General features: G+C 43.1%; 1 protein-coding gene across 3 annotated transcripts; it reads right to left on the reverse strand.

The window, feature by feature from the left end:
* Positions 1–38,169: 38,169 nt before the first annotated feature.
* On the reverse strand, positions 38,170–113,961 carry ACSL1 (acyl-CoA synthetase long chain family member 1). 3 transcript variants are annotated; one of them, XM_049772345.1, is made up of 21 exons: positions 113,785–113,961; positions 91,987–92,213; positions 72,962–73,076; positions 70,144–70,208; positions 67,071–67,172; positions 64,397–64,496; positions 63,479–63,657; positions 55,432–55,464; positions 55,230–55,281; positions 54,328–54,401; positions 51,723–51,800; positions 50,144–50,278; positions 48,215–48,349; positions 47,430–47,525; positions 46,015–46,087; positions 44,462–44,550; positions 43,736–43,852; positions 42,162–42,305; positions 40,396–40,497; positions 40,230–40,301; positions 38,170–39,821 (listed from the first exon to the last, which is right to left on the reverse strand). In XM_049772345.1, exons 2-21 carry the CDS (start codon positions 92,179–92,181, stop codon positions 39,681–39,683), a joined length of 2,097 nt encoding a protein of 698 aa, XP_049628302.1. In that variant the 5' UTR covers positions 92,182–92,213; positions 113,785–113,961; the 3' UTR covers positions 38,170–39,680. The 3 variants fall into 3 exon arrangements, with proteins under 3 accessions (XP_049628302.1, XP_049628301.1, XP_049628303.1); XM_049772344.1 differs by lacking the exon at positions 51,723–51,800 and adding an exon at positions 51,856–51,933; XM_049772346.1 differs by lacking the exons at positions 51,723–51,800; positions 113,785–113,961 and adding exons at positions 51,856–51,933; positions 93,903–94,184.
* Between the last annotated feature and the right edge of the window lie 27,110 nt (positions 113,962–141,071).

Genomic DNA, 141,071 nt, shown 5'->3' on the forward strand with positions numbered 1-141,071 from the left:
CTTGCAAGCAGCCAATCCAGGACCAAAGGTGGTTGGTTCGAATCCTGGTGTCCCGTGTGGTCCCCCGTGCCTGCCAGGAGCTATTTCTGAGCAGATAGCCAGGAGTAGCCCCTGAGCACCACCGGGTGTGGCCCCCCCCCCAAAAAAAAACAAAAAAAAAAAAAAAAAGAAAAAATAAAGGGAAGGAGGGAGGAAAGGAGAGAAAAAGTAAAATGTCTGCTTCATAGGCAGGCGGGGGGAGGGCAAAAGGGAAACTGGAGACATATGTGACAGGAAGTGTGCACTGGTGAAGGGTGTTGCACAGTGTATGACTAAAACTCAATCATGAATAACTTTGTAACTAAAAAAACAACCAAAAGTATGAGCAACCTTGTAACCAAGGTGTTTACATAAAGTAATTAAAAAAAAAAGTGAAGAGTTATGCTTATCTTGGTACATTAGGAAAATACTGAAGCTAGAAGTATAATTTCTTTGGTTTTTTTATGTATTTGTTTTTGGGACACACCTGGTGATGCTCAGGGATTACTCCTGGCTCTGCACTCAGAGATCGAGCCTGCTTAGGGACCAGATGGGATGCTGGGGATGGAATCCAGGTCCAGCCTGGGTCAGCTATGTGCAAGGCAAATGCCCTACCGCTGTGCTACTGCTCAGGCCCCTAGAAGTGTCATAATTTTATTTTAAAAGGTATATTTTGATCCTACATCTCAGCCATCACTTAGTGACTACCTGGCATTACATTATTTGACACCTGTATAATTCCTTTGTGCTTACAAGTAGTTCAGGAATGACAGGTAAGATAGTAAAACCATAGGCTTGTAAAAGCTGTAAGGAAATTATGTACATTTCAAATCTATTTCTTGTACCTATGTAGTGGGAGAGATTCCACTATTGCATTCATCCAGGGTTAGACAAAGGGCATTTTGTCCAACCATAACAAAGGGAAGGCAGGGCTGAGGGTTTCCAATTTCTCCTTCCTGCCTAGGGTATTGTTTTCAAGTTGCTGTACCCTGAACTACAGAACCAGCGTGAGGAATGAAGGAACCTAACCTTTAACCTGGGAATCTTGGACTATTATTATACTAGGACAATTCTTAAAAGGTTTCACATTTTGACATACATGAAACTCCATAAAAATGGATATATTTTTAAGACTTAATCATATGATTGTTTTAAATTTGACAGCCATTCATAAGCCAGGATTTAGATTTTAAAAAGGCTTGAATTTCCTGAATTAGATTATAAAAACAAATGGGCTCCTATCCTTTTTTGTTCTGCTTTGTTTTTGTTTTTGTGCCACACTTGGCGGCACTCGGGTTATTCCTGGCTCTGTGTTCAGAAATTGCTCCTGGCAGGGATCAAACCTGGGTCAGCTGTGTGCAAGGCAAGTGCCCTCTCTGATGTGTTATTGCTCCAGTCCTGAAAAATCTATAAGCCCTGATGTACACAAAACCTACAGATTCAACAAGTAAATTTGCCCATGTTCAGATTCGGTACAACTCACACATATGATTTACCTTGGTGTTCTTTCTTTTCAGAGTTTTCACCTTCTGGACTTCTATAAGCTACACAAAACAAACAAAATTTTTATGTATTTTCTAAAAAGAACATCACATTTAGCTTAGAAATAGCATGTGAAATACAGGAATTGTTCTCACTTATCAAACTGTCAGTAAATGGTTTTTGCTATATTTGGGCTACACCAGACAGTGCTCAGGGCTTATCCTGGTGGATCTGGGGCACCATCAGAGGTGCTATGGATCTGAACACTGGTAGACTGTGTGTAAGGCAAGTGTGTTATTTCTTTGGTCCCAAACACAAGCTTTTTAAAAGTAATTCTGGTGTTCTCAAGATTAGTAAAAATTTAGACCAACAAATATTCATCAATACACTTACCCTTTTGAGGAGCTCTTCTTTCATATCTGCATAGAATTTATTGATGGCCTCTTTATAATATTTAGATTGTATTTCTTGTCTATAGGAAAGTGGGGATAAAAAGATTAACCTAAGTTAGTGTGTTAATGAAAGAAACATTTTCTCCTAAACTCACGCTGATGTCATTCACCATTAACTTTCTGCAAAGACCAAGCCACAGGCTTTACTAGATGATGATCAAAGAGTGATGTTATAATCTAACTGGCCCTAATAAACATAACTTGGACTCCACCCAGAGGAGATGGTCCCAAAGGCCTGGCCTGGACAGGTGGATTCCTGGCACTACAGGCTTTAGGAGAACAGCAGGGTGGAGCTCCAGGTGGGAGCCACTGGGGAAATGCTGAAAGTTAACACCAGTCTGTTCCTGTTGTCTAACTCAGTGTTCAGACTGGAGCCAATTCCCCAGGCCGCTAATCAATTCTGACACATAGTAAACCTGGCTTGGGCCTTTGTTTTCAGGAGGCCTCACTCTCCAGGCTGGCCTCACTCCTGCCAGACTCCATCTCAGCAGTTGGTTATAACATGTCCAAAAGGCAGAGAGGGCAGGAAATGTGCCTATCTTGATGCCAACGGCCTGAGTTGATCCAGGGACTGCCCCTCATTGCTGAGCATGATCTGTAATCCTTGTGATCCCAGAGCTATGAGTGTGTGACTATAAGCATCCCAAGAACTAAGTATGTGACCCAGACATCACAACAAAGGGAAGCAGAAAAAAATGAGTGTTCTTTTAATGGAAAGTAATCCTAAATGATAGCTTTTTTGTTGGGGAAAATCAATGAGGAAAAGTCACACGAGAGAAAGGGGACCAACTACAGGTTCTAATTCTGTACCAGTTCAGCAGAATATGAGAGGATTGATTGATTGATTGTGTGTGTGTGTGTGTGTGTGTTTTGTGGTTGTTTTTAGACCACATCCAGTAATGCTCCAGACTTACTTCTAGTTTGCACACAGGAATTACTCCATATGGGATGTAGAGATCGAACTCTGTCAACTACCTGCAAGTAAGAGTCTTAACCTGCTGTATTATTGCTCTGGCCCAGGCTTGTACTTTGAATAAAGATCTTTCTCTAAGATCTCATTAAATATGGATGATAAAAAGTATTTCTAGAAGGGTCAGCCAGGTTTGATCCCTGGAAACCCATATGGTCCTCCAAGCCTGCCATGAGTGGTCCCTGTGCTCAGGAGTAACCTCTGAGCACTGTTAGGTGTGGTCCCAAAACAAAAGTAAAAGCATTTCTAGGTACATCAACAAAACTTGTTCCCTAGAGAAAGGATCAAAGAGTGATATTATAATCTAATTGGCCCTAATAAACATAACTTAAACTCCACCCAGAGGAGATGGTCCCAAAGGCCTGGCCTGGACAGGTGGATTCCTGGCACTACAGTCTTTAGGAGAACAGCAGGGTGGAGCTCCAGGTGGGAGCCACTGGGGAAGCAGGAAGCAAAGTCCACCCACTGAAAACGAACACTTTGAAATGCACAAAGAATCGATCATATTAGGGGACTAGATAAGTTTAAAACTCAATGAGATACACTATGTACCTAAAATATTACTGTAGAAGGTTTGTAATCCACTTTGGTCAAAATAAAAATTATTAATAAAAAATAATTCATTGAGATAAACCATATCAAGTATCTTTTCTGAGCACAACAAAATAAAGCTACAAGTCAACAACAAAAGGGAAGCTGGAAAATTCACCAATGTTTGGAAGCTAACAAGAATCACCAATGTATTAAAGAAATCACATGGAAAATTACACAAATTTTCAAATGATGAGAATAAAATATATCAGAACTTAATGGATGTAGAAAAAGCAGTGCTGAGCTGGAAGTTACTAAACCAAATGTGTTCACCTGTGGAAGGTGGTGCTCACTTCAGGACAGGCAGGAGCCAGATGACAGGGGTCTGCTCTGCTGAGGTAGAGGGAATGGCAAATAGTGGTAGGTGTGGTGAGGCCACTACACTCAAGGAGGTGTTAGGTTATACCGCTGTAATTTAACAACTCTAGAGTGTTGTGATGGAAAAAATAAAAATGATCAAATACACACATATTTATGTATACACCACACACTGAGGTATGGGCCAAACACACACACATATACAAAGAAGATGAAATGAGAAAATTTACTTCATGTATTTGAGAAAGCAATAAACATGATAGAGCTTGGGGAAAGGGATAAAAAGGAAATAAGGAAAGAGCATCTACCAAGAACTCTCAGTGGGGGATTATAAATTCTACTTTATCAAAAGGAAGACATATCAAAAGAAAAATTCAGAGTAGAAAAAGAATCAAAATGCTATATTAATACATTATTTTAAACATTAGGAGTTATAAATGTAAATGGGCTAAATTTAACAGTTGATGAAACTCAAAAGTTTCAGAGTGCTTTGAGTTTGTTTTTTTAGTTAAGAGTGTTTTAATAAAGTTTTAATAAAGAACATTAAAATTTAAGGTCAGACAATGTCTAGATCTAAAAAGGAAGGCAAAGTCAGTCAAATGATAGCAAAAGAAAGCTAACTATAGTAAATCAATATCATAAAAATATAAATATTTTGTGTGTGTGTGTGTGTGTGTGTTTGGCCTACACTTGACTGCTTAGGGGTCACTCCTGAAAATGTTCAAGGGGACCATATGCAGTGTGATATGCAGGTTGATCCATGGATGGCTGCATGCTAGGTACGTAAGGGTTCCTACCTGCTGTACTATGCCTCCAATTCCCAGATAAGATAGTTTAAGGCCAAAAATACAAAGCTATTTTTTTTTTTTAGGAATGAAGAGGGTCACACAACAAAATGCACAATAGATAAAATTGTTAATGTCTGAGTCAAAACAATTTACAGGGGCTAATGTGACTGTTTTGCAGGCAGATGACCTCCATTCCACCCCCAGCACCTGCTATTGCAAATCCAAGCAGTACCTTATCCTCAGGACCCTGCAGTAAGCCACTGGCCTGTTGGTTAATAATCACCAAACTACATGGGAGGCTTCCATGTGTCTCCCACTAAAGCAATTTTAGACACAATTCCCTATTGAAAACAGTCTCTAAATACATAGAATTACCAAGAAAATAATTGAAAAAGAATAATACTAATTTTAAGTACATACAATAGAGATTCTCCATAGTTTACTCTATGGTGGGCCTTAAAAAAAATCTTGAATTTAAAAAAATTGTCATCATACCCTGCCAGATCTGTGATGACAACATATTTTAGAAAAATGGTAGATACAAAAGTACAAATTCAAAAGTCAGATACTTAGATATACAAAGCATAACGCTAGATTATCCAGAGGAAGAAAAAAAAATCTTCATGGAAATTGGAAAAGGTATCTAAAGACAATACTAACGAAAATACCACATTCCTAAGCTGTGGGATAAACACAAATATGGTGCCCCTGGGGAAACTGAGGAAGACACCTGAGCACAAAGACTAACTTGTATTTTGTTTTATTTTGGTTTTGGTTTGGAGGCCATACCTGGTAGTGCTCAGGGCTTATTACTGGCTCTGCACTCAGAGATCACTCCTGACAGGCTTGGGGACCATACTGAATGCCAGGAAATGGACCTGGGTTGGCCGGGTACAAGGCAAATGCCCTACCCGTTGTGCTATAGCTCTAGCCCCAGACTTACTTGTACTGTAGGCAGACATCCTCAAAGACAGACAAGATAACACCCAACTCTGTGACATCACTCGAGCTTTGTCCTTCCAGACACCAGGCATGCACATAGTTGGCCTTATCTAGAACATTTAGAGAAGTCAACTTATCAGGCTCATTATCAGTAATTTGGCTCTAAGTTTGGTTATCTCAAGCCTAAAAGACAAACCTGTTGAAAAGTTTCTCATGGATGTAGGACTCTAGAACTAGATGCTTCCTTCCCCAAGCATTTGGGGGCCGCTGGTACTATCTCCCCAGCATTGCCAGGCTATGTAGTTGCTCTCTGGGTCCCAGGAACACTGGGAGTCCCCTCCTGCCCCAACTTAGGTCATATTAAAAATTTCAACATTTAAAATTTATGAAATTAAGAAATGTCTTGAAAATAGAATATTTCTTGAAGTAGAAGATTATTCTGTACCTGGATCTTTATCTTTATTTTTGGATTTCTTCTTTTTGCCATGACATATTTTTTTCTGGATTTCCTACCAAAAGAATTAAGCAAACAAAAAATATAAGAGCAATGATTTTTGCATTAAAGTAAAATGTCTTTATTTGTTAGCAAAATCTTTATTTAAACATGATTATAGTTGGGATTCAGTCATAAAAAGAAAACCCCCATCACCAGTGCAACTTTCCCATCACCAATGCCCCCATCTCCTCCCTCCCCCACCCCCTGCGTCTGTATTCGAGACAAGCTTTCTACATCCCTCATTCAATGACATTGTTATGATAGCTCTCAGCATAGTTATTCCTCTAACTGCACTATTTTTATGGGCCACACTCAGCGGCTCTCAGGGTTACTCCTGAACACACCTGAATGCTATTCCTCTGGCCCCAAAATGCCTTTTTTAAAAATGTTAAGAGGATGAAGTGCATGAGTCGAATACTAAATTCAATCCCCAAATTCAATTCCAGCACTGCACTTGGGTGCTCTGCCCTCCCCACTCCTGAGAACTATTGGGTGAGAACTGCCACAATGACCGTGGTGGGCCCCAGCAACACTAGGCCTGAAAAGCCCCTCATCACTGGGCCCAAGCATTGAACCATCCTGCCTAGCTGGCTCTGTAGAGCCCGGAAGGGCCCCATCAGGCATCCTGAGCACTGCTTGTAAGGCTAAGTACTAATAAAGGATTCAGATTGTTTTTATTATTAAAAAAAAAATGGACCAGAGTGGTAGCTCAAGCGGTAAGGTGTCTGCCTTGCTCATGCTAGCCTAGGACAGACCTTGGCTCAACTCCCTGGCATCCCACGTGGTCCCCCAAGCCAGGAGTGAGTTCTGAGTGCATAGCTAGGAGAAACCCTTCAGCATCACCAGGTGTGGCCCAAAAACCAAAAACGAAAACAAAACAAAAAACAAACCCAACAACAACAACAACAAAACCAACCCCAAAAAGCCCAAAAACAAAAACTCAGGGGCTGGAGCAATATCATGGTGGTAGGGCAATTGTCTTGCACAAGGCTGACTCGGGATGGACCCAGGTTTGATCTCTGGCATCCCATATGTCTTCAAGCCTGCCAGGAGTGATTTCTGAGTACAGGGCTAGGAATAACCTCTGATGAGTTCTGCCACGTGTGGCCTAAAAACAAAACAAAACAAACAAAAGAATCAACCCCCCCAAACCTCAACTCAGTATATTACTTATGCTACTTATTTAGATTTTAAGTTCATGTGGAACTTAAAGAGTCACTCAAAAGATAATCCCCCTGGATGCCACCTCCTATACCAGGGCCAACTTCCAGAGGACTGCCCCATGAGGGCATGTCCAAGCTGAGCTTAGTATTTGTCTTCTTGGCTGAAGAGGCCAATATCCAGCATGGATTTGAAATAAGCTGTTCAAAAAGAGCATCACATATCCATGTAGAGATTTCCCAAAGTCCCTGGCTGAGTACTGCATAGGGAAAAAGTAAAGCTATTTACATCATGGAATTCAGAAGGTCAAAGGGATATTTGATGCAGATAATGCAGGGACCCCATTAACTAACAGTAAACATGGCCACCCAGCTCAGTTAACAGAAGACTACAATGCAGGGGCAGGGGTAAGAGCCACACAATGGAGCATGTCAGGCCATCAGAGCACCACTATTTCTAAAGTGGTCAAACAATGGCTCTGATTCATATTAACGTTGGTCACAGCAGGAAAAAAGGAGATCGTAATTTAAAAGAGAACCCCCATAAAACTATCAGCAAATTCCTCAACAGAAATATAAAGTGGGAGAATATATATCAAGGTACTAAAATTAAGAATCGTAGCCAATCAAGAATATTTTATCCAACAAAGCTATAACAACCTTTCCTAAAAAACAAAAGCTGAGGGAGTTCATTACTAGATTTGCCTCATAAGAAATACTGAAATCGGGGCCGGAGAGATAGCACAGCGGTGTTTGCCTTGCAAGCAGCTGATCCAGGATCTAAGGTGGTTTGTTCTAATCCCGGCATCCCATAAGGTCCCCCGAGCCTGCCAGGAGCTATTTCTGATCAGATAGCCAGGAGTAACCCATGAGCGCCACTGGGTGTGGCCCAAAACCAAAAACCAAAAAAAACCAAACAAACCCTGAAATCTTTAAATTGTGGGGATAGGGAATTAGTACAGCGGTTCAGGTACTGCCTTGCACACTCCAGCTGAATCCTAGCACCGACATACATTCTTTCAAACACAGCCAGGAGTAATCCCTGAACACAGCAGGGTGTGGCCCCCAAAACAAACCGAAAAAAAACTCAATGCCTTTTCTTTAATTAAATGGATTATCTCCTCACTCCACTGTCAAAGATTATAAGGAGACAAAAATCTCAAGTTGATCTCAATAACATTCACAAATAATGTAAGTACAAACTTCAAGTTCCTGTGTACATTCACCTAGATAGATCAATGGTAGTATAATGTGTTTCTATTGAGTAAAATAGGGGAAAGTAAAATAAATTATGCTCATATTTGTATAACGGGAAAAGGAAACTGGAAGAATACCTAAGACATTAGTTATAAGAAACCTGTGTGTACTTACTGAGTGTGGAAGGTAGACAGTAGAAAATAAACATAACCCTATACTTTAATAGCCCAGTGGTGGAGTGCTTTCCCGGGTTCAATCTCCCGCATGCCATATGGTCCTCTGAGCCCCACCAGGAGTAATTCTTGAGTGCAGAGGCAGAAATAACTACTGAGCGATGCTCTGTATAGCCCCAAAACAAAACAAGAATCTTGCTCAAAGACTGTGACCTAGGACGGACCTGGTTCAATCCCCGGCATCCCACATGGTTTCCAGAGCCTGCCAAGAAAGATTTCTGAGCTCAGAGCCAGGGGTAACGCCTAAGCACCATATGGCCCCAAACCAAAACCAAACAAAATAACAACAACAACAACAACAACAAAGACAGTGCATGTCAAGCATCTTGAAAAAGAATACATATTATTTAGAAATTTTATCATAGCAGTTTTTTCCAGAGCAAAAGATTATCAGTTTATACCTTGTTTTACCTAATACAAAGATCATCCCTGGTTTCCTGCATCTGTTTGTTTACAACTTGGTTTTACCCCAAACAGAGATGGTCTTCCTTGTAAAACCTGGGTGGGACTGGCTCAGGATAAAATGAGCTATTTGTCCTTACTCTGTCCTTATGACCCCACCGGGGGTGGTCTCTGTAGTCAGTAAAAACAACAGTTCTGCCAGACAGTTAGCTCTTGATACAAGGTAGAAGATTGCCAGAATTTACCAGTGTGTTCACTCTCAGCCTGGTTTGAATTATTTTGTGCAGCGACTACTTCAGACTCACTCACCCAGGGTTGGAAATAAGGTGTGTGTGATTTTACAAGGATCTATGGTGTACAGACTTAGCTGCAAATAAATTGACCAAAGAACTTAAATTGCAACAGCTCTTCCATAACATGAAACTAGGAGTCACTCACAAAACTGTATGCATGATTTCATTAAAAGGGTATAACAGGATTATTAATGACTAAGAAACAATTATTGTTTGAGAAAAGTTCAGTAAAAGAATTGAAGGACAGAGACCAAAAAAAAAAAATTAAAGGTTCTATTTGAATAATGGAACTACAGGTGAATTTTATCTTCCTTAGCAGAAGTTCTAAACTAAACATTATATATAAGAAAAGTGGGATGGATCCAGGTTCAATCCCTGGCATCCCATATGGTCCCCCAACCCTGCTGGGATTGATTTCTGAGCACAGAGCCAGGAATAACCCCTAAGCGATGCTGAGTGTGCCCCCCCCCCCCACTTCCAAAAAAGAAAAAGTAAATCCAGGACCACTGATCAGTAGCAACATGTGAGGTTCTGGCTTCAATCCCTGAAACACACAAAAGCACCCTTGCACTACCACACACCATTGCATGCATGTGCATACACAAACCTTGCTCTCCCCAGCTAGTGGTAAGAACAGCAGCAAAAACAATTTAACTTTTTATATAATTCAAGAAATAGAGAAAATACTTTACTTTACTCCTAACCAATTTCCAATCGTCTTCTTTCCAAAAAAGTGGAAACACTTACCAGTCCTCTTCCTCTTGCTAGGATCTCTTGCTCAGCAGCAGCAGATCTGCCACTCCAGGGTCCCCCAGAAGTGGCCGGCTCAAGAGGTGCCTCTGGAAGTTTGGAGGAGGCTGTTGCTGCATCACTTTCATGGTGTATTCCCCTCACTGGTTTACCTTTGCTTCTTACATTGGTTTCTTCACTGCTTTCAGATTCATCAATGACTGGCTTATGTTTTCTCTGTGGCTACATCAAGAAACCAGGCTTAGGAAAATACACTAGTGGGGGCTAAGAAAATATACACTTAGAAGTTGTATTGTGTGACAAATAATAAGGTCCTCATGACACATTTCATAACTTCAAAAACTAAACCTCAGAGAGAGCCTGGGATGCCCTGGTACGTGTGAGGCCCTGGGTTTGATTCCTAATTCTGAAGTGGGGAGGACCCCTCCATCCCCAAATGACCACATAACTATTGGGCAGGATGGAAAACAGAGATGGAGCTACAAATGGACACTTAACCAACTTCCACGTCTTTGTAAATCAGTCTAAAGCCATTACAACACGAACTACTTTGATGAAAAATATCGAGTTATATAATTCATTTTTAATGAGAAAGTCGTCCTTTAAAACATTTTTTCATTCGGTATAATGACTACTAACTTTTCTCTACATCCAACTGAAGATAGGAAACAGCTTAGATACTTTGAAAAGGGAGTTTCCACATACCTTCTTCTTTGCACTAAGTTTTAGAGACTTGTTTTCATTTGCTTCTCTTTCAGAAGTGCCCGAACTGTGCCAAAAAGAGAGCCATCAGAATCTTGCACAACTTCGTTTTACATATTTACTCCATATGGAAATGTGATTCCCCACTTGTCACTAGCAAGCCTATCTCCTTCTCCAAATTTCTTACTTATGCCCTCCCACCTTCCACATTGGTTTCTCCTCAGAAAGGGGGACTTGCTCCAGCTCCAGACCTCTTGATTGTGTACACAAATATTAGGTAAGCTGAGACCATCTCCTGAAGATTTTTTGGTTGGGGGTTGAGGGGTGGTAGTGCAGTAAGTCATTGGCCAGAAGTGTAAACATTAATAGAAATAAACTATGTCATTCATAAAAATAAAAACATCGAATACTTTCCTTTGTCCTCTAAAGAGAGAACAACAACAACAAAAACATCCTGATTAGGAAGAGATTTTTATTTAATCCAAACAATATTAATTCCCAACCTCAAAAAATGCAGAGTTCAGGGAATGAAAACCCTGGAAAGATAAGTGCAATATACAGTGGGAGGTGAGTGTGATGCCAGGCCACACAGGCAAGGCAGACCTGCCCACAATGGTGAGATCAGGAAGGGCTGCAAAAACTGGACACTTGAGTCCTGAGAGAATTTTTCCAAAGAAAGCAGAGGACAAGGGGACTGAGTGTGTGTGAGGCTCTATCCTGTCTCCAAGAAGACAGGATCTACCTTTATAGACACGCTTTCTGGGATAACTGGCCATATGCCTAGTGAGTATAAGTAATGTCAATGATTAAAAAAATAAAACTTTTGGGGGCCACACCCAGAAGTGCTCAGAAATTACTCTTGGCAGGGTTGGGGGACCATATGGGGTGCCAGGGATCTAACCCAAGTTGAACTTCCTACCTGCTGTGCTATCGCTCTTGGCCCCAGAAAATTTAAATTTTTGTTTCAAAGATTTTAGATAAAAAGATCTAAAACAGGGGTCAGAGTAATAGTACTTTTTAATGATATAAGATAGTAGGGTGCTTGCCTTGCACGTGGCTGACCCGGATTTGATCTCTGGCACCCCATATGGTCTCCTGAGCACTGCCAGGAGTGATTCTAAGTGCAGAGTCAGGATCTAGCCCTGAACACTACCAGGTATGACCCAAAAAATAAAACCAAAAAAAAAAAGTTCTCAAACAGGCTTAAATTTTGTAAGCTTCTTAGAGCCCCTTTGACTCCCATCATTTCCTTTATCTATAAATAGTTGCTTGAAATAAAACCGTACTTTCTTTTTGCTTCTTTTCCTTGAGGAGAAGGGGCACATAGCCCCAAGAAGGCTTCTTCGTTGGCATCAATAGCTGTGCTGTGTAAGGGAGGATCTACCAAAGAAAAGGTCAACGTTAAAATCTGGCCAGTGTCTGTCCACTGTGTGGACAGTATTTGTTTCTTTATAATAGTGTAATCAGGGCCGGAGCGGTGATGCAGGCGGTAAGGCATCTGCCTTGCACACGCTAGCCTAGGACGAACCACGGTTTGATCCCCCAGTGTCCCATATGGTCCCCCAAGCCAGGAGAGATTTCTGAGCGAATGGCCAGGAGTGGCCCCTGAATGTCATCAGATGTGGCCCAAAATCCAAGGGGGAAAAAAAATCACATAGAAAGCAATTCTGGTTTTATAGTGGTTAACAAATCAAAATCAATATATTACCAATTATTTGGGGGGGGGGTGGAGATAATTTCCTAAGTGGTACTCGGAAGGCCTGGATATCACTTGTAGCAATACTGGGTCAGCTGGACCCAGTAGTGCAGCACTGCTCTGGGACTACACTTGGCAGTACTAGGGCAGAAGGGTTATGCGATGCCAAGAACTCAGGTCCTATGCATGTGCCCTTGACTGCTGAGGAGCTATCGCCCCAGCTCCCCCCAAAAGTTTTCAAGGTCGTACTTGAATATTAACAATTTTTAAACTATTCCGCCAACAAAGACCTGGGTGCTCGTCAGTTCGAAGTTGCAGGAGTGGGCTGACAGGCACAGAAACATTCTGATAGGAAAGAATGGTTACCCCTGCAGGTGCTCAGGACACTATGCACTCAGCCCTCTGAGCTGTCTCTCCTGCTCTACAGGACACATTTTTAACTGGATCAATATGAAATATAGGAAGTCTAATGATCTCCTTTATCTGGGCTGTACTAGGCACTCCGCCTGGGATACTCATTCGTGAGGACCAAATCTAAGGTTGAAGAGGGTGCCTGGGCACTCGAGGGTCCTCCCACACCTCCTCTCTGCACTATGTGATCCACAGTGCTTGAGTCTTTACTAAAGACTCTAAAGTTTAGGGGGTATAAAAAGTCCGCTCGAAAGATAAAAAGTGAAGGAAACCAAATGGTGTGATAAAAAGGCAGAGGAAGGGAATGGAAGGAGAGGAGACTGCTGCCACCTGCTTTGCAAAGCATCAACAGGAGCATAGCACACAAGGTCAGGGGCATATGGCAGGTGGTAGAGAATGAGGAGGTGGCCAGGCCCCTAGATTTGAACCATTGCAGGAACTGAGAAGTCACTGAGCTCTGGGGCTGTGTAGGAATGGAGGGGCCAGAGTCACAGCATTGGGTGAGAGTCACTGCAGGGACTGTGGAATTCGAGTTCTAGAGCATTGCAGGAATAGAGGGGTGAGCCACAGCTAATGGGTGGGAGAGCAGACTTTGCATGCAGGAGGCCTGATTTCATCACTAGCACAGCTTAGTCCCCAGAGCACTCCTGGGAGTGTGCCCTCATTGAGAGAATCAATTAGTAAGGATCACATAAGACAATTCCAGTTATATGAAAGGTCAAGAATAGGCAAATCAAGGAAATAGGAAGTTTGTTGCTTGTAACAGAGGGAGGAATGGGGAAACATTAATAATGGGTGTGGCAAGAATGTGTGTGTGTCCTGGAACAAAAACTGTAATGGAGGCACAATTGAGGCCAACTACTAAAAGATCAAATTGTATAATTTATTTTAAAAAATTCTGGTTTATTTTTATTTTATATTTTGTGTATGGGGGATATACCTAGCATTTCATGGAACTTACTCCTGGTTTCGTGCTCAAGGATCACTCTTGGCAGGCTCCATGGACCATACGAGGTGCTAGAATCAAATTCGAGTTGGCTGTGCGTAAGGCAAGCAACCTGCTCACTATACTTTCTCTCTGGCTCTCAAATTGTATATTTTAAAGAATTTTACTAGGGAATTTCATCTCAATGGTTAAAATTATGTCATTTTTGAGGGATGAGAATGATAGTATAGTGGGTCGAGTCCAAGCTAGCCTGGAATGCAGCTGACACAGGTTCGATTCCCGAACCTCCAGCCTGCCAGGAGTGATTTCTGAGTGCAGATCCAGGAGTAACCCTTGAGCACTGCCAGGTATGGCTCAAAAACAAACAAACAAACAAACAAAAACAAAAACCATATCATTTTAGATTCTGATCCTTTATATCCATGTTTATTTTATTTATTTATTTATTTATGTTTTTGGGCCACACCCGTTTGATGCTCAGGGGTTATTCCTGGCTAAGCGCTCAGAAATTGCCCCTGGCTTGGGGGGACCATATGGGACGCCGGGGGATCAAACCGCGGTCCTTCCTTGGCTAGCGCTTGCAAGGCAGACACCTTACCTCTAACACCTCCTCTCCGGCTCCCCATGTTTCAAATGTTTTACAAATTCATAATAAAAGATGTATTCTGGTAATATTATTTGGTTTATAAAATATGATAGTTTTTATTATTAAAAATGACTAAAAATATTAGGTGGCAAATTTAAAATATGGAAATTCTCTTGAAATATAGTCCAACAGTCGTTCCATGGCTTTCCAGGTACTTCCTGCCACAGTTCTGCTCTCTGGACAGGCTGGTGCGACATAAACAGGAGTCTTCATGACCCTGTTCCAAGCCTGGAACCTTGGGGTAATGGTCCAAACCTCCTTTTCTCCCTTCTCCCAGTCCAGGAGACAAACTCTCCTCCTGCCTCTCTCTCTTTTTTTTTTTTGTTTTTGGGCCACACCCGGCGGTGCTCAGGGGTTACTCCTGGCTGTCTGCTCAGAAATAGCTCTTGGCAGGCATGGGGGACCATATGGGACACCGGGATTCGAACCAACCACCTTAGGTCCTGGATCGGCTGATTGCAAGGCAAATGCCGCTGTGCTATCTCTCCGGGCCCCCTCCTGCCTCTCTTAACGTGTCCTCTAATTATGGAATTTAAGTGTGATCTGAGGGCTGAGATGATGACTCAAAAGGTTGGAGCATAGGCCTGGCATGTATATGCTGGGTTCTGAGTTCTTTTTTGTTTTTGTTTTTGGGTCACACCTGTTGATGTTCAGGGGTTACTCCTGGCTATGCACTCAGAAATCACTCCTGGCTTGGGGGACCATATGGGACAATGAGGAATCAAACCACTGTCCGTCCTAGGTTAGCCTGTTCAAGGCAAACCGCCCTATCACTTGCAACACTGCCCTGGCCCCTGGATTCTAAGTTCTGCCCTCAGTACCATAAGGTCCTCTGAGTACTGACTCTGAGGTGGTGGCTTTCATGGTCCTGCAAGGCCCAGAATCATCTGGTCTATAGCTGGGCCAAAAGTATCACTGGGAATGACACTTGGGCCACCCACTCTCTCCTTCCAACATTTAAGCCCCTTACCAAGTGGCTGCTGGCCATATTGAGAAACATTTCATATTCCTCCTGCTAAATAGGACAGGTGTACTAAAATGATTGCCCTCTAGAAGCATTCTGTGTTGAGCCTACTTAATAGAGGTTTTAGTTCCAATATACTTAGAAGTGAGAAAAATTCATCCAATTAAGTACTCCACAAATATCAAAGAGATAATGGATTTTTATATTTTTTATAACGCTACTTTATTTTTATAGTAGTAATTAATCTGAGTATTTAAATTCTGTCAGAATTTTTAGGATAAAGTTTTAAAAGTACTAACCAAAGTTTTCATAAGGCTCTTCCTCTTTATCATTTTCACCCAGCCAAATATCAGAAGTGTCAGTAAAGCCAAAGGCATTTGTTACTTTGTGCATCTGGCCAGGTTTCTAAAAACAAAGAAAGTCAAAGTCATTGAACTAGCTTTAACAAAGAGCATTCCAGCAGCCCTAGCTGCTCGAAGAAGCGATCCTTGAAACTTCTTAGGGATCCTTGAAAATTCTTAGGGTGGGCTCAGACTCATTTACTGCTGGGGTGAAAATTCTGCCCAGAAAAGCCCATGTAACCTTCTATTACTCCTGCATAAAGAGAAAGGTTGTGGATCAGGGATCCCAGCTAGGGAAGAGCACAAATGCAACCATGCAGTAAAGAGTTAAGTGAGGCAGTCAACATTATGGAACCTGAAATACTGCTAAACTTCCACAGAGCATAGATTTTTCTTTTGATTTTATGTCAACCATACAAAACTGTAAAATGAGGGCCAGAGAGAGCAAGGCCAGGGATTAAAGCACTGGTAAAGGGTATTGGAAATTGTAGGACTAAATTCCTGGGGTACCCTGGGATGATCCGGTATACCTGGTCTCCTGAGCTCTGGCAGGGGTCGCTTCTCAGCAAAGAAGCAGGAATAGCTCAGAGTACTGTTGGGTGTGGCCCCAATCAAACAAAAACAAAAAAAGTGCCCTTGGCTCACAGAGTCACACAAACACAGCTGGAAGCTGGCTTTAGCTCCCTCCAATCAGTTTCTCACTCCCAGTCTCTTCCCTAATAAGCCTAGAGGACTAAAAGTTGATCAAGAAACAGAGGAGGCAAGCTGAACGAAGGTCACCAGGGTGCAAGGCTCAACATACTTAAAAGTGCCAAGAAGTTTGCTACCCAAATGCTAACTGAAAGACAGAGACATAAAATGCGGAAAACTTCCATAGTAGATCTGGAAAACATGGAAAACTAGCATTCACCAACAGGAAACTGATCTGGAAGCCATTCATGGAGGGTTTGGGACAGGAAAACCTAAGGCTGACCTAACCTCCATTTTGCCTGTGACAATGGGGCCTCCAATCCCAGCAAGACGTTGTAAGAGAGAGGAAAGCCGTCTCGAGCACTCAGGCTGGGAGCCTGGCCATGGAAGGAACTCAGGTGCGCCAGGAGCTGAGAAAAATCTGGCTGGGCACTGGGGCTTCCAGTTGCAGGGCAGAGAGTTGACAGAGATGGGTGACAGAGAGGGAGGTGCAGATTGGAGGAAAAAAACCTGCCGATGTCTCCAGAGATCCCGAGTAAAAATAAAACTCTCCGAAGAAGGACTCTCTGTGACTAATGTCAGTCTCCAAGACCAGGTGGCATAGTTACTGGAGAGGAACTTGAAATGGACACAGGAGAGTTCTAGAAGAGGCCAGACAGTGGCAGCAGCTAGGGCACTCGCCTTGCATACTGCCAACCAGAGTTGGCACTTGCCAGGGTCCCCAGAGCACATCCAGAAGTGTTTTGTTTTTGTTTGTTTGTTTTTGCAACAGTAGAACACAGGAAAGAAACAGGATACTTACATTTTTGCTGGATTCTGAACTTCCAACAGTATTCTTGGAATATCTCGCACTCCTAAACAGCAGACACACACAAGAGTTAGGGTATATTTCAACTAACTGGGGAAAACATCATAACCTGCAACCCCTTCATGAGATAATAGAAAAACAAAACAAAACGAAACACTCTAATTTAAGTGCAAGGCTCAGAGCAAAGGGAACTTTTGGGAATTGCCACCAGGAGCAACTTTAAGTAAAATTTTAAATTGTATCAACATGATAGTTACAAAGTTGTCCATGACTGAGTTTCAATTATAAGCATGTCCCATATCCATTGCACATTTCCACCACTAATGTCACCAGTCCCATTCCTCCCCGCCTCCCCCCACCCCAGCATGGCAGACAATTTCCATATCTCTTTTCCTTTTTCAGAAGCAGCAACATCTTTTGAGGTGGGTAATCCCCATCAGTGTTCAGAGGTTACTCCTGACTCAATGCTTAGGTAGTGCTTGGGGAACTATATAGGATATTAGGGATGGAACCTGGGTCTGCCACATGTAAAGCAAATGTGCTACCTGCTGTGCTATGTCTTCCAAGAAACAGGGTTATGAGAACTTCAGGATTGTTCGACCAGTGTATAGAGGAGACAAATGCCCCAATCCAGAAGACAAATGGCCCCTGCTCTGCACCTCAGACCTCACCCTGCTCATTCATCTCTGCCCTTTGCATGAAGAACTGCTGAGTCGGGCGTTATGCGTCATGAGGGTTGATATCCCACCTGCCAGACGATTGTACCTTTTTATACTTTCTCCTGAGAGAGTATGCATATGATGAATCCAGAATACAACGAAATCCTTTTAGAACGCAGAATCCTGGGTTTGACCCGAGTGCAGAGCCAGAAGTAAGTCTTGAGCACTGCCTGGTGTGACACAAACTTCCCCCTCCCCTCCTAATCAAATTTAATAAGTCAAATCATATCACTAATGGATAGAACAACATACTTCTCTCTCCCAGGGATTTGGAAAATTCCAATCCTGTTTTTTTTTTTTTTTTAATCTCTGAAGTCCTCATCAATAGCAAAGATGTCTGCAGAGCTGAGCTAATGGGAGACACTAATACCTTCTGGACTCTGGCCCATGTGTGAACATTCAAGGCTCACGGTCCCAAAGGAGAGAAGAGAATCCGGTACTGCAGGCATGAGCTACCCCCAACATACAGCCAAGAAGGAAAGGAGAGAGGCTCACATCTGTGGGCACCTTCCGCATCTACCTGGTACTTTTACTGGTTTTCGGCTAAAAAACATTTTCAAGAGAAAACAAGATGGACTAGTAGTAAACTAGACAGAAAACCAGCAATCAAGGTGGCAGGAAATTGGCACGGGGGCTATGCACTGTGACTCCTCTGTCACTTTCGGCAAAAACCAGTCATGATACCAACTTTACCAGCAGAACCTGGACAGAGCTGATGGATTTACTGGGTCTTAACTACTGTGAGGAACTTACCTGACAGCATGACACATGCATAGAAAAGTAGCACAGATCATGTAAGGACTCTTCATACACACCTTTATTCAGGCTCATCAGCTGTCTACATTGTCTAGTGTGAGTTTGTGTGTGCAGGTAGCTGGAGACACTATATACCTTTACCCCAACACTTGGTGTCTTTCTGAAGGCAGCACGCCTTGTTTTGCATCCTCACAATATCACTTCCTCAACAAGCATCCAACAGAAACACGTTTATACAATCCAGTCTAGCTACATCCTAATTTCATCAATGGCCCTAAAAGTAAGTTAAGGGCTCCCCCTCCAGCAAGATATTTTCTTAAAAGGAAATACAGGAGGATATACATTGAATATACAATATTGAACTGGATAGAGCTCCAGTTACTAATGTGTGTGCACTCACTGTGATGTTAAAAAAATGATGGTACCACAGTGAAAACAAAACAAAATAAAACAAACACAAACACCAGGAAGCTGTTAAGAGCTGAGTTCATCAGATTCACCTGGAGGGCTGGAAGCATACACCTTGGGTTCACCTCGCCAGGTCCACCCAGGGGTTTTACCTGAGAGAGAAAGGGGGATGGGGTGGGCCCAGGTTCTGAATTTCTCAGATTCCCAGGTGATGTCAAAGCTGCTGCTCCAAGAACAAGCGTCATCTGATTCACACACTTAACAAGACCAACGCGCGCATTAATATGGCCAGCAGTTATGAACTAGGGCTAGGCGATTAGAAAAGTTTAGGGATTTATCAATAGTCATAGTCAAGAAAGCAAACTCAGCATAATAGTTTTTATGTCCATCATGTGTAGGAAAATTTCATGACTTTATCTCTTCTGACAGCTGCATAATACCCCATGGTGTATATGTACCACAGTTTAGCCATTCATCTGTTGAAGGGCATCTTGGTTGTTTCCAGAGTCTGTCTTTGGTAAACAGTGCTGCGATCTATAGGTGTATATATACACCTATACGAATATAGGTGTAAGGAAGGGATTTACATTTTATTAAAAAAAGGGGGGGGGGGCGGGCCGACCAAGGTCTCACAACTGCACCAATGCCATCAAGTGAACGTTTGCAAAGATTTGCAGGACTCACTCACTGCTGGAGGAAATCCGTTAGCCGGTGCCAGTTGGCACCGGCTAACGGATTTCCTCCCCAGCCAGGCACCGCTTCAGCGGGAGTCACTTAGGCCTGATACCCCAGGAGGTTGGGGGGATTGTAATTCTCATTGGGATTTCCACGGACATGAGAGTCAGGGACCCTCGAACAAAGCTCCATCAAAAAAGCAAGAAAGATCAAGCTGAGTGGGCTACGCCCGAGACCACCATTACCTCTCCGTCCACCCGAACCACGCCGGTTGGGCCATCCCGGCTCACCGTTAGGATACTCGCCGCCTGCAAGAGAGACAAAACTGCCGCCAAACCTCCGCTCTCGGAGCAGCCAATCAGGGCCGAGTTCTGGAGCACGCCCCGCTCCCTCGCCCGGAGACAGTTTCCGGCGCGACTCCAGGCTCCGTCCCCGTCCTGAAGCGAAAGGTAAAACCAGACCTGGATTTCCTGTTTAAAGCGGATCTGGAGTCCGCGCTGGAAGGCTGCTGATGGTTTGCGGATGCGGAAATGATTTGTTTCCGGATTTTACCTCCCACTCACTCTCCAGCATAGGCGTTACCGGTCTAGGAAATTGGCGTCGCACGGAGATTAGGTCTCGGAGGCGGGGAAAAGGGCGGGGCTTGAAGGTCAACGGCCAGACACGCCCCCTCGCCCAACGGACGGACACGCCCCCTCGCCCAACGACCAGACACGGCCCCTCGTCCAGGGTCAAACCTGGGTTGAGCTCCTGGTACTTTTGGTGCTGACCTGTAATGAATGTATTTGCCCTAGGATAGGATTTTCGCCTGCTGCCCTTTAATTAACTGTGTCAAACGCTGCATATTATTTTATGATTTTACCTGTATTCCAGGAGAGGGTTAGGGGAAGGTTTGGGCCATATCTGGTAGTGATTAGGGGTCACTCCTGGCTCGATGCTCAGGGATCACCCCTGGAGGGGCCTAGGTACACCCTGTACTATAGCTCTGGCCGCTATCCCAATTTTTAAAAATTGTGAACTTTTTTTTTCTTTTTGGTTTTTGGGTCACACCCGGTGGTGCTCAGGGGTTACTCCTGGCTGTCTGCTCAGAAATAGCTCCTGGCAGGCACGGGGGGGGGGGGGGGCGAGGGGGGCGGGGGGTAACCATATGGGACACTGGGATTCGAACCAACCACCTTTGGTCCTGGATCGGCTGCTTGCAAGGCAAACGCCGCTGTGCTATCTCTCCGGGCCCGTGAACTTATTTTTTACAGTTAAAAATGTTAAATTCTAGAGTCTCTTTTAAAATTAATATTCACATTTTTGTTAAAAAGAAATTATTCTAGGTCTGAACCCCTGCACTGCATTATTCTCCTTACACCCACCCACATACACATGGCTTGGTGTGACTCTGGTAGCCTAAAACCAAGTTTCGTCCCAATGACTCAAAAAATTAAAAAAAATATTAATTTTGGGCTCTTAACCATGCCATAAATAAAAATGAACACAAGTAGATCAAAGACCAGAATTTAAGAGTTATGAAAAGGGCCAAATAAATAATACAGAAGTTAAGGTGTTTGCATGCAGCCAATACCTAATCCTCTGCCTCTGTCCTCACCCCCAACTCACTGCATGGTCCCTGAACATCACTATTGTTCCTACTAGGTGTGACCCTGAAGCACAAAACCCATCCTTTCCCCCAAAGCAATAACAACTGGGAGTGGAGAAATAGTACTGCAGAAAGAGCTCCTGCCTTCCATGCTGCTGACCCAGATTGATTGCAGGCATCCCATATGGTCCACTGAGTCTGCCGGGAGTGATTCTGAGTGCAGAGTCAGGAATAACCCCTGAACACTGTGGGTCTAACCACCCCCACCCTCCCAAAACAAAATAAAACAAACAACAACAACAACAACAAAAACCATCCAAATTTACAACTACTAAATTCTTAGAGGGGAGGAATACAGGGCACATTTTTAAAAATTTTTTTTTTTTTTTTTGGTTTTTGGGCCACACCCAGTAACGCTCAGGGGTTACTCCTGGCTATGCGCTCAGAAGTAGCTCCTGGCTTGGGGGACCATATGGGACGCCGGGGGATCGAACTGTGGTCCGTCCAAGGCTAGTGCAGGCAAGGCAGGCACCTTACCTCTTGCACCACCGCCCGGCCTCAGGGCACATTTTTTATGACATTGGATTTGACATTGGATATAACACTGCGATTGGATATATTACTACATTTGCAGTAATACTTGCGAGTGTATTTTGCAAGTAATACTTGCAAGTATTACTGCAAGTATAGTTTAGGATGAAAACGTTTTGGAGATGGGTATGAGACATGGAAATAAATCATGTCACATGTCACTTGCTTACTAATTGAATGTGACTTCTAAGCATAAATTCCTAAATAAAGTATTAGAGTATGCTTCTGAACTGCATATCAATGGTTACTTCTGATGTATTCTGCAAATGGTTCTTTTTTGAATTATTTAAAGAAAATTTATCACGTTATTGACATAACTGATCAGAAAACATTTGCTTTAGAATGACAGAAAGCAAAGTTATTAAGAAATAGAAAGAGAATAGAGAACTAAAACTAGAAAAAGAGGGGGCTGGAGAGATAGCGTGGAGGTAAGGCGTTTGCCTTGCATGCAAAAGGATGGTGGTTCAAATCCCGGCATCCCATATGGTCCCCTGTGCCTGCTAGCAGCGATTTCTGAGCATAGAGCCAGGAGTAACCCCTGAGTGCTGCCGGGTGTGATTCAAAAACAAAAAAAAAAAAAAAAGGAAAAAGAAGGAGAGAGAGCTCTGCAAATGGTTCTTTTTTATTTTTTGTTTTTGGCCACAGCTGGTGGTGCTCAGAGATTACTCCTGGCTCTGCATTTAGAAATCACTCCTGGCAGGCTCATAGGACCATATGGGATGCCGGGGATCAAATCTAGGGCAGCTGTGTGCAAGGCAAATGCCCTCCCTGCTATGCTATTGCTCTGGCTCCTGCAAATGCTTTTTTTTTTTTTCTTTTCTCTTCCTGCAAATGCTTTTCTAAACTCAAAACTGATTTTTAGATTTTGAGGAGACACACTGGAGGATTCTCAGGAGTAACTCCTGACTCTGCACTCAGGAAACACTCACGGTGGTGCTTGGAAAACACGATGAGATGCTTGGAATTGACCCTGGGTGGGGCAAGTACAATACAAGCTCCCTACCAGCTTTACTATCTCTCAGCCCCTGAAAATTTCAGATTTACTAACATTGAAGCATAGATGTGCAGTGCTTTTTCATTCTTTACAATGAATTTAGTAAATAGACCATGTTTTATTTTTCCGTTTTCCTGGAATGGAAATAGACGTTTCAGTTGTCTTTACTTTGTTTTCTGCTGACCAGTTTTAACTTTCATGCACAGTTTTGCAGGGCACGTGTTCTGTGAATTTCTTTAGGGACAGTTCTAGAGGTGATCCCTCATCCTCAGAGGATTAAAGCAGTTAAGGGAAGAGATGTTCAATGATAGCTCCCCAGGAGAAGAATGTTGGGGATCATTTTGTAGGAAAGCTGTGGCCAGTGTTTCCTAGTTTATTTTATGATGGTGTTATGCTGGGTTGTGATCCTGCAGCCACTGTTTGCCTTTTAGAGTATTCAGTGCATTCAACATCTTTGTCAGTTTGAATAAAAAGAGCAGCAATCGGGGCCAGGAGACAGGGACCAGTGAGCAGCGCCTGGAGAGGCGGTGAGGTTGGGAAGGAGGTACCGGGAAGGTCATGAGTGGGCCGTCGGAGGGTAACCATAACAGGTATCCCAGGAGGACCCTGAGTCCTGAGAGAGAGGCCAGAGGGAGCTCGAAAACTTTCGCCAACTAGCCAACGTGGCATAGGCAGCCCGGGGGGGGGGGTTTCAGAGAGCCATGAGGAGCAGTGACTAGAGGCCAAGAAGGAAACACAGGCTGACTCCCAGGTGGGGGAGGTGACATATCTAGGCTCAACGGCACCCTCTGCCACTGTGGCCAGGAGCGGAACTACACTGTCTCACAGGAAAGAGAGGTGATAGACCAGGCTTGTCTGGAGGACTGGGGAGGGACCAAGCCTCAGCAACATACCCACCAGGAACAGCACTCCAGAGAAGGGACCCAGTCCCAACACAAGGTGACAAAAGTAATCTGAATTTAGAAGGCACTGCACTCTAACCCACACCAATATAAGCAAAGGAATATGGGTAGATCAAGGAAGACCCTGAATCCAGGGGATATGGAAAGGATCCCTAATAAATTTCCAAGTCCTCCAAAACGCACAGACCCAACAGAGGATCTTAAATGAAATGCAAGCCATGTTAAAGGAAATGAAAGAAATACTAGCCAGCGAATACAAGAAATCCATGCACAAACAGATCAACCAACTAAAAGAATTGTTACAAAATATGAGAGACTCCATGCAAACAGAATTAAAGGAATTACATACAACCATAGAAAGCCAGAAGAGCAGAATCACACAACTCGAGAATCATACAGAACAACTCAAAGATAAACTGCAAACAAAAGACAACAAAGAAGCAAACAGAGAAATAGAAGGTAAAGCACTGGAAGTAAAAGTCCAGTATTTAATGAACAAAGACAAAAGAAACAATCTAAGAATTGTAGATATACCAGAAGGGGAGAAAACAGGGAAAGGAGAAGAACAATTAGTCAGAGAAATAATAGTGGAGAATTTTCCCACCCTCTGGAAAGACGCATCTGAGCAAATCCAGGAGGTGAAAAGAATCCCCAACAAAATAGACCCTAACAAACCAACACCAAGACACATAGTAATTCAAATGACAAGAAACAAAGAGAAAGGCGATTTACTTAAAGCAATAAGGGAGAAAAAAACCCTCACATACAAAAGAAGGAATACTAGAATCAAACCAGATCTCCCATATGAAATACTTCAAGCAAGAAGACAGTGGAACAACATATTTAAATGACTGAATGAAAGAAATTTTCAACCTAGAGTCCACTATCCAGCGAAACTCTCATTCACCTGGGAAAGAAGACTAAAATCATTCTCAAACAAAAATGAACTCGCATTATTTGTGCAGACAAAACCGACCCTAAATGACCTACTCAGAGATGAATTACATAATCCAAACCCCCGATTGTAATGACAACCACCCTAAACAACACAACTACACAACAGCCCTCTCTGTCAATAATCTCCTTAAATGTTAATGGACTAAACTCTCCTATTAAAAGACATAATAGAGAACTGGATTAGAAAACATAAACCAGATTTTTGCTGCCTACAAGAAACATACCTGGGCTGGGCGGTGGCGCTAAAGGTAAGGTGCCTGCCTTACCTGCGCTAGCCTAGGACGGACCGCAGTTCGATCCCCCGGCGTCCCATATGGTCCCCCAAGCCAGGAGCGACTTCTGAGCGCATAGCCAGGAGTAACCCCTCAGCGTCACCGGGTGTGGCCCAAAAACCAAAAAAAAAAAAAAAAAAGAAACATACCTACAATTACAAGATAGGCACAGGCTTAGAATAAAAGGATGGAAATCAATTATCCAGGCCAATGGAAATAAAATAAAAGCAGGGACGGCCATTCTGATATCAGACCAAATTGCATTCAACCTCAAGAAAGTGATCAGAAACAAAGAGGGTCACTACTTACTGATCAGGGGAACACTAGACCAAGAAGTGCTAACACTGGTTAATATCTACGCACCTAATGCAGAGCCAGCAAAATATGTATGGCAACTGCTTGCAAAACTGGAGAAACACATGAAAAGAAATGTAATAATAGTTGGAGATCTGAATATTCCTCTATCACCACTGGACAGATCCACCAGACAGAAAACTAACAAAGAAATAAGAGCCCTAAATGAAAAACTAGAAATTAAAAACTAGGACTAATAAACTTATATAGGGCCGTCCACCCCCCCGAAAGCAGAATACACATTCTTGTCTAGTTCACATGGAACCTTCTCCAGAATAGACCATGTCTTAGGATGTAGATCTAACCTGCATAAAATCACATAGGTAAGGATCATAAGAAGCACTCTGTCAGATCACTATGCAACAGAGGTCAAAATTGACTGTAAAAAGAAGCAATGGAGAAAATCCAACACCTGGAGATTAAACAACATGCTGCTAAAAAATAACTGGATCAAAGAGGTACTCAAGGAAGAAATAAAAAGATTTCTTGAGACAAACGACAATGAAGAAACAACTTGTCAAAACTTGTGGGACACAGCAAAAGCAGTAATCAGAGGGAAACTCATAGCAATACAATCCTATGTTAGGAAAGAGGAATATGACAAAATTAATAGCTTAAAGGATCACCTTAAGGAGCTGGAACAACAGCAACAAAGAAACCCAAACACAATCAGAAGACATGAAATAATAAAAACCAGAGCAGAAATAAACAACATAGAAACTAAGAAAACAATACAGAAAATCAATGAGACCAGGAGCTGTTTTTTTGAAAGAATAAACAAGATAGACAAACCACTGGCAAGACTCACCAAAAAAAGAGGAAAAACACCCAAATAAGCAGATCACAAATGAAAGGGGAGAGATTACAACAGAACCCCAAGAAATCCAACACATCATGAGGGCATATTATGAACAACTATACTCAGTTAGGCTAGAGAACCCAGAAGAAAGTGACAGATTCTTGGAAAAATACCAGCGTCCAAGGCTAGAAAAGGAGGATTTAGAAAGCTTAAACAGGCCAATCACCTCAGAGGAAATTGAAACAGTAATTAAGAAACTTCCCAAGAAGAAAAGTCCAGGCCCAGATGGTTTTACAGGTGAATTCTATCAAACATTTCAAGAAGAATTACTTCCACTGATTCATAGGCTCTTCCAAACCATTGAAAAGACAGGAATCCTCCCCAATTCCTTCTATGAGGCTAATATCACTCTGATTCCCAAAGAGGGCAAAGATACCACCAGGAAAGAAAACTACAGACCAATCTCACTAATGAACATAGACGCAAAAATACTCAACAAAATCTTAGCGAACCAAATCCAGCACTACATCAAAAAGATTATACACCATGACCAAGTGGGTTTCATCCCAGGGATGCAAGGATGGTTCAACATATGCATCAATCAACATCATACACCACATGAATAATAAAAAAGACAAAAACCACATGATCATATCAATCAATGCAGAGAAGGCATTTGACAAAATCCAACACCCATTCAAACACTAAGAAAAATAGGTCTGGAGGGAACCTTTCTCAAAATAGTTACAGATATCTATGAAAAGCTCACAGCCAACATTATCCTTAATGGTGAAAAACTGAAAGTATTTCCACTAAAGTCAGGAACCAGGCAAGGATGTCCACTCTCTCAACTCTGATTCAACATAGTCTTAGAAGTCCTAGCAATAGCAATCAGACAAGAGAAGGGAATCAAAGGAATTCAATAGGGAAAGAGGAATTCAAACTATCTCTTTTTGCAGATGACATGATGATATACATGGAAAACCCTAAAGAGTCCACAGTAAAACTCCTAGAAACAATAAACCATTACAGCAAAGTGGCTGGTTACAAAGTCAATACACAAAAGACAGTAGCATTTCTCTATATGCAAATAACGAGGTAGAAGAGAGAGAGTTTAAGAATACAACTCCGTTTAAAATAGTATAAAAAACATCAAGTACCTAGGAATCAACTTTACAAGGGAAGTGAAGGACTTATATCAGGCAAACTTCAAAACACTTCAGAAAGAAATTGAAGAGGATCTTGGGAAATGGAAGAACATCCCATGCGCATGAGTAGGTAGAATCAACATAGTCAAAATGACTATCCTACCCAAACTCTTATATAGATTTAATGCAATCCCCATCCAAATTCAGACATCATTTTTTAAAGACATAACAATCAATCATAAAATTTATCTGAAACCACAAAGACCCAGGATAGCCAAACACATACTAAAAAACAGGAAGCTGGGTGGCATCTCCTTACCTAACCTGAAGCTATACTATAAAGCCATAGTGATCAAAACAGCATGGCCTCAGACCAGTGGGTTAGAACAGAATTTCCAGACATAAGACCCCAGATATACAGCCAACTGATATTTGCTAAAAGAGCCAAGAACTTGAAATGGGACAAAGAAAGTCTTTTCAACAAATGGTGTTGGTACAACTGAAAAACCACATGTAAGAAATTCAAAATTGACCCATACCTCACTCCTTATACAAAAATCAACTCAAAATGGATCAAAGACCTCAAAATTAGACCCGAATCTATAAAGTTTATAGAGAATAAAATAGGTAGAACACTCGAAGACCTATATATCAAAAAGGTCTTCAAGGATGGAGCACCAATGGCAAGAACTTTAGCGTCAAACATAAACAAATGGGACTATATCAAACTAAAAAGCTTCTGTATGGCAAAAGAAACCCTACTTAACACAAGAAGACAGTTAAATGACTGGGAAAAAAATCTTTTCACCCATCATCAGATAAAGGGCTGATATCCAGAATATACAAAACACTCAGAAAGCTGAGCCCCCCAAAACCAAATAAAGTCATAAAAAATGGGAAGATGAAATAAATAGATACTTCTCTGAGGAAGACCGAAAGATGGCCAACAAACACATGAAAACATGCTCACCTTCACTCATCATTAGGGAAATCCAAATAAAGACAACAATGAGGTACCACTTTACACCAGTGAAGATGGCTCACATCAAAAATAATAGGAACAATCTATGTTGGTGGGGATGCAGCATGAAAGGCACTCTCATCTACTGCTGATGGGAATGCCCCCTAGTCCAACACCTATGGAGAACAGTCTGGAGAGTGCTCAAAGAACTCAGAATTGAGCTACCATTTGACCCAGCAATTGCTCTCCTAGGTATCTACCCCCAAATTGGAAGGACATTCATTCCAAAGTATGTGTGTACCCCACTATTTATCACAGCACTCAGTATAATAGCCAAGTCTTGGAACCAACCTCGATGTCCAACAACAGATGAATGGAACATTAAGATGTATCTATACACAATGAAATACTACATGGCAGTCAGAAATGATACAATCACAGACTTTGCAGCAACGTGGATGGACCTAGAACATATTATGTTAAATGAAGTAAGCCAGAAGATGAAAGATAAACACAGAATGATAGCACTATTCTGAACATATACCTTATATACAACTAATACTCAACAATCAAATAACAGGGTTTAACAGGGTAGAAACCCCAAACACTGTAACAGTCAACATATACAGGAGAGCAGTGCCCAAAACACATGAAAGAGGAACAACACAAACTCTTTTTTTTTTTTTTTTTGGTTTTTGGGCCACACCCTGCGTTGCTCAGGGGTTACTTCTGGCTGTCTGCTCAGAAATAGCTCCTGGCAGGCACAGGGGACCATATGGGATACCGAGATTCGAACCAACCACCTTTGGTCCTGGATTGGCTGCTTGCAAGGCAAATGCCGCTGTGCTATCTCTCCGGGCCCAGAACACAAATTCTTGACTATGCATCATACCACAAAAAACCCAGCAACAGCAGAAACAGCAGCATAGAAAGACCAGGTAAGTAATCAGCCTTCTACTACAAAGGCCCATACTAAGCCTTTAGGGATCTTATACAGGATTATAGGTAAAGGATACCATGGGAAACCACTGACTCCAACAGAAGTATTCCATAATAATATGTTTTAATGCCTTAATATTTCTATACTTAAAATAACCTCTCAGCTTTTCTGTCCACAGGCGTTCTTGGATACAAAGCGTGGACAAACTAAGATTGCATCTCTGGGCTCAGTCACACGAGATACCATATCCAGCCTGCACTACAAGGATGTCCTGAGAAAACTCTTTAACATATCCTTTATCTCTAGGTTATACATTCATTTAGGACTTGAAACACGTGACCACCCAGACCACCGAAGCAGCAACTGTGACCTACAGATACAGGCCCTACTCATCGAACACATTCAAACAATCTAGCATTCACTCGCTCTTTTCTCTACTCTTCTCACTACTGTTTTTTTCTTTTTCTTTTTCTTCTTTTTCTCTCCTTTTCTTTTTAATGTATTTTCTCTTTCTTTTCTGCCCCTTCCATATACTTTCCCCTTTCCCCCCTTTGAAAATCTGACTATCCCTTCACTCCTCAATCCCATCCAGATTCCTCACCTTATTAAAAATCTTCACTCTCAGTTCCTAATCCATTAGGCATCAAGAATGACTTCCTACTCCAGCGAACCAGTACTCAGCACCCAAGCAAAGAGACAACCAGTCAAACCCACACCTAGCCCCCTACAAGAAAAGGCAACCAACCCCCTGCTGACTCAGGCTGCGTGGTCCTCCTTACCAACCCTTCCAAACGTGGACTGTTACTTGAAACCGGACTTAGCTCTACAAGTATCCCCCAATGCATGAACTCTTTCCAAGTCCTCCCTGCCACAAATCTTTTGCCAATCTCAAGAAGGTCAGGTTGGGAGATGAAAAGGCGCCCAGAAATCCACACAAGAAAATCTCAAAAGACAATGGGGAAACCTATACTACCATCATAAGTATAAGACCTGTATTACACTACCTCTTTACCTGGTTTTCCCCAAATGCAAGATACTTTCTTGCATCACCTCGTTCCTTTAATTAACTTATTACTTTATTTCTTAAAAATCTTTTTTCTTTTCATATATATATGTGAGCACATATATTTTTATTTATATTTTTATCTTCTTTTGGGTGTGTGACCTGTTTTTGTTTTCTTCTTTCTCCACCCTCTAATGCACCGGCAATATAATGTAGCACCATTTCTCCCTGCAAAGGCACACTAAAAACAGGGGAAATCTTACATATAAAAAAAGAGCTCTTATTTATTAGGGATAAGAATTCATACTTGTTTACAATACAGGGGTATCTCCCACCTTGAAAATATGTCACGTGGACCCAACTTAGACACCAAGTGGTTAGACACCAACCGTCTAGCCTTGAACCCTGGATCACAGACATATAAAAGACATAGAAAAGACACACTTCTTCACAACAGCCACAGGAAACAAATCCCAACCGGGACATCCTTAATAGTGCTCGAACACCGACAAGTGCCAGCCCTAATATGATACCCTGACAATGAGGAAAATGGGAACAACTTGACCTAAGAGCAAGTTATCCTACCTCATCAGCTAACAATAAGACAGAATCAGAAGACTTGTCACCCTTTGGTCTATCCAAATGCCAAGATCGCGATTTACAGATGACTGGCTGACAGAACCATGGCCAGACTGTATGTATCTTGGGACCAATAAAAAAAAGCCCTAGTCTAGGGCGTGAGCTACGACCTGCATAACAACTATGATCTCTAGTTCCAGAGGTCTGTCTGAGACTATTGCAACAGAAGGGGACTTCTGGAAACATAGCGAAAGACACTATCCCAGGCCCTTTCCTAGGAACAGTGCAAAGACCAGGACCACCAACCACAGAAGATGGATTAAAACAACACTGAGAGAACAGAACTTCTAGAACCACAAAGAAAGACATATTTATAAGTTCAACTCCTTGACTCGTGCAGATACTGAGACTTCTAGATACAGTGGTCTGATTTTATCACCCAGGACGGAGTAGAAGTCTTCCATACACCATAAAAGCACCAAGGGGAGAGTAAATGAACCTGAAAGGACATGACAATATACTTTAAGGGTGGAGAAACCCTGTATCTCTTAGGCAAAGGAAATTCCTTTTCGAATGACCCCAATATTTACTGTGCATCTGCAGGAGGAAAAAAAAAGCACAAAACTATTTTCTTCTTATTATTTACTTATCTACTTTTTTTGTTGATTTTATTGTTGTGGTTTGGCTATTGAAGTGGATGTCTCCATTTATATTTATTTATTTATTTTCTTCTTTTCTTATGTGCTCTGCCACATTTTTTTTATCTCAATACCATGGCCTTTATATGGTGCATACCCCCCCCTTTTTTTGGAATGCTCGCTGGATATTTTATTTGACAGTTTTTTATGTACTATTGTGGTGTTTCACCTTCTTTTTCCCCTTCGTCTCTCAAACCAAGGATGAAAGCCTCTAGAAGGACTCCGCCCATTTCCATCCTTTTTTTTCTTTTTTTTTTCTCCAGGTTATTACTTTTCTTTTCTTCAAACAAAACCACATAACTTGAACTATCTAGTCCTGCCCCCCAACTAGTTGGGGGGATAAGAGAGGCACCAAGACCAAACAGGTGTAAGACCACTAAGTAGTAAGCCAGGCACAGAGGGGACCACTTACTCTAGCAGCCCTGGGGGTGAGGGAAGAGGATATGGGAAGTAGGACGTGAACGGAGGTGGAGGGAGGACAATTAGGTGATGGGAATTCCCCTGATTTTATGTTAATATGTACCTAAAATAATATTGTCAATGATATGTAAGCCATTATGATTAAAATAAAAATTATATTAAAAAAAGAGCAGCAATCTTACACCAACACCTGCTTTGTATACAAATCCACAAACTGGCAGTTATAACCAAGCAAGGAGATTTTAATCAAGGTTTTCAACTTTCTATACATGAGGTCTGGGGCACTAGTTGAAAACCACTGGTTGAATACCACTGGTCTAAAGGAATTAGAATTAGTACTGGGTGAAATTTTGCATAGGAAAGAGGCTGAGAACACAGGTGGAATTTGGCTTGATAAACTGTGGGGATCTGAGTCCCACATTGCTAATGTGGTTATAACAGGGATAGTGGAGGACACTCATGAGTCGTGTTCTCAGGTATGTTCTATATACTCATGCTTGGAAAGTGGTGTGTGTGTGTGTGTGTGTGTGTGTGTGTGTGTGTGTGTGTGTGTGTGTAGGATTGTATTACTACAAAATACAGAAAATACAGCAAAATATCTCTGACCCCTAGTTGGGCAGCACAGTTGCCTCATACTGTAGAGATGAGCTCCATATTTTGTAAATTTTAGTATTACATTTATCATGAAAATAGTTTGATTCTTGCTGGATTACCATGAAAATAAGCGGTAAAAATTTAGGGCTGGAGCATAGGTGCTTGCCAAGTTTGAATCCTGTCACCACATGTGGTCTTCCAAACTCCGCCAAAACTCACTCTGAATACAGAGCCAGGAATAAGTCCGGAGCACTTCTGGGTGTATCATCTCCACTAAAGGGAACCCCCTCCCACCCCCACCCCTCAAAAACAAAAAACAAAAATAAGAGTGAGAAGTCCTTGCTAAGAGGGTTATTCTTGTTACAAGTGTGCCCCGGCTGCATTTTGCATTGCTGACAGGGTCCACCAGAGGACGCACAAAGCACGGGGACTGGAGATTGGGACCTGGAGACCAGGTCGCTTATTCTCAGACTATACATAACGTCTCAAAGTCAGCTTAAAATTAGATTAGCTGTTTTAACTACCCTTGCTCAGCCCACTTCTTCCCCTTCATGGACATTATCTTCTTTTCATAATCCATTAAAATGTTCCTGCAAGTTTCCCTTGAGGCAAAGAAAAAAATTGTTTTTTGGGCCACACCCGGTGATGCTCAGGGGTTACTCTGGCTGTCTGCTCAGAAATAGCTCCTGGCAGGCACGGGGGACCATATGGGACACCGGGATTCGAACCTTTGGTCCTGGATTGGCTGTTTGCAAGGCAAACACCGCTGTGCTATCTCTCCGGGCCCAGAAAAAAATTTTAATGGAAAGGTCTTCATTCCTCATTAAATTCCTACTTTTCTTTTCAGCTTTCTAACCTGAGAATTTGGTGGTAATGAACCACCAATTCACTGAACATGGAAGTTCTTGCCAGAAATAAATTGAAGTCCTTATCTCTTATAAACAGACCAACTGCCCAACATCTATAACCATGACACTGCGGAACAAACTCAGGACGTTCCAGAAGGGTAAAGTGGGGTGCAGAAGGGCACTTTCCTTTGGATATTTTCTGTAAGAAGAGAGGGTACACATTTTGGAAGGGACCAACCAAGACTAGGTGAGGGTAGAGAGATTTTTCTCACTTTTCTACCAAAGTGAGCTCTGAGGATGTTAATCCCTTCTCATGCTTCATTCTCCCCTGGCTCTGATTAAACTTCTTCCTCTGCCACTGCACTTCACTTATTTTGCAGCCCTGACTTCAGCTGAGCTCACATGGCTAAATAGGTCTGACCACGACATCACGCCGCTCCAATGTCACATGCTTCAGATTCCATTCCCAGCTCCCAGCAGGGACCAGAGTCTGGTGCAGCGATTCTGGCAGGAACATTCTAGTAAACTCCAGCATTTTTCTAGCTGAGGAATAGCTGACTTCCAAACCACCAGGAAGTAATTTATAATTCAAACTCATTAAAGGGTCAAAGGAGCACTTACATTGAGAAAGAGAAAAGAAAATTAATTCTGCAAAGAAAATGATTTGTGTGTGTGCATGCGTGTGTGTGTGTGTGTATGTGTGTGTGTGTGTGTGTGTGTGTGTGTGTGTGTGAGTGTTGTGTGTGTGTACCGAGTCTTGGGTGGGGGACCATGCTGTTGGAGATCATGTGCTAAAAACTAGTGATGAATGTGACTTACCTGGGAGCTGGCATGAGTCCAGCATGGCTGAAACAGGGGCGGGGGCTTGGCAGATATCCCCAGCTCCCTGTTCAAGGTGTGTGACACCAATGGCCCTGGCATTTCTGCAGAAGTCATTAGAAAGGCCTGGTTTCAAGTGTCTTTCCTCAGAACTGAATCTACGCCCATGTGAAGATTCCTGAGATCTGGGGAAGTCCTGGAAGCACCTATGTTAGCGAAGCTATTTTGGCTTGAGAGAACAAATCAAGTATTGTTTGTTTTGGGGACACACCCAGCAGTACTTAGAGGTTACTCCAGGCTCTGTGCTCAGAAATTACTCCTGAATGGCTGAGGGGGTTTTATGGGATTCCTGGGATTAAAATCTGGCCAGCCGCATGCAAGGCAAAAATGCCTACCTGCTGTGCTATTGCTTCGGCCCCACAAATCAAATATTGACTGACAATAAATGGTGGTATTCCCCACAAATCAAATATTGACTGACAATAAATCGTGCTATTCATTTTAAACACAATTTTGAGGGGCCGGAGCGATAGCACAGCAGTAGGATGTTTGCTTTGGCCGTGGCTAACCCAGGACGGACCTGGGTTCAATCCCTGGCGTCCCATATGGTTCCCCAAGCTAGGAACAATTTGAGCGTATAACCAGGAGTGACCCCTGAGCGTCACTGGGTGTGGCCCCAAACCCCAAAACCAAAAAAAAAATACCAAAAATCCAGTCTTGAAATGTTAGCCTAATTCCCGTGTGATAACCACCCACAGTTCAAGAAACTGGGAAAGCGTTTCTGACTGCAGAGTGGAGGAAATGCTTGAGTGTGTGTATGTGTGGGTGGGGTGGGGAGATTAAGCAGAAGTCAGTTTGGGAGACATTAAGAGGCTGGTGCAATTGTCTGGCCAAGAGCTGACGCTGCTCTCCAGAGGAGTGGGGATGAGGGAAACCAGCAGATGGTTGGCCAAAGCATCACCAGCCAGATGTGGAGCCCTGGCTGCTGGGGTGTCCCTGAAAATAGTCGTCAGTGCCTCTGCAGTGACAATTCAGAATGGGCCGGGCTGAGGACAGGCAGGCAAGGCCGGGTGGGGAGGGCAGTATCATGGGTGTGGGAAGCTGGAGACTCCAAACCCAGAGTCCCTGGCGTTGGCTCCCTTGCCTAACATAGAAATGCAAGCAAACCGGTTTTGGACCCACACTTCTTGCATGTCCCATTCTGGGCCTGGAGCTGACACCCCACAGTGGGTGCTGCTGTCACGCCCATCCCTCACTCTCCACATCGACACAAAGCATGACACGTACCGTACCTGGATTCTGGGGGTGGGGTGAGGTGAGAGCCACAGACCTTTGGACTTAATAAGGATAAATTAAGTTCAACCTGACAGCCCTAAGCTATTTCTTGCCTCACTAAAACACTCACAAGGGACTCGGAGAGCTAGAACAGAGAATATGGTGCTTTCTGGCATGATGTTGACTCTGGTTCCATCCCTGGTATTTCTTCTGGTCCCTGAGTACCACAAGGGTCGCTCCTAAGCACAGTGTCAGGAATAGCCCTTGAGCACCACTGGGTGTAGACACAAAAACACACAAAGTCTCATCAAAAGAGTGCTTAAGAATTCATTTGCATCAGAGTGATAGTACAGCGGGGAGGGTGTTTGCCTTGTGCGTGCTGAGCCTGGTTCCATCCCTAGCATTCCAAATGATTCCCCCGAGTCTGCTTGTAGTAATACCTGAGCACTAGTGTGTGTGATTCTCCCAAAACCTTAAGAAGAAACTGAATTCTTTAGCTAAGTTCCCCTGAGCCTGGAGCTGCAGAACCTTTCTATCATTTGAGCCCTCCACAATGGAGTGGAAAGAAGTCAGAGGGAGAAAGAGTCTGGCTTTCTCTTGAGGTCAAGAAGCTGGAAGGAAAGGCAGCCATTTCCCCAGCAAGATTGCTAATAGGAGAAGTCCACACACCAAACTCCACACACCAAACTCCAAGGGAGTGTGATGGGAGCAGGGGGGTTGATGCTGCCCTATTGATCTCACATATGTGGCTCTGGCAAGGCTGGGGCTATGATTTGTGGTGCTGTGTCTGCTCTGCTGGTGGACAGGCCCCCAGATGTAGACTCTGCTTTCGTCAATCCAGGTGGCATAAGTGAAGGTCAATACTGGAGGCACTCTGGGAAGTCCAGGGTCACTGGGGCCTCAGGTGGGCAGATGCATCCTGGAAACCCAGATGGAAATGTGCCAAGGTGACCTGAGTTCTTGCTCCTGATTCTGCCCCAATGTGTTACAAGTCTGGAATGCTCAGGGATCACTCTTAGGGGTGCTCTGGGACCCCACCATATGAGATGCTGGGGATTGAACCTGTTCAGCCGAATGCAAGACCAGCACCTACCTTTTGGACTTTACCTCTTGTATGCTTTCTGGCTGAAGATTGCAGCAATGTGGACACAAAAGACCATCTGGAAAGTCTATAAGATTGCCTAGAAGATGTCCTCTCTCTCCATTGCCTTGTATGGGGGCCCTAGAGAGTTTTGTGTCCCCCTCTCCCCAGCAATAAGGCTGGCTTCTTGTAAGATGAGGAAAAATGGCAGCTTTGGATCAAGGGTTTTGAGTATATAAGGGGCACCTTTACAACATGTTAAGAGGAGCCAGAGTGTATACAGGACTAAAGGCACTTGCCTTGCATGTGGGTGATCTCACTTTAAGCCCCAGAACCCAATGCTTCCTTCCAGTTTCACTGGGCATTCACACTGAACTGCCAGCCTGCTTGGTTGAGAACCATCTCAACACCCTATGGTCTCCCCAGCATGGCTAGGAGTGATCCCTGAGCACTGAGCCAACAGTAAGTCCTGAGTATGGCCAGGTATGATGCAAAAACCAAAATTAAAACAAATAAAAACCCATAAACTAATAAAAAATTTCAGGGTGGGATGGGACAAAGGATGACAGATATTAATTATAATTGGTTATCTAAAAAATTATGGGTTTATTACATAACTATGGGAAAGAAAAATCTTATAAAAGAAGAGAAAGAGTACATAGCAGTAAAGAAAAAGCTAAGTCCTTGCTATGGAGAAGACACCTTCCAGAACAGCTAAACAGTAATTACTAAAATACACAGGATTGGGCCCGGAGAGATAGCACAGTGGTGTTTGCCTTGCAAGCAGCCGATCTAGGACCAAAGGTGGTTGGTTCGAATCCCGGTGTCCCACATGGTCCCCCGTGCCTGCCAGGAGCTATTTCTGAGCAGACAGCCAGGAGTAACCCCTGAGCACCGCCGGGTGAGGCCCCCCCCAAAAAATAAAATAAAATACACAGGATTAAGTCCACTGTAGAACAAACAGTTACAGCCAGTCTCTTGATACAGGGAGCTCTGTAGCAAATAATCTGCATTTTTAAGAAGTATCCATATGGCATGGTCAGGAGAGGTTGTACAAAGGGATGAATACTTAGAATGCTTTGCATGCAGGAGGGCTTGGGTTCAATCGCTAGCACTGCATGGTCGTTTGAACTCACCCTTCTACGATACCCCCACCCCCACCCCTTCACACACCTTAGTAGAGTCAGGAGTGTGGCCCCAAATAAGAGATTATTTAAATAATTCTTGCACGATTTTGAGATTTTCTTTTTTTCTTTCTTTCTTTTCTTTTTTTTTTTTTTTACCAAGATGGACTTCTTGACAGTTGGACCTTGCTAGAGAAAGTGGGGTTGGTCCCATCAGCCCCTGTAAGTACCCTACCATCTTAGTGGGGAGATTCTGAGGAAAGAATTGATGATGGGAAAGGACCTGGGCTGAGATCATTCTTGTTCTTGGCTTGTATACCTTAAGACTGCCCCAAATTTTATACTTGAAAGGAGAAGCTTCACTCATCTGAAATGCAGAAATATTTATTTTGGTTTCCTTCATTGTTTTTGGAAATTCAGTTTTGGTTTATAAAACATAGAAATAGCCAACACTTAAAGCAAACATTCAGAACCCCAATGTGACAAATTATTGACTTTTTGTGCAATTAAGAACACACATATGAAGGTAGGCTACCAAATAGTGTTATTACAATGACAATTCTTTAGTGCAAACCCAGTTGTGCTTGTATAATACGTGGATTCTCACACATCCCCAAACAACTGCTTGAAAGGTATAAACGACAAATCAGTCATGGGTGGCAAAGATTTGCAGTAAAGTGAAATGCTGCTAATTTCCCCAATCAACTTAAAATATCCCTTGAGAAGTTCATCCCAGGAAATGAGGGTTCTCCAGATTTTCTACCTCCCAGAAGTTTGGCTTGTCAAATATATTTCATAGGATTCAGGTAGCTGTTAGAAGAGCATTTGTTTATTACTGTCCATTTCACCAAGTACATCTACTCCTTTACTAGACATGCCTTGCCTGAGACTTATTCTGGGGGAATAAAAGGCCAGTTAACCACATGATCTTTTGAGCTGAAAACTCCACTAAGAACCTGCTGGCCATGACAGACAGAGTAGGAGGTTCCGTGGAGCAAAGCTGTTGTTAGGCATCACAGTTGCAGGTGGCTGATCCCAGGTCTTTCTATCTTGAAATGCTTGTCTTTCCTGTAGAGTTGAAGGCAGATTTTTTTTTTAAAACAACAATTCCTGGGTAGAGGTGAAGGGAGGCCTGAAGAGGAGGGGCTGAGTATCTGCTCTTAGCTACAGGCCACTCATGCCCCATTGGGTCTCTGCTCAGGTGGGTCTGCCCTGCACTGCTCTGGGAAGCTCTGTGTTCCCAGAGGAACCCCAGGGGGAACCCAGGAACCCCAGGGCAGGAGGGATTGGGCTTGTAGAAAAAAGCATGAGGTTCAGAGCCCTAGATCCTCAGGGCTATGCGTTCAGGAGATGGGAAGGGGTGGAGGCAGGGATGAACCAAGTAGCTCTGGTCCTCTTGTGACATTCTCCAGCGGGGACAGCTGTTCCTGTGTCTGAAGGGAAAGTGTCCCTCTGGTGCACTGTCTTCCCTAGAGCAGCAGTTAAGAGCAGGCTTTGCAGCAAGTAGCAGACATCTCAGAAATAGCCAAGTCCTAACCTCTTGGTTAGAAAAACAGGAGACAGAAGGTTTAACACCCGCCTTTGAAACTGAGGAAGTCTCAAATAACTTAGCACATTTACAGTTTTCCCCTTTACAATTTTTTAAGGCTCATTTTGGGAAATTATGGGTCACCATAAATAAACATGGTCTGCAACGCGAGGTGGCTTTATAAGGCAGTGTTCCGTTTCCTCTAATATTCCTAGGACAAGAACCCTGAATGGACAAGTCGACACAGACAGTTCCTTTCCTATGCTTGCTGTCATCAGAATTACCAACACCAAGGCCATCGGTCGAAGGGTGTAGAGGTGGATGGTTTTTCCGGCGCCTGCACCCTCGGTGTTAGACTTTGATGGTGGCGTACAGTTCATCTATCTGTGACCTGAAATACTTCCGCAGCTCTGGCCTCTTGGCTTTCATTGTGGGAGTCAGAAGGCCATTCTCCACAGAAAAGAGTTCATTGTGGAGAGTAATACCTTTGACCTGCAAGAAAGGACAATGTTAAGGGAGGGAAGAGAACACTCTCAACTGAAGTCTATGGGGTGTGTGAGGTCCAGGGGAGAAAGGCCCTGAGGAGTATGCCAGTCAATCCCTCAATTCAGGAGTCTAGCTGATGTCCTGAGTAAGAAACTGATTCTCTTCATTCCTCAGGCTTCAACTCATTTTATTCTCTTCTATACTCATGCATTAAAAAATAAATCTTTGAGAGGCCAGAGACTGTTCATGGACTGAGATGTCTACTTGATCCCTGAGACCTGGCAGGCGTGATCCCTGAGTACAGAGCTATGAATAGGCCCTGATAGTCACCAGGTGTGGCCTGGATACCCATCCCACCCCCCGAATCTTTGAGTCAAAAGACACACTAGATAGGATTCAGGCACCCAGTCTTACCTGTTCAAATGGTTTTAGACCGGATTCTTTGCCAAGTCTCACCATGTCTTCCAGGATAGCTTTACTGACATCCTAAAGAGGGAGAGGAGGAAGGAATTTCTTCATCGGTGGGTGCAGCAGCAACACTGACCACTGGGCTAGAGAAGGCCCATGCCCCGTGCCTCACCTTATTCCTGCATAGCTCTTCGAAAGACCCAATGATTCCTTTCTTCTTGGCCCAGGGGCTCAACGCCTCAGGATCTGGCACCACAATCCCTATGAGAAATGCCTTTAACACAGATAAGTGAGTTAATAGACAGCTTCAGTGGATGCTCTGAGTCAGTTGTTTCACCACCTTGAGGTAAGGGACAGGCCCTCTCTATTCAGTGCTCTCAGGCTCAGAAGTTCTTTGAGCCCAGCAAAGACAGACTGTGTCTAGGACTAGACATGTGTCTAAATGTGGCCGGACTGTGGCTGAAAGCGCTTTCAGGGAACATGAGAAAGCAAAGTCAAACAAAATCATTCCTTACTTTTGTGCCCACTTTTATAAACAGAGACAAAAGAAGATATTAGGTAACTGTTTTGAAAAGAGAAGAGACATTTATATTGTTTGTTTGTTTTTTAAAAAAACTACCCAATACTTTTTTATTTTTTGGTTACAGGATAACTAGCAATGATTTTTCCATTTGTTTACTCACTATGGGAAGACTAAATATCAACTGTATAACAAGTAAAATAGTAGGTCAAAGAAAAATAGATACTGAATCTTAGAAAAGAATATTCGTCTAAGGCCAAAAGATAGCATAGGGATTAAAGTGCTAGTCCAAGTAAGACCAACTCCAGTTTGATCCCTGGTACCTCATATGGCTTCCACCAACAGTGACACAGAGTCAAGAGTAGCCTTTGAGCATCATCAGGTACAGCTCAAATCCCACACTCCAAAAAATGAAATGAAAACAATCTGATAGTTTATAAGATCAAGATTTGTCAAGAGATGAACTTTCTGGAAACTTTCTCTGGCCCCCATCTAATCCCACATTTTGGGGTACACATTCTCACTGGATTACAAACTTTGTTTTTCGACTCCAAAATTTATTGACTCATAACCATCTTTTTTTTTTGGTTTTTTGGGCCACACCCTTTTGATGCTCAGGGGTTATTCCTGGCTACGTGCTCAGAAATTGCCCCTGGCTTGGGGGGACCATATGGGACGCTGGGGGATCGAACTGTGGTCCTTTCCTTGGCTAGTGCTTGCAAGGCAGACACCTTACCTCTAGTGCCACCTCACTGGCCCCTTTTTATGAATTTATTTAAAAATAACCATTATTTTATAAAAAATTAAAAAAAGATTTACAAGGAATCATTGATAAATTGACCTTAGGAGTTGGAGCTATTGCAGGGAAGGCACTAGCATTGTATGCTGCTGACCCAGGTTCAATCCCACATGTGATCTCATAAGCCATTGGGCAGAGGCCCCAAAACAAAACAACAGAAAAATTTTGTTTACTTTGGAAAATATTCAACTTTCTTATAATCCACATATCAATGTTTTCTCCATGACCCAATCATAAGACTAGTTTTCTTTAACCAAATCTCCAGTATCTTTATCCAACATTTTTGAGGAACAGGGCCACACCCAGCAACGATCAGGGGTTACTCCTGGCTCTACACTTCAGAATCACTCCTGGAGGTGCTTGGAGGACTGTATAGGAATTGAACCCTGGTCAGCAGCTTGTAAAGCAAATGTTCTACCCATAGCGCTATTGCTCTGTGCATCCACCTTTCTAAAACCGACACGTGAAAATAAATAAGACATGCTAATCAGAAGACCTCCCCATGATGCATCCATCACACATGTTCTGGCAAACTTGCCCCAGGATGTGGGTGTGATGGTGGTGGTGCCCACCATCAACCTGTGCACTTCAGGAATGCCCCCTCACAGAAAATACCTACCTGCAAGCTCTCCCCATAGACAAACACTTGAGCCACTGGCTCGCTTCGCACGTAGATATTCTCAATCTTTTCAGGTGCTATATATTCTCCTTGTGCCAGTTTAAATATGTGTTTTTTCCGGTCAATAATCTTCAAGGTGCCATTCTGTTCCATAGAAAGAGGAGGGGTAGGATTCTGTGACTGGGTCTCCAGCACTGACTTGCAATCCCATATGTGTTTGCAATCCCTGGCTGCTTTGTGTGCACTCATCTTATGGGGCTTCTTGACAGTTCCATTACAGAGAAGGAAATGAGGGCTCTGGGAGATTCCATCATGCACCCAGGCAGGGAGAATTAGCAGTGACATCCGAGCTCAGGTTCACTCCTCACTGCTGCTGCTGACCTTGGGTTGACCAGCAAGCCCTGCTGAGCTGGAGGCCTCCAGCATGGCAAACTTCCTGGGGTGTCACATCTAATCTACAGTCATTTGCTGCTGCCTCTGCAGAGTCCTGTTCTTTGAGAACTGGGATGGGCTTAGCCCCCACAGGGCTCAGCACCAAGAGCTACACACATGTTTCCCATATGGGTGGAAGGCCCCTCTTCTTCCTCTTGTTTCAAAGTAGGGGTTTGTAGGGATATGTGTGAATCTGGGCCCCTGGCATCCTGTCTCAGATTCTGAACAATGTCACTGTGGTAATACTAGCATTCCTGAGCCCAGAGGCAAGAGCAATCACAACCTACACTTGAATTCCGACACACTCCTACCCTAGGGTCCTCCTCAAGCTCCCCAAAGTCATCTGGGAAATTTCCAGGGGTTTCTCTTCCTTATCTTCTTGGTTCTACTTTCCAAAAGAGTCCTCCTCCAGGGAGACCACCAGGGGGGTATGAGGTATGGGCATTGGGCTTGGAGCGCTTAATCCCTCTGGGTAACAGGAAGCAGAAGTTTTCTTTCTAGAAAGCCTGGGGATTCTGAAATCTGAATGAACTTGGGGGAAGTGGGCGTTTTTCAGATCAACAGAAACCAGAGCATTAAGCGGTTTAAACAGGCAGGACTCTGAGTGCCATGAAACAATGGCTGTATTTGTGTTTGTCTTCAGACACCAAAGCACCAGCTTAGAAGAGGCCATGAGGTCGCCCCAACATGCGACATTGGTCAGACCTCCAGGTGGGACACATTCTGCTCAAATCTATCATTCCTAAGCCTGGGATATCTGAGATTCTAGAAACTAAGTGGAATCTAACTGGTCCCGAGACTGAGTTCAGAGGTGTTGGTCTGATCTCTGAATGACCATATGACTTTTTTTTTTTTTTTTTTAACAAAACAATGAGCATAAGACACAGCCGCCATCACACACTATTATTGCTCAGGGAATGTATCTGGCCCTCTCTGCCAGGCCCTCCCTGTCACCAGGCATGGCAGCTGGATATAAGTCCATTTCTCTGAATTTCAGATGGGGAGCAGCAACCATAACTGGCATCAAATCATCCCCTGCCCAGGCCACCCATCAGGAGAATGGGAAGAAAGCTACTGGAGTGTGGTCACTAAGGCAGGGGAACCAAGTGTTTGAGCACAGGAGTGGGGGTGGAGCCACTTACTGGTAACCATTTCCCGATGTCCCCTGTGTGCAACCAGCCATCTTTATCCAGAGCTTCCGCTGTTTTGCTTGGGTCCTTCAAGTAGCCTTGAAATACGTTTGCCCCTTTAACACAAACCTTAAAAGGAGAGAAAAGAAGGAAGAGTTAATGATCTTATGGGGCTTCTCTAAGAGAGAAACTTGCTGTGTGTGTGTGTGTGTGTGTGTGTGTGTGTGTGTGTGCGTGCGTGCGTGCGTGTGTGTGTGTGTGTGTGTGTGTGTGTGTGTGTGTGTGTGTGTGTGCGTGCGCGCACGCCCTTTAGGCAGAAGTTCCAAATTCCCCTGGGGATCCACCGGGACTTGAGGGTCATTTTGGTGCCCCACTTCCTGCTCCTAATGAACTCTACAGTGGCCATCAAGTCAGAGGGTCGATGTCTGCCGGGCAGTGGGGAAGCCCCAGCGGGGGTGAAATCACTTTGCAGTAATTAGACTTTCCTCCAGCTGGCTGTTGGCTCCCTAATGGGCACCCGGGGCAATTAGCTATTGAAGCTGTCCCCAACACAGGTCCCCAGCGAGTTGGCATGTTCACTCATGGGGCTGTGTCGGACCATGTCTGACCCCTCCCAAGCCTACTGTCTCCCCCGTCATGGGTTCAACATGCATGTGCTGTCAGAGAAGGCTCAAGGAACATAAAAGCTAGCTGGGCAAAGGGTGGGCAAGAAGTGGGGGTGTAAGACACTGGACTCACCTCTCCCTCCCCCTTGGCTGCCATGTAATTCATTTCTTCTACATCCACAAGTTTGATGGCATTGCAAGGCATCGGGGCGCCAACGTGGCCTGTATATTAAATAAGAAAGAATCATTGCTCCTAAGGGGATAACTTAATATGCTTAGGCCAAATTATCTTTTTATCTTTTTATAACCCGTGAGCTCTGCTCAATACAGGCTCCGCTGGTGTCTTTTCTTGCAATTATAGCCTATATCCCCACTGCTGAAGGCAGTCAGAGAGCATTTCCTAGAGTAGGGCAAAGCCATGCAAGGGATCCAAGGCACCTATGGCATGTTGGAGGCTCCAAATTATTTTTCACAGAATAAATAATTGGGCCCTGATATTACAGGTTTCTACTAATACCTGGAAGCGAACTTTATAGAAATGCTCTTTGGTTCCTAGGCCTGGATGGACCCCAGGCAGAGTCTTCCTAATGTCTTGAGTCTCTGTAACTGCCACTTCCAGCCCTTTGACACTAGTGACCTGGTTGGGGTCCTGGATGAACCTCTGCTGTGTTTCAGAGAACAGAGGGAAGCTGTGCACACCCCAGCTTAGACACAATAGCCTTTATTTCCTTAAATGATGGATGGGAGTGGAAGCAAGCAGTCAAGTTTATTAGGACAGGACGGCACTTCTTTTCATGCCTAACAGTGGCAAAAGTGGGTTTGGATTGGGTTATTTTTCAAAAGGCAAAATACAGGGCTAAGGAGACACAAGAGGTTAAGACATGTGGTATGATTTCCAGCAAAATGTGTCTACCCGACCCCCACCTAATGAACCCTCCACACAGCACTGCCTTGGAGAGCCCTGAGCACCATTGTGTTGGTCCGAGTGGTCCATGGAACTACAGGTCCCAGCTCACTGCTGCATTAACACTGGCCCAGGAGAGCTGGCTGAGAAACAGGGCTCACTCCCACCCTCCAAACAGTATGCCACAGCATGTAGGGGTCACTCTGGAGCACTGAGTCATGATCTAATGTGCAGAGCCTGTGCCAGGAAGAGGCCTCAGTTCTGTGTTGGGCCTGCCCAGGCCTCCTTTGGGGAAAAACAGACATGTGTTTATTTGTCTCTTGTGACTCAGTAACTAGTACAGCACATAGTGCTCATTAAATTTCAGGCCGCTGGCAGGACATTGCATCCTAATTGGTGGTGGGTGAATGAATCCTAATCACTTACAGTGGGGTTAAGTCACACCCCAAAAATTCTGTGAGGATGCAGGATAATCAGGTAAGCAGAGACATAAAGAAAAACACGTGATCTCAAACCGTTATGGAAAAGAATGGCAGGACCAAACAATCTGAACGTGACAGAAGGCGGCCTCATGGCCTGACCAGCACCTTCTGCTTCCTGGTGAAACTCAGCTCCCTGCCTGCTCTGCACTCAGAGCCTCACAGTCTGTCCCACAGAGATGTGGACATACACAGTGCCCTGACTGATAGGGCAGTGAGCTCTGGTTTCAGTGGGTCCCTGACACCAGCCATGGCGAAGCAACAACCTGAGTCCCAACTGGGGAGGAAGGTCTGCCCGGTTACCTGCAGTCCAGTCTCCAGGAATGGTCAGGCAGCAGCCGGCAGTGCACTCCGTCTGTCCATAGCCCTCGTAGAACTGCAATGACATGAGAGGACAGTGGCACCTGTGGGAAGCTCATTCGACTTTGGCAACGCTGACATAGGTTCCTTTAGTCATCTGGCCTGCCCCCTCCTCCATGCCACCCCATTTTTTAGGGTTAGTTTTTGGTGTTACCTGGCAGGGGTTACTCTTGGCTCTGCATTTAGGAGTCTCTCTTGGCAGGGTTTGGGGGACCATATAGAAACTGTAGATTGAATCCAGGTTGACTCTGTGCAGGACAAGTGCCCTACCTGCTGGACCATCACTCTGGCTTTCTAAAATCCATTTTTAGAGAAAAAAACCCACTTCTCAGTGTCTCAGCATGGCTGAACAGTAAATCTCTTAATCCAACTGACAAAAAGTGCCCACAATTGCTCTCAAAATTTCTACCACCCCACTGGATTGTTCCAGTACCTTCTCTCAGGGTGAGGTCACTATTGCTTGGGAATGACATTCTAATTTTCTATCCCTGGACTGAAAATGCTTTTCAGACATCTTGTTAGGTCTGTCTGCTTGGTGCCTCAATGCATTCCATTGTGGTCCCCAAACACATCCACCCTCACAGCAGACTCTAGCTGCTGCCTGGAGCTCAGGACTCTGAGGAGTGAAGGGGAAGGCTGATGTAGCAAGATGGGCCTCTCATCAGGCATTGCCAGCTCTGGAGCCACATGCTATTTGCCAAGACTGCTCTAACCCCTGTCAAACAGGTCCTACCATGGCCTGTACACTGGCTTGTCACTTATGAGCACTTCTTGTGCCCTAATGCCTAAGCCTCAAAGACCTATGTGGGTTGTGCCACATTTGGGAGAAAATTAAATGGTCACACAAATGCATATTTTCCCACACGAGGATAAAAATAAGATATTTTTATATAAGAGGCTGGAGTGGTAGTACCACGGGTAGGGCATTTGCCTTGCATGAAGCCAACCTGGGTTCAATCCCTGGTGCACCATATTGACCTCTGCCCCACCCAGAGCACTGCCAGGGTTTTACTCAGGAATAATTTACTCAGGAGTAATTCTTGAGTTCAGAGCCAGGAGTAAGACATGAGCACCACTAGGTATGGCCCAGAAAGCAAAAAGTAAAAAGCATTTGTACAGAAGCATCTTTCAGATATATATGTGCATGTCATATATAAGCCACACATGTCATATGTATCACATACCATATACAACTTATATAATACCATATGTACATATATTAGTATATACCATATTTATTTATTTCTGCAAAGCAGCCTAGGAGTTATGCAATGCTCCAACCCTCCTTTCCCAAAGAAGGTGCATGTCCCTATGCAGCCATAACCATGAGTGTGGGAAGGGTGCATGTGAAGTCTTACCTGGCATCCAAGCGCTGCTCGAAGGAAGGTCAGCACAGTGGCAGATACAGGAGCGGCACCGGTAATCATCAGCCGCACTTTTCCTCCTAGACTCGACTGCCATGGTGGGAAGAGGGGAAAGAATGAGGGTCAAACATCTAGACCTTACCCGGCTCCTTTCATAGGCTTTCTAGGAACCCTATCTCCTGTTCCCCTGTCTCCTGCTTTCCCCTTACATGGGGAACACCTGTATGGTGTCTTTTTCCATGCCATTGATGCCATTGACCTCTACTTGCTTAGAATAAAGGTGTACTGGATTTGGGCCCACTGGTCAACCACCACACCAGTGCATCTTGCAAACTGCAATGCCATTCCATATGCTTAACTATTCATGTCAAAACAAATAAAACATTGCTTCAAGAGGAACACACTTGTTCCATAAGAGCAAAATACAAAGGAGGACAAGAGGGGGGGTATAATAATAATCCAATTGTTGATATTCATCTTAAATGCTGAGGTGAACCTCTTGGCTTTGTTGTTGATTTTTCAGAAATGTGAGGGAGTTAATGTCACCCTCTCCCTCACCTCCACAACCTGCCCTCACTTTTTGGAAAAGCCTCTACAGAAATTCTAGACCCAAACTCATTGCTGAGCAGGGGGGACGGGGGAAGAGGAAGACAAAAAGGAGGAGGAAAGAGGAGTAGGAGGTAGAGAAAGAGAGGAGGAGGAGGAGGAAGAAGAGGTGGAAGAGAAGGAGGAAGAGGAAGAGGAGGAGGAAGAGGACAAGGAAAGTGAGTTGTGGGTACCTGAATTTTTTTGAAGATGAGTTTATCCCACAAGCTGTTGTTTCGGACGATGCCACTGCGGAGCTCAGCTTCCTTCCTTTTGGAGGCAAAGTCCAACATCCACCGCTTCACTGTGCTGTTTGCTTGGCTAAAAATCTAAAGAGCCAACAAATAAGAATTCATGCCTACTTGGAAGGCTTGGACTGGAAAGACTGGTAAGAAAAAGTGTGGGAAGACGTGGGGAAACAGGAACGAATCCTCACAGACTTGCTAGTGGGAGCAGATATGAGGCAGCTACTTTAGATAACAGGCTGACATTCCTCATACAGGAAAACCAAGCCATCTTTTGAGTACAGGAGTCCACTCCAGGGTAGATACAAGAGGAACAAAAATACAACTTTGCACAGAGGGCTGGGCATGAATGTTCACAGCGACCTTGACTTATGAGAGTCAAAGAGAAGAAACCACCCAGATATCCATTACACTGGAATATTACTCAGGCATTAAAAAGGATAAACTTTTTGTCTACACATCACTACATGAATGAAAACTAAAAACATCCTATCTCAAAGAAGATAGTCACAAAAGAATACTTACTGTGCAGTTCCACTGGCCTGAAAGTCCAGAATAGGGAAAACTATAGGTACAGAGGGTAAATTTGTTTTGGCTAGAGAGTTGGAAATGGGCGATGAGGGGGGGGTGTGAGAGTTAAGGGATTTTTTCAAGACACTCAAATGTGTTCTACAGTGGACTTTGTTGATGAGTGTCAAAATATGAATGTATTAACAGCCTTCATTTGGAGGCCAGGGATATAGTACAGGGGTTAGAGCTAAGTGAATCAGATTCCTGGCACCTCAAGGCCTCCTAGGCATCACCATATATAGTACAGGTGGCCACCACCACGACCAGAGCAATAGCTCATCTTGAGGACTTAGCGTGGTACCACCACCTGGTGGGCTGAGCAGCACCCGGAATAGGATCCCAGAACCACCAAGCACTGTTTGGGAGGCCCCACCCACTTGGCAGGAGAGACAGGAGACTCAGCTAACACTATAAGTGGGTAAACTGTATGGTATGTAGATTTATAATTTTAATAATAAAATAGACTAATAATACTATATTATTAATAAAATAGATGAATGATTTTAACATTTTCTTTTATTTTATTTTGGGTTTTTGAGTCACACCTGGCAGTGCTCAGGGGTTACTCTTGGCTCTATGTTCAGAAATCACCCTTGGCAGGCTCAGGGGACCATATGGGATGCCAGGATTCAAACTACTGTCCTTCTGTATGCAAGGAAAATGTCCTACCTCCATGCTATCTCTCTGGCCCTAACATTTTATTTTTTTAAGTAACCGATAGAAAAAAAGGAAAGGTTCTCATAGGTGCCAGAAGTTCTGTCTCAACTAGCATGAAACCATGAGAAAGAGCCCAGGCCAAATTCATTGCAGAGCTCCTGCTCTTCTCTTGTCCAGCCATGCTGGGAGGCTACTTTGGGAGCAGGGCTAACCTTTATAGTCTATGGCTTGGCTCTGTCACTTCTCCTAAAGTGTTTCGATCTTTCAGTCATATTTTACATTAGCATGAAGCTTTACAATCAACAAAACCATTTCATAGTGACTGTCTTCCTGTGATTCAATCCCCCATTTTCTGAGCAGGCAGACAGAGTGGTTGTGTATGAAAAACAGAAACCCCCTGAGAGTTTCTTGCAAGAGTAAAGTGAGGTCCCGCCTAAACTTGGGTTGCCTCTGTCTAATGGTTTGCATCTGATGTGTTCATGTGAAAATGGCTCTAGGGAATCAATGCATTCCAGTTTAATAGATATGTAAAGGGTAGGTCTGAAGGACTAACGGGCAGCTCTGTGGTTTCCCACTCAGCACTATTCAGACAGGTTTTTGATTCAGGGACCAGTGTTCTGTCTGTCTCTCTTGCTCTGTGCTTGGACTTACTCGGTCAAACATCCGGTTCAGCAGCCTTGGAACCACGGGAAAGATAGTGGGTTGCAGCACCTTGAGGTCATCCATCAGCAGCCTGATATCTCCTTGGAAAAATCCTATTTTAGCTCCATGACATAGCATTACACACTAGAGGTAAATGGAAAGAACCAACACTTTTATCACTGCAGCAGAGTTGACACTAGCAACAGACACACATATACACACAGCCACACAGCCACAGATACAGACACACACACACACACACACACACACACACACACAAGGTTTCAGTTTTCAAGTCCCTAGATATTTTCAATTTCCTGAATATAGTTAGCTTCCTAGAAAATGGATTTGCATTCTTTGATTGTTGTGCAAAATGAAAATGTGATATTTTTCTATCACCCTGAGGATAAAAGAGTCAAAAACCAGAGAATGTTGTTTCGGATGATCAGAGGTTCTGCTATTTTAACTTCATGATAGGTATCTGTTGAGTGAATAGCATGCTATTATGCAATCCAAACATTTTTAATCTTCCAGAGATTTTACATCAAATTTATTCTCAAAACAAAGACTTAGCTACTTGTCAGCAGTCCAGGTTTATTAATGTGTCATTTTTTTAAATTTAAAGTTAAATGAAGAATTTTGGAAAAGCTATATGAATATGTTTCTGCAGTTGATAGTAGGACATCTGATTCCAGACTGGCTTGCCATTCAGCGAGAATCCATTCTAACCATTTTTTTTTCCTGTCTAATGTAGTTTGTACTGGCAAGCCAAATGCATATGACAAAGAATATACATATTTTCATTCAAAAGATGATGCCACAGAAGTACAAGTGGTTCCAGGCTTGAAAGAGGAAAATAACTAGAAAGGCAGACCCTGCCTCTCAGTTTAAAAAGGGAAGTGGAGGGGGATGGGAGGGAAACTTTTGTTCAATAGCCTGCCTCCAGGAAATTTTTTTGGGGAGTATTCTCCATGGTGCTCAGGGTTAATTCCTGACTCTGCAGTCAGGAACATTCCTAGTAGGAAGCTCAGGGGACCATCTGGGTGCTGGGATCTACCCAGGTTAGTGCACGTAAGGCTAATGCTCTATTGATTGCTCTTGTCTCCCAGGAATATTTCTAAGATGAAAATGAGATAGATGCAGTCTGGGATCAACTTATTTGAGATCACGCTGTAAAATTCTAAGATTTCTTGACATGCAATGAATGGAAAATGGGAGCCAATGGTTCTTGATCCTTTGCAGTAAGTAAACTCACAGGGCAGCCACCAGTTGCAAAATAAGCTCCCAGTAATACCTAGCACCATGCCTGGTACTCAGCTGAGGATTGCGCCCTTGAGTTGGAGATCACACAGTGTGTTTTGGTGCTGAGAATCCCAACTGACGGTGCTACTGGAAATCATACTTGCCATGGGAGGTGGGGGAGGCAGAGCCTGGGAACAAACTTGAGGCCTTCTGCTTACAAGTTCTGTGTTCTGTCACTGAGTCCTCTCCACCCCCAAACCTACTGTTAACTAATTAGTAGCATGTCTAAAATAGGAATGAGTAAAGAATTATCCACAGTGGGTGGCCATCTATACATCAAACTTACCATCATCATTTGTTCATACATGTGTGCAAGTGGTAAGTAAGAAATGTGTGTGTCACTGGGACCCAAGGGAAGTGTTTTCTGTAAAACAATAGAACACAAAGAAGCAAGGAGAAAAACAAAACTTAAGGCCTACCTCTACAACTCTCTCAAACATATGAGCGAGTGGCAAGAAAGAGATCAAAGTATCAGCTGGAGAAGGAAGGAGTATTGTCTGTAAGCAGAGCACCAGCAAGGAAGAAAAGTTAAAAACATTAGGATTTCCAGTTATTTTCCATTTATTTCAGAGCACATGATACCTTAACACTAAGGGGAAACAACTTTCCTTAGGAGCTGCAATTATTTCTACTCAAAGGATGATATGAAAAGCAAAGTCCGCATTATCAAATGAATCATTTGATCATTGGTTACTTAAAAATATGGTGAGTGTGGAAGTGGGGAAACTCGACCAGGCAATGCCTGGAGGCATGCATGTATTGTTGGACATTGAGAAAAGCATGTATGCCACCACTTGAGCCATATTCCTGGCTCTATCAATTATTCCGAATAAAAAAGTGAATCCTTCTCAGAACTTTAACATAAATAAGAAAAACATCAGTCACATCAGGATGATAAGGGATCATGTGCTCTAATCATTTAGTATTGTAAAGTTATAGTACCCCACTGCCCAGCAAGCTCAATTCCATCTTAAGAAATATAAGACCCATTCCAACACAAGAGTGTTACTATGGTGTCAAGGGAAAGGACAAGTTCCAAAAGATAACAGTGTTTTATTTCCAAGGTCTTTATATTTACAGTTTAAATGCATCTTGACTATTTCAGACTGATCAATATCTTTATACACTGACGCCCTACACTACATGATAAATTCTGCCAATTTCTTTGAGAGCAAGCTCTGAACACAGAAAATTTACTCTCTTAGAAAATGCTGATCGTGATAGACCTGTATCTAGAGTACATTTGGGCATCTGGTTTCCATTTTATGGTCCAGAATAAACCTCAATGGCACAGCAGAAAAGGACAGATTTTGCAAAAAATTCTCAAGTTGTGGACATAAAGAATATCAGTCAGAGCAACAGTCACCACACCATAAAGGATGGAGACACTGTCAAATGAAGCAGCTTGTAAGGCATTGTCAAATAAAGCTCCACTTCTTTATTTGGCCACACCCAGAGGCACTGAGGGCTTACATCTGACTCTGTTCCCAGGCATCATTTGTGGACAAGATCAGGGGACCATCTGAAGAGCGAGGGAGCAAACCTAAGTCAGCTGTGTGCCAGGCAAGTGCCCTTCCTGAAGTACTATTGCATCAGTCTTCTGGCTGGACCATACCTCCTAACACTGTGACACAAAGTGGGAGCATCAGCGTTGAGCCAGTACAGTGGCAGCACGAGCTGCAGGAGGAGCAGGTCCTACATTTGGCTCAACTGTATTCCTCTATGCCTGCCTTTTCCTGTGGAAAATCATTCCCTGAGAAGTCAGAATCATAATCCCTAGAGTTTTAATTGTCATAGTCAGTGACCAGAATGTTGTCTTCTAGCATGATTGGGAATTTTCCAAAGTTAAGAATCAAATAATATAATTGATTTCAGGCAAAGTTCTGTGGACATTTATCAACAAGAGTCATTAAGAATATATGCTGCTAAGTCTTCTTTTGGAGACCAATTAGGAAATTAGTATTTTACTTTGGTAGGTACTAAATCAAGGTTTAGTATCTATCAATCTTGATTTGGTACCTACCAAAAAATAAGGCATTTGGTATTAAGTCAAAGTCAGATTAACCTTCTACAGCTACCAAAGAGGTTCATTCTCCCAACACCATGAAGCACCAGCCTTTGCCACAAAAATTAGGGTTACTGAACACATCCAAGAAACTGCAAGAGCAAATGATGTAAAATGTCAAAAGAGCATGAAAGGCATTATTTTGCTGAATTATATTGTTCAATAAGTACCTGTTTAGAAAACGCTTCAAGAAGGTACTTATTGAACAAGATAATTGCTTAAGATGATAGAAAATCAATTAAATCCAAAGCGTTCATCCTTCGCATAAAGTGTAAAGTCAGTGCACCCATAGGAAGTGATAGTAATTTATTCAAAAGCCAACAGCAATATCTGAACTTTCACTATTAACTTCAGAAAATAACTCTTTTCCCTCCCTCCAATGCTAGAATAATAAATTAAAACCACAAAAGAACAGTTATTTCTTCTCTTTACTTTGCTGGCAACATTGACTGGCTTTATTCAAGTAACATTACCCTATGTACAAGCTGTCATATAGCTATATCTCAACACACCTTAAGGGCACAAATGGGAGTAGTAAATTTGACCCATAACCAAAAGTACTTGAGAGAAGAATTCTATTGAAGTTCAACCCTTAGTTGTATTTACTGCATTTCAAACAAGTGCCCCCACTATAGCAGTCCGCCTATCACCTTGATGGTTCTAACATTACCTCTTGCATTCTTTTTGCTTTATCTTAAAATGCAACAAAAACCGTTTTGTTTCATTTTGTGATGCAACACACTCTGGAGCTATAATTCTTCAGCCTGTATTCTTGAGGCTGAATGCCATCATCTCTGAAGAAAGAGCCAATACCCCCAAAGTTTACCTCTGTCACTTTCACGAAAGCTGAACAGTCGCTCACTATATTCCGGTGAGTGATGAGTGCTCCTTTAGGGTTGCCTGTGGAACAGAGGGGAGGAGAACCAAGTGAAGTCAGGGTGTGGCAGGCAACTGAGCAGTGTCCTTGCATTTGATGCTGGCCAGGACTCCCTTGTTCTCATCCACGTTACTGTGAAACTCTGCTAACCAAAGCAACGTTATAGGAAAACCAAGTTTCTTTTTAAGTTGTTTCACTTTAAGGTGCTGAGCACAAGAAAATGGCATTCAGTGAGGATTTGTTGCATAGATAGTCCATCTAAGGGGGGAGAGAAATCAGGAAAGTGCAGCATTTCCTAAGGAGAGAGCCTCAAGTGCCTCCCGTGTCACATCAGACCGGAAGTCTAACCATGAGTCCCACTGAATTAGTGGGCAACAATCTTCTACTGGAAAAATGAACTTTCTTAGCATCATCTTTATGAACACACTAACTTTTAGAGGGAGGTGTAGAGAACAGAGAGAACAGGACTTGTAGTTTAGTTTTTGCCACATCCAGCAATGCTCAGGGGTTACATCTGGAATCACTTCTGGCAGTACTCAGGGGACCATGTGGGATGTTGAGGTTTAAACTCAAATCAACAGAGTGCAAGGCTTATGTCCTATCTGCTTTCCTATAGCTCTGGTCCCTACTAGGACTTTTAGTTTGGGAAATCATAAGTCTGATCTGTCCCTGGAAGATGGTTGGTGGTTCCTTCAGAAGAGAGGACACATGCAACCTATGGGAATATAAATCCAGGAGTGACCCTCGCAGCACCTGAGTCCTTCTATCTCTGCTTCCAACCAACCCTGTCACCCTCAGTCATCAGTGAAAGGTTTCTGTGGCTTGATACCTCTCAGAGGTCCAAAGCTTACCTGTAGTTCCACTTGTGAAACAAATCACGGCCAAATCTTCAGGCTTTGGAGGCTATGGGCCATTTGAAAACAAGACAAAACAGAGGTTTTACCAACCAGAACAGAAAATTACCTTCCCTGAGAGAAAACCCAAAATTACCAGTAGAACACAGAGTGGCAGGACCCTGGAGTGACAGAGGATGTTGCCGAGGCTGGTACTCACCTTGGGCTTCTGTCGGTTGGCTCTTCCCAGGTCCTTAATCAGAAGAGAAAAACCATGTTAAATGGGACTTTTCCCCAAAGTTAAAGAAAGTCTGAACAGGTCACTTGAGAGTCAATTTACAGGTGATCCAGAAAGAGCACACATTTGAAAAATGAAATTATTGAGACTGAACTAGAATGCTGAATTGTTATACTCTAAAGCCAGTGTCCAGGCTCATTTCTCTTACACACAGCTAGAAAAAGGATACTAGGACAGATCTTTGAAATCACTTGGTACTTGTGGGGACTCGACTTACTTCACTTAGCATAAGAATGCTCGGAAGTCTCATTTATGTTGTCAAAAATGGCAAGGTTTCTTTTTTTAAAGGTTGAATGGTCCATCATGTATCTTTATATTTATATACTTACATGTGGGCCACATTTTCTTTATCCATCATTGGTGTACAATTATGCTGTTTCAGTAAACTGACTATTGTAAATAAAGCTGTGATGTACAGAAGGGGCAGTTACACTTTTTAGAACAATAAACTTAATTGAATCACCATGAAAGACACAGTCACAATAGGACATGCAATTGTCTATGCTCATATTTTTTAAGCACCTCTATACTGTTTCCCAACATACATGCTGTATGTATGTTCCAATGTGCATAATGTACATTCCCAACAGTGCAGAGGGAGCCCCTTTATTTTCATATCCCTCTCCTCTTAACACTTCTATTTCTTGCCTTTTGAAGAATAGCTATAAATACAGGTGATATTACTCCGGTTTTGATTTGCAGTTCTCTTAATGATCAGTGATGTTAAAGGCTTTTCAAGAACCTGTTAGCCATCTTGGGACTGGAGTGGATAGAGTGATTGTCTTACACATAGCCAAATGGGCTCAGTCAACTGAGTTCAATCATTGGCCCCTCAAATGGTCTCCCAGAGAACTGCCAGGACTAATTCCTAATTTCAGAGCCAGAAGTATATCCTGTGCTCAGCTGGGTGAGGCCCCCAAAATAAAACAAAAAAAAATAAACAAAAGAAGCTGTTGATTCTTATGTTGTTCTAGCCTTTCAGATAGGACTTTCCACCAAAGATACAAGTCTTTTCATGTTCCCACTCTTATTCTTGTACCTTCTAGTCTTTTACATAATTTAGTCCCAAAGTGGCATCAAGAGCTGCAGAAGCATAGACCTAACATGCGAAACTCAGTCCTGCATAGCTGCTACCTCCAATCCTAGGAGGAATAAATCAACTCCTGTCAGATTGAAGTACTGGAGACTGTGTAGAGCTTTGAAGATCTCCATAGAGCTGGAAAGAAGGAACTGGGAATCTTCTGTTATAACATAAGACACCAGAACAGATGAGTGGCTAAGAAACTGTGGTACACAATGGATTATTATGCAGCCATGAAGTCATGAAATTTTCCTATATATGATGGACATGGAATCTATTATGCTGAATAAAATAAGTCAGAAGGAGAGAATAGTGTCTCTCATCTATAGGTTTTAAGTAAAGTAAAAAACATTATTGTAATAATATACAGAAACAATAGAGATGAGTGCTGGAAGGTCTGGCCCACCATATGAGGCTTGCCAGAAAGAGTGTTGAGTTCAGTTGGAGAATTCACTACACTGACAACTACCATGACAATGGTAGTGCGTGAGAAAAATAGAATGCCTGTCTTGAATGTAGGCAAGGGATGGGGGGAGAAGGGAGATAGAGGGCATAGGTGTTGGGAATGTTGCGCTGGTGAAGGGGGGTATTCTTTTATATATATATAACTGAACCACAACTACAAATATACTTGTAATCATGGTTCTTAAAAAGATATGTAAAATTAAAAAGATAATAAAGAGGGACTGGAGAGATAGCACAGCGGTAGGGCGTTTGCCTTGCATATGGTCAACCTGGGAGGAACCTGGTTAGATCCGGCATCCCATATGGTCCTCCAGGCTGCCAGGGGTGATTTCTGAGTGCAGAGCCAGGAGTAACACCTGAGTGTGGCTGGGTGTGGCCCAGAAATCAATCAATCAATCAAGTTTAAAAAATAATAAAGAAATATATTGTTGGGGTCCGGAGAGATAGCACAGCGGTGTTTGCCTTGCAAGCAGCCGATCCAGGACCAAAGGTGGTTGGTTCGAATCCTGGTGTCCCCTATGGTCCCCCGTGCCTGCCAGGAGCTATTTCTGAGCAGACAGTCAGGAGTAACCCCTGAGCACCGCTGGGTGTGGCCCAAAAACCAAAAAAAAAAAAAAAAAAAAGAAATATATTGTTGCATAAATCCCAGGCTGTACACTGAGTCAACAACTGGAAATACTAATCAGCTAAAACAATACAATAACAATAATAATTTTAAAAATAACATGAAAAGAATAGCCTCTAGCAAAGAGCCAGGAAAATAGAAACTAGACAATAATCCTCTGGTATAGACAAACACCACAAAGAAAAACTGCAGCCCCATCTATAAAAAAAAAAATAAGGCATCATACTTTAAGTTCCTTCTGTAACAGATAAGACGATAAGAGGAACAGAGTCTGTTCTGAGCTGCAGCACTTCTTCGAAGGCCAGTCCTGCTCACTGTCCTGGTCCCCTGATATTCAGTTACAGCACGAAGGTATTTTCAGTGGCCACTGTGACATCTAGTCCTTTGTAAAGAGCTATTAATATTATTTTCCTGTTAAATCTGGGCAGACTGAAGAGGCTTATGAAGTTAGCATGTCTAGGATTAAATGGAATGTAGTAAGGTTTTGGAAGTTTCTGCCTGCCTATGGTTTTTAAAGTTTTACATCTTAATCATGGGGTCAAATCTATGGAAGTACTGCATATGGTAGCCTTGCATGTGGCTGACATGGGTTATATCCCTGTCACCCTATATGATTCCTCAACTAGCTAAGAATGACTCCTGAGCTTGGAGCCAAGAGTAAGTCCTGAGCACCTGTGTGTGGCCACGGGGAGGGGAGGATGAGAGGGGAAACAACAACTAAAAGTTTTCCATTTCAGTCATGTTTAAAATGCTATGTTTTTGTTTTGGTTATGTTTGGGAGCCACAACTAGCACTTCTCAGGGGTCACTCCCAGCTGTGCTCAAGGGACCATGTAATGGTAGAGATTCAAATCTAGTGGGCCACCTGCATGCAAAGCAGTGCTCCAACCCTTAAGCTTCTCTTAAGATTATAAAAATTTAAGATTATAATTTAAACTTTTATGTACCTAGAATCTTACTAATTAAAAGTAGGAACATCCCAATAAAAGAAAAACAGGATCTACAGCAATAAAATTTTTCTTATTTTTTCCTTAAAACAATCCTTAACAGATCAAAATTTGTGCTCTTAATTAAAAATAATATCCAGCCATTCCTTTATTTCCCCCTGGACTCTAGGCCTGGCCCGAGTGCCACCTGGGGTGGCCTGCTTTGGGTTCCAGGTGGACTCTATTAGGGGTCTCCAGGCTTCTCCCCCCTCCCTACTCTAGGGGGGAGGAGCAGAGGGAGGGGCTGGGCAGATAGCTGGCTTCCGGTGCTTTGATCCTGGAGGCCAGCTCTTCCCACGTATGGGGTTAGGGGACACCCCATGTTGAAGGCATTCTCCCTAGCTTGGGGGGTGCAGGGAGGCTTGGCAGGCCTCCAGCTGTTCCCCTATTTCCTCCCCTACTCCAGGCCTTCCCTGGTTGCCGGCCTAGGTGGACTCTATCATGGTCCTCAGGCTTTCTCCCTTTCTCTCCTGACACTAAGGGGGGGATACATGGGGTGGATGGTGGGCTGATGCAGCACTGGTGTATGTCGGGACATTACATCGTGACATTCACTGGTATTTTTTTTCCTCATTGGTCTCCATTTCTAAAACCGTACGGGGGCACTAGCCCCCACAAGTACTATATATATTTAAAATAAAAATGGGAGGATGGACTCTCAGGTTGGGAAGAGACCAGTTCAGGTGGGGGTACCATATATTTTCAAAATAAAAATGAGAGGATGGACTCTCAGGTAGGGAAGAGGCCAGTACTCTTTACCTACTTGTTTACTCTCAGCGGCCTCTTGGCCTTTTCCTTTTTTCATTGTGTAACTGTGGTTGCTTCCATACTAGGTTTATGATTAGTTCCCATAAACGGTGACAATTGAGTCCACTGTCTTAAGTTAGATTGTTTATTTTCCCCACTTTTTATCTTTTCTCCTCTTTGTGAACTGTTCAATAAGATATTTTGGTGAAAGAGTTCCTCTCTATTTTTCCTTCCCTTTGTTATTTGTTAAATAAGGAAGTTTGTAGAAGTGTCCCTCCATTTAACGTTTATATAAGAACCAAGTCAATTGGATTGTCGGACTTGTTCTAGCATCCACATAGGCACCAATCTCCCCATGTGATACTGTTCTTACTTTGCATAGGCACATTCAAATGGGAAATTATATACAAACATGTTCTTATCTTATAGAAATGGGAACACACAAATTTTCTTAAACAGTGACAATTGTGTTCACTGTCTTAAGTTAGATTGTTTATTTTCCCCACTTTTTATCTTTTTTTTCTCTTTGTGAACTGTCCAATAAGGAATTTTGGTGAAAGAGTCCCTCAGTTTAATGCTTATGCTTGAACCAGGTCACCGGGATTGTTGGACTTGTTCTTGCGGCCCCCTTATGCGCTGATAATGCCAGGTAGCATTATTCTTTGTTTGCATGGGCACATTAAAATGGAAAATACTATACATACAAATAAGTTCTTATCTAATAGAGATAGGAACACACAAATCTTGTGGTGCAACGAAACCTTACTCCCTGAACATTGACATGATGACCTGGCACAGGCCTCAGAGATTTGGGCATTTTCTAGTCACCCCTGAACCAGGGAATCCATTTATGAAACATCCAAAGTTGTCTATGACATCACCTGAAGCAATCCTCTACCAGGGAAGATCCAACTGCTGCTCTGATATCGATTTACTCAAGAGTCTTCCCTTAACACTGAGAAGATTTAAACAACAACTACAACAACCTGCATACTGGACAGGGCTTTCTGCATTGCCCTTTAATTGTGAGTTGAAATTAGATGCTGCTCCACACCATCCTGACTTCAATGTAAGATATACAAATTCCAGGACTTTCAATACAGAAACATGATACCTACAACAGAGACTGAAAAATATAACTGTATGGGAACTACAGACAATGACTGGGATTGAACAAACTAGTTTGCCTGTAGCCTGGAAATGGTCTTATGTCAGGAAACTTCAGGGGTAGGGTCTCCTTGTACTTAGGCCAAAGTTTTTCCTTTCCATGACCCCCATACTTTGGTGGGCCAATGCAAACGATAAATGCCACTCTAACATTGTTTTTACAGTGCTCCTTTGACTCTAAACCTTTAATGAAACCACTAGCAAAAATTCTGGAACTGCAAAATAAATTGGTTTACATTAGTGTTAACATATATGCTTTTAGTTACACTAGCATTCTGGGGTATAAAGGAGGAAGATAAGGGATATATGCTTGGGAACAGGGATGAAGGGAGGACAACACTGGTGGTGGAAAGGCCTTCATTTATTGTCACTGTGTACCTTAAATATCACTGTGTAAGATTTGTAATTCACTTTGGCCACAATAAAAATAAAAAATAAAAAAATTATAAAACTAAATAAGAAAATAATATCTGTTCAAAATTCTTACTTCTTAGATTTCTAATTCTTCAAAAGATCTTAAAATAAAGCAAAACTTAATTTTTAATTTAGTGGGAACAACTCTTTATACAAATTAGTGTATACTATTCACCAAGACAAATTCACAGCCAGAAACTTGTCTTATGTCATTGCTTAGGAATAAAGCAAAGTACATTATAAAAATAAACAAGTTACTACCTTTAGGTTCTGAATGCTGAGGAAAACCAGAAACGGAATCAATACTAAATTTTACTTAGTAACAAACTTGTTCAAATATTTAGGAGCGGTGAAACCTACAACTTACTGGAAATGCATGAAAAAGATATTGTGATAAATGAACAGGATAGAGTGATGATTCACACTGATAAAAATGTTCACATTTTGGTAAAATAAGGAAGTATACTTGTACAAGTCTATCAACTTATTGATATGTTTTCAAATTTTCATAATATGGGCAAATTGTACAAGTGACAGATCCCAACTTTCTGCCTGTGAGCCTATAAAAGTACATTAAACATCACTTAATGATCAACTATAAAACTAACTTTTCTCCTTTCTGGAATTCAAGTCCTTCCTGGGTCGGCTGCATGCAAGACAAACACCCTACTGCTATGCTATCTCTCTGCCCCTCCTTTTTTTTTTTTAATATTTTCTCTCCCCTCTTCTTTTCCTTTATCTTCAGGGATCATTCCTGGTAGGGCTTAAGTGACCTTATGTGCTGCTAAGAATAGAACCTGGATTGCCTGCATACAGGGCAAGCATCCTACATACTGTACTATCTCTCCAGCTCGTTATTTCTTTTCAAACAAATTTTCTTCAAAAATTAAGCCTTTTTTAAAAAAAATTGAAAATATATAGACAGGTAAGGCATCTGACAGTATCTTTTATACCTGAAAGTTTTAAATATAAACTTTATATTACAATCTTCAGGCACTCATCCAAGTGATTTTTAAACTTAAAATTATTGTGGAGTCTGAAAAAAACACATTGAAGTCTAGGTGCTGCCTTTCCATCCCTCGCCATCAAATATTCTCCCCAACCCTGAGTTCTGACATACAGAAGATGATGTTACTGAGAGCTTCCCACTGACTGGAAGACTCAGGGAACTAACCAACAGTTGATTAACCCATATTTTGTAGGTAGTATATATTATATACTATAGTCTTTACAATAAAGCAAAAATGAAAATGTTATTTGGAAGATCATATGGAAGAGAAAACATTTATAATACTGTACTGGAAAAATCCAAAGGGACCAACATAGTTCTGATTGGGGTATTCATGGGGCAGTGGTATTTCTGTGTCACAGTGCTAAAAAAAGAGACAAACTTCATGTGTGTAGTGGAAGGTGGGGAGAAGGAAATAGTAGGGAAACAAGATTACATAATTGTAAAAGGGTTAAAAAACAAAAGCAAAATGAAGCCAATAGCTCACAAAAGAGCACTTTGTCATTTCTCTCTCTATTCTCTCTCTCTCTCCTTTCTCCCCCCCCTCTCTGTGTTAGAATAGAGAACTATAACTACCAGGAAAATAGCTGTAAGAGTTTCAAAGAGGGAATGACTTCCTCTGTGTCATCTACAGCTTCCTATGCTGAGAGGAAATTATTTCCTCTGTGTCATCTACAGCTTCCTATGCTGTGACCTTAATGGGATCCTCCAGCTGCTCCAGCTCTGGGCTGAATTCTGATCTCTGTTCAACTGAAGGAATCAGAGCATAACGATCTGTTGTCAGACAACCAGAGTATGGCTCATGCCCATCAGGATAGAATGGTTACCTGTCAGGACATGAGTAATAAGAGTTGGAAGAAATTTTGCAGGAAAATAAATCAAATCAAATATCTGGGTAATAAATTCATTAGGATTTTGTGAAAGCAAACTGGGAAAAGAATGAGGGAACTCTTTCCTTCTGTACTACTCTAGAGTCAAAGGGTATAGAAGCATTCAAACTAAAGAAATGGTACAAATTGAAATATCCACCTGATCACTTGAGTCTCCAGCATGTTTTGGCATGGCTTGCCAAAGTTCTAGGACACGATATGAGCTTTGCAATGCCCTTTATGAGATGACTTTCATAGCATGTGATGGATTAACACTGGCACATGCATGTACAACTATGCCTTTCAGAACAAGGCAGGGATTTCTCTGTATCTTTTTGCTCATTGTTTGTGGATCACATCCATCAGTGCTCAGGGGTTACTCCTGTTCTGCACTCAGGAATTACACCCAGCAATGCTCGGGGGACTATATAAGGTGCTAGTGAGAGCAAGTACCCTACCCACTGTGCTATCTCTCCAGCCTCTGCTGTGTTTTTCTAGGGTTATTGACACCCTCAGTCAGAGATGGGTACCAGGTTACCATCATACACTGGAGCCCAAATGGCCTCAGAGAACCCCCCTAAAAAAGTGGCTATAAGGTAGGACTCACCTGAAATGCCTTCAGAGTCATCATTTCCACCCCAAGCTTCTTGCCTTGTTCAAACACATCACTGGAACTATGCTCCATGAGCACTATAGTTTTAAGGCCTGGTGTCAATTTATTTTCTACACCATCTAATAAAAGTTTGGCCTTCTCTGGTTTGTCCACAAACACCAAGGAGAGTTCAGCTGAATATGGAAAAACAATGGGGAATAAATATGATAGTATTAAAAGCTAGCAATATCTCATACCAAGATATTTTTAAAATGTATATCTTTATTTAAGCACCATGATTACAAGCATGTTTGTAGTTGGGTTTCAGTCATAAATGGTCATAAACAGTCATAAACAGAATACCCTCCTTCACCAGTGCAACATTCCCAATGCCCCCCTCCTCCCCTGCCCCTGCCTATATTCGTGACAAGCATTCTACCTCTCTCATTCTTTAACGTTGTTATGCTAGTTGTTAGTGTAGTTATTTCCCTAACAGCATTCACCACTCTTTGTGGTGAACTTCAAATTGTGAGCCAGTCCTTTTGGCCCTTCCAGCCCAAACTCTATTGTCTCTGGGCCTTATTACAGTAATGTCTTTAATTTTTAATTTTTCTTAAAACCCATAGATGAGTGAGATTATTCTGTGTCTTTCCCTCTGACTTACTTCACTCATCAGGCTATTTTAAGGGCTATACTGTGCTCAAGAATTATTCTTGGCTCTCTGTAGTACCCAGGGGTCACTTCTGGTGGGCTAGAGGGACCATATGGGGTGCCAGGGCACAAAGCAAGCACCCTACCCTTTGTACTGTCTTACAAGTTATCTTATTTTTTAAAACATAGATGCAACATTTTGATGTAAAATACTGAGCAAGCTAAATCTAAGTAGTGTAAAGGCATCCAATTGAATCAGTAACTCCAAAATTGCAAACGTACCTTTGTTGACAATATAGGTGATTGCTTCAGTTCCAAGGGTATCGTAGAGGGGAACAGCCACCATTGAAAATGCAAAGCATCCCAGTTCAATGATCACCCACTAAACAAATAGTACAGGTTGGGAGAGAAAACAAGATGTCACTAGGGGGAACCTTCCAAGGACATCAACATTTGAAAGAGACTCAAGTGAAAACTATGGATGTAGAGATAGGAAGGAACATTTGCAGATCGACTCTATGTGCCAGGCATGGTTTGTATTTCACAGTCTCTGAGAAAGTGTGATCTGCCTGCAGAACTGACATTGTTATGTTTGAAGACAACCAGCCAGGATTGTTTAAGACTGACTTGGAGGCCAGACGGCCACCTTGGAGACAGAGATCTCAGAGCTTGTCCTTGGCAAGAGCAACGAGGTCTGGACAGATGGAGAGAAGGGCAGGGAGACTTTGCCAAGGGTGGAGATTTCAGGATTGAATGTGGGAGCCTGCCCATGAGGGAGGTGACTGGCATGGCTGCTCCAAGCAGGAACCCACTTCTCAGGGGGCAGTGACATGTGCTGGAGCTAGTCTCTGGCCACAAAAATATCTGGCTCCATTTCCCAGACAATGTGTGGACTTGCCAGACAGTGCCAGGCAGGGGGTCTGGGAAGCTAAAGGAGCCAGGAAACTGGGGAAATAAGGACTTGATCTCTTAATAAGAAAGCTGTCCTTCGAGGTTCTCCCTGGAGAATTGATGTTAGAAAGGAGCGAGGCAGTAATCTGCTGCTAAACCCCACTGCCACGAGGCCACTGAGCTACGAACAAGGCCATTAGGTCCAAGATCACTCTTGTGTACATCATCCCCACTGGCCTTCCTCACCACTGTGGTATCCAAGATGCTGAAGAAAATCTGACACATGGAGAAAGCCAGAGGTGCGGTGAGAAGGATGAACAGCCCCTTCATGTTCACTGGGCGTAAAACTGCTTCTGGAATATTCTTAGCCTTTCTCCCAAAACCAGTTACATGCAACCAGATGGATATCAGGGCCAAGTGCTTCAGCTCAGTACAGGAAGCATACTGGGGCCTCTAGTCTCTGCCCGTTCTTCTGCTGTTTCAAGAACTATCTCTTAAAATGCCTCCTTCCTCCACACACATGCTGCTTGAGGAGGTTGATCCTTACATGCCCTGGCCTTCCTCACATTAATCTCCTTCTAGCTTTCCTTTAGGTGCTACCTCCAGGAAGTCCTCCTTGACTAAACTCCCACAATTCTATTATCCTGTTGTCCATGGGAAAACATGTTAAATGTGATCATTTGAATGGGTTTCTCTTAAACAGAAGAACTAAATTCCACCAGCTTCATCATGGTTCCAGTTGCAAGAAATGAGGGTTTCTCCCTCAGCAGAACATCAAACTCTTAGAAACCCATTTTGATCTACAAAATTGGCTGTAGCAAAGTGATTGAGATCAGAAGTCTTTGAGATTCCAGGGGCCTAAGAATTAATTTGATGTCTCCAAGCCAGGTATGCTCCTGATCTACTCAGGAAAGCTTCAGGCAGTAAACACCCTCCACAAAACTTCCTGGCTAAATGTGTTTAAATATAGTGGTTTACAGAAGTGCCAGGCTGTAGCCTAGAGAGACAAGACCCAGACTTCAGGCTTACTAGGAGGCTGGCTGAGAGGAAACACTTGCCCCTTGGCCAATAGCAGCATTTTCAACTCTGTAACCTGACCAGGGGAAAGATCTTAGCTTTCAGAAAGAAGAGGGGAGAGTTTGCTACCAACTAAGACGTTTGCTCATTCTCTAGCATTTATTAACACTGCTATTCTTGAAGAGAGTTTCATTAAAGTGAGAAGATTACTTTACCCATTATGTGCACTAATAATTTTGTTGGGAGGCCAAAGGAAATAATTCAATTCAAAAAACAATTAGTCCCCCTTTAAAGGCTCAGAAGGTGCTGCTTGGGGGTATAGTGTGGAACTTTCTTATTCTTTTCTTTTTTTAATTGCTTTATTTAAGCATGTGGTTACAAAATTGTTCACTGTTGGGTTTCAGACATATAAGGTACATCACCATCCTTAACCAGTACACCCTTCCCATCACTGATATATCCTGTTTCCCTCTCAACCCCCACCTCTGCCTTGTTCTATGGCAGGCAAATTACTTCTCTTTCTATCACTCTCACTTGCTCTCTCTCTCTCTCTCTCTCTCTCTCTCTCTCTCTCTCTCTCTCTCTCTCTCTCTCTCTCTCTCTCTCCCCCCTTTTTGACACTGTTGTTTGCACTTTTATTAATGGCCTCCATTAATGCGTTGCCTATTAGTTTCTCCACTTTCAGAGCGGAGTTCTTGTCTAGAGCCAACAGTTCCAAGTATCATTTTCCTAGTAGACCCTTCTCTACTGTAGCTACACTCACTGCTTTTTCCTTGAGATTTCTTTATGGTTTTGGGCCACACCCAATTGTGTTCAGGGTTTACTTCTGGCTCTGAGAGCAGAAATTACTTCGTGTGATAGGAATGTCAACCTGGGTTGGCTGATGCAACCCTACCCACTGCACTATAGCTCCGGCCTTGATATGTGACTTTTGCTAATGGTGTGACCCAAAGCCAGAGTCTCAGTGGAAACCAGCTCAAGTGGAGGCATGTGTGTGCTCATTCAGGAGGGCCTTGACTCACAAAACCAGTGCCCAACAGGATAGTACCTCAGGTCTGTTTTGGGAAAAAATGCCGATGAATTGATCCGAGGAAGCCTTGAAGCCCTTCTGGAGTAGTGCTGAGCCTACACACTCTGACAATTCTGCAACCTGAAGAGGGGAAGGAAGATAAGAGCAGTGTGAGGCCCCAGAAAGGAACAAAGCTGCAGGAGCCAGGAATTTGTGCCAGAATTCTAACAGAGGGGAGCAGAAACCACTTTTGTCAACCTCAATTTTTATCATTTTTATTTGTGGAACACTCAGGATGCTCAAGGATTATTGGCTCTGCTCTTAGGAATCACTTCTGGCAGTACTCAGAGGACCAGAGGGGATGCTAGGGATTAAACCCAGGTTTGTCCCGAGCAAAGCAAGTGCCCTATCCACTGTGCTATTGCTCTGGTCTCTCAACCCCACGTTGTACTCACTGAAATTCACTGAGAACTAATCATTGAGTTCCTTCTACAAAGCAAATGAACCTCAACCACACAGCCATTGGCATCATGTCAGCTTTCTTACTCATTTGCTTTGTAACTTAGTTTTATAAAACAGAACACAGGAACAGAAACATCCTCCACCCCTCCATTTTTTGCATTTATAGAGAGCAGCAAAGAATTCAAAATCTGTTATTTGATAGAAACCCAGAAATAACAACCTGTGTGTGTGTTTTGAAAAAAAAAAAAGTTCTAATCATTAGTTCTAACAATTCCAATCTGAGAATTTATTCTTAGAAAATAATTCAATCTTGGGGCCGGAGAGATAGCATGGAGGTAAGGCATTTGCTTTCCATGCAGAAGATCATTGGTTCGAATCCTGGCATCCCATATGGTTCCCTGAGCCTGCCAGGAGCGATTTCTGAGCATGGAGCCAGGAGTAGCCCCTGAGTGCTGCGAAGTGTAACATCAAAAACCAAAAAAAAAAAAAAAAAAAAAAAAAAAAAAAAATTCAATCTTAGGAGGAAGTTTATTTGGGGAGGGTTGCTTATTCTGTTTTTGTTTATTTATTTTTCTAAGTTTTGGGCCATATCTGACATTGCTCATGGCTTATTCCTGACTCTGTGCTCAGGGATCACCTCTGGCCATGCTTGGGAGACCATATGAGGTTCCTGAATCAAGCTTGGGTTGACCACATGCCAGGCAAGGACCCTCCATGCTACACTATCTCTCACTAGGACAAGGTCTTAGTTGACTATGTAAAAATTCGTGTATTTCAAAATCATCTGAAATCTCAAAACTATAATGGAAAGTGAGGGTGGTTATGAGGTTATGTAATTGCTGACTAAAACATCTGTGAAAATGCAGCAGAGTAAATATCACAATTAGGAAAGCCACATTGAACCTTGAAGAATATTTATAACAATGCCAAAAGGATGATAACAAATGAATACAAAGTACACTATCATTCCTTATCAGGCAAGTGTAATAATGTAAATACAGAGAGCCATAAAATTATGCAAGATCAAATATCTAATACCCTCCCATCGTTCCCAGAGTCCTACCCCAAATTAATTAAGAGAAAATTATTATTTTTTAAATTGAGACCGATGTGAATTACAAGTCTTTCATAGTTAATTTAAGGTGCATAGTGAGTGAATTAGGTCAATTCTTACTACCAGTGATGACCTCTCTCTGCCACTGTTCCCAGCCTGCCTCCCATACCTCCACCCTTAGCCCCTTGGACTGCTAGTGTAACAGGTCCCTTTTGTGTATAGCTTGTTGTGGTTTGGGTCTCTTGATTCTATTGTCATTAGCTTTGAGTTGGGTAGTTAAGACTGATCATTTTTTATTTCCACTCAGTGCTCAGGAGACTGTTTTGCCACTGATACCATCCACTTTATTTTTTCTCAATTTATAGGAAGCCATAGATATATGAGGCTGAACAAAATGATTCATGTTCTAAGAGCAAATTATTTTAATCTCCAAATCTAGGGTTTCTTGCAGAGCATGTCTAATTCACACCCATACCCCTGGGGGCCATGGAGCCACACCTTCTCCTGTCTCAGAACCCTATTGGTTGTGGCTCATAGGGCCACTCCTTGCCCAGCCTATGGCAATCAGAGCTGACACAGGTGAGCTGACAGCTAGAGTCAGAGAGTCACAGGAATGGGCTCTTTCCTTCCCTGCACCACGGGCGGTGCAGTTAACTGCAGTTAAAAAAACCAGCAGTCCCATTCCTGCATGCTGGTCTTTCAGAATTGTCTTCAACACTTGTCTGCATTTATACCTCTAGGGAGAGGGACCCAGGAGGTCAGAATCATTGAACTAGTAAAACATCAAAGGGTTTTGGGATCAGAGAGATCTTATAATGGGTGGGTGCTTGCTTACTTGATGAATAACCTGGGTTCAATCTCTGACATCACATAGGGTGCCCCTTGCCCCACCAGGGGTGATCCTGGAGTACATAACTGGGAATAAGCCCTGAGCACCACCTTTACAGCCCTGAGTACCACATTTACAGAGATAATAAAGTGATTTTTTAAATCCCAAGTGCAGCTGCATTTCTCTGTCAGCCACTGCCTAAAATGTATAGCAGACAGAACTGGCTTACTGATTCCCAATTTCTTCCAGCTAACACACAACACATGGGATCTAGTGAAACATTCTACTCCTGCCCAAGATGTACTGCAGAACAAGAGAACCTGAGTAATCCAGAGAGCTCTGTCAGGTCCCTGGAGGCCAACAACAGGATGCTGGAACTCATGGCAGGGATGAGCAGGAACCCAGTCCTATCCCTGGCACTATAGGACCTACTGGACACTAGTAGCCCCTGGCACCTCTAAAATGGTTGTACCCATACTATGCCACCATCCACCATCCCAGAAAAACATTTAAAAAACGAGAGACTATCATCACACAGTGTTATTTATATACCGGATACACATCAATTACTTATTCATTGGGGCTAGGCTTGGAGCCCCTCAGTGACATAACTGAATTAGTTCATGTCAATAAGATGTGTCCATCTAGAAGTTGCTGGTTTGGCACATACACTCTAAAAATAAAGCTTCCACCCTGACACAGAATGACCCTGAGGATTATCTAAGCACTTGAGGTGGCCAGAGTGGTCCCAGGAGCAGAAAACTCACCTCTTTGTAGGAAAGCCATTCATAGGGTTGGTTTGGTTTCCGAGAGCCTAGGCACGGGCCATTATCTAAGGGAGACAAAAAAAAAAAAAAAAAAAAAAAGCGAAGTATGGTCTTAATATGCATCAACAGTCCAGAGATTCTTTTGTTTGTTAGGACAGGGAGGGAGGGGGCACATCCAGGGGTTACTTCTGGTTCTGCACTCAGGAATGACTCCTGTAGGATTGAGAACCTTATGGGACAAATCTCTTTCTACCAGTTCCTCCCAAGCAAACTTTACAGTCACTCAGGAGTCTCACAGAGTGGCCAGCTTCCACAGAAACAGAGTGAGGCTTTGAGCTTTACTTCCCGGCCTGCTTCATTCACAGGCACTGTATGAAAAGCAGTGTCAGAGGCGACATGCTGCTTTCCATGGGGACATCAGCATTTTTGAAGAGCAATGACTGAAGGGGCCAGAGAGATTGTACAGGGGTTGCGGCACATGCCTTGCAAATGGCTGACTCCAGTTTGATCCCTGTCACAAGTGGCCTCAGAGCACAGTGGGGTGGCCTGGGCAATCCCTCAGCACTGCAGAGTGCTGTGTGCACTGCATCTTTGAGCTTTTTTTTTTTTTTTTATTGAACCAACAGCCTGACTGGTCAGAAAAAAAAAATAAAAATAATTAAAAAAAGAGCAGAACTGACCAACACTTGCAGGGCCCCAATCAGACCAGCTGCCTGCTTTCCTCAAGACAGTTTTACTGGCTCTTGGCCACACTCATTCATTTGCTTGTTATCTAAGACCGCAGCTGAGCAGGAGCAACTGAGCTGGATGGTCTGTGGACTTGGATGGAAAAGCTTCAAGTTCCAGGCACACTCAGGGAACTTAAAATGTACCAAACCCAGATGGCACTAGTAGCATTTTGATATGATTGGACAGAGATAGGACCTGGGCTTCAGCATTTTTTAAAAGCTCCCCAGTGTACACACATTTCCCTTATCTATCGGGACTAAGAAGGCTTGAATTTGGGCTGGGAGTATGTATGACTTAGTGGCAGCGGGAGGGCTTGCCTTGGATGAGTGAGGCTCTGGGTTCAGTCTTCAGTATTACTCCTGCACCCCAATCTAGTCATTTTTCTCTAATTTATCTAAAACATTCAAAAGGGATCTTTTGTAACCAGAAAAAAAGGAAAGGTCATGTGACTTGCCTGAAAAGCAGGGAGAGTTACTATATTCTCAGACAAATGCCATCTTCTGAGGACAGATTTTTTTTTGTTTGTTTTTGGGCCACACCCAGTGGCGCTCAGGAGTTCTTACTCTTGGCAGGGTTGGGGGACCATCTGGGATGTTGGGGATTGAACCTGGGTCAGCTGTGTACTAGGCAAACACCTATTGCTCAGGCCCCTGAGGACAATTAAAATATTTATATGCATTTACATGTGTGTCTGCTTTGTGTTAGTGGTTATATGTGTATGTACACACAAGGGTGTGTATATAGATTAGTGATAAAACTTATATATATATAAGATATCTACATATATAGGATATAATATATACATGTAAAGAAAATCTATACCAACATATTTAACACATGCACACACCTAGATGGAATATCTTCTTGTGGCATTATGTTAGGATGCTCTTATGGGTATTTACAATCAAAGACAAACCCTGACACAAACTAAAGACCCCCCCAGTAGCAGATAAGTATGCTTGCTTCTTCCCTGGGGGGGGGGGCACAGAGTGAACCTGCTGTAGAAATAGTGGGGAAAATAGGCTAAATGGAGAAATGGAATCTGGCCAGTGCCAGGCCTGTATCAAGATGCAGCCACCTTGGGCAGCGTATGGCTGGGGACCAGGTATGCATGGTCCTTGAACACAGGAAGATTCCAACCCAGTTAGAAGAAGCAGAAATGAAAGCAGACCGTGAATGATAAAAGCAAAAAGCCTTGTCAATGCTTGGCTTCCACGTGCACAGAGGAAGTGGAGTCCTCACAAATCAAAAGGTCCCAAGACAAAGTCATGGAAGGCAGGACAGGAAGCAGAAGGCATAGACCTCTTGGCTGAGGACACAAGGAATAAGCACATGCTGGGGGCAGGACACCACATCAGGGCTCAGAGGAGAGAAGGGGGCCAGCTGCCCTCCCTGTTCCAGAAGCCCAGGCTAGCAGAGAGGATGCTGAGAAAATGCCCTGTAACCCAAAGCCCAGGAGGGTTTGACAGGAAAAGGGAAAATACAATGGGAATCTTCTAAGAAAAGCCAGACTTGGAGGCTGGAGCAATAGTATAGCATGAAGGGAACTTGCCTTGCATGTGGCAAACCCAGGTTCAATCCCAGCATTTCAAATGGTCCCCAAGCACTGCCAGGAGTGATCCCTGAGCACAGCTATGTATGGCCCAAAAACTTAAAAGAAAAGATAAAGAAAGCCAGACTCTGTTGAGCACCTGAGAATGGGTGGCAGGAGAGAATAACAAAGCAAAGCAGAACAGGAGGGGATGGGACAAGTGTGTGGGGTTGGGGGAGCAGAGAAGTGATGACTAGACAGAAAGCCAAGTGAGAAAGCAGAGATACTGCAGTGGTAGAATCTTCCAGGTACCCACAGTGCACAGATTCTCAGAGGAATGGTGTCAATGGATCACTTGAAATATGGGCAACTGAGTTGGCATTGGATTGACTGCACTTTATAGAAGTATCACACCCCAAATGTGCCCATCCACCTGCAAGCCTCCATGACACTCAAGACACTGAAGACCTGTCCCATCCTAGAAGCCACTGTGCCTAGGATGTCAGCTGCAATGCCCCTGAAGAAAGGAAATAATGGGTCAATTAGGGAGGCTCTTACTTGACACCAGCAGACCCCTCTGGAAACCTTCATACAGTGTCCTGACGTCATCGTAGAAGTATACCAGGGGCTCATCGCTGGAAAGGATGGCGGACCGCCGTGCACCTCCACTACCCTGTAAAAACAGTTGGGCAGACAGACAAACAAACAGACAGGCAGGCACATGAGAAGGATTGGTTCCAGATCAGTAGAACAATGTGGGAGGGAGCTTGTCTAATAGGTGGCTGACCCAGGTTCAAACCTTGCACCCCATATGGATCCTCTGAGTTCTGCCAGGAGTGATTCCTGAGCATAGAGTGAGGAGTAAACCTTGAGCACTATCATGTATGGTCCCCCATATCATTAAATATACACAAGTTTTTAATAGATAGAAAGCCCTTCCAAATTGTATGGATAAAAACGTGTCCCATACACCCTCAATTCACACCCACCCAGAGAATCCCTGGGGAACGCTGGAACTGGAGTGTTTGTGGAGTGAAAAGAAATGCAAGTTCTGCTGTGTGCACTATAGAATTTTTCACCTGGAGACATACCCAGGCTTCAGTAAACAAGGTAAGGACCACAGGATTGGCAGAGGGGCCTCAGGAAAAGACAGGAGAGAATGAAAGGAAGGAAGTTCACAGACTTGTAAGTCCTGGTTTGACCAGAGCATGTGGGCGAGCTGGAAGCCAGCCAAGGACTTTGGTGTTCCTCATGGCCAAAGTGGCCCCAGGGGAAGTGAGTTGCATCTGTTCTGTGGCAAAACCACCCACCGTTTGCCTTCCACAAAGTCATCTCAAATCCTTAGCACGTGACTCCCACCCTTTCATCTCACCAACTGCCTTCTAGTCTGTTAGCAACTTGGGGGCCCCACACAGTGGCTCCTTGCAGTCTCCTGTATCAGCTATACAAGTCTCACTTGCAGCCTGCTTGCAAGCTCATTTGTTATGGAGATGTTTGTCCCCCTGGGCTGGCTCAGGTGGACACACCTGCTGAGTAGAGGAACTGGAGGTGGCAGAACCCAGCCTCCATAGTTAGCAGAAATCATTTGCAGAGACTGGGGAGATGCCAGGTCAAAGGATTGGAGCACAGGCTTTGCATGCAGGAGGTCCTGGATTCTTTCTATCCCTGGCACATTGTGTTTCCCACAAGCATCAACAGGAGCAATCCTTGAACACAGAGATGGGTGACCCCCCAAAAAACTAAACTCCAAACAATCAGAGGTACAAGCTCTCCAACTGTGAGCTGCCAAGGTTTCTGGAGCCTTTGCTATAGTATGAGAGGTCCAGGCATCCTGGAATCCCAAGCCCTTTGGAGACTGAAACTCAACATGTCAGAGCCTGCACATTGGGAATTTTTTCTTTTGGGGGGCTACATTCAGTTATGCTTAGGGTTGACTCCTGGCTCTGCACTCAAGAATCACTTCGAGCAGGGCTCAGGGGACCATATGGGATGCCAGGGATTGAATCTGGGTCAGCCACTGTGCTATTGCTCCAGCCCCACATTGCAAATTTTTAACTTCAGAATAGGGCTTTCTGGTATAAAAAACATGGTTAGTCAAGACTATTATTGGGAAATGGGACTATAATATAGGACTCTGGGGCCTACAGGAATAGGCTACTGCAAAGCAGAAGAAAGCAGTTCTGGCTTGAAGCTGGAAGGACGGGGAAAGTGTTTAATAAGGAAGTATAGGACTAGATCTCAATGTGAGTGTGGCAGAGCTTGGGGCAAGAGGAGTTTGCATGGATCGCGTGTTTGTTTTGTTTTTGTTTTATTTTGCTTTTGGGCCACAACCCAGCACTTCCAGGATTTACTTTTGGCTCTGTACTCAGGGATCATTCCTGACAGGCTTAGGGGAATCCAATATGGTAGCAAGGATTGAAACCAGGCCAGCCATATGCAAGACAAGTGCCCTACCAGCTGTACTACATCTCTGGCACCTACTTGCCTAGAGGTAAGGTGCATGTCTTGCACACAGTCAAATCCCATCACCTTCAGGAGTGACCCCTGAGCATCATTGGGCATGGCACACACTTAAACACACACAAATATAAACATAGCAATCCTCCCTGCCCCTGGATCTCATTTTGATAATGGAATATAGAAGCACAGCAGGGAAAAATGAACTAACCCATATTTTCAGTTCTGGAATAAATATCGTTCGTTCATTTGTTTCACAGCAGACGTCTCAATCTTGAAACTTTTTAATACCCACAGCCTTGATTCCAAGCACCATTCTGAATCCAGGCTGCTTTAAGGAGACAAACATTTGTCCCTTATGTGCACGAAGAGGGAGAATCTTTCCCTTTCAACTGAAACATGATTATTAATGCTAAGCCTGTCTTCTCCTTTTTAAAATGGGGAAACCATGTGTCCACACTCACTTTTTCATTAAACAAGAACATTCCTATGAACCTTTACTTGGATTCTGTAAAATACCTGCACTGGGGGGCCCGGGAGATAGCACAACGGTGTTTGCCTTGCAAGCAGCTGATCCAGGACCAAAGGTGGTTGGTTCGAATCCCGGTGTCCCATATGGTCCCCCGTGCCTGCCAGGAGCTATTTCTGAGCAGACAGCCAGGACCAACCCCTGAGCAACGCTGGGTGTGGCCCAAAAACCAAAAACCAAAAAAAAAAAAATGCCTGCACTGTGATGCTAGTCCTTCTTGGTAGCCAACTGTCTCTGCTCTTGACAAGTGAATAGTCAAAAAAATTCAGCAGCAGTACTGAGGCTCAGGAAAAAGCATCAGCAAATACTGGGAGTCATCGAGAGCAGCTGGGTCATGGGGGGTAAGAAAGAAGAGAAAGGGGTGGGGTGGGGTAGAGGGAAATGACAGGAGATGAAGGACCAAAGAAGCTGAGGGGAGCCAGAGGCACATCTGAGATGGCTTCAGCTTGATACAAATGTTTCATGGGCACATGGCCTAGGGGTACAAGGGACCTGGTGGACAAACTCAGCAGGGCAGTGAGGGCATGCCTCTCCATGGACACTCATTTATCCATACTCAGGGGTATCTGCAGGAGCATTTGTGCCACCTCCCCCCCCCCCCCAGCATTTTGCTGAGTAGGTTCTGATGCAGATGGTGATTGAGCCAAGAGGCAGGACTTGTTTAGAAGAAGCTGGAGTGATTTTGTTATTTTTGTGTAGGTGCCAGGGTTGGAAGCTAGATCCTGGAGGAAGGATGAAGCAGGGGACAGGACAGGCGAGGACAGCAAGGAGACAGGACATGTGACACTGCACATGGATACTGAAGAAGAGGAGATATACCTAGAGACACTGGGGAGGGCTGGAACCATTTAGGTGTGATCAACTAACTTCATAAACAGAATATTTTTAATTATTATTTATTTATTTTTGGTGCTCCTGACTCTGCAATCAGAGAGCACTCCTGGAAGGGCTGGGAGACAATATGGGATGCAGAGGAATGAACTCAGGACAGCTGTGTGCAAGGCAAATGCCCTACCTGCTGTACTATTGCTCCAGTCACAACAATCTGGAGGTTTGATGGGAATCTTTCCTAAAGAAATCGCTCAAGAACCCAGTTGCTCAGAAACTAACTCAGGTTTGCAATGACAGTGTGAGAAATGAGCTGAAGGTTTCCTGCAGCACAGAGACCAGATCCCTTCCAGATGGTCAAGTCCTCAATTTTTATTTAGACAGTTCTCAAGACTAGTGAATTTGGTGTTTTACAATTTTATTTATTTATTTATTTAGTTTTTATTTCCTTATAGTTTTTTTTTTGGGGGGGGTCATACCCAGTGGTGCTCAGAATGTACTCCTGGTGGTGTCTAAAGAATCATATGTGGTCCTGGGAATCCAACTCTGGATTGACCATATGCAAAGGTCTCTGTGACCCTTAATTCTAGTTTTTTTTATCAGCGAAGTTTTTGATCAGGTTAATTTGGCAATAATGCATAATCATCAGAATGTTGAGAAACATGGAGCCAAAACAGACAAATGCTGCTGGGGGGGGGTTTAATTATATCCCCTTCCAAGCCATCATCTTGATAAAGTTATCTGAGGACAAGATATCTGTTATTATTCTAATTAGCAATGAGAATACTTAGCAACAGTTTGGAGATGAAGCAGTAAAGGCACTCTGTGGCCTGAAGGCACTAATTCTCTGCACAGGAAAACTGGGTCTCAGACACTGGCCTGTCAGAGTAGAAACTTAGGCTTCAAGAGAGGAGGTAAAAGACATGGGGAGGTTGGGGCAGGCCAAGGAGCTCGGAGCTTTTCAAGCTGCATCCCCAATTCCCGTCATTTCTGAAGGACATTCATGGTCCCCATCTGGAATGCAAATGCTGAGAAGACACCAGGTGTGTGAGCACCTGGAGTGCTGGGGTGCACAGCATTAAATACTGGAGCTCAGAATTACAACTTGGAGCTGTTGCAGAAACAGGGGGGTTTTTCAGACACCTGCAGTTAATCCTTAAATAAAAGAATGGTATCTGCAGGATATGGTCATTGGGGGTGCAGTGGGTGTTTCCACTGGGAAATGGGGAAAGGTGAACTGACAGCTCCAACTCACTGGGCAGGAAATGGGCCATGAAGATGGAGTTGGGGGGAGAAGGGTGTGGGTGACTCTCTTCTATCATCTGTTCTGCCTCCTTAAATTAGCCACATTCCCAGCTTAAGAAAAATTGGGCTGGAGAGATAGCACAGGTAGTGCATTTGCCTTGAACACCATTGACCTGGGTTCTATCCACAGCATCCCATAAGGTCCCCTGAGCTCACAAGTAGAAATTTCTGAGCACAGAGCCAGGAGTAATCCCTGAGCACTGTCAGGTGTGCCCCCAAAACCACAAAAGCAAAACAATAACAACAACAGAAAAAGCTCATAAGTGAAATTCACTGCAGTCAATTTGTGGTCACGAAGCTATTCTGTAACATCTATAAAATGCCACGAAAAGGAGTCCTCACATGAGGGCTGAATTAGGAAATCTAATCTAAGTTCAAGTTCCCCTTACGGGCAAGAAGAGCCTATTATTTCAGACTGGAAATCCCAGGCTCAGTTCAACTACCACCTGACTAAAGTCAAAGATCACTTCTCCTGAGTCATGCCCCTGGTGATGAGTTTCTGGAAGTAACAAACCAAAATCAGATCCACAAAGGAAACCCTGCAGTCAGTGAGGCCCTCGGATGCCAGCCCGAGCCTCAAACAGAGGCTCCAAACAGAGCTGGCAGGAACAGGGCCTGATAAGGTATGGACTAGTGGGGTCCAAATGCCAAGGCAGAAATCCCTCAGGAGTAACTTCAGTCAGAACATAGGGTCCAGACCATACTGAAAACAAGACCACCAAGAGCCCAACATTTTCTCCTTAAAAAAAAAAAAGTGAGCAAGGGGCTGGAGAGATAGCAAGGAGGTAAGGCAATTGCCTTGCATGCATAAGCACAGTAGTTCAAATCCTAGCATCCCATATGGTCCCCCATGCCTGCAAGGAGAGATTTCTGAGCACAGAGCCAGAAGTAACCCCTGAGTGATGCTAGGTGTGACCAAAAACAAAAACAAAACAAAACAAAACAAAAACAAACAAACAAGTGAGCAAAATGTTCTACAACAGTTTGGAAAAACCTATAAAACTAGCTGAGCAGGAGTGCCAACTTGGGGAGTCCAATTTCTTTCTTTACTTTGTGGGACTCTCCTCTCTGCAGAAGTTCACATCCCCCTCTGGTTTCTTTTTTTCCCTCATTAATAACAAGTAAATATCCTAGTAATTGTTTCCTTTGAGGTGCAGAAGCTTCTCAGTTTAATGTAGTGCCATTTGTTTATCCCTGCTACCACTTGTTTGGACAGTGGTGATTCTGTCTTGAAATGCCTTTAGTCACAATGTCATGGAGTGTTTTGCCTATGCGTTCTTCTGTATACTTTGTGGTTTCAGGTCTTATATCAAGGTCTTCAATCCATTTGAATATGACATTTGTGCATGGTGTTAGATGGAGCTCTGAGTTCACTTATTTTGCATGTGGCTGACCAGTTGTTCTAACACCACTTGGTTGAAGAGGCTTTCCTTGCTCCATTTTGCATTTCTTACCCCTGTATCAAAAATTGATTGTGTGTCTGGGAAACATCCTCTGAATACTCAAGCCTAGTCTATTGATCTGAGGGTCTGTTTTTATTCCAATACCATGCTGTTTTAATAACTATAGCTTTGTAATACAGTTTAAAGTTGGGGAAAGTGATGCCTCTCATATTCCTTTTCCCAAGGATTGCTCTAACTATTTGCAGGTGATTATTGTTCCAAATGAATTTCAATGGTGTTTGGTCCACTTCTTTGAATAATGTTATGGTATCCTTAGAGGAATTGCATTAAATCAGTACAATACGGGGCTGGAGAGATAGAATGGAGATAACGCATTTGCCTTGCATGCAGAAGGACAGTGGTTCAAATCCTGGCATCCCGTATGGTCCCCCGAGCCTGCCAGGAGTGATTTCTGAGTGTAGAGCCAGGAGTAACCATTGAGCACTGCCGGGTGTGACCCCAAAACAAACAAACAAACAAACAAAAAATCAGTACAATGCTTTGGGAAGTACTGCCATTTTAATGATGTTAATTCTCCCAATCCATGTATGTATCTCCATTTCCTTGTATCCTCTTTTATTTCTTGAAGCAGTGTTTTGTAGGTTTTTTTTGTTTGTTTTGTTTTGCTTTGTTTTGTTTTGGTCTAGGTCCTTTACCTCTTACGTTAAATTGACTTCAAGGTATTTGAGTTTCTGTGGTACTATTGTAAATGGGATTTTTTTTAAAAGGCCCATTTCTTCTCTATCATTATTTGTATATAATAAGGCTTTTGATTTTTGCATATTAATTTTGTAGCCTGCCACATTGCTATATGAATCTATTGTTTCTAGAGGCTTTTATAAAGAGTCTTTAGGGTTTTCTAAATATAGTATCATGCTATTTGTAAATAGTGAAAGAGCTTGGCTTCTTCCTTTCCTATCTGGATGCCCTTGGTATCTTTTTCTTGCCTAATTTCTTTTTATGATTTCCTTGCCTAATTTCTTGCCTTAATATCTTTTTCTTCTGCACCTCAAAGGAAACAGTGAATAGGATACAAAGGCCACCCACGGAATGGGAAAAACAATCAGATATGGGGCTAATATAAGATATATAAGGTACTGACAGAACTAACAAGACAAAAAAAAAAGCTAACCTCATCAAAACATAGGGAGAAGAAATGAACAAACACTTCCTCAAAGAAGAAATACAGATGGCCAAAAGCCACATGAAAAAATGTTCCACATCACTAATCATCAGGAAAAACAGGGAGATGCAAATCAATACAATAATTAGGTACCATATCATGCCACAGAGACCAGCAAACATCACAAAGAACAAGAACAATCAGTGCTGGAGGGGTTGTGAGGAGAAAGGAACTCTTATTCACTGCTGGTGGGAATGCTGTCTAGCTCAGCCTTTATGGAAAACAATATGGAGATTCCTCAAAAAAATGAAAATTGATCCAATTTGATCCAGCTTTACCACTCCTAGGGATATACCCTAGAAACACAAAACCACAATGCAAAATGCCCTGTGCATTTCAATTTCATTGCAACTCTATTTACAATAGCCAGACTCTGGAAACAACCCAGATGCTTGACAACAGATGAGTGGCTAAAGAAACTGTGGTGGGGCCGGAGAGATAGCATGGAGGTAAGGCATTTGCCTTTCATGCAGGAGGTCATCGGTTCGAATCCCGGTGCCCCATATGGTCCCCTGTGCCTGCCAGGAGCAATTTCTGAGCCTGGAGCCAGAAATAACCCCTGAGCACTGCAGGGTGTGACCCCAAAAAAAATCACAAAAAAAAAAAAAAAAGAAACTGTGATACATATACAGAAAGGAATACAATGCAGCTATCAGGAAAAATAAATTCATGAAATTTTCCTATATCTGGATGAAAATGGAAACTATTATGCTGAGTGAAATGGGTCACAGGGATAGAGATAGACACAGAATAGTTTCACTCATTGGTGGGATTTAAGAAAAATAAAAGATAGTATGTTTATAATACCCAAAATAATAAAGATAAGGTTTTAAAGGACCAGCCCATGATATGAAACTTACCACAAAGTTTGGTGAGCATAATTAGAGAAATAACTATACCAACAACTGTCATTTTAATGGTAGTGAGTGATAGAAACAGAATGCCTGTCTCGAAGACAGATAGTGGGTGGAGGAAGAAGGAGGTGGGTAGCATAGGTGGTAGGAAGGTTGTGCTGGTGAACAGGGGGAGGTGTATTTTGTTATAACTGAAACCCAACTACAAATATGTTTGTAACCATGGTGATTAAAGATATTAATACACAAACAAACAAAAATATAAACATTTTGGTCCTTCACTCTCTGTCTTCTGAAATACTTTTCTGTCAGGAGAGGTCTTTGGACCTGGGAACTCTGGGTGGATTAGGGGTTTACTTTCCTTTTCCTACTAGAGAGAACCATGGTTTCTAGCAATTAGGGCAATGGGGGGCAGTCTCAGCAACATAGACCAACTGATTCTCCAGTGCAGTCTCATGGGGACTTCTGAGGGGCTGACAGTCCAGTGTCCACATGGCGGGAGCCCAAGGATATGACCTGAACTGTCAACAGCATGGTCAAAAAGCCACTTTCGAGGGCTGAAAGTTCCAGCTCACTACATGAAGCTCACCACGAAGAGTGATGAGCGCAGTTAGAGAAATAACTAAATTGAGAACTATCCTAACAATGTGAATGAACAAGGGAAGTAGAAAGCTTGTCTAGAGTACAGGCAGGGGTGGAGTGGGGAGGAGGGAGATTTGGGACATTGGTGGTGGGAATGTTGCACTGGTGAAGGGGAGTGTTCTTTACATGACTGAAACCCAACTGCAATCATATTTGTAATCAAGGTGTTAAATAATGATATTAATAAAAAAAGAGCCACCTCTCCTTGGTGACACCCCACACTCTTCAGGCAACACATACATATACAACCACACACAATCACATACATACATTCATGCCTAAACACACATGCACACTTATATAACACTCATACATGCATGTATATACGCTCACACTCACAATCACTCCCACATACTCTACACACATATAACTCACAAAAATACATAGGTACACACACACACACACACACACACACACACACACACACTCTTTCTTCTCTCTCTCATACACAGACAAGCTCCTACTCCTGCCTTCCCCTCACCAAACACAAAGAGAAACCTTTGTGAGTTTACCAGGAAAATGGAAGGTTTTTTATTCTTTTCATGGTTTATCATTACAAAACCCATTTTAAGCTTAGGAAACCATCTCCACATTAGAAAATGCTGGATTTTGCAACTATAGAATACAAGACAAAGACATCTCCACTAAAACAGCCCAACTCCAAACCCCAAGCTTCAAACTGTTTGTATTGCTTGCTGAAAAGGCCCAGAAAGATTTCCAGAAAAAGCAGAGCTGAAAATTCTCTGCACACTAACAGTATGGTCAGTAAAGATAGGATTGGAAGGCAAATATTTTCATGGGCACACATGCATGCCAGTGCAAGTATGTACCTATCATGTGTGGGATCCTATGAACAAGATTCCCAGGGCCTACGCATACCTGGCTCCTCTTCCTACTCATCTTTATTCAAGTGCAAGCATTGTTCTTTTACAACCAAAATCATTGTAAAACACCCAGCCAATAGGTATATGGACCAAGGTTCTATAAAGACAATTGGCAAATAATTGAAAGTTAATATCTGAAAACTGAAGAATCAGGACTTTCTAGGATTATAGACAAGCAGGGAGCCAGAGTCTCAAAACAAAAACCACTGGTTCTTCCAAAGTCTTGCATGGACTTCAGTTCATTGCCCTGGTTTCCTCGAGACGAGAACTGTCTATAGGTGTGTGTGTGTGTGTGTGTGTGTGTGTGTGTGTGTGTGTGTGTGTGTGTGTGTAAATACTGGGGGAGGTGGTTAGAATGTTCCTGTTATTTCCTTTTCTGCCATAAGGTTCACCCACTACCTCCCACTCAGTCCAGGATATCAGTCTCATGTCCTCTTTTCACAACTGGCTTTGCCATGGCAGGAACTAATTCTGGGGTAGACCCTGGGCTGTGACCCATTCATACTATACAATGCTTTCTGTTCTACCCTTGCAATGTCTACCTGGCCTTATTCTATAAATTGTGTGATGGGGAAGGGGTATCCCAAAAAAAGCTCAGGAGGCTGGGGATCACTCCCAGTAATATTTGGTGAACCAGGTTAGCAGTTCAGTGCTCAGGCCCAATGATGAAGTGCTGCTGGGGTCTGAGGGTTCTGAAGGCCTTGAGTGTGAGACCCCTGGGTATCAGTGCTGTGTCACAGGCTTCTAGGGATAGACCTAGCAGTCTGGGAACTGTGTAGTACTGGATATAACATGAAGTCTCACACATGCAAATTATGTGTCCCTGACCCTTGAGCTCTCTTCCAGGCCCTCATTCCTCAGTTTCTAACTCAGTGACATTAAATCCTGCCCCATTCAATGAAAGTTCCCCTACTTTCAAGTCAATAGAGGTCATTCAAGTCCAAAAGGACAGCATCAGTCCTGTGTGTGTGTGTGTGTGTGTGTGTGTGTGTGTGTGTGTGTGTATGTGTGTGTGTGTGTGTAGCTTTGCTACAGTATAACTGGCATGGAATGAAATGTGATATTTTGATAAGCCATGTGTGACTAAATTTTCCTCCCATCAAGGTAGTGAGGACAGCACTTTTTCTCATGATCTTCCATTTTTACTACTTTTTGGGGAAGGCACTATACTTATACTCCTACAAATTTTAGTGCTCAAAAGCTAATATCAAATTTATTCATCAGGTTACACATCATATGTTCAGAAACTATCCACTTATGATTTCACTGGGGTCAACTTTTCCCCCTTCACATTGCTGTTCTTTTATACTTTACAGTGGCATTACTCCCAGAGATTACCACTTGCTTTCTTTTCATAAATCCAGTGTGTCTTTATAAAACTGTAATCAAAAGCCTGTTTTTCCATAGATCTTTACATGCATTCATGCATTTAAAATGAATTGTTTCTAAAGTATAAGAGGGAATGTTTACCCATCTTTATAGGTCCCCAAATAGGGATCTAGGATGTTGGTCATGGTTGCAGCAATGCAGTAAGCAGAGGAGTCTGAGGTTATTTCAGGAAAGCAAGGCCTTGAGGATTCTGATGGGGAACCAAGCTATTCTCAGAGGAATATTTCATGGGCTGCAGAGGAACATTTAATTGATTCTAGAAAGTCTACTCAAGAATAAACCATCTTGCTATGGGAGCCACCAGGACTATACTCAGTGGTGCTGGGGATCAAACGTTGGGTCTTGAGCATGTACTCCATCCTCTTGAAGCAATCTTCCAAATTACAGACCATAGTGCTCTTTTATTTTTATTTTTTTTGGGACTATGCCTTGCTGATCACTCCTGGTAGGGCTTTGGGGAAATAGGGATGGAACTCAGGTTGATCTCATGTAAGGCAAACATCTTACCCACTTAGTTATTTCTTCAGCCTCTTTAAAAAAATCAAAGTTACTTTTTATGGGTTTGGGGGGAGTTGACTGTACACCAGTGATGCTTGGTTTACTTAGTTTAGGGGCACACACATTTTCTCATTTGGCTCCAAAGGAGAAAATTGAGTGTCCCCCACTTTGGACCTACTTTGGACCCCACTTTGGAGCTTTGTGCTCAGGGATCATTCCTGATTGTGCTCAGAGAACTATAGTGGTGTCAAGGATCAAACTCAGGTCGGCTGCAGGCAAAGTGAACACCTTACTTGCTATATTCTCATTCCAGCCCAAACCATCTTCGCTTTATGCCACAAAAGCCAGTTGCTCAGATTACTCTTAGTTTCAGGGAACCCAAAAGCAGCCTAAGCAGTGCCTTTGGCAGATCAGCTTGTAAGTGCAGTGTGTGCCACACACACTGGCCTATGTATGCAACTATACACAGGCAAACTTTCAATCTCTGATCTGCAGAGAATGAGATCCAAGCGCCATGTCCTCCCTGTCTACACCAGGTTTCTGAGGACAGAATCACCCTGAGGTAAGCTGCTGGCCAAACAAGACAGTATAGATTCCCCCAGCTTATGGAAGTGTGGGGCTTAACCTTTCATGCAACAGGGTCACCCAGCTGGCATGAGGCCTGAACGGCAGGGGAGCATCTGGTGTGGAAGGAGATCATCCAAATGGGAGATAAGTCATATCCTACCCAGAGAACTGGCTCTGCTTCTTCAGATAAGAGCCTCAAACACCACCCTGTGGTGGGACCAAGACTCAGTGAGTCTCATTTGCTGCAGACCAACCAGTAGAGTTTCCAGCAGAAAACTTGTCATGTGGCACTGCTCTTGGTATTGAGAGGATCCAGCTCTTTGTGAGGTACATAGTGCAGTGCAAGATTACTACACACATATTTCCTTTTCTCTTTAATAGACATTTCACAAATGACAAAGCCAGTGTTGCAAATAAGCCCCTGAAGAGGTTGACTGATGGAGGGATGGAGGATGAGGTCTTTCCCCTCTAGCTCGGAGCATGCATCTGCCACCCCGTCCAGCCGACGGTTCTGAGTTGAAACGGCGGGTAAACAGCTCGCAAACAGTCAGGCTTGTGGAAATATTAGCTTTATTCGGTGGACAAGACTGAAGTCCAAAGATTCAGCATAAGTTCCAGCCAAAAGCCCCTCGCTTTCCACAGACCCTTGTTTTTATCCCCCAGAATCAGGTACCATCCAATGGTGGGATCAAATACCACCCAATGGTTGAAGCAGAATCAGGTACTACCCTAGGGTGGGGACAGAATGCCAGGTCACATCCTAGGGTAGGGCAAAATCACCGATCAGGGTAGGGTCAGTAACATAATAATCCCCTAAAATATTTACATACACAACAGCCAGTGACAACAATGGTTTGTGAAATGGATCGCCTGGCACAATAAATATAAATGTCCCTGGAATTCTGGTTTTCTTAAAATGAATTCTTATAAAGGCTAAGGACTCAGAGATATAAAAAAGGGGCTAATAATGGCTACAATGGATTTCACTGTCTTGTGTTCAAATAACAATAACAAGAAAATAACAAGAAAAATAACTTAGACTTTTTAATCTAGTACTTTATAATCCAGGTGTATATATAAAAAGCCTTATCAAATTGCTGGGAAAGCCAGCTCAACGGGTGCATGGCTCTACTTCCATTCCTCCTTCAACCTCTGTACCAACCATGGGGTCTCCTTTACATGCACAGTGACTGGTTGCCTTGGCCCCTTAAACACTGATAGGTTAAAATGCACCAACTTCAGTTCTGACCATCCTTGTCCCACTGATTCCCAGTGCAGAGGATGAGGAAGTTGGAAACTCATCAGATAGCAGTGTTTACTGGTCCTGTGTGTCTGGATGGCTGGAAGGCTCCTTCCCAACACCCTCCACCCATCAGTGACACATTCTGACCCTTCTTGCCTACCTTGCTCATCTGCCCCTTCTCATTCTGCCTGTCCCCTTTTCTTCACCATATGTCAGGCCCCCACTCATTTATCTGCCTGCAAACCTTCTCCCCCAAATCCTGATCCTGCCACACACTCTCATAGTCTATCTAGAAGACCTCTATTTTCTTCATTATCCTACTTCCCACCACAGCCTGCTGCTGATGGCCGTAGATCAGGGCTCCATGGTCCACTGACATGAGGCTATAATCCACCTCAATAGATACAGTTTTCTAGTGTAGTAGAGAAGAAAATAGTTACTGAATATCAACTGTGGGCCCTCAGACAGCTGCCTCTATTTGCCTTAGCCACACAGAGGGAGAAGGGGACAGACACCCAAAGGTCAGAGAGCCGGTGCAGAAAAGCCTAGTATGAGCAGAGAAGTCTGCCAGTCTGTGCCTCTTGCCTCTCTGGTCCTTTCCTGCCCCAACCTACTATGCCTTAACCAGTCCTTGTGGGCTTTGGGTCACCTTTGCTAGAACAGATGGGATGTCTCAGAGAACAGGGGAGATAGGGTGAGAAAGGGCATGAAAGAGATGAACCCTGTAAAAGGAATGAGATATGTCCACACAGCTGGCCCAGGTGCTATTTGAAGTCCTGGGATAGTGGCAGCAAACACCTGCTGTAGGTAGGAGCAGTAACCACAGGCTCCTGCAAGATTCCAGAAGGTTTGGACAGACCTCACATTATCTGCTTCTAGCTCCAGCTCAGTCCCATTCTATTGCTTAAGTTGTCGTCACCTTTCCTGCATAAGTCAAGAAACTGCGTGCTAATGCTCTTTATTACTCCATGCTTTGTGCTTCCCTTTTGTGAACCATGGTTGGGCATTTGGCTGTCATGCTTGCCAGGGGTCACTGTGGTCCTCACATATGCTACTTTTCTGGGTGTGGTTCTCACCAACACCTGATGATGCTGGAGATGGGAAACTTGGCTATGGTGCTGGATGTCCTAGAACAGAGTTGCTGGGACCTTGCTTGGTGCATGTGTCAGAAGCGAGGATCAAACTCAGGGTCCTATAATGGCAAGGCAGGTATTTTTAGCCATGTAAGCATGCCTAAGACACTACTAAAGAAACTCCTAGAAACTGGACTTGCCTTCTCAAGTTCATGGTCCTCCTTGATTATGTATGTAGCTTACTTGTCTCTATGTCCCTTTACTTGCTCTTCAAGCTCCTGTTCTTTCTTAAAAACATATTCCTTTTTTTTCTCCCTCTCTCAGACCTTTCTAAATTTTTTTTTTTTAGTAAAAACTATCTTGGTTCACTAAAAAGAACAAAAGAAAAGAAATCTTAGAGATGTTAAGTCAGAAAGAACCTCTGTTGCTGTTTCTTTTCCTTCCTTCCTTCCTTCTTCCTCTCTTTCTTTCTTCTTCTTTCTTTCTTTCTTTCTTTCTTTCTTTCTTTCTTTCTTTCTTTCTTTCTTTCTTTCTTTCTTTCTTTCTTTCTTTCTTTCTTTCTTTCTTTCTTGCTTTCTTGCTTTCTTTCTTTCTTTCTTTCTTTCTTTCTTTCTTTCTTTCTTTCTTTCTTTCTTTCTTTATTTCTTCTTTCTTTCTTGCTTTCTTGCTTTCTTTCTTTCTTCTTTCTTTCTTTCTTTCTTTCTTTCTTTCTTTCTTTCTTTCTTTCTTTCTTTCTTTCTTTCTTTCTTTCTTTCTTTCTTCTTTCTTTCTTGCTTGCTTTCTTGCTTTCCTTTCTTTCTTTCTTTCTTTCTTTCTTTCTTTCTTTCTTTCTTTCTTTCTTTCTTTCTTTCTTTCTTTCTTTCTTTCTTTCTTTCTTTCTTCTTTTCTTTCTTTCTTTCTTTCTTTCTTTCTTTCTTTCTTTCTTTCTTTCTTTCTTTCTTTCTTTCTTTCTTTCTTTCTTTCTTTCTTTCTTTCTTTCTTTCTTTCTTTCTTTCTTTCTTTCTCTCTCTCTCTTTCTTTCTCTCTCTCCCTCTTTCCCTCCCTCCTTCCTCCCTCTCTCCCTCCCTCCCTCCCTCCCTCCCTCCCTCCCTCCTTCCTTCCTTCCTTCCTTCCTTCCTTCCTTCCTTCCTTCCTTCCTTCCTTCCTTCCTTCCTTCCTTTCTTTCTTTTTATTTTTTTTTGTTTTTTGGGTCACACCTGGAAGTGCTCAGGGGTTACTCCTGGCTCTGTGCTCAGAAATCACTCTTGGCAGACACAGGGGACCATATGGGATGATGGAATCTGAACCACCGTCTGTCCTGGATCAGCTGCATGCAAGGCAAATGCCCTACCGCTCTGCTATCTCTCCGGCAGAATACAGAATGTCTGTGGCTGTTTTTTATTCATTCTTTTTAATTTTTAAAGCTGGGTAGCAGCTGTGAGGTAGTGGTGCAGCTGATCCAAAAGCCAAACTCCTCTCATTTACCATCTCTGTAGCACTGATTGGTTGAAGAGGGAGAAAAACTGTGTGAAATGAGGGAGGGAGGAAAAGAAGGCTGGCAAATGGTGCTGGTTTTCAAAATAGGAAGAAAGTGACAGCATTTCCTGCTGGCCACTAGCTCCCACTGCAGTAGCCGTTCTACTGGCTCTTGATTAAAACTTAATGACATGGATTAAGTTTCTCTTTCCACCATAGTGGCTCATATGATGATACTAGCTATATAGGACTGTCTGTAAGTACTAAGCATCACAATGCTAATGCTAAATTCAGTAGTTTGCAGTTCTTTTTTAGAAACGCAAAACAAATTTGGTCTCTTTTTCCTACAAATCCTGGAAAAAAATCACAGCTAAATCTATTTCAATAAAAATCAGAAAGCCTCTGCATATGTGTGCTTGCAATTATAGCTTTTAATTTTCTTTTTGCTTATCTGCAGTTTTAAATGGTTCCACAGAGAACCTGCACATGATTATTTTAACAAGGTTCAGTGATTCTATGCCGAACTGTTTACAACTTCAAAATCACATTCTAAGTGCCTCCACAATTTCTCACACAATAAGAATTTGGCAATTTTTAACAGTTGCTGCTGTTAAATTAGAAATGCCTTAAAGCTACACTGGCCAAGGACTTTTTTCACAGTAATGATGCTACCAGTTCTCCTGCCAGAAGAGAAATTATGCCCCAAACCTCACAAGCATCTATTAGAAGACATTAAATTCTACTCATTTGTGGTACATAATTAGCTGAGAGGTAAGAGTAAATTTTCTTTGCCTTCTAAATAAAGCACAAAACCTCAGCCTCCCTCAGCCACCACTAAACCATTCCATTTTTACATTTTGGCATGAATTAGACTGACACACCTTTTAAATATCTGAACGGTTTCGTATGAACAAATCCCAGACTGTCTCAGACAAAACCAAGAACTAAAACTCCCTAATAACCCAGAGCTATGAACCAGGGCCCCGCTGAATCTGCACTGTCCTCTCCACAGCTTCTGGCCTGGGGAAGACAGATAGCCCTGTCTAAAAGCAGAAAAAGCGAGGCCGAAGTGATGGCGCAGTGGTAGGCTATTTGCCTTGCATGCAGCCGACCCAGGACTGACAATGGTTCAATCCCCCAGTGTCCCATGTGATCCCCAAGCCAGGAGTAATTTCTGAGTGCATAGTCATGAGTAACCCCTGAGCGTCACTGGGTGTGGCCCCAAAAATAAAAAAAAACACAATTAAAAGCAGAAAATGAGTGGTTGTGTGCACTGTACAACACGATGAAAGACTTCAATACCAGAAAGTACCTTTTGCAGGGCCCAGAGAGGGAGAGTATAATAGGTAAGATACTTTCCTTGCATTGTGTCCTAACCAGGTTTGATCCCTGGCACTGCATATGGTCCCTTGAGCAATGCCAGGGGTGATCCCTGAGCAGAGAGCTCTCAGCATATCTGGATATATGTCCCAAACAAGCAAAAATAAATGAACAACAATAAAAATGCATGCTTAGTGGGGGAAAGGGAGAAAGCATAAAGCAATGAGTAGGTAAAGGGGTCAAGCACCAGTGGGAATGAACTTTTTCTGTTCATTGTTGGAAAGATTTTTGGGTGACCTTTAGAAGATATTTGGAAGGACAGAGAGGTGAAGCAGGAACACAGGACATGCATATTTTGTTCTGTTTTGTTTTTGCCACATATGGTGATCAGAGGTTACTTCTTTTTTTTTTTTTTTTTTTTTTTTGGTTTTGGGGCCACACCCAGCAGTGCTCAGGGGTTACTCCTGGCTGTCTGCTCAGAAATAGCTCCTGGCAGGCACAGGGGACCACATGGGACACCGGGATTCGAACCAACCACCTTTGGTCCTGAATCGGCTGCTTGCAAGTCAAACACCGCTGTGCTATCTCTCTGGGCCCAGAGGTTACTTCTAACCATGCTTGGTGGACCATATTGTTGCAAAGGATTGAACATGGGTTGGCCTTATGCAAGGACAGTGCTTTTGAGTGTAACCTCTCCCAAAAAGATTTTAGATTTCCCTAGTCCATCCTAGACATAAAGCCTCACTATAAAACATAGGTGTTGGTATAATTTTCATGACCTTGAACATGTCTGAGTTAAATACAACCATGACATTCAACCAGTAACCCTCTGAAGTCTTTTTAAATATTTTGCTTTCTTTATGTCCTGTGCCAGAATTCTGTGGCCATATTGTTCTGGCCAGTTCTGGGCCTTGCCATCACTGTGTGAAATCCCAGAATCCTTTTAAACAAATAAGGGATGAATTCCAAGTATCAGCTGCACCCTAGTAGCCATATCTTTCCCTGCTGGTCAATGACCCTCATGTGAGCAGGGCTGGTGTCTCACGCCCTCCCTCCCACCCTTCATGAAATCCTCTGGACCCAGCCCAATGCCCTAAACCAGGAAGATGCCCTGTATGCTCTGCGATGAGTTTCTGTGTGATGATGGATATACTCACTGAACTTCTGTTTGCTGAGTACATTTCAGCTTATGAAATGTCCCCCCCCCTTTTTGTTTTGTTTTGTTTTGTTTTTGGGCCACACCTGGCAGTACTCAGGGGTTACTCCTGGTTGTCTGCTCAGAAATAGCTCCTGGCAGGCACGGGGGACCATATGGGACACTGGGATTCGAACCAACCACCTTTGGTCCTGGATCGGCTGCTTGCAAGGCAAATGCCACTGTGCTATCTCTCCTGGCCCATAAAATGCCCTTTCAAGGCAAGCAGGCATTGTGATCTTTTTATTCCCTCCCCTCTTTTTTTTTTTTTTCTTTAACAAAGCTGTTTGTTTAAGGCACACAACACTACTCCCCACATCAGTGTTAACTTCTCTTCACCAGTATCTCTACAATACCTCCTTCCCACCAGTTCACTTGCTTGACATGCTCATTTTGAAGTTTGGTTGTTGTTATTTGGATCTCCTGCTTTCAGAGCTGCTGGCCCTTTGGGATAAATCTAGACATATACCTCATGTCTACAGCATGAAGACACCTTAGCTAGGATCCCTGCCCATTAACTCTACCCACCTCTTATTTTACCTCTCACTCTCTTTCCTAGGGACCAGGGTTTGCCCCTTTTGAATAATGTGCCTAATATCACAGTGAATGGGGGGGCTAAACTAACTTGGGGAGGGAAATGCAGAGCAAGCACCCGCTCAACACCACTTCAGACTCCACCTCTACCCCAACCTCAGCCCTGGGCCAGTCCCTCCTCTTACCGCTACTTCCACCGACTGCATGGAGAGATTACATGGCGGCTTCACAGGCTTGGGTCTCGTGGCGTACCAGAAAGTGGTGAAGGCGGCAAAGGCACCAAAGCCCACGAGTGTGTGCGGTGGAACAGTGCGGATATACTGCCGAAAGTCCACCAGGTCTGGCATTCGGAAATACCGCAACAGCTCGTTAGCTTGCATGATCTGGGGCGGGTAGTTCTCTACGTTGACTTCTGCCAGGAGAGAAAAATTCATGCATTCCTCAGTGGCCCGGCCTCATCTCCTGAACCCCCCTGGCCAGTCATCACACCCAGTCACCGAATGACCCACCCAGGTGTTAAATCACAGATTGGCCCCTTTCCTGGCTGGCAGGTTCCCTCTGTTGAAGAACACCTTCAGAATTCATTATATTTCTATTCCTCTCCTGTCTTGTGTAACATTCTCCAAAGCCACATTTAAGAGCTTACTCATAAAGGATTTCTTGCTGTAAAATGTGGTACCAGATGCCATCTCATTGCCTGATCTGTTATCTCGGTTCTCTTTCTCAAAATCAGATATACTCACCTCCCACTAGATGCTTGACTGGAGTAAAAGTGAAAGAACACAAGCGAGCCCTAATAATTAAGGGTGAACCATTTCCATTTCTCTCAGAACAAACTGGTGAGAAAGAGACAAATCTAAATTTCAGGGTGTTTCACCTCTGAAGCATATGTAAAAGCAGCAATATAAATGCAAGAGAACCTATAATTGGCTGTTCTGATAAAAAGTTCTCTTCTATTACTCAAATAATAGTAAGTCAATGCACAGGACCTTAATCTGACCATAAATTATCTAAAGAGATAAAACATGGCCATTAAAAGAAAGTGTAAGACAATATTTTAAAAGCTGAAATTCTAGTGTCTTAATAAAAAATAAAATTACAAAAATTCCATATTCTACAGCCAAAATCCTTCCTCACAAGCTTATTAGTTTGCTAATTTGGGATGGAAAAACCTCATTTTTCTGCACCTCATTTTCCTTATTGATAAGTAGATATCAAAATAGTACCTGACTTTAGAGAATTTAATAACTGATTCAGTTATTGAGCTTAGAATTAAATGAGGAACATAAAGTACTCTCATAAATGCCATGTCCTTTTTTTTTTTAATTTGACCAATATTGTTTGATTTGTCAAGGATACAGGGCTGCCTTGTCCCATAAATGCAATTAGTACAAAGGTCTTCAAATTGATGCTTAACTATATGGCACTTACAAATAAAATCAAGGAGCCAAAACAAGAGGAAAAAAACCAAGATGAATTACCCAGTGCACAACTAAAACCTCTAATACAGTTTATAAATACATCGACAGAGAAAGTAACTATGCAGGACAATTATACTTCTTCTAATTGGAAAATTATCAGTGAAAAACTTGCCTTGCCTTCCAAATCTGTCTGGCAGAAGAGGGGAGGAAGAAAATGCATAGCCAGTGGCTGGACTAGCTTTTCTCCTACAAGAATTCACTTTTCACCTTTTAACTCTCTAAGCTCAGGTGGTGATTGTGAGTTATTTCCTCCTGTTCACTTGAATAGCCAGGACACCAGACAGGAAATAGCTTACTTCCCAAAATACAAATCCTCTTTCAGTTTAACTCTACCACCGGATACAAAAGATATACTTGTACAGAAAAGCAGAGGATCAAGTGTTTTCATCCAAGGGATAGGATCCAAAGTTAGTTATCTGCTCTGCTCATTTTGTCTTGGGTACGGCAGCTCCGAGTTGGTGTACAGAGGGGTGCAAACGCACATACACATGTGCGCACTCACAAAAACACATGCATACGAGACTTCTAGGTTTAACATGACAACAGAAAAAAACACAGAGAAGCAAGTTTCTTCAGGTCAACTCTGGGGAGAAAGCACCCTCATGCACCAAGACACTCACCATCTGTGTCCTCAACAGCTGACTGCTGGATGACACATGGCTGCAGGAGCTGCACAGGCACCGGGTGGGGGTGGGTGGGGTTGGACTAGCTCAGCTGGCGCTTATCCCGACTGCCAAGGTCTCTCCGGGCATCAGTCACATGCCAGGTCTGCTCTCCTGCCCACTGGGCTAAAGGTAACTAGCAGACAAAATTCAGACTTGACTTCCCAGGGGAGCAGAGGGTGGAGGATGAGCCAATGAACAGCGGGGAGCAGAGTCACCCCATCACTCCACCCACGGGCAGGGGCAGGGACAGCATCCGTGAGTGTATCTGCCAGTGCCAGTTCAGAAAACACACTGTCTTCTTTTCTGCTTCGCTTCCCGGTCAGGAGACACAATGGGCAAATTCTGAACTGAACTGACCATCGGAAACTGGGTGGCGTGTTATCCCTGAACAATACGAGTCAGGAAAAACAAACAGGCTGTCGGGAATCCACAGGCAGTGGGTTCATTCTAGCTGGATTCGTAGGAATGCAACAGCTCCAGTCACTTCACATAGCTGGGCATCTGGGGGTGTGCCAGGGCCTGAGCAAAGAGCAGGGCAGGCAGGATTGATGGCCCGGCCCTGGGCTCCCATCTAACCAAGTCAAAGATTCATGGCTTAGTGTTAGTGCCACTGTGCTCCAGGCATGGGCAGGCAGGGCTGAGAGAAGGCAGAGTGCACAGGGAAGGGAAGGGAAGGTTAATAAGCAAAGCAACAAGAGTCCTGGTCCCATTGGCACTGAGTGAGCCGATTGCCTCAAAAACAACACAACTCTGAAGGTAAATCAACTTATGATTCTGATGCACAGACTGGCCTTTCCTGCAAATCACCCCCTCTTCTAGCTGCCTTCCTTACTCCCACACTGCTCAGAGTATGGAATTCCCACCCCCAGATACATGCCCATCCCCTTCTCTTCACTCCTCGGCCCCTGCAACAAATGCCACCAAACCTGCTTGTGGGAATGTTCAGGGTTTGTTCAACAGACTAACAACTCATGGCACAAAAGCTAAGCTACTCCTCCCCAAGCAAGTGCGGTCATAAGTGGGGGGTAAGTGCAAATGTTTGTCTATTTTAAGCACCACAGGGGTCAAGCTGTAGATGCCACTAAGACATGAATTTATTTCTTGAAAGCAAAAGGCCAGGAAGGGCAATGACTTCTCCTTTTAAGTTCAAAAAAAAAAATTACAGATTAAGTAGCATCGCTAACAAGAGCATTTTATTAGCTACTAATTTGCAAGGCACAGGGTGTAAACCCTGCCAACTTCTTGTCTTTGTGGGAGATAATAAACTACCTCAGTTTAATCCCAGCCTCTTAGCTGGGGGGGGGGGGGCAAGTAACAAGTTGCAGAACAATTTCATTGAACGTGTAAACTGCAAAGCTGCAGGAAAATTGGGGGCTCTGCAAAACAGGGCTAAGAAAATACCTCACGTAAAGCCCACAGAAAGAACAGCTCTGGAACACGAAACACAAAACATTAGAACCCACACCCCTTCTGCTGAACTGCCATTAAGGAAGAGGTAGTTAGGGATATTTATTTGTTTAATTGTGGTTTAGGGGTCATGTCCAGCAGGGCTCACTCAGGGATTATTCCTGGCTCTGTGCTCAGGGATCATCATGGCAGGGCTCGAAGGACCACCTGTGTTTTGGGGGATTGATCTCAGGCCAGGTAAGTATCCTACCCTCTATACTACTTATTGCCCCAGTCCCTAGTTAAGTATGTTTAGAAAGTTTGAAGGCAAACTTATATAGTCCAAGGAAATAAGACACAATAAATAGTCTTTTCAAAAATAAAAAAACACAAAGAAACAAAAAAGCAAACTCTAGGCTCAGTCAAAACAAAGGTGGTAACCAGTGGGAGAAGGGGAGGTTGGTGGCAAGAATGGGTAGAGGGTGGCGGGAGGGGGGTGGTGGGACAGCACCAGGATTTTGGTTGGAGGAAGGAGGGTTCCTAGACATTATATAAAGGTATATATGTGTCCCTGAATCATTGAAATTCTAATGTAACAAATCCAACCAAGTTCTAAAGATAACTCAACAAAAACTGGTGAATTTAAAAAGTAAAACATTTTCTGGAGCACTATACTGTGTGGATATTGTGGCCATCGGGTCTTATTGGCTTTCTGAATAGCCTTTGGGGAGTGGAATGGACAGACTTATCTTTAAAGAAACTAGCCCTTCAATGTTGCTCAGGTAACATTCACCCCAAGTTTAAATTTCTAAGAAATGGGCAGCAGAGACAGTATAGATGGTAAAGCATTTGCCCTGCACATAACAGATTCAATCCCCATCACTGCACATGAATCTCAGAATAAGCCCTTAGTAGAGCGGGTGTGACTTAACCCCATTTCCTGGCCCCATCCCCAAAAGCAGCATCAATAAGACTTAGGCATTTGCCAATAAATAGTTATGTCAGTCTTGTTCCAATGGTGAAGTTGTAGTAATATGTATTTTTGAATTCTGTTAAAAGTAAATGTTCACATCATTCAATCAGGAAGTTTATCATCCAAGCATATAATCATGCTGCTGTTTGCTAAGAATATGATACAATCAGTTTATCGGCTTAAGCAGCCAATATTTCTTGGTCAGGAACATGCAAGACACTGGCTTCACTGTCTCTACAACTGCTCCTGCACACCGCTCCTTACTCTTTTGCAAAAAAGCGGGGGAGGTCTTCTCAGGAGCCAGATAGATAGCACAACAGGTGAGGCATTTGCCTTGCTTGAGGCCAACTTGGTTTCGATCCCCAGCACCCCATATAGTTCCCCAAGCCTTCCAGAAATAATTGCTGAGTGCAGAGCTAGGAGTAACCTCCGAGTTCTATCAGGTGTGGCCCAAAAATAAAAAAGAGGGGGCATCTACTCAGCTGGATCTCTATAAAGATCTCCTATAAAGATGGGCTCTAAAACGATCAGTAAACATGGAAGTGAAGAATGGTCAGAGAGAGCTGGAGTGATAGTCCAGCGGGTAAGGGACTGGCCTTCCACGGAGCTGATTCGGGTCTGATCCCCAGCATCCCATATGGTCCCTGAGCACTGCCAAGAGTGATTCCTGAGTGCAGATCCAGGAGTAACCCAAGTACCACTAGGTACTCAGTACTCACCAAATATCACCTAGTACATTAAGTTGTACCCACCCCCAAAAGATCAGGGAAATCTGGTCCTAATCCAGTGCAAAGATGATGAGCTGGGAGGGAAGGGGGCTTTTCAGTCAGTCTCAGTAGACCAGAGAGAGGGAAAGGACAAGGTAACAGGTGTTACCTGCAACTGCATTGCACAACCTTCAGAAAACAGAAATCCTTCTGTCTGTTCCAGTGCTGGCAAGGAGCACTGATGATACAACTGGCAGCAAGTGGGGTCTTCTGACAAGGCTTTCATTTCACGAGCTTTATTCTTATCTGAACATCACACCACAGACTGATGATGAAGAAACCAAGGCTGGAGACTTGAAAACCTTCCCCAAAGTTGTCTTCCAAGGCTGGGACTCCAACCTAACTTGGGATTCGTGCATCTCCCTCTACATGGATTGTTCTCCCCAATAACATTTGCACACAGGTTTGCACCATGATCTCCAAGTCCCCCTCAGCTGAACTCAGGTTAGGAATAGCTTCTTAAGTTATGCTATCCCTCTAGCATAATAATGGCCCAGAAGAACATGAAAATCTCATAGCTGAATTCTACTTTAACGTTAGCTCCTGTCTCATAAAATCCTTTATATCAGTCCCCGCCTGTTCTCCCTAACTCCTGAATACGTGGGCTCAGAGTCCACTGTACACAAGCTTCACCTTTTACCAGCATCCCTGCACCAGGAAAGAAGTGTTTCAGGACCAGAGGTGACACACAAGGGCACCATTCTTTAAGGACACACACACACACACACACACACACACACACACACACACACACACACACACACACACACACAGAGAGCTTCCATAATTCTACAAACCTATACTTACATTGGCATTTTGTGATCTTGATGTTATTTATAAACAGAAAAAGAAACAAACAGACCCTAGGTGAGATGTATCTCTCCTGAAGTTCCTCCAGCTTTTGGCCAGTTAAATGAGAGCTGGACAGATTTCTTTGCAAGGAATGCAGTCTTCCAGAAAACCCACACAAGCAGGCACCCTGACCCCACAGCAGCTGAAGAAGAAATCCTGACATCTTTCCAGAAAACTGCAAACTGAGCTGGCAAGAAGCCTCCATTCCTTGTGCCACCTCCTGCCCTGGTACAATGGGTTATTTATAGATGGCTGAAAGCTCTCCCTGTGTCCCCCCCCCCCTCAGCCGGGCACAGCTCAGGCTTAAAGCTTTGGGAGGAACAAGGCAGCAGCCGCCAGACCGCTGGCTGGTCTTTCAATTTGCCACTTGCAAACCCTTGGGCCCTTGCTCCTTAACCCTGGCTGGCAGACTCCCTAAAGCTAGATTTGCTTAATTCATCCCCTCCTGAAGCAAAAGAGCAAGATGTCCCCAGAGAATGGCACACTGAAACACCAAGGAGAGGCAGAGGTCGCTGTCGCAGCCCTACTCTGTCCAATCTTTCCTGGCCACTACCCCGGGAACACCTTGCTCTGAGTGTGAGAAGGAGAAGGGCCATTTGGGCAACTTGGGGATCCTGTGTGCAAAGAGCAAGAAAATCTGCAGTGAATTGATGATTCTCACCTTTGGCCTTAGAGGCTGGGGTGGGGGTGGGTATTCTTTTTGAATAGTGATATATTAGAAACCTCTTGTCCACTTAATTTTTCTTTTCTTTTCTTTTCTTTTCTTTTCTTTTTTTCTTGTTTTTGGGTCACACCTGGCAGCACTCAGGGGTTATTCCTGGCTCTATGCTCAGAAATCACTTCTGGCAGGCTCAGGGGACCATATAAGATGCCGGGATTCAAACACCATCTTTCTGTATGCAAGGCAACCGCCTTACCTCCATGCTATCTCTCCAGCCCCCTTGTCCACTTAATTTTTCATTAAAGTGATTTTGCACCTCACCACTTTCCAAGAAGATTTGAGAAAGAGATCCAGAGTGCAGATGCCATTCTCCTCACTCTGACTCACTGACTATGTGGCTCAAATGGAATCAGTCTACACTAACACCACTACTAGGTAACAAAGTTTTCAGAGAAAGACCAAGGTGGAAGCTTCCAGAATTAAGTACAAAACTAGACTAATTTTTAACCAGTAAGAGTTGGGCCATCCATTCCTCACCCATTTGTATTGGCCACAGGCCTCAGCAACTCCATATCTCTCCCCCCAAAGTAAATATTCCAAATATAACCTGTCCAACTTGAACAAATAAACTTTAGGGATTAGATGAAACAAGTCAAATGTCTACTTAAAATAACTTGGCTATCCATTCAGTGAAATCTAGATTGAAGTCATAAGACAAGATCCATTGCTTTAAAAAATTTGCTCTTCTATTCCTATTTTATTAAAGTTCTCTGAACATGCCCACATCCAGGTGGCTCTAAAGCCATCCTGTTGGGGATGAGCAGTTCTCTGTATTCTACCTTCGCATTTGTTGGTTACTTCAAGTCCATTTTTAAAGTTACACAGGTGGCTGCTACTGGTTCCAAGTCACAAGAACACAGCTTCATAATGTTAGAGCATTGGATAAAATGTGTCTTACAGGGTCACAATCAGAAGATAACTGACTGCTTCTGAAAGTGCATCTGTTTTGGTTTTGGTTTTGGCACTGATATTTAATGCACACCTTTCCTCTTAAGGCCAAACCTCTACCTATAACTGCCTACTCAGCATTCGGTTTCTTTGCCTTAAAGTAAGACTCAGCTCACTGACCTTCACAAGGCCCAGAGTAGGACTGGAAGAGGTGGTTTCAGGACAAGGTGACATTGCTACCCAGGGCAGTTCAGAGTGTGACTAAGCTGGAGAGAAAGTGTATAGGGGTTAAGGTGCATGCTTTGCATGCAGATGATGCCAGTTTGATTCCTGGCACTGCATATGGCCCCTGCGTATTGCCAAGAGTAGCTCTTGAGTATTACTGGGGGTAGTCCAAACTTCCCTCCCCACATGAAAAAATATAGGTGACTAATGAGGTGGGAGTCAATCCAAAGGAAATCATGGAAAGATCACATACTCTCAGCAGAGCTGCATTGTAGCTGGTCTCCAAAGTGGTCCAAGAAAATGCGCCTTATTCTGGTTTATGGGGACAAAACAAGGTGACTGGAAGCAATTCCCACCTCAGCTTTAGGATTTTTGGTGAGTAAATCTGGAACAAATGATAAAAAAAAAGTTTACTAGAACCATGTACCTCAATGATAAGAATTAAAACTGAATAATAATTTTATAAAAAAATTTTAAATGGAGGTTACATTTGGGTAAGAACAAGGGTGGGTGTTCAGGGGAGTTAGTTTAGGCCATTTCTCTAAGGTATGTCAGGTGAGCTTCGAGACAGCACACACCGTTCTGGTAACTCTCTCAACTGTCCTCACTGCAGAGATGACAGTCTGCACCGTCACCTTCCACACCAAGACCAGGAGGCAGGGCCAATGAGATGTGTGCTGTTCAGACCCATCCTCTTAAGATCAAAATGTGAGTCCAGACCTGTGCCTATGAGAGAGTGGCTTAAATCTGAGAGGTGGGCAGGTGGTGTCTCAAGGCATAACAAAAAGTCACCATTGACACTGCTTGAAAAACGTTGGGTGCAGAGGGTCTATCCAGAGGAACAGAGCAAATGTGGATCAGGCACTGGGGGACTTTTGCTCAGCCTTAACGGCTACCCCATTGTTGAGCCCCGAAGAGGGAGGAGGAAGCCAGACAGAGACAGATGCACAGCCCAGACTTTCCTTACAGAGATGCCAAATGGGGACACTAAGAGACTGGTGCTGAGGACTTTTACATCACAGCCTTGCAGTAGCTGTGTGGATAGATGAGAACTGCTGAGCACAGAGGTGAGACACACTGGCCATTTTAGCCACTTAAAAATGGCCAAAGGGGTCCATTTTGCTACAACAAAACAACTTTTCATCCACTAACAACGACTCATTTCTCTGGGTTTTGGGACACTTCCATTGATGTTCAGAGGTTACTCCTGGCTCAATGCTCAGGCATCACTCCTTGAGGTGCTCAGGGAACCATATCTGATGGCAGAATTGAACCTGGGTTGGCCATGTGCAAGGTAAGCACCACTGCCTTTGCACTATTGCTCCAGCCCCTAAAATGACTTTCTAGCCAGCAAGATTTGGTCAACTCTGGGTGAATGGGTGGAAAATGAAGAGAGGGGATTAAAGAGCTGGGTCTTGGAGGTCGAGGTACAAGTAAACAGGTATAACAATAAAGAGGACTGTGGGGCAGGGCTAGAGGAAGAGGCATTGGGTGTTTCCTGCCTGCCTGCCTGCCTCATCAGGGAAGACTGGTTCCATCCACAGCCTGGCTCAGATCAGGTTCCTGCCCCATCATGGCGGCACTGGGGACAAGTGTGCCTAACTGTGGCCTTTCTCCTCCTCCTGCCCACACTGCTTCAGAGTACACCAGGGCTTTGACCTGTCCCTTTGCAGGGGCATCTGAATCTGGTCTGAGGTTCCACATCCTACCCAAGTAGGTCAGAGGCTGCTGTCTCTAATAAACATTTCCATGACCCCTCGGCCAAAGGCAGGCAGCCTCCAAGCTTCAGGGATCCCATTTTTCTGTGGGCCACTGTAGGGCCTCCTGTTTTATGCTAAGATCAGCCAGGCCCTGCACCCCCTGTACCTCCAAAAAGTCCTCATAGGGCCTGGAACAGGTGCTTCAACATGGGCTGGGTTTGTAATGATCCTTAGTAGCTCGGAGCAAATCTCCACAGCAAGGCCCTGGGATATGCATCATTAGATCAAAAGATGCTCTGAGAAAAGGGAATTTCAGAGCTTTCTTCCCAGATTCCAGCATTCCCCCTACTTCCCCTGGCCTCAGAGCCACCATGAGTCAGAATTCCAGAGAGAGAGAGAGAGAGAGAGAGAGAGAGAGAGAGAGAGAGAGAGAGAGAGAGAGAGAGAGAGAGAGAGAGAGAGAGAGAGAAGTGTCTCCAGGAACATGGGGTCATGTGGAGACTGTAAACATTGGCTTAAAAGCTCCATGTGGATTTTCAACTTTGCCTCTTCTCACCATGTTTCATAGCTTCAAACTTTCACAGGTGAGTGATGTCACCTTAAGAAATTAAAGGAGGGGCCGGGCGGTGGCGCTAGAGGTAAGGTGCCTGCCTTGCCTGCACTAGCCTAGGACGGACCGAGGTTCGATCCCCCGGCGTCCCATATGGTCCCCCAAGCCAGGAGCAACTTCTGAGTGCATAGCCAGGAGTAACCCCTGAGCGTCACCGGGTGTGGCCCAAAAACCAAAAAAAGAAAAAAAAAAAAAAGAAATTAAAGGGAAAGGTTCATCTCTGTTTCTGAACCCCACCCCCACATTTAAACATGTGACTATGGTTTAGTTTAGAACAAATCAAGGTTGCCCATAAGGAAGGGCAGGTATCAAACACCTTTCCTAAGTCAAAGATCAAACAAAAGGGTCCTTTGTCCAGACTGGCCATTGACTTCTACAGGTGAATCTTCTGACAGAGAATCTTGCCAACCCACCAGGAACTGAAGGACAATCAAAGGACGTGGGCAGACAGACCACCAAGCTTCCTTTTATCTTCACACAGAGCTACCAAGGCCTGCCATGGACTTCCATGTGGGAGAAATAGCCTCAGAGGACAAGCTCTGAAAGGTGCTTTGTCTGTAAGAGGAAAAGTCTCCATTGAAAAACACTCCAAAGAGGAACCAAGTATTGTCCACAGGTCTTCAAGTACTGACTGAAGTGTATGTGTGTGCTGAAGGAGGCTATAAAGTTTGTGCACCAGAGCTGAGAAGGGAGCCAGCAGTCTGACTCAGAATGGCTGGGGTGAGGCAAAGAGTGGGGGAAAGACCCATCTAGGACCAAGACAGAACAGGTGTCTGTCAAGCAAGCTTCCCACTCACCAGCTGGATTGAAGAAGGTTGAAAGAAGGCACGTGATTTTGGTTGACTTTTGGCTCTGGAAGGATCCTAATGATGTCTCTCAGGCTGTGCATTACATGCACATTGAAGGGGGAGTAGGCCACACAAGTCTAGCCTGTCAGAATTCCTGGCAAAGAAAATAAAATTCCTTCTGCCACTAGACAATCAGAAGAAGAGACTTTCCACCACATTACTGGTCCAGGATGAACCACAGGACTAAACCTGAAGACTGACTGACACTTGCCAAGAGAATAACCCATAGAGAAGGAGTTGGCCATTTACAACATGCAGAGCTTGAAGCAATGAGCGTCCAACTGGGGGTGGGGGCTCCAGGTGTGTGCAAGATCTGGCCCAACATACACAGAGAGGGTCCTAACATCTTGGGGGTTCTCACAGATGCTTCACTCAAAACTCATAACTTTCTGTAATAAACATGGAAGGAGGATCAGAGACATAGCACAACAGTAGGGCATTTGCCTTGCATGGGACTGACCAGGGATGAACCCAGGTTCGATTCGCGGTATCCCATATGGTCTCCCGAGCCTGCCAGGAACGATTTCTGAGTGTAGTTCCAAGAGTGACTTTTGAGCAATGCTGGGTCTGGCCTCAAAACAACAAACAAACAAAAAAAGCAACCAAACAAATAACAATAACAACAACAAAACCATGAAAGAAGACAGGAGGGAAGCACAGATCAGACCAACTGAAAAGGCAGAAAGCTCCAGGGCTCAGAAAAAACCTGAGAGGATCTCAGCTGCACCCTATCTTATCCCCATACTGAGTGGGGGCATCTCTGGAAGCTGGAGAGATGGTGGAAGACCAACATCCTGCTGCAGTGTTCCATGGACACTATTAAATCTCTGAGCAGACTTGATGTGGCAGGCAGACAGACATGACTTTTATTTTTTTTTACTCTTTTGTACTTGACTGCATTGTCAGACATTTATTAAGATCAAGAAGATAAACAGGGCAAGTTCAGCTCCTCTGCATTTTTCCACCTGCTCCTTTCAGAGATGAAGCTAGCAATTCAGCCCCTGAGGAAGAGAGAGGACATGGATAAATGCCCTCCCATCTAAACAGGGCTGAGCTCTCACTGTCTACAGGCTTCAGGCCCTGGATCAGTCCCTGGTAAGCCAGGCAGGTTGCTTCTACTTAGGGGATACCTTTGGGAAAAGCTCCCCACTGCAAATAGGCCAAAGAAACTCTGGAAAATCATGGTTAAGAATAGCTCTCCTCTGTCCCCTGCAAGCAGAGGCTTTTGCCAGGAAGCTAAAGTGCCTAGAGATGTTTTTCTTTTTTTTTTCTGCTCTAACTGCATCAGAAAAGCTCTGAGGGCAAACACACCTGTAGCTGGGACCAACTCTCAGACAGTCATGGTAAGAGTAAACACGGTCAGTACAAGGCCTGGGCTGCTGTTGGCAAGAAGAGGGCGAGGCTTGGTTTAAGTGGGAGAGGAGAAGGTACGGCTGTCCAGGGAGAAGGCATGGGAACAAGCCAGATGGAAATAGGCATAGGCAAGGAAGGGGTGAAGAGCACCCAGAGAGCCAACAGGTCAGGGCAGGGGCAAAGGGTAGTCAGGATCGGGGTGTCACAAAGGAGCAAATGTCATAAAGCAGAGGCTATACACGCATAAGAGAACATTTCTTTGCAAGGATAAGGGGCAGTTGGTGGCAGGAGGCAGCCCCCTAGTGGGGTGTGCTCAGTAGTGAGAAGACTCTGAGAACAAGGCCCAGTCCTTGTCCTCAAGAGGCCCTCCATCTCAGCTGCTCCAGAGGTCACAGTGATCAGATATCAGTGACCTGGATAAGGATGCTACAGGGACACACGGTGGGGTCGAGTTACTTACACCTCCTAAAATAGATGGCGGTCCAGAGGGGCCCTTCAACCAGAGAAAGAACTCAGTAGAACGGGACCCAGTGGATGATAAAGTGCAAACGAAGAGCAAAGGTGGCCTATACAAGTCTGCCCAGAACTGCTCTCCTATGCTGGGATTCGCAATCATGATGACACAGGGAACCCACCCAACCGATATGTGCTCTGTGCAGGACCCTGACTCTCTTTAAACTTCCTTGACTCGATGGAAAAGCTCAGGGGTGCTGGGACTGGAGGAAAGGTTAGCCAGGACTTAGCTCATTGTAACAGGAGGGGTGATAACCACGAGACTTGGGGCTAGGATTACAGCGAGAGTTCAGGTAACTATAAGAGATGGTTGGCTCTGGGGAAGCTAAAAACAAAACAAATCCCACAGGTGGCTGAGGATTATAGAATAAAGACCCAGTGTTTGGAACAAAAAGAGAATTAAAGAGCCCGTCCACATCTACACTGGCCATTATCTAACTGGTCCAGGTGACATGAGCAGGACAACTCAATTTTCCCTCTAGGCTGTTTACATAGTACAGAGGGGAAGGCGCTTGCCTTGTATGTGGCTGTTCCAGACTCAATCCTCAGTAGCCAACATGGTCTTCTGAAATATATCTAGGCATGACCCCTGAGCACAGAAATCATGAAGTAAGCCCTGAGCACAGCCAAGTGTGGTCCTCCTTCCCCTAAGAAAGAGGGATTTCAGGGGCTAGAGGGATAGCACAGTGGTAGGGTATTTGCCTTGCATGCAGCTGACCCAGGACTGGCACAGGTTTGATCCCCGGCATCTCACATGGTCCCCATGAGCCTGCCCAGAGGGATTTTTGAGCACAGAGCTAGAAGTAACCCCTGAATGCTGCTAGGTGTGGTCCATTACCCTCCCCCACCAAACAAATATTAAAAAAGGGTTTGGGCTGGGAGAGAGCTCAAAGGAGAGAGTGTATACACTTGGCATGTGTAAACCCTGAGTTATTTCTGACCCCCAGCACTACAGGGTGTACCCTAACCCCAAAATGACATTCACAGTCTCACCATACATCTGGCAAACGAGCTAATTTCCTAGTACCCTAAATATCTGGTGCCCTAAAATGATGCAAATGAATCTAATAAATGTGTGTGATTCTAATACGTAGATATTGTTATTTAAATGACAGACGCTGTGGATATTTTTCAGAACATAAGCACACAAACAGGAATTGAAAGGAAAGCTATAAAAAAAAACAGGTATAGAAGTTCTAATATTTCTACCCTTTACCCCAAATGGGCCATTCTCCCAAACCTTACTCCCATGGACCATGTCTACAGTTTCTCTGACAATGGGCCTAGGCAAACGCTCTGTGAAATCCTGCAATAATTGAGAGGTCGATCTGGAGCACCCCGAGAATGGTGCTACCTCCATGCTAGGAGGTAGAGGGCCAGGATCCCCTTGTGCTATGAACTGATTCTGGATCCAGACAGGGGTCAAAGCTCTGGCATCAGTCCACAATGGAGGGGAGAATGCTGGCTGGGGAGGGCAAGATGCTGTGAGTGACAAGATCTGGGCTGGGTAGGGTGGGCTGCCCAATGGAAAAGGGTAATCATCGCCTGCCCAGGTCAGTCTTGGCCATCTCCCTGGGTTTGGCTTCTACCTCAGGCTCTGAGTCCCTCTGGCCAGGCGCTGCCAGCTTTCGGTGCTGGAAAACCTCAGGTGTGCCTGGGGCACAATGCAGGTGATTGTCTGAACAAAGGAACAAACTGTGACCAGACCACTCTCAGAAGCCAGGTGCCACACTGTAAGTGGGAATACCAGTTATGAGACAGTGGCGACAGTACAGTTATGTAAGATTAGCTGGAACTTCCCTCCCACACCCACCTGCGGCTCCAGCAGCACTGAAACCCCACCAGGAGGCCCTTCACCCAGCTCCCAATTGCAAACCCAATCCAACCCCTGACTCAAGGCAACTGTGGACTGCTTCTGCTGAGGACTTCCCAGTGCCCTGATATAAGTCCTGAGATCCCAGCTGTGCAAGGACTTGACAGACCTGGAGCATTTCAGTGCGAGTTCCCTGCAGCAACCCCCTCCTGGGAGCCATCTGCGTGCCTCAGTCTTCATCCACCACTATTATATAACGCAGGCTGCTCACTAGCAGGCAGGCCCCTGTCAACACATCAGTGATGAGGATGACTGAACCGCCCCTCGCCAGGCCTGCAGCTGGGGTGAGCCTCTCTAGGGAAGCTGGAGAAGCAGAGGAAGGATGCTGGAGGCAGCAGGGCTGGGTGGCCAAGTATTAAATAAGCAGCAGAGGCAGGCACAGACCAATCAGAAAAGCAGCCATGGCTGCTGCTGCACCAGAACTGGGTGCAGGAGAGCCTTTGCTGGGCTGGGCATTAACCCTTCAGCAGCAGGATTAAAAAAGGGGGTGGTGCTGGGAGTAGAAGCTACTGCTGGAACTGCAGGGAGAGTATCGGAATCCCCACGAGGCCCAGGAGAGGGTGTGGGTACATCAGAGGCCCTACATCAGGAGTCTGGAACCTCAGCAGGAATGCTGGAAGGGTCAGACAGTGAGGCAGGCTCCTACTGGCTTTGGAAGTTGGTTGGACCCCACGGAGAGTAGAGAGGTCAAATATGGGGTCTGGGGTACCCAGAACTGGTTTCAATCAGAAGCCTCTCCATTTTGCTTTTCAAAAGACCCAGTAGGATATGAGGGCTTAAAAGAGGCCCCTCTGCTAGCCCAATCAATATTCAGGCCTTTCCAAAGGGAGACCTGGAAGGCTTCTGGGCAGAGGGGTCATATGGTCAGAACTCTGCTTTAGGAAGACTCACTGTTCCTTCCCTCCTTTATGTTGTTTGGGGGTCACACCCGGCTGTGCTCAGGGCTGATTCCTGGCTCTGTGCTCAGGGATCACTCCTGGAGGTGCATATTTGGAGCTGGGACTTGAACTGAGTTTGGCTGCCGTGCAAGGTTTTCTCATGGCATAATTTTTCTGGCCTCATGTTTTATTTTTTGGTTCATTTGTTAGTTTTTTTGTGTTTTGTTAAGAGCATCTCTGCTATTTAAGTGTCAGACACTGAATCAGGGCCATTAAATTGTGCAGGAAAGGAAGAAAAAGGCATATGTTGAGCAATAAGTCCAGTGAGTACATTAGAATACGCAGAACCTGCTGCCTGACTGGATTTCTGGGCATAAATCAAGGGTCACATCAAGGTCCTGCCATTCCTTGAACAGACTAAGGCCCGGGACAAACTCCAAGGTGTCGTGGCCTGAGGGAACGAAGGTTTTATAACCTTGGTCTGGGGACCCATCTCAAGCATCATGGTCACTGTGTCCGTGAAGTGAGTGTTAATGCTTGGGGAAACCCAGAGTCTTAGAAGTATCTCAAAGACGAGGGAGATGAAGGGAACAGCTATAGTTGTGTGATTGGGGCTCCCAAACTGCTTTTCCTTATTGTATAATGGGGGACTCTGCTTACATTTCTACTGGAACAAGGGGACCCACATTGCAGGTGGTTCTTTGTTCTTTCCACTCTGAAGATTTACCATTCTCATCTCTTGCCTATTTCTTCCCTGCCAGCAAGACTTCAACAGTGGCTTTCAACCCTTTTTACACCTGCGGCCTGGTACCTGCTGGTTGAGTGGCAGTTGAAAATCACTGGTCTGAAATGAATGATGGAGGCATGCCTGGAAGACACGTTTCTGGTCAAATTTCCCAAGAGACTCAGAGGAAAGCCAATTTATGTACTGTGATGAGGCTAAACTGCTCCTCAACAGAGCCTTATGCCCCCATCTCTCTTAATAAGGTTGGTGCCTGTTCCCATCCATGCTACTTTTGCACATCTGAGACATTAAGCATGCCTGAGGAATGCTCCCACTTTAAGACCAACTTCTGGTTATTTCCGGACACCAACTTTTGCATGTATGGCTTGATTATTTTGGGTCCTACTCAGAGGTGCTTACTTAGGACACTCAGAGGTGCTCTAGCTCTGTGCTCAGGGCTTACCCCTAGCAGAACTCAGGGACCTATTGTGATTCCAGGAGTCTACCAGGATCTAACAGTCATATGCAAGGCCAATGCCTTAATCCCTGTCCTGTTTCTCTCTGCTTTATACTTTGTTAAGTCTCTAGACTTGCTTTCAACTACAGATCTGTGCTGGTCGTCAGGGAGTAAAGAGGTTGAAAACCTCTGGAAAGTCACAGCCACAAACCAGGCCACTTTGTCCTTCATTGAACCCAGCTGAACTGACATACATGGTCTCTTTCAGTGTGTAACTGGGCAAGACTGAGTGTAAGTGAACATGGACAAAATCAAGGGCCAGCTCTGTCCTCAGTCTGGCCACTAACTGGACAATACAGAACTTTCCAGGCTCTCCCAGATTACCCACTCTATAGTGAAGGACCCAAAATTTAGGAGCACAGAACATAGTACCAGCCCCCCCCCCCCCCATACTCCCCTTGCCTTGGGCAGCATTATCTCCAGACCTGTTCTTTTATTCACTGTAGAGTGGATGGTTGCAGAATCTATCCTTCAGGATGTTTAGAGGTTGCATTAAGAGAAGGCTTATTAGCTGCTATCAGTCCCTATCAGGGGCAGCCATTTGAGTCAGAGGACTCTGCCCAGCTTTGCAGTTAACAGTTGAGCATTGGGGAAGAGAGAAACTAGCTTCCCTAGCAACTTTCTATCATTCCAGTTAACTGAAGTATAAGGGCTGCAACCATGAATAAAAGTGCCTTTCCTTTTTAAACAAGAAGTTCAAGTTAAGTTGGTTCAGGAATATGAACATTTATTTCCCTTACAATAAGCTGGAGGGGAAGTCCCATAGTAGCCCACACTGTGTAAATGTTCCCATTTATATTTTTCAGAATGTTACATTTTTTCAGATCAGACATTTTTCAGAAGTGCTTCCCTGGAGGCAGAAATGATGTAAAAGACACCCCATGTTTCCTCATTTAATGTCCTAAGTTCTTCCTGTTTTATTTTTAGACAGTGAAACCTTTATTTCAATAGCTTTGAACTTGAACATATGAACCTCAAAAAGTCTACTCGAATCTATTTACTAACTAATTTATTTCAAAATTTCTGAGTGCTGAGCCAGGAATAACTCCTGAGCACTGACACGTGTGACCCCAAAATAAAACAACAAAAATGTTCAAAAATTGTTTAGGGGAAAACAACTAGAAGGAAAGCCACAAAAATTAATTATGGTACTTGAACTCTTGAAGATCTCTGTAATAATCCCCAAACTTGGGGGAACTAGAGATATAGTAAAGTGGGTAGGGTGCTAACTTTGCATACAGCCCTAACACAGGTTCAATTATGGCACCACATATGATGTCGCAAACCTGGTCAGAAGTGATTACAGAGTTAGGAGTAATCCTTGAGTATTGCAAAGTGTGGCTCAAACCTCCAGCAATAATTTCCTATATTTGGGGGAGCTAAAGAATAGAGCGGTAAACCACTTGCCCTGTAAATGGTCAACAGTTTTGATTCTCAGAACCCCGTGTGGTCCCCCAAACCCTTCCAAGAGTGATCCCTGAATGCAGCGGCAGAAGTAAGCCTGAGCACTGCCAGTGTTGCCCCCAGATTAAAATTTTCCCCAAATCTTCTACAATATGATTATTATTTTAATAAAGATATACTATATATAATAATAATAAAATATAGTGAGGCAAATGGATTTGATGTAGATAGTAGATAGCTTTCTAATTTTTTTTTAATTTAAAATTTGAAGCCTGGTAACTAAACTGTGAAGAGAATTAATCCAATTACCTACATGGAGTGACCAGTTCGGTGGTCTCAACTCTGAGAAATAAGACATTCTCTTCTCCTCCCACAAAGTGGAGCATAAATGCTTCAATGGAGTTGGCAGAAGCTCTAGCAGGTTCACAGAAGCACTTGTCCAGGGAATGGTTCATGCCTCTCATCCAGCTCCTTTCACTAAGGCACTGTCAGATGATCTTTCCCCCACTTCAAATTCCTCAACAATCACAATTTACTGTGCCAGCTCTAACACAATGGAGAATTTTTAATGTTACCATATATGAAGGCAGAAGGTGAATACATAGGTCTCCACACCCTGACAGTACAGTCTCTCACTCTTTGGAATAATCTCATAGTTTCTCATATGAATCAGACTATGCCAAAATGATTCCATAAGGACCGGAGAGATAGTACAGTGAGAAAGGCACATGCCTTGCCTTATAAACCCAGGTTTGATCCCCAGCATCTCATTTGGTCCCCTGATTACCACCAGAAATGATCCCTGAGTGCAGATCCAGGAGGAACCTTTGAGTATCACTGGGTGTGGCCCCCAAAACAACAAAAACCAAAACCAAAAATGATACATGCACTCCACTCCTGAATTCTTCTTGATCAGTTAAATAAGCTAACAGGACTCTTTGGTGTGAGCAATTGTTTTGAATAAGGTTAGATTTACACAAATCAGAATTCCTTGCATTGTGCTCAGTAACTGGAGTTGGGGGCACATTGAGAATTGTGCCACAAACTTTAATAGAATTGCTGCGGGAGTTTGGTGAGCACCTCAGGTCAGGGCTGTGTTTCTTGAAAAGCTTTCTGAAGCCCCTTTAATTCAAACCCACTGGCAACTTCAAACCAGCTGTGCTTACTAGGACTTACTCCACAGCTGTGGGCATCCACATGAAGTGAGCCCAGTGGGTTTGTCAGCCACCATATTGGACTGACAACCTTAGGCCCTTTCAATTTGCCTCTACACTGAGGGAGTCAGAATGTAAGGCTTTGGCAGGCCTCAGGAGACTAGCACTTATGAGATACAGATCGATGCTGGCGAATATCACTGGTGGCCCACACTGGCTGCGGTTTACTTAACACAAACTATAGGGCCAGTTGTCAATGTGTCAGAGAAAGTTCTTCGAAGTTTTGGAACGCAGAAATCTGATCTCTTGTATCATGCCAACAAAACTTTATTAAGCCATTCATAACAGATTCAAACAGAGCCTCTAAGTCTATAAGAAACAGCAAATACTAAATGATCGTGGATCTAGGTTCAAAGAGGCCAACGTACTTGAGGAATCCATTAACTGGCCTCCAAATTAACACATTCCCTATAAGTGCCTGTCTATTCGACATCTAGAAATTGTTATTATTCAATAACTTTGCTTTAGTACAGAAAGAGAGGGGGCCTGAGCAATAGCACAGTGGTGGGGTGTTTGCCTTGCATGTGGCCAACATGGGATGGATCTGGGTTCAATACCCCACATCCCATATGATCCCCCGAGCCTGCCAGGAGAAATTTCTGAACACAGAGCCAGGAGTAACCTCTGAGCACTGCCAGGTGTGATTCCCAAACAAACAAACAAATAAACTAAAACCCAGAAAGAGAAACTCCAATGAGAAAGAGAAATTTCCAGGTGTAAAGAGACTACAAGAAGAGCTTTCTCTACCCCTTCTTCAAACATGCAACCCTTCTCCAAGACAGCCACATCAAAACAAAACACAGCAAGGCCTGGATGCCCCAGGGGAGCCAGAATTGGTGGCAAAAGGGTACACTTTGTTATTCCAAACTCACTCCAAAGCTGAAGTTGTTTGTAAATGAACTCTATCTATATGATATGAAAAGGCACCATTCCCAAATATCACCATCAAATGCCCCAAATTAAGATCTCTTCGATTTCTTTTTAGCTAGCTGGCTGCAATAATAACTGCCAAAGTATGATAACAGAGACAGGAAAGAAATATGTCAAAATGTGGATAATGGTCAGGGGAAAGTAATTTAAAAAAAGTCTTCTTTATTCAAGTGAATGAAGAAAACAGAGTCCGGAATAGGTGGTCAACATATGTTCACTTTGTTTAAGCCAGAGAGGGGAGTGTAAGGTGCACTGCTTTTAAGAATTTCCTTGTGATAGAATTTTGGCTCTGGAGAAACTTTATAGGCAAAGACAGTCTTACCACAAATAAGGAGCCAGGTTCAGACCAGGAAGCAGTCAAGCAAAAGACAGCATTCCCCAAAACTGACTACAAACTAATGCAAATCAAGGGTATCTATAAAAGTTCCTCTTCTTAAGGTTACCAGATACAGGTTCTTAATCAAACCCTAGTTCTGGTGTGTGTGTGTGTGTGTGTGTGTGTGTGTGTGTGTGTGTGTGTGTGTCAACTGAACCAGCTACACCAATTTGAAAATTACTTGTACTTGTTTATTCCGCAATAATTTATTTATGCCCCAATATTGGACATCAACTCGCGTGAAATATGTGCTAACATCCAACGTCAGATTGAACTGGTTTCTTTCCTGCTAAGCTAAAAAGGTCAATGAGGAGAAAGATATGGATGGCCAGCTGGGACACTTTGGACTTTGGACACTACTGGCTCCGGATAAACTTCTAAGTCTTCATGTTCCAAAGCACAGCAGCACCCCACACACCTCCCCATTTATCTCGCAGAAACCCCTCCAGGTACGCTTGCAAGGTGGCAAGCCATCATCTGGACTCTTCCAAATTTCCAAAAAGGCCGCTGCAATCTGCGGCTCCATCACCACCGCGTTAAGAAGACACGGCGAGCATTTCTTCTACATATGGCAACAGGCTCTGGGATGCTGCTTGGGGCTCTCCAGCGAGCGCCCCGCAAGAGGAGGGGGCCCCCGTCAACCCGCGGCTGCACCGACGCACCCCGAGAAGCCCGGCCACCGAGAGAGAGAGAGAGAGAGAGTCCACCCGCCCGGCGGCGGCCTTGCACGAGCCTCTCCGGGTCTCCGTAGCTGGAGATCCCGGCATCCCGGCCAGCCGGGCCGACACTGCCCGGAGCCGGCTTCGGTCCCCGCCGCGCACCGGCCCCGCGAGGGGAAAGAAGCAGCGGGCGGGCATCGAAGCATCCCCCGGCTCCGGACTGGGAGGAAGCGGCGGCGATCGCGGCCTTCGCGGGCGCGAGAAGGGAAAGAAACCCCAGGGCAGAGGCCGGGAGAGGGGGGGAAATAAATAAAAATAAAATAAAATAATGCTAATCAGAGGAAACAAGGACCATCTTCCAGGAGGCCGCCTGGCCCCGCACCTCCGCGGAAACCACTCCGCGCCCGCACGCACAGCCTCGCTCACCTCCTTATTTCTCCGCAGGCCGGGCCGCTACGCCACCAGCTGTCACCGCAGCCCACTGACTGCCTGCCCGACGCCGGCTCCCGATGCTATTTAAGGGCGCCGCCGTAGCCGCTGCCCGCTGGCTGCGCCCCAACCTCTGCCGCCCCGAGAGCCAGGTTGCTGCTGCTGCTGCTGCTGCTGGTGCTGCTGCTGCTAGTGCACAGCCCGCGCGGCCCCGCCCCCAAGCCCGGAGACTCCGCCCCTACCCAGAGGCCACGCCCCTCGCATGAAGAGCCCCGCCTATCCCCTTCCAGGCTCCGGCTCCGTCCCGCTCCCGAGTCCTGAGGCCACGCCCCTAGCCAGGAGGCCTCGCCCCGAACGCAAAGAGATCACCCCAGCTCCCAGCCAGACTCCGCCCCCTGACCCGGCTCCGCACCGCCCCCGAGCTCGGAGGCCACGCCCAAAGCGGAGGCCACACCTCTATCCCGGACGTCACGCCCCTAACACGAAGAGCCCGCCCCTCCCCTACCAGGCTCCGCCCCCTGACCCGGCCCCGCAGCGCCTCGCCCCGCCCCCGCTCCGCGCCACCTGTCAGTCTTGGGTGCACGCGTGTCAGGCCGGTGCAGGAACCCGGGGTTGCTGGAATTTCCAAGGCTGTCCCTCCCTCTCACCCCGAGTTCCCCCTTCGCCGGGCTTTTTCCAAAGGAATCTGAGCAAAGGCGATGGCTGAATGTTGTAGGATCGCTCACCCCTCTCCGATCTCTAATGCGACCCTCTGGGAGGTCGCACCCCTACCCTCCCTAAGGCCTCTGCGGATGATGCGCTTTAGCATCTTCCACATCTTGTGCCCTGTGGACTTCTTGGCGAGCGGGCAGAGAGGGGCAAGGAGTTAAAGGTTTTTCTTTTTCTTGTCCCTAGCCCCTTTTAACCCGATTTCATCACGGTGTCCATTTCGGGGTTTTGCCACAGTCCCTGGCCGCGACGCTCTTTCCCTGGACTTCTGCAATGCACTGGACTGTTAAGCAACCCTGGACAGGACAGATTAGACGAGAGGAAGGCGGAGCCCAGCGCAGGTCCGACACTGCTCAAGGACAGCGTCCACCCACCAACTGTATTCTTAGACTCTGTCCCTAGGCCTAAGGAGTTCCAGGCTTCTACATGCACGCCGTGTCCATCTGCGGTCTCTCGTGTCATTTGTGGGAAGTTTCTTCTCAACGCCCCAGGTTTGACCCTGTCTCTACAGTGCACCAGTAGTCTCTCTGGCAGCAGAGCCTGTGCCCAGTAAGGGGGTGGGATAGGTAGAGCTGGTTTCTAGCAGGGCCTCTGAATTGGAGCCAAAAGGATCATTGCTCTAACCAACTCCTAGGAAGAGGGTAGATGCCCTTCATGGTCCTTACGTCATTTCTAGTCTGTCTCTCAGCCCCCTTCCCATTCCCTCCATTGGTAATCTTAGTTTTGTGATACAAGAACAAGGGTTTGTCAGCCAACACTGTCTATTCCCTTGTTTTCTTTCTCCACTTAGCACAGTGAGCTGTCCTTCATCCACGATCTCAGGCATCTTCAGAACTTGAGGTGGGTGCTCTTCTTACTTCCCTTTTCTAGAGGAGGGCACAGAAACACGAAGACTGAATGCTAGTGAGATAAGACTACACTTAGGGTTCAGACCTACAGAGCCTGCACAAAGCTTCAGCAGTCCATGCCCATTCGCATGTACTCTCTGGTGGTTTGGGGCACTCCTGCGTTGCTTTGGGCAAATAATTTGGACTTTACCTGGGCTTCTCTCACTTTCCGCACACACCTGACTTCGCAGCAGTAATCCCTCCCATTGAGCTGGGTACCTTCTGGAGATGCCAGGGCAGTGAAGCACTTTATTGTTTGTTTATGAGACGGAGGTGCTCAGGGCTTACTCCTGGATCTGCACTCAGGGATTAATCCTGGCAGGCTCAGGGGACCATAGGTCCCGGGGACCAAATCCAAGTGAGCTGTGTGTAAAGCAAATACTTTACCCACTGTACTATTGCTCTGGGCTCAGAAGCCAAGCACTTCTGTGCAAACTCAGATACCAGGCTGTCCTCCATCCAGACCTGCAAGTAGCTTTCACAAAAAGCTCTCCACTTGGCTAATTTTTGGTTTCTCTGCTCAGGTCTCCTCCACACTGCACCAGCGATTTCATCATTTGGCCTCTCCTTTTTTCCCCTCTTAACTTCTCCAACCAGTCCTTCTGCCCTGGCATCTTCAGGTGCTTCCCAGTTCTGTAGTGTCTGAGTTATTTAGAGTCACCATAACCCAAGGGGTGGGGAGGGATTGTCAATCCAGGGCTTCCTAAATGTTTTCCACTTGCAGCTACTTTTTGCCTGAGCAACTTTACTCTGAATTGATCAAATAGGCCTACAAATCCAAAAGTTCTTGGATTTGTAGAATCCAAATGAATCACCATTTTATTTTATTTTATTTTATTTTGGTTTTTGGATCACATCCGACAGCACTCAGGGGTTACTCCTGGCTCTACACTCAGAAATCGCTCCTGGCAGGTTTGGAGGACCATGTGGGATGCCAGGATTCAAACCACCATCCTTCTGTATGAAAGGCAAATACCCTACCTCCATGCTATCTCACTGGCCCCACCATTTTATTTTCAAACATCTTTTTTGGAGGACTTCCACATTCAGTTAAATGACCCCCACATACTCCAGGGTAAAGAACTGAGGCCTAGGTAAGAGCAATGATGAATTGTCTGACAATTCTACAAACCAGAGGTTGGATATAAGGTGTTGAGAGGGCCAGTTCCTTCGGAAGGCTTTGCAGGAAAATTCTGTCCCAGGCCTCTTTCCTTAGCTTGGAGATAGTCTTCTCCTTGCCACATTTCCCTCATCCAGGTGTTCCACACAACTTCTAATGAGGACACTGGTCTATGGATTGAGGTTTCCAGACTGATTTCACTGTCTTCTTCTGCAAAGTCCCTCTCTCACATTCTCAGATACTAGGGGTTCTGACTTCAACAATTAAATTTGTGGGGATGGCACACACTTTAATAAAAAAATATTTTATTGTAGTTTAGGTAACCATGGTAATATTTATGGCTTTGGAGCACACGGTTACCATACCTCACTACGAAAACCCTCCACCACATTCTATACCACTTCTTGCTCCAACTATTTGTAATCTGTTTTGTAATACAAGACCAAAGGTTTTTGCCATTTTTGCTATCTATTCTCTTGACATCACAGTGAGTAGGATCATCCAATTTTTTTCTTCCCTCTAATATATGGCACTTAGTATAACACTCTCTGGTTCCATTCAAGTTGGAACAAAAGGCAAGATTTCATTTTTTCTTAGAACTGAGTGATATTCCATTGTGTATAATGCAGTGCCTTATTTATCCACTCATCTATTATGGGACACCTGAGTTGCTCCCATATCTCAGCTATTGTAGTCAGTGATACCAGGCACACAGGAGTGCACTTACTTTTATGAGGTAATGGTTTTGTATTTGGGACAGATGGAGGGTACATACTGAAATAACATGTGACAGTTGTTGCAACACCCCACTTTTATATCAGTAGGGATGCCTCTCTCTGGCTCTTGCCCTGAGTACAGGAGATTTGCCCCTCTAGAATAGGGAAGCTCACTCTAGAATAGGGTTATGAAGGCAGAATCCCCCTCCCTGTGGCAGAAACTATTGCATGCACAACATTGGGAAATAACTTCATTTTCAGAAAGTCAGTTTACTCCTCTAGAAATAAGATCAGATTAAATAATTTCTCAAGTACATTTTGGTGCCAACAGTTTACACAAAAAAGACTTTCTACCTAGTTATTAAGTTATTTTTCAAAATTTAGATTGCCATACCGTGGTTTCTCTTCAGATTGCATAAATCTTTTGCCTTTTACAAAATTTAGATTGCCAGAGACTTTGCTAGAAGGTAGTTTTGCAAAAACAACTGAGAATTCGAAGGCTGGTATTTCTTTGGAAACAAAGAACCTACTATGGGAGGTCATTGTAAGGAATAACTGTTAATTATATTACTTTTAGTATCATAGGAGGACTCCAGACTCCATAGTAAGAAAGAGTAGAGAAATAGGCATCCAGTCTTAAGTTACTATCATTTTATATAATTCATTTATCACATTCTATTAGTTTCTGGGATACAATATAATAATTTGCTATTTGTGAAATAGCAATGATGTTATCTTGCTATTCTCATAAATGGTAAAATTATCACCACCATAAAAATATCCATCATCATAATATTATCATTCTTGGCTCTGTGTTATAAACAAACTTTGATTTCTACTTGTTTTTAGTATCTTTCTAACACATGCAAAACATTATCGACCATAGTTGTCATGTTATACATGACATGTCTAGAGGAATACAGTATTAAATCTCCTTTCTACTTTCTTTTTTACCAAACAAATGTCTGGCCAGGTTGAGCAAGAACCATTTGGATGTTACATTGAGCAATTTCCCAATAGCAGGTTAGGTCTCTCTTCAGTTCTCACCTCCATTCCCTTTTGACTGGATTAAAATTTTGTGATTGATTCTGCTAGATCTAAGCTGCCACTTTAGATTCTGCTAGATCTAAGCTGCCATTCTGCTACTGATAATTCAATGAGTGAGTCAAAATGAGTCAAAAGTGAGTCAAAGTTCTTCTGGGACAAGTGCTGAAGTAAGCTGACAATGGCACTGTCTCAAGTACTCTGTCTGGAGATTGCCAGCTCTGAAGTTATTCTTACTGATGAATATCTATTGATTTTTAACATGGCCAACTCAAGTATAGCCATGCCAATTAATAATGGCCAATGTGCTTTTTATTACAGGCTGGCATCACAATTGAGTGCTTGCCACTCAGTTTGTTTTGGGGGCTATATCTACTATGTTTGGCAACAACTCATCTCTAGTATAAATCTATTTCCCCAAGGAAACCTAAGTGCCTTGGGCAGTCACTGATGCTCATTAATCATGACTCTCACCTGTTCATTTCCACAACTCTAGAACTTACACTTCGCCAGCACAATTGTTGTATCAGAACTCTCTTTTCTAAGTATATCTCGGGTGATGAATGCCAGCCAAGAAAACTGGGTTTTATGAAGCCTGAGCTTATAATAATTTGGAGACCTTTTTTTAAAAAGAAAATTATAAAGTTGAATGTATACAGGGAATGCGTATTTAGAATGAAAAAAATTACAAATTTTACAAAATCCAGAAAAATCAACAGAAGAATTTACTCTTTTGTCCTACCCTTATATGCCCCTCCTCTGTATATTGGGCTACATAAACATTAATTCTTTGTATGAAGTTATATTTCTGGGGTTTATTTTTATTTTTAAGGCATACTAGCAGTTCTGAGGAGCTACCCTGGGCTCCATGCCTGCAGGTTGCTCCCAGAAGTGCTCTGGAACTATGCGGTGATAAAGATTGAACCTGGATCTTGCATGCAAAGCACGTGCTCCAGTCCAGTGAACTCTCTCTTTTCTCTGTCTTTCTCTCTAACTCCATATGATATTTTTAAAAACTTTAATATTTTAGAAGCAAGTGAGGGTTACTAAAAATGAACAACTTTCCCATTTCCCATTTGATTTCCAGTATCTTTAACATTTAATCTACTATGGTTACAATTAATGAACTAGTTAAGAACAATTAATGACATGCCTCAAAACTAATATTTTATAATTATAATTGTAATTGTAATTGAATTGTAATCGTATAATTGTATATGTAATTGTATAATATAATTGTAATTATATTTTGTTCATGTTACTTTTTTACCTCATGTTCTTTTTCTATTTCAATATTTAACCAAGATACCAGATGACATTTGTTGTAACATTTTTTTTAGGTTCCTATCATTCTGTTATTGTCTTAGATTAAACTTGTTTTTGAAATTTCCACTTTTTGAGGTTATACACCAGCCATTTGATTTTGTAAATTGTGATTCTTTTGGATATCTCTGATGGTTTTATCCCAATCAGCATGTATGTAAATTTTTACAAGATATGACATATTTGGGGAGTGTGGGGTTTGGGGCCACATCCAATATGTTCAGGGTTTACTGTTGCCTCTTGAATCTTCCCTGAGGTTCTAGGGAATGAACCTGGGTTGGCTGCATGCAAGCCAAGTGTCTTCCTGTTATTCTATTTCTCCAACCACAAACATATGATTTTTTTTGTTTGTTTTGGGACCATACCTGGTTATCAGGGGTTACTCCTAGCTATGTGCTCAGAAATCGCTCCTAGGGGGACCATATGGGACACCGGGATTGAACCAAGGTCCATCCTGGATTAGCACATCCAAGGCAAACACCCTACCACTGCACTATCATTCGGGCCCCTGATATTTTTATGGTATATATATATATTTTTTTTGTGGTTTTTGGGTCACACCCGGCAGTGCTCAGGGGTTATTTCTGGCTCCACGCTCAGAAATTGCTCCTGGCAGGCACAGAGGACCATATGGGGCGCCGGGATTTGAACTGATGACCTCCTGCATGAAAGGCAAACGCCTTACCTCCATGCTATCTCTCCGGCCCCCTATGGTATATATTTTTTGTTGATTCAAGAAAAAGTCACTTTTTACTTGGACATGGTTGATGGCCATTTTTAGATGGATAGTTTAGATTTGGTTGATGAGAACCAAATTATTGCTTACCCTGTTACATTAGTACCAATAGACTTCAGGAGTAAAGATTTCAGTTACATATCTTACACTTACTTTATCTTTCACATCCCACATACTTGTAGGTGTCTAAACAGCTTGTGAGAGCAATCACTAATCCTTAACTTTTCTGCCAGCATAGTAGGTGAGCTGATAGGGCATGGGAGGAGTCTTGAAGGCTCTGTTTCAGCAGAAAGGAGAGACACATAAATTCAAGTGAATAGAATGCCCACAAATGTTACTCTCAAGCACGGGAAAATGTATGTTCGACCATAGTTCCACTTAGTTGGGTTCTGAAAACTACCTGGGAACATCATCTGTGTCAAGGAACAAAAAGAGACAGAAGAGACTTGAAATAGAGTGACAACAGTATTTCTGGGTTGCAACCAAATTATCTTTTTGCAAAATTTGCAGACAATTAGCCCTGTGACCACATTGCTAGGGTGTCTTCTCAGGACTCTTCTCAGGACTTATAGGGTCATCTCCAAGTGAGTGACCTTATGAATTAAGCAATGTTATCTCTCTCTTGATATGACCTTCACTGTGTGTGTGTGTGTGTGCCACACCTGATGATGCTCAGGGTTTACTCCTAACTATGCGCTCAGAAATTGCTCCTGGCTTGGGGGACCATATGGGATGCTGGGGGATCGAACCAAGGTCCATCCTAGGTTAGCACATGCCAGGCAAAGTGACCTACAGCTTGCATCACTGTTCCAGCCCAGGTATGATCTTCTGTAGCATTGCTATAGTACTTCCCTGACTGGTTCCTGTGTCTTTCTTGGATTGTCACCAATAAGGAAGATGGAAAGTTTTCATAAAATCGATCCTGAATTGTAACTACTAAAAATTACATAACGTTTAGGTGGTAAAATGAAGACACAGTTCTCTTTCCTCAAACATATTTTTTCTTTCTTTTTTGTTTAGGGTCACATTCAGTTGTACTCAGATTTTCCTCCTGGTTCTGGGCTCAGGGATCACTCCTGGAAGGGTTCAGGGGACCAACTTGGCTGGGAATCAAACCTGAGTAGATAGCAAGCAAGGCAAGTGCCTTGACCTCTGTACTATCTCGCTAGCCAATCTTATTTATATTTTCAATGCACTTTACCTACTGGCTTTATTCATCTTAAGAGGGAGTAGACTCAACAGCTGCAAATGTTGTAATAATTGGGGGTGTTCTCTCTTTTCACAGCTCTTCCACACACCATTGTGTAAACCTTCTCCTCATATGGCAGTGCTGCTTCAATAAAGAGTTGCCAGATCTATTCCAACCTTTATGGAAAACAATATGGAGATTCCTCAAAAACTGAAAATTGAGCTCCCATGTGATCCAGCAATACCACTTTTAGGGATATGCCCTAGGAAGACAAAAATACAATTCAAAAATTTCCTCACACCTATATTCATTGCAGCACTATTTACAATAGCCAGACTCTAGAAACAACCAAGATGCCCTTCAATAGATTAATGACTAAAGAAACTGTGGTACATATCCACAATGGAATCAGGAGAGATGAAGTCATGAAATTGTTCTATACATGGATGTACATGGGAATCTATTATGCTGAGTGAAATAAGTCATAAGGAGAGATAGATACAGAATAGTCTCACTCATCTATGGGTTTTAAGAAAAATAAAAGACATTATTGTTATAATGCCCAGAAACAATAGAGATGAGGACTGGAAGGACTGGCTCACGATATGTAGCTCACTACAGAGTGGTGAGTGCTGTTAGAGAAATAACTGCACTGACAACTATGCTGACAATGTTAATGAGTGAGAGAAGTAGAATGTCTGTCTTGAATACAAGTGGGGGTGGGGGAAATTGGGGACATTGGTGATGAGAATGTTGCACTGGTGAAGGGGGGGGGTGTTCTTTTTGTGACTGAAACCCAAATACAATCATGTTTGTAATTAAGGTGCTTAAATAAAGATAATATTTTTAAAAAAGAGTTGCCAGATGAAGCTAGCACTTCCAGGCACTACCTGGCACCTTCCCACCTCCCTCTCCATTCCCCAAACATTCTAGACAGTCAATTCTTGGTAGAAATGGTTAGTAGGAATAAAGAAGTATAGCATGCCAGCCTTGCAAGCATATGGTCAGCAGTTCAAATCCCTGGGTTCCTCTATGTACCGGTCCTGCTGTCTATGATTCCTGGAAATGCTAGTGATTTCTGGTTGTACTATAGCTGGGAGTGTGCTAGTGCTACAAAAATGTCACAACTAATGAAGTGTGAGTACTATGACTTGAGAGTGTGAGTTCTGGGGCGCTTCTGTGTGAGCATCATAACCAGGCTTGAGTGCCTCAGTGACTAGCAGAAGCCCTGGTGCCAACACCACATCTAACGTGGTGCAGACCTCAGTGAGCACTGTGTGTGTGAGCTCCACCTCATGGTATGGGGCCTGCCTAATGTTTGTCTGTACCTCCCAGTCATGATAGCAACAACAGCAACCACAACCACAAAGGGGAAAGGAGAGAGGAGGAAATAAGATGGAAATAAAAGAAATATCAACAAACTACCACCAGTAGGTCCTTCTGTGGGGAGGTGGGCATTGAGTTTGGGGGCACATCCAAGAGTGCTCAGTGCTTACTCTTGGCTCTGTGCTCATGGACAATTTCTGGCAGGACTTGGAGGCCATGTGGTGCCAGAGATTCGAACTAGGCTTGGTATGGTGCAAGGTCAGCAGCTTAACCCATGTATTGTCTCAACAACCCTCTGATTTAAACTAGAATAAATGCATGCCTCACATGGGTGAGGATCTGAGTTGGATCCCTGCAACACTAAGGGATTAATTAAAAGTGAATGGTAAGTGTTACTATTAAAATGTATGTAATATACGGATTATATAAGAATTTTCTTGAATTGGGAGCCACAATTTGCACCACAAATTGCACCACAAATAACCATGAGGGGTTATTTCTAGCTTGGTGCTCAAGGATCATGCCTGGAAGTGCTCAAGGGACCATATGGTATAGAGTTTAAAACCAGGTCACCTGTAGCAAAGCATGTGCTTTAGCCCACTGCTGTCTCTCACACACATACTTGTGTTTTTTTAAAAAGAGCATAAATGTAGTCACCATGTTCAAACCAGGCCAGCTCCATAGACTCACTCTTTTCTCAAATGAGATGTAGACAAAGTCCTGAAAGATTATGACTACACCAGCCTATGCAACACAAAGCTGGACATCTAGAAAGAAGAGGGTGGGCCAAGCCCTCATACTGCAGAAGCCAAGCTTGTTGCATCCATCACCCAGAATCACCATTTCCCCAATGGCCTGCCACATCGTGACCCTCTATGATTCCCTGAGGGTATGCCAATCTGACCACACTTCAGGTCATCAGGTTGTTGGACTGATATCACCAGTGCTTTTGTTTTTGGAGTGAATGTGGAAACTCTCCTCCATATCTTCCTTTTGGGGAGGCCTGGCAGCTTTAGCCATGCCCACAAACACAGTTGCTATATTTAAGCCAGGCCTTCTTCCAGGAGGCCCTGCAGCTGAGTATATGCCTCTACAACTCATAATATTATAGCTTTGAAGTTTTAGACAACTACATTTGTTTGATGCTGTTATCTCTAAAGGAACACCCCAATTTAACAGTCTGGATATATAACAAGAGTTTACTAAACCTTCACCATTGTATTAATGTCTTCATTGGTGATTCAGTAATTTTCACCCGTGAGTTTGCTTCTGTACTTTTTCTTTTTTCATGCTTTTTTTTCTCTTCACTTCCATTTTATTTTTAATTATTTCCATTTTTTCAATAACTTTGCTTTCACTTATCTGGAAACAAATATATTCTGATCAACTATATCAACTATGTGATGCATTTTCTTTAAATAAATAAAATTTAAAATGAAAAGAAGTATGAGCAGGGGATACATGGTAAGTATTTTAACCTTCTAACACTGTCAATCAGTTAAATTCAGACTATATGAACTCACAGAGCCCTTTTAACCTTTTCTTGTTTTTCCTCATCTCACTCTCAGCCACTTATCTCTCCAGATAGATAGAATGACTTGCAGATTATGAGCAAAGGTTTTGGTGTTATTAGATCACTCAGATTCAAATCCCATTACTCAATAGAGAAAAAAAGCCCTTTTTTCTCAGTTGATTTATTATATTTCTTTTTGAATAATATAATAGAATTTCAGGGAATTAGCTTCCCTCCTTTATATGTGTCTATGACTCATCACACATCACCAGAGTGGCAGGACCATCTCACGATCAAAATGACCCTTTGACCAATTTCCTTCACCATCCTCATTTTACCCTCTGGCAACACAGATTCCTAAGTGTTAGTTTTTGTGTGTGTGTATGTGTGTGTGTGTGTTCTCTTTTTGTCATTTTGAGAAAAGCTCTATTCACTAGCTTTCTTGTTAGTGTATAACATCTACTTGTAAATCAACTGTAAGATGTACCATAATTATATGTCACACCAAGAAGGAAGACATAATACTTTATTATATCTTCATTATAGCTGCAAGATATCATAAAAGAAGGGGAACCTTAAGGCTATAGAGAAAGCTTAAGCAGTATAGTACATGCCTAGCAAATTCAAGGCCCAAATGCCCCAATACTGCTGAGAAAACACCTCTGGGTTTTGCCCTGCAATCCCCTACCACTGTCTGGTATGGCTTCTTCTTTCTCCTTCTCTACTCCCCTCCTTCTTTTCCTTTACCTCCTCCTCACCAAATGCACACTGCATTTATTAGCTCTCACCTCATAATAACTCCCTTAAAATTTAGTTAAAACAATAACCACCAGTTAGTTCCGGTTTGACTGATTGGTTCCTTTTGTGCTTCTCTCCTGCAGCTGTATTGGAACAGAGCAAAGGTGCATGGTGGAAAGTTGTGGGGGCCTTGTTCACATGCTAAATGAGCACAAAGCTATTTGCAGGTGACCCTGATTCTCCTTTGTGTGACTATTCTCTAGAAAGTTAGTTCAAGCTAGTTCAATGGTGGTCGCAGGGTACCAGGCCACCAAGCAAATAGCACAGACTTCTGTACTTCTGGCAATACTTCTGGCAGTACTTGGAGTTGTTGGAGAACGAACTGGGTTCAGCAGCCTGCAAAGCAAGTACCTTAATCCCTATATTAGCTCTCCATAGTGCATCTGTTTTCAGCCTCTGCTAACATCAATTTTGTTGCTGTTCCACTTGCCTATGCAAGCCCCAAGCCACTACCAAAACATCTGTAATGGAAAAGAACATATTCATGGATGTGGTTACAAGGAAGAGAACAAGGAAGAATAATAAGTATATAAATAATCTAGCACATATCTGATTTCCAGATATGTTATCATCTGGACAGATCATCATCTAAAAATACATAGAACAGAGGGCTAGTCCTCACCTTTAAGAGTTGCTTTGTGCATAAATATTGCACAGTACTTAGAAACAACGCTGGGCTCTGAGTGAATTGACCATAAGGACAATTGGTTTTGGTTCTCTTTCAAAAGACTTTGGATTTCTATTCCTTTCTACCAGCAACCCGATACATTCCTATATAGCCTACAAATCCTAATCCAGGCATGACACATTCTGAGACATGCGTATAGTTTGCAGCTCCCAAAGTTGAGCTCCCCTACTGCTTAGATTCACTGTCTTTGCTGTCTTGTCCATATGCTTGGCAGTCTGGCCCTAGCTTTGGGCCCTTTGACAGCACTTATCTTAATTCCAGACACCCTTCACCACCATGCCAAAGCAGTGCCTGGCACTTGATACATGTTTATTTAATCCAGTTGATGTATTCGCTCTAATAGAATTGACACTCATTGCCCTCCACATGATTTTCTTTACTCTGGGGGTGTTCCCATCACTATTTACAGTGTTTCTGATACAGAACTTGTCATTGTGACTTTGTGTTTGCAATCAAACACTCAGAGTTGGTGCCTTCCTATTATTTATATTTTACATAACCCCCCCTCCTGCTCCCCAGACCATGCCTCGTGATGAAAGTGACACTGTATGAGCAAAAGCACCCTCAAATGAATAAAAACACCATTTAAAGTCTCACTTCCTCTTACATCCAGGAGGGCCTGTGCTGAAAGTACAGAGAATTTTTTCCTAGGAGGAGCCAGACTAGAATGAGAGGTTCTAGGAAGGTGCCACATCTTAGGTTTTTTGTCTGTACATAGTGTAGGTTACTTCTCCTTACATCTATCTTATTAGAGCCATCAAGCATCAAGTGATATGTTAATGAAGATGACGTTTAATCCCGAGTTAGGAAGGAGCTGTGAAGAACAAGGACTGTAATCCAAACCACCAGAAGTAATGTAGAACATCTAGAATCAAGACAGGAGCACTCACTAGGAAGGGTAACAATGAAGACCTTTATGTGGAGATGGGTTCAGATTTAGATAACAGTGGAGGGGGGCTTTTAGATAGCAGGGTGAAAGAATACAAGATATTTGGGTGACAAGATAAAGATGATTTAGAAAAATAGTGTCAGGAGCAGGCAGTTGAGGAGAAAGAACTGTTTATAAATGGAGACATAATAGTACTTGTTAATATGTACATAACCCAATTCTAGAACTTTAAATTCATATTCTTATTTAATTATTCTGAGATATACCCATTTTATAGATCTTGAAGGCAAAAGATGCTGAGCTACTAGGCCAAAGCCACTCAGCTACTGAGTGGAATGTCAAAACTGAAACCTTAAGGGTTTATGACAAAAGTTTCACATCTTCACTAGGGCCACTTTAAGAGGAGCCTGTGGGGACAAAAGTCCCTTCCCTGTGCCCAGTGGAGCATTCTTGACTGCAGGCTCAGAAACCAACCATAACCATTTTGAGTGGCTCCAGAACTACCTTGAAGAAAATTGGAGACCCAGAGGGTCACTGAAAAACCATATGCTGCACTTAGGCAAGGAGGCCTTGCCTATATATACAACAATCCAATCTAGTATCCCTAAAGTGTGTAATTCCTGGGCCTATTGGGGCAACACTGTAGAAGCCTCAATGGGCAGGGCATGCGGTGTCTTCTAAAGATACCTTGTGTTTTGCATAAATAGAACATCTCAATGGAGATCAACTGCAGACAAACACATTTTAAGTGACTGATAGTCAGCATGGCTCTTGTACAGCAAGATCCAGAAGGTGCTGCGCAACTCTGCCCTCAATAGAGAAACCCTCCGCTTCTGATCACTGGATCTCTTGGGACATGGGGGCCTTTCTGGATTGCCAGCTGCTGTGAAACCAGAAGATAGAAACTACTGATCACAGCCCTCTGTCCTGCTTGATGACGAACCCACCATTAATTTGTACTGCCTGGAGGCCCAACCCTTTTGGCGTGTGAACAAGGTGTCTTCATTCCACACCTCACTGTCAACTGTACTGGTCAGTGAGCCAGAGGGTGTTAACTGCAGTGTTTCAGGATGAGAGCTTTGCTCCACATGAGCAGATTCCAGTAAGTAAATGTACAGTATGCTGATGATTTACTGAGTCCTCTCTTAAGTTCTTTCAATTTTTTATTTCGAGGAGGCAGGAACACAGCTGGTGTACTCAGAGTTTATTCCGGGCTATGGGCTCAGAGACCAGTCTTGGTGGCTCAGACAACATACGTGGCACTGGCATTTGGATTGGAACTGACTCCATGCAAGGCAAGTGCCGTAACCACTGTGCTATCTCTCTGCACCCTCTTCATTTAATATGAAGTAAGTTCTTATTTAATACATTGTTGGAAACAACAGGTAGGGCTTTGCCAGGAACATCACAGCTTAGGACTAACTTCTTATTCCTGAGCATTTCTGGATGGCAGCCCCTTTCCCTGAGGGGCCTCCATGTTCAAGGATAGATCCATATAATGTTGGTATGTCATTTGAAAACTTGCATGGTCAATGGGGTGCTTTCTCATGACCATTCTCAATTCACTCCAGAATAAGTCTGGAGGCTCTGTTTTGTTCCAACATATGGCAAATGCTCTGGAACTGGTCCTGAGCAAAATTCCTGAGCATTGTTTATTAGCTTCATGGTCTTTGGTATGTCATTGCACCTCTAAGCACCTAGATTTATTTCTGGGTTTTGTTTGTTTGTTTTTGTTTTGGGGCCACACCTAGCAGTGCTCTGGAGTTACTCCTAATGTCGTACTCAAAAATCACTCCTGGCAGTGCTCAGGGGGACCATATGGAATTCTGGGGATCAAAAACGTTTTGACTGCATACAAGGAAAATGCCCTACCTGCTACACTATTTCTCCAGCCCCAAGAATCTTGGTTTCTTGATACTAAAATAACAACACTCTTACAGTGTTTTGAGAATGAACTGAGCTTGCACGGTCATACAGTCTTGTGGCAGGTTGATACAAATGCTCATGTCATAATAAAATTGACAACACATAATTATTGAAGACTGATGATGGAAGCCTGAAATATGGTTGTAAGAAGAGTCTTAGGAATTATATTTTGGGGTTACAGTGTGTAACACTTCAAGCTCTTCCAATTTATAAATTTTACAAGACAGTCCTAATCACTAGATGTCAATATCTAGACTCATTTTCCTAAACTATGCTGTGGGGAAATATTCATAGAAATAATTTTGATGCACAAGAGATAAGGAGGCTAAGCAGTATTTTTAGAAAGGCCAAACATTTTGCTGAATATGACTGTTCTGTAGTTATTGAGTAATTCACAGTTGACAATGAATCATGGGGAATCGTGGTAGAGAATCAGAGTCAGAGTCAGTCCATAATTCTGTTGTCCTTCTGAATGAGGAAGATGCTGCTGATATACAGAGGGAGACTGTTTTAGCTAAAGAACTCCCAGTTTTTGTTCCCAGGAAATATGGAGATGCAAAAGGCTGAGGAGCAACTCTTAGAGATGATGGGATAAGACCTAACACATAAATTGAGGCTCTGGAACCTCTTCAGAGACTAAGATCTCAGGGATGGATAATGCATTTCATTTGTGAAGGATCCCAGAACAGTGGTCTTCAACCATGGGTGCATATTTTAGTACCAATCTACAGGGGTAGAAAGGTAGAAAACTGGTCTATCACCTTGGTGATAACTGTGGGATCAATGTTCAGGACAGGGCTGATCGACAGTTATAAAAAAAAACTGAAAAGTTGAAAAGAGGCAGAAAAAGAAGCTGAAATAACAAAGAATGAAAGGTTTTCATGGGGTTATGTCTAAATATTTAACAGAGCCAGGATTTTGTAGATTTTATTGTGAGGAAAAGAAAAAGTAGAAGCAGATCATCTAGAGTTAGATTCTCAACTGCAAGGGCAAAGGGAGGGAAAGCGCAGTCATCTCTGATGTTGAGCTGTCATGAACCTCCACTGGCAGAAATGTTCACCAGAGATGCCTCTAAGGACATCAAAGATGACGTGAAACCAATGGATGGAAAACTTGAAGAACGGAGACAAGACAGAGAAAAAGCTTCTATGACAGAGGCTGCAGAACATACCTGCCTGGAGCAGGGAAAGTACTTGAGAAGCTGAAGCTGCTGAGCATATCACTGTGCCAGAAAATAGTAATGTTTCATTTAGCAATGAAATGACAGTGACATGTCAAATGAATGGACTCCCACTGTGACTCTGAGATTATGACTGTAATAAAAGTAGCAAATTATTCCCCATAAAATTAAGATAGAAATCCTTGTTTCTATATTGAGAAAATGTGTGCATACACAATTCATCTGTATATAAAAAAGAAAGGAGGGAGGGAAGGCAGGAAAAAGCAAAGGAAACAAAGAAAGGCAACCTCTTATATTAGAATGCTGAAAAAATTGAAGAGGGGATGACAGGATTAGGAAAGTACTATCTTAAAAGCCTCACAGTAGTGATTAATATAGCTAAAACTCTTAGGAGTAAGGGTCATGTTATAAGACTACTGGACTGCATTCTACAAAAAGGAAATTATCTTCTCCCCAAAGTACACTTAATAAAGTAGAATGTACAATTGTAAGTGCATCAATTTTCAAATATCTCCATATCTAATCAAGTTGATTATATAACTGGAATGGACCACATGTTATAAGAAGGTTGCTTAACAAAATAATTTTTAAATCCTGCAAAAAAAAGAAGAAATTTGCTAGGAGAGATTGGGCTGGGATTTGACTAGTGCACATGTGAGGAATAAAATGATACAAGAGCAGCTTCAGGAAGGCTCCACTGACTATTGTGCTCTGTGATAGAGTGAGGTGGGTAGGGAGGTGGGTAGGACCCTGGGGAAAAAGTGATGGCAGGGAGATTTGAAAGGAAACCAGGAGGATTGTGAAACAAATCTCAGTCACAGTAGACTTGGCAGAAATGCCAACTTATAAATTCAAGAACAGAGTTCAGGAAGGCCTTTCATGGAGGAGAAAGGAGTTCTAAGTGAATAGGAGTTTGAAGATAGAGTACATGGGCCCAGGGATAGGTCAGGCGTAGAGCACATGGCCAGTAGGCAAGAGGCTGTGAGTTTGATTTCTGGCACCATGTCATGTGCCTCACATGATGCCGACAGTATTGCTACTAGGGATGCCTGATGTTGTGGCACAGGTATGATTTCTGTTACACCTCACCCAGTGTGTGCAAACATCACACTACAGAATATAACACCACACCAAATGTGAGTACCATCGACCATGGATTATGTGCTGCACACTGATTGCATTACTGTATATGGCCCTTCAAACAATTCTCTTAGAGGTATTGCCTTAATATTGTTGATAGAAAAACCAAAGCTTAGAGAAGGTAAGGAAACTTCCAGAATCACAGAGCTAGAGCTCTTCTATCTCTATTGCTCATCATGTTCAAAGTTCCAGATGTATGTAGATGAAAGTTTTCAAATAGAATTTTATGACTCAATTTGGATTTTGATTTCAGAGACTGTAATATCTGCTGTTGGAATCCATTTTTCATAATTTATGAAAAACTAGAAATAGTTTTCTATTTTTAAAATTAGAACTGCTGAACATAGTTAGATAAATTTCTCTGTAAATTTTAAATTTGAACCAAGGTGAACAAAAAATCATTAAAAATGCTGTGGGTTTCTTTGAAAGATTGAATGCTTGTACCCCTCTCTATTCCAAATCCAAACTCATTTTGGGGGGATCCTATTCCCCACATATACACAGTATGAGAAAATGGAAACTTAGGAAGGTAATTAGCTGGGAGACCCTGGCATGAGGGCTTAGTAACATAGAAAGAGCTCAGAGAGGTTAAAAAATTTCCCTTTCCCCAACTGAGCTCCAAGAACCAGGGAACTTCACCAATACTAAATCTGGATCTATAACTTCCCAAATCTCCAGAACTGTGAGCAAAAGGTATTTGTGGCCTAGGACACTCAATTTATGGCACTGTTATTATGCCAACCCACTGAGCTTAACCAGTTTTCAAAGCACTGAAGCTATGATAATGAACTATAGCCCAAAGACAAAGTTAGAGTAAAAGTACTAGTTGTATAGTGCTTTATAACAGAAAGTATTTATTTGATATCTTTAAATGCATATTTTTTGCATTTAATTTAATCTCTGCTCTAAAAATAATGGCTCTGGACTAGAGAGATAGTATATGCAATAGACCCTAGTATGATGTTTTCATTTTTTTAACATGTAAGAAGGATTTGGGAGACGCCAAGTGGAAAAACCTCTGAACACCGTGTCAAAATTTACTGTAATTTACTATTTGACACAGGAAAAAATGTTAGCTTTAGGAAAACAAAGCTTGCCATATTTGTAGATTAGTTTGGAGTTGGGTCGACTATACTATACATGAGTATATAGCTCAGATTCTCAATTCCAGAATATTTTTTTTTTTTTTGTGGTTTTTGGGTCACACCCGGCAGTGCTCAGGGGTTACTCCTGGCTTCATGCTCAGAAATTGCTCCTGGCAGGCACGGGGGACCATATGGGACACCAGGATTCGAACCGATGACCTTCTGCATGAAAGGCAAACGCCTTACCTCCATGCTATCTCTCCGGCCCCAATTCCAGAATATTTTTGGAAGGACCTTCAAGCAAGTGATAATTTATAGCTACCCCTGGGATTAAAGACTGTGGAAGTAGTGGGGCAACTGAGAAGATAGAAATTATAATATGGAAATAGAATTTACCTGGATGCATTGGAGTGTGTGTGTGTGTTTAACAAGAGAACATTTTGCTGTCATACCATGAGCATTTCCTGGCTTCGTACATCTCTGTTTCTGTGGCACAGATCATGTAACCTCCACCTGGGTGCTTGGTCTTGCTCCACCATGTAGGACAAAGTTCTATTGTTGGTGGGGGTGAATTGGAGGAGGAGCCTCTCTCACTGCTGCTTGAGAGAACCATTTGCAGTACCAAAGTTCGAATTGCTGAAGTTGACTGTGTGCAAGGCAAGTGCCTAAACCCCTGTACTATCGTCTCTCCAGCCCAGGACAAAGGTTTTTGTCTAGGTTACTCCTGATTCTGAGTTCAGAAATGACTCCTAACAGGTTCTCCAGGAAACCCACTGGTGAAGTTAAAATATTTCTTGAACTTCTAGAAATTAAAAGCAAGATTTTGTTTTTTGGTGCCTTTGCACAGAGAGGATTCTCAACCTTTTAAACATGTTTTTGAAAATTAAGCATTCAGAGAAGTTAATAACCATTGCTTCTGACCCAAAACAATCTTGGGAAATGTGAAAGAACTTGAAATATATTACTTCAAGACTCAGCATCAAATCACCCTTGCTACTACTCTAATCTGGCTCAGGTCTTACAAATTAATTTTTGTAACTGAACTTCTACCCTGTTCTTGAGACATGTTTCCCATCTGGTTGCCAGAAAATTTAGACCCAATGGAGTAAAAGTTGTATGATTCATATAATTACAGTTCTTTGAAATAGAAAAAAGACAAAGTTAATTAATTCTGGAGGTGAGGGGTGAATCAGAGAATTAAAGAGAATATGGAGAATCTTCTATCATAGTAATATTGTCTTTTTTAAGTATGATCACTCAGGAAAATTTTATCAATACATGCAGAGAAGAACACTTTACTATATATAATTATTACATATTATGTATAATATAATAATATTATAATTATAAATACATATAGTAAAGTGTTCTTGTCTGCATAATAACATAATATTATAATTATAATACTATATGTATTTATGAATAAATTTTATTTTAGTTGGGGAGATGCTAGGGAATACTTCCTAGTTCACTTCTGTAGGTGCTTAGAGAACCATATATGGTACTGGGGATTTAACTGGGGTTGGCTTCTTACAAGGCAAATGACTTCACCTCTGTGCTATCTCTCTGGACCTGATTTATTTTTCTTAAATGGTAAAAAAAAATTTAATGAGCCTAACTGAATGCAATTTTGTCTCCAGGATCTGAACACTGTAATGTGTCATAATGGAAATAATAAGAGAATTAGATTCAACCTGACCTAAATGGAAAGTTGCTGCTTTGTTATATACTAATTGCATGTCTTTCCTCAATTTTTCCTTATGCTGCTGATTCTGGGGCCAGAGAGATACAAGGGTTAAGGAGCTTGCTTGCATGTGGCCTATTATACAGGTTTGATTCTTGGCACCTTCTAAGGTCTTCTGAGCACCAACAGGAGTGCTCTCTAAGCACTAAGCCAGAGGTAAGTCCAGAGCACTGCTGGGTTTGGCCTCAAACAAACAAGGGCAGAAACCTTGAGCTATGTTGCAGATTCAAACACTAATTTGCAAAATAAAGAGAATCCCTGCCTTTTACAATTGCTATAGAGATTAGAAATAATGTAAGTAAAATGCTTGGCACTACAGGTTTTTTAAAGACCAATTTCTTTCTTGATTTTTGCCCAATGCAATTATTATGAAACCAAGATGTTGGCTATCTGGAACACCCATACACTTAAGCATGGACATATAATGTTATTTTAAGCAAGAAACATAATGAGAGGATCTCAGGACACTGTTGCTTTCCTACTGAAAAGTGTCATTCTTTTGTCTTCTTACTTTGAATTTGTTTGCAACAGCCAGATCTACAACAGCTATCTGGAAGCTGAGAGGTGGCTATCTCCAGGGAAAGGATAAGCAATTCATAGAGGCATTATTGAAGCACTGACTCATGTATGAGCCACTGGTAATCATACTTTTTACACTTGACTCTTTAAACTGATGCAATCCACTTTTCTGTTATTTATTATTATTATTATTATTATTATTATTATTATTATTATTATTATTATTTTGCTTTTTGGGCCACATCCTGTGACACTCAGAGGTTATTCCTGACTCTGAGCTCAGAAATCGCTCCTGGCATGGGGGGCCATATGGGAAGCCGGGAATCAAACTGTGATCAGCTGCGTGCAAGGCTAATGCCCTACCACTGCACCATAGCTCCGGCCCCTCTGTGTTAATATTTTTGCAAGCAGTCCTCCTCTCTTTTTTTCTCTCTCTTTTTTCCCCTTCCTTCCTTCCCTTCCCTTCCCTTCCCGCCCAGCCTGGCCCTGCCCTGCCCGCCCAGTCCCCACCTGTTAAAAAAAATAGTACCCTTGAAAGCATTACTACGTGTATTAATCACAATGTAAATTCTCTCTAGTTTTATATGGTATCATCCCACTACTATCTCATGCTGAATGAAAGGTCAGTGACAAAACACGACAAATACCATTGGCAGGTTAGTATTCTGTTACCCATACAACTTGTTTAAACCTACATTCGCGAATTCTGGCAAAACTAGGAACTAGGAAAGATGTTGGATAAACTCTCCTTCCTGCAGTTTCAGCTGGATGATCCATGGAGTGAAAATGAGGAGGGCTGGCACTTTGACAAATATCCTCTCTTGAAGACTGGGTAGGGGCAGCTGGAACTGAGATCTGGGTACCTCTGGGGCACTTCAAAGAGCAGAAAGAAGCTGTGATTCAGAGCAAACCCAGATACCAAAAGGAGAGGCTACCGCAGCAAGAACAGCAAACATTAGGATAGAACTCCAGGGCTCTGGAGTTGGGGGTGAAGGGTGGGGGGGGGTAGCAGATGATGCCTGTAGTGGGGGGTCTCATCACACAACTGGCAAACCGTCAAGGAGATTGAGGGGAGAGGAGAGACACACCTCCCCATCCCTGCTGCAAAGGACTCCTGAGGCAACAGAGCCCACAGACCAGAGCTAGAGCTTCAGGATAACTGGATAAATGACAACCTGGCTCCTTCAAAAACTGAAACTGGCTTCTATTTGGAGTCTCTCTCTCTCTCTCTCTCTCTCTCTCTCTCTCTCTCTCTCTCTCTCTCTCTCTCTCTCTCTCTCTCTCTCTCCTCTCTCCTCTCTCCTCTCTCTCTTTCTCTCTCTCCTCTCTCTCTCCTCTCCCCCCCCCCCCCTCTCTCTGTCCCCTTACGTTTCAAATGAATGGGCTGTGCCTGTTGTCTTTTACTCTCAGTTTGTGTTTAGTGCCTCTCCTGCACCAACTGAGTCTTCTAATCCCCAGTCTTTTCTCCCTGTAGTCTTGGACTCAGTGACCTTTTCTCCCTTTGGAGAATCTCTTTGCTGCTTTGTGACTTTCCGGAATGACTTCATACCTTTTCCTGGTTCTTCCTCAGATTTGTCAATGAACCAGTTCTCTCCTTGAGCCTGCTCTTCAGCACTGGACTCTCCAGCATCAATTCTACTCCTCTGGTATTATCTCTTTATACTGGCTTCTCATTCACCTTTAGTTTTCAAATAGACACAGTTATTATAATAATAATCTTCAAATCAACATGCAAAAGTCAACCTTTCTATCATGATTTTACTACATCCTCCTTGATGTATTGTCATTGTTTGCAATTCAATGTACCCAAAACTTCACTTCTCAGCTCACTTCCAAATAAATCTCTTTTCTGCTTTCTAATCTTTGGTAATATTATCATACTTTATTGTTGTTGTTAGCTCACTTTTAAAGTTCTCCTCAAGTATCATCTTTTGTTTTACTTAACTCCAAAATCAGCTATTCTATGTATATACTTGGAAAATAGAAAATAGCCTTCTATTATCTATCAGGTCAAAGTGGGCCTTGTTTAAACATTCAGTGTCTTCATAAAACCATTTCACCAACCTGACTAATTTACTGCTTTCTGCTCTTCAGAGTGGCACCCCTCTTAACTGTTCCTATCTCACTATGTAATGAATGGAACACAGAGATATAATCATCATTTAGTCACTTGGCCTTTCTAGAAATCTGAGTTCCTTTAAATACAAAATATCGAATTTATAATACCAGGATTTCTCTAAGAATTATGTAAAATGAGTCTAAAGAAAATAGCATGCTACTAGGCATATGCTGGGTATCTGAGAATAGAACTATCGGCTGTTACTTCTACTTCTGTTTGTGCTCCTAATATTCCCCATATAAATGATGTTTATCTTTGTAATAGCTCTTAAAGTTTAAACCTCATATTTATTAAACCTTTCCTTTATTCTAACACACACTAATCTATTTCTCTTTTTCATTTTTTATATACTACATGAGTATTGTAGAATACATATTGTAGACTATCTTATTCTCAAAAGGTTCAATGAAAGGGAGTCTCTCTCATAATCTTGTTGAATTTGCTTGTACTCTGTTGTCATCACAAAGTTTCTGTCAAGTGTACCAAAGAAATTTTTGGGGGGAGAAGTTGAAATGTGCAACATGTGTTTTTTAAAAAAGCAAACTGGATGTTATCTTGGTTTGATTTAACAATTAAATAGTTTGTGCTGAAACTATGCTGTAAGGGTATTAAAGGGGGCTGGGGCGATAGTACAGTGGGAAGGGCACTTGTCTTGCATGAAGCTTATCTCATTCTGAGCCCTGGGATCCCATATAGTTCCCTGAACTTACCATTAGTGATCCCTAAACACAGAGCCAAGGGTAAATCCTGAGCACTGCTGGGAATAGCTCAAAATTTAAAAAAGAAAAAGCACAGACCTCTGTTCTTAACTTTTCTTTTCTTTTATAGTAGGAAAAAAACCCAAGAGAAAATTATTTGAGTCACATTTTCATGGGCAGTAGTAAAAGAGTCTACCCCAGAGAAACACAATGGGTAGGAAAATGTCCAAGATTGAAAATGACAAAGAGGGGTATTCAAATACAGAATAATAAATTGTATATAACAGAAGAAATAGGCAGCACATTTAAACAAACAAACAAAAAAAACCTCACAGGTAACACTAAAGAAGCAAGATTGTAGTTGACATAAGAGCAAGAGATAAAGCTTTGTGTGAAGTCAGAGAATCAATGAATCAGGTAATGGAAAGTCAGAAGCATTGCTTGACTAGCTTTTAATGAAGGAAATAAGATAATCACGTTATTATGGTTGACAGAAACCAGATTATGCTTATTGAATAATCCAAATGAAAGATGTGAAAAGGGCGGTGCAAAGGTGTTTTGCTTGGGTTGCTGAGATTAAATCTTCCTAAACCACCTTGAGGACAATCCAAATAAAAACCTTTGATTGGTAAATCAAATCAAACAAGATTCTACCCATTTATTTGCTCATATCTTGCACACCTCAAATATTTAAATTTCTCAGTCAATCAGCAAATCTCTTCAATGCATTTGAAGTCACACCACACACATTTGATTGTATCCATGAAATGTCAAAATAGGAAATGATCTTAAATCTAAAAAAGTATAATGGCCACCATAAATTAGCAGCAAAAGTAAATGGAAAGGAGTGTGTTTACTAATGGCTTCAAAGTCCCCTCTTATTCCATTGATGGGGTGTAAATTACTTATATATATATATAGTTATTTATTTTATTGAAGCCATGTGGTTTACAAAGACCTTCATAGTTAGGTTTCAGACATACAATGAATCAGGGTCTATCCTACCAATAGTGTGGATCTCCCTCCACCATGTTCACTGACTATATTCCATACCACCACTATTTGTCCCCACAGCCTGCTAGTACAATAGGCACATTTAAAGTTTAGATTATTGAGTTTGAATCTCTTGATTCCATTATTGTTGACTTTGACTTGGATATTTAGTTCTGTCTTTTTTCTTTTTTTTTTTCTCTCCACCAGTACACCTGGGAACTGCTTGGCCCTGGTCTCTATATCCTTTAATATTTGTGTTTCTCCTCCTCCATTCAGTTTCTTTCTCCTTGCTAAACTCTGGGGTTAAGAATGTTCGTAATTACTTATATATAAATATATATCAAATATTTACATATATTAATAATTAATTTTAATTATTAATACCAACAAAACACTAATAATATTAATAATATCATAATAACTAAAATGATTAATAACCTATATAATTAAATTATTTTAACAATTGGGATTAACATTATAATGATCGTGTATTTATTAATTATTAATTATGAATATTATCATTAATTATTGATACTAATATTAATAATATATTGAATATTAAATAAAGTATTAAATGTATTTAATGTAATAGGATAGGTACAGAGGGGACCACATACTCTAGCAGCCCTGGGGGTGAGGGAAGAGGATATGGGTGATAGGACAAAAATGGAGGAGTAGGGAAGACAAACCGGTGATGGGAATCCCCTTTGATTTTATGTAAATATGTACCTAAAATATTATTGTCAACAATATGTAAGCCACTATGATCAAAATAAAAATTATGTTAAAATGTATTTAATGAAGGCAGAGCACATTGTAGAAATGTCATAAATCACTGGAAAATATCATCTCTGATTACTGTAGTAGGATTACTTACTTTAAACATCTTGTCTATAATTTATTCTAAAATTTAAAAGAAGAGAGGAATATACTGGTCAGTATGCAACCTGTTGAATCACAAAATGGACAATTATAGTAGCAAAGTCCAATTAAATGTCATGCTCCTAACATTTATTTGTCAGCAAATAATTTATTTATTTCTATCAAGTAATTTAAGAACTCAATACCTTTCATGCAGTTCAACCATCCTCAAATCTAGTGACCTAGAAATCAGAAGGCTTCGAGGTCATTCTGATAATACAATATAGAGACAATGGGAAGAGACGTCCTTTAGCATCCAAGCGCAGGCAGTATCACTTCTACTACTTTCATTAGTGTCTACTAGTGATATGGCCTCACCTGGGTCTGATGGTGACTAGGGAATTAATTTCATTGTATTGCTAAGAAGACCAAGTAGGCTTGGTGAGCTTATTTTTGTATGGAAAATAGAATATGGATTGGACCCTTTTGCCGTTTCTCTTTTGGCCCGGCTTGGCTTCCTGGCTTTTGGATCTTTGGGCCGCATGGAACCCAAAGGGAAGATGGCTAACAGGAGATAAGATGCAGGGCTAGCAAAATATAGCTGTGCTTAAAAGGTTGACATAGGCCACACACCTGTGGTGGCAAGGGCATGAATAAAGATGATTCTTCCTGATGGCTGCGTGTGAGTGAGTAATTTCACCTGGGCCTGGAACTCGCCGGCTGCATGGAGGTTGCAGAGCCATGTGGGCTGGATGGCATCATCCACCATCCAGCCCCATCGTTAATTATTTAATTCTACAAGGAATTACTTCTGGAAATGCTCAGGGGACTATATGTGATGCTGAGGATCGAACCCAGGGGTTTGCCAAGAACAAGCCATGAACTGCAGAAAAGGAAGGAGATGCTATTTCAGCAAGAACAAAAATAGACATCGAGGGCATCTCAGAGACTCATCAGTCTGGCCATATGGACACCTGCTGTGTGCAGGGTGCTGAACTTGTGCTTTCCAGAGAAAGTGTGTTCCTATCAGTTCCAGCTGCTACTTCGATCATGGGAATGACAGTGACGGCAATGGTAAGGATGCTGAAGATGTAGAAGATGGTGATACTAGGAGAGATGCTGTTTCTTGACAAGATGCTGAGGCTGGAGAAGAATCTGATGAAGATGCTGAAGCCAGTAAAGATGTTAGTGAAGCTCTGGTGAAGATGCTGATACTGGCAAAGATGATGATATTGATGAAGATGATAATGCAGGTGAAGATGCTGATGCCAATAAAGATGCTGAAACTAATGAAAAAAAAAAAAAGAATATGGATTGGATTAAAAATACAGATTCTGACTGACTCAAAATTTTCTACCAACCAGCATGCTGATGAACATTAAATAATTGCATTTTTCATTTCAAACTAATGTTTTGGGTTGTAAAGACCCAGAAAGCAGGTTAGTCTCATGTGTTTTTGCAAAAGTATTTGAGTAAATGAAGATTGAGAACGTTTAATTGTTGAAGAACTGCATTATTAACTTGTTGAAGCTTCTGTAAGGATATAGTGAGAGGTAAATGTGCCCTGCAACTGGGGAATAAAATAATTTTCAAAATCTAAGCATCAGAAATTAGAAAGGTACTATAGACATTGATCATTTGTTAACAATTTCAGCATATATTAAGAGACATGGAACATTGAAATAGTTGAAATTCAGAGACTTTAATGTTCCATGATAATATCAAGGTGACTTTATTTTAAAGGTTATTTCCTTTTTTCAGATTTTCAAACCACTTTTAGATGGAATGAAATTAGTTTTTCATGCAAATAGGCAAATGTTCAAAGTTGAGAATACTTTACAAAGTACCAAAGGTATAATTTAAGTAAATAAATGAACCAATATGATATAGCTTGCATAGATAGGAAAGGTCATTTTAAAGCCATAGCATGAAGCTTATGAGTTGGAATTAAAGATTATAGTTTTTTATGGTAGACAAAAGTTTCAGAATTATCTCCTGGGAGACAGAAAAACTTTTTTTCTCCCCCCAAAAAAAGTTAATGGAGAGTCAACTGCCTGAAGTACCTGGCCATTAAATATAATA

This window comes from Suncus etruscus, chromosome 4, assembly GCF_024139225.1.
Source record: "Suncus etruscus isolate mSunEtr1 chromosome 4, mSunEtr1.pri.cur, whole genome shotgun sequence".
Taxonomy (NCBI): domain Eukaryota; kingdom Metazoa; phylum Chordata; class Mammalia; order Eulipotyphla; family Soricidae; genus Suncus; species Suncus etruscus.

Excerpts from the sequence above, each read along its gene's own strand:
- ACSL1 (XM_049772345.1), bottom strand. The coding sequence starts at position 92,181 with ATGCAAGCTAACGAGCTGTTGCGGTATTTCCGAATGCCAGACCTGGTG. Across the intron at positions 55,282-55,431 it reads CCAACCGACAGAAGCCCAAG|CCTCCAAAGCCTGAAGATTT; the intron begins GTGAGTACCAGC and ends AATGGCCCATAG. Across the intron at positions 46,088-47,429 it reads GAGCAGCGCTTGGATGCCAG|TTCTACGAGGGCTATGGACA; the intron begins GTAAGACTTCAC and ends ATGTCATTGCAG.